Source organism: Ischnura elegans, chromosome 4 (assembly GCF_921293095.1).
Source record: "Ischnura elegans chromosome 4, ioIscEleg1.1, whole genome shotgun sequence".
Classification (NCBI taxonomy): Eukaryota; Metazoa; Arthropoda; class Insecta; order Odonata; family Coenagrionidae; genus Ischnura; species Ischnura elegans.
Window position 1 is genome coordinate 22,865,359 of NC_060249.1, and position 144,179 is coordinate 23,009,537.

Here is a 144,179-nt window from a genome sequence, read left to right on the forward strand (position 1 = left end):
CGACGTGTTTTCGACGTCGGCGAGATATCGTCTTTTTACCTGCGATTCCTACTAATAATTGCGGAAATATACATCTTTTCGGCTAATAAAGAGCATCTATTGCTGCGCCAACGACGTATTTCAATCGAGCACGTAAAGTCTAAACAAATGAAGGCTGAAATAAATTTATAATGGTGAAATGTAATCTTAAGTCCTTCGTATTCATCTTCAATAATAATCAGAAATCCTTGAGAAAAAATGTGAGGTGTTGACATCTATGACGCGAGTATAAAGGTATCGAAATGAGGTAAACGTAGTCACAAAGCCAAGCTTGTGCATATCACATACCACGCAGGAAAGAAGTTAGAACTTGGACGCAAATAGAAGGTCCGGCGTATGTGGCAAATGTGTGAAAATGGAAATCTTGAACACATTAAATAGGGGAAGCTAATCCTACCTGTCATACAGCGGTCCAAAAGCAGACCGATTCCGAAGTATGGAAGAGGTAGTGAAGCTTGTCTTTACTAAGCGACGGAATGCCTTTTTCGATGATTAATACGAATCCAAAAGCTCATTAAGTTTCAGAAGGATTTTAAATACCAATAACAGGATTTAGAGCTAGCAAAGTTTGTCGCGCAAAATAAATGCGACAATAAATTTTCTATACGGCGCCGAATGTCTCTGTTCCGAGTTTACTGCAAGGAACTAACAGCATGACGACCAATGACGACTAACAGCTCAACTCACTTCAACGGTCAAGTTACAGAATTAAAAGGAATCAAAGATTGTTCTCGGAGATTAAAACTAATGTTTATGGATAAATAAAATAATTATTTAATTTTATATTCTTATTTAAGACACATATGTTGTAATAGCGTCTCACCGTTATTTTTAAGACATTAAAACTACATCACTAAGTTCTCCCCTCAGCCAATCAACACGCTGACCCCGCTGGCCAATGAGAATAACACGTCGAAAAAACGTCGATTGAACAAATAAAATCGACGTCGACCACATATCGATCTATAGTCGTCGAATCGACGAAGATTCGACGTAGATTCGATGATCCATTTCTCACTGGGTACTCTTCGGTCCCTTGGGGAATTAAGTCCTCTGTTATGAATAAATTGTTAAATTCCTTGGTGCCATAATCATCTCAAACAAGAGTGAATCATATGAGATAAAAAACAGAATAAATTCAGCCAATAGAAGTATATATGCCCTGAACAAACTGCTAGCATCAAAAATTTTATCCAACACAACCAAACTTAGAATTTATAAAACCATAATAATACCTATCCTTGTATATGGAGCTGAACCATGAGTTACAAAAGAACGGAAAAGAAATGAATTGTCTTTGAAAATAAAGTGTTAAGGAAAGTTTTTGGACCAACAAGAGAGAATGGGAGCTGGAGCTAAGAGCCGCAGGTTGCAGTGAGCAGAGATCATACGAAGAGAGCAAGAGGCCTTAGGAAAACAATTCTGGGCGGAAAACCCTAATGGAAGACGACCTCCAGGAAGACCGAGAAAAAGGTGGAGGGATGAGGTGCTGATCTATATGGTGAAAATGTGAATCAGCAAGGCGAATGCAGAAGTTAGAAAGAGTTGGAGGCAGGCAGTTGGTGAAGCTAAAAGCCATTTAGGGTATGAATGGACATGAGAGTGTTATAAATAAATCAGGGCCATCTTCACTACTTAACCGTTCCTTTCCTTGTCATCAATTGTTCTCACGTTTGGCCATCACCACATATGTAGTTCTGCTCTTGATCTTAAAATCGTTCGGAATATTAGCCAGCAATCAAAATCCTTTATTATGGATACAAGGAAATTGCGTTCATAGCAAAATAGAACGATGGTCCCCAAAAATTCGTTATAAGTGAGATTTACTTTATCTCCATTGTTGATTTTTTTTGGTTACCCCTTCAATGAAAATTGTGGTACTTCTGCAAACCCTCACCCCCAACCTACTTGCTGTCTCCCGCACTTCGAATTAGCATACTAACAAGCTTACTATTCTCTGAGATTTGTACCCCCCTACTTCCTAAATTGAAAACCGCAGCATTTTTTCCAACCTCCAACCCCGTTGAAATAGCCATTTACAAATGCGCAGTACCAACTTCATGTTTACCCGAATCCCTAACACTGTGATCAGGGCCAAGGTTTCATGGAGGGTGGATAAAAACTCGATGAGCAGGTCGTCCCTAAAGTGAATGATAGCGTTTGCTGCCTCAAGCGACAAAATAAATGGACGAAGAAACTAGGAGGAAGGGCGAGGTAAACCAATAAACGAAGGCATTTCGCCATTTTGAATAATCCCTGCTCTTCCCATCTCCTTCTCCGGCCCTGAAACTCCTCTCTCCTTTCACTCCCACCTCCAAAGGCACAGCAGGAAAAACGATTAACTACCACCTAATTGTATTAAAGCCTTCCCTCTCTTTAGCTTTACGGGGGGCTTCGTAAGTGGCTCATCTTTCCTGTCTCTGGCGGAGGGAGATGCAGCATCCAATTTCTACCCCTAAAAAAAAGGAAAACAGTACTATGAAGAGGCAGCAAGTGTTAAGGTTGCAAGAGACTCATTTTTCTTTCTCTTAGAGCTGGTGCATAAACGACGCGACGTGACGTTAGCGTATCTGATGACTTTAAGACGGTTTTCCCCTTCAATTTATATCTTGGTACTTCTTTTAACCCTCACTCCCCAAGATGCTTGCAGTCTTTTACACTCAAGCTAGCATATGAACTAGTTTACTGTTCACGGTGATTTTTACCCCATAACTTCCTCAACGGAGCACAGTTTCCAACCTCCAGCCCCGATAAATTTGTGTCTAGAAATAATTATCACTCTCACTCACTCAGTAATTAAACCAGAGGGTTAGTTTGGACAGGTGTTTTAAATCCTTGTGTAGGCTTTCGCGGTGTGGTTAGGATTAAGCCTACTGGTTTTCGGGGTTACTACCGCGTAGATTCATCTCTGCAGACGACAGTTTCGCCGGCATTGCAGCAGGCTTCTTCAGGTCAATGAAGTGACTTCATTCACTCAATTCATAGACCTGAAGAAGCCTGCTGCAATGCCGGCGAAACTGTCGTCTGCAGAGATGAATTTACGCGGTAGTAACCTCGAAAACCAGTCAACTGAATGGACAGGTGTAAGTTGAACACATTCCTTTCTTTGCCCTAGGTATGCGAATTTTCAGACGCTGAGGTTAGGGTGGTCATTTCCTTCCCCTGAAGACCTCGCTCTTCGAAATATTTTTTGGAGTGTCCATGGCTTCCCCCAGGATCAAACCCCAGACCCTTTGACGAGCAGTCAAGCGCTATAACCGCTAGGCTAACACGCTCCCCCAGAAATGAATTCATGAAGTCGATTTTTTTTTATTACTGGTGAGTCGATCTTTAAAGGTTATTTTAATTAAGTGCATATATAATTTCTAGTAGATACTGACGAGTTATTAATTTAAACAGGCTTATAGTAACAGATTCGTTATTTTGAGCAAATCCACTCTCCTATCTCTAGTTTCCCGCAGTAGGTTTTCAAGGGACACCTCCCCTCAACCCCCAAAGTACTTCATGCAAGACCCCTCACGTTTCTTTTCCTCGCGAAACGAAGAAGGAAGAAACACGGAAGCACTTCCAATTTGGCTAGCGAGCGCATATAAGTTTACGTGTGTGTGTGTGTGTGTGCTTTACGTGAGTTGAATAGGGTCGAAAGGGGAACTAGAAGCTAGGAGATGAAACCTCGCTCGCGACGCCGTGATATTTGGAGAGGAATCCTCGGAGAAAGAGCATATTTAGCTCCTCTCTTTCCCTCACCACGCATTTTGAAGCCTCCGGAGTGGATTTCAAAGGAACCCGCTCCAATTTACGACGCCCGAAATGAAGCGCGTTCATATTTCATCAATTATGCAGCGTTTAATATCTGCTCCTTTACGGGTGAGTCAGGAGTCATCATGCTCATTATCGCATGCGATCCTTTGAGCTCGTAATGTTTCGAGGCGAATGAGATTTCAGCTTGAGACATTACTCCACGACTCGACTCCGTGCTTAATTAATTGATGTCTTCCTTTTACTTATTCATAATGTCCATCGGGGACACGGAATTGCTCAGCTAACATACACGAAATTCTTCGTGATCTCAAAATTTCTAGGTTGTAATTATCGTCTCCCGTTATTTTGTGTTCCGCGGAGACTATTTTTTCACGTCAAGGAGGACCGACGTTCAATTTAAGCCATAAGTGTTCCGTAAAATCATATTAGGCCCATAAGTGACACGAAATCGCTCAGAGCTTGAATTATGAAGTGAACTGCAAGATAATGGACGTTGTAACCATCGGTTTAGGAAGCAACTTTTCAGATAGTGAATCTGTAACGTGAAAAACGAACTAAAATTTCCTGAACATTCGTTTTGATCCTATAGGAGTATACTTACTGTAAAATATTTCATAATTATCAAGCTATTGAATCAGTTATGTAGCAACTTCACCAAAGCTTTTAGTGTCATTTGGCTAGGTGGAAAGGATTTTTACAAATGCCGAAAAGTCAAAAAATCAGAAAATAAATGCTCAGACTCAGTATTTGGGACACGGTAGTCAATCGCCTGCAACACGCACTACCTTCTCTCTCCTAATAAGACAGATTGTGGGGAAGTCTGTAGATGAACATGAATTAAAATCAAAATAAGAATAGCAGGGTACCAATGCAATAAGAGATTTCACCGTCCAGGAATATTCAGCATTACTAGCATAATCTTAATAGCCTAAAGCAAGCTTGTTACCACTCCCGTAGATCAACAATTAACCAGCAGTTTAACCTAATTTTTGTACAGCTGTAACGCATTTGCAATTTCATCTAATGTACAACTAAAATTGCCTTTTCCAAGTCAATACCGCCAACGATCTATCGATTACGCTAATGGCTTTATAACATTCAATGAGGGGCAAATATGAAATTTCGATTAATCCAACCACATGTGCAGGTAAACTCCCTATCGATGGAAATCATTCGGCTGGTAATCCAATTTCTGATATTGGGGATACAATTGAAATTTAATTAGTTAGCTCGAAAGACAATAGGCAATCCGAGATAATAACACAATTGCTGAAGAAATTTGAAAAAAACTACTTGGCGTATCTGATGCATCCATAATTATAAGGGCCGTTGTATAATAATTAGTTTATTCAGGAACGATGTTAATCTGAAAAACGTGCATCGAGTGACTATAGGCATGATTAGGACTGTTCCAGGAATTTTTATCAGCGCTCTTCGATGAATTTTCTCATATGAATGACTAAATAAGTATACCAATTTAATATCAACGCGTGGTTAACAAATATCAAAGCCGTTTTTATTGTTTTTAGTAGGTTCATGCAAATTAATTTGCATGAACTTGAATTGAACATGAATTTGCTTTAAAACAGTTTCCCTTATGAATATGAGCTGACTGAATTTTTACTCAAAGTTGATACTGTTAATTTATATTGTTAAAATTGAAAAAAATAATAAATTTTTATCTAAAAATACATATATCAGATAAAATCGAAGAGTAGGGAATAATTAAACAAAAGAATTAGTTACAGCATTTATTTTCGTACTCTATGTGTTGAAGTTGCACCAAATATTTCTAGTATAATGATAAAAAATATCATAAGGAAATATATGAAATACCCCCTGAAATTTGCCGCCGAGGCATGTGCCCCCTCTATCCCACCCTAATTCTGGGCCTGGATAAAAGTATTCTGGACCTGGAATCGAATCATGGACCTTTGGCTTTCCGGGCCACTGCCCAGACCTTTTACTGAGTACTAACATCACTGCAAAGCATGCATGTGCTGCGGGTTGCTTTCTGAGTACAAAGACGACCACTTCAAACCATATTCGATAGATCCAGGGACGCCGACTTACAAAAAATATTGGGGGGGCCCAAACCAGGGATCTTTCCCCGGGAAATTTTATAAGAAGTGAGTTTTAAGTTTTTTAAGCATTTTAGAAGAGTCATATGATCAACATTAGAACACTGAGAACTCTAATCTCGATATCTGGACACTCCAGGGAAAATAGACAAGCCTGACACTTTTTTCCTCACACCCATAACGAATTATTGAGGGGGCTCGGGCCCCCTCAAGCCCCATGGAGTCGGCGCCACTGGATAGATCTCACACAAGAAATTCAATGAAATCTCATAGTTCAATATTAAAGTCAAAGAGAGATCCTTGAGCCCAAGAGAGAAGGAAAAGATATTGTAATTTAGATTAATTAACTATCGAATAAGAGGTCATACAGCAAGATATAAAATATCTAGAGTAGCCAATGCATCTCTGTAAAGAAGAGAACCAAACACAATAATATTGTAGGATTATACTTGCACTGTAATTTGCACTGCATTATTGATTCTATTTTAATCCTGCCAAAGTAAGACAGTCCATTCTGAATCTAATGAAGGCTGTGATTTCAGTAACCCATGCAGCGGAAATTTCTTGAACTCAGTAGGACTTATATCACACTTCAATGTCCCTCTCCAACAACATATGAAGCGACATAAGATAGGGAAAATTGGTGTTTCTTGCATAAAATAGAAGAGAATTTCTTTGAAATTATTGCCAAAAATATAAGGCCAAATATATCACAAGAAATTTTGGATGGAAAATATTTTTCCTGAATATTTTACGGCACTGCGTATATCAGCCACAGTGAGCAAACATTTACACTGCTGATCTCAGCATTGAAAAATTTTAATTAGAAATGGGGAGTTTCAAGTAGCATGCTTTATCAGTTGACAAAAACTTAAAGGAAGCCACATCATGAGAAATGTTAAGTCTTATTCATTAAAATAAACAAGGGGAAGGCTACCCTAACATTACTACTGCACTAATAATTGGTATGCATTGTGCAGGCAGTGTAATGTTTGGAATGTAATTGAAATTTTTGTGTTGCTCTGACTTATGTACGAATGTTTTTGGTATTTGAAAAGGTCTGGAGCATTCATAGGGTATGGGCCATATTTAAAGTTGGGAGGAGTTGTTATGTATTGTGCATGTGATTGTAATGTTTGTAATGTAATTGAAATGTTTGTTTTGTATGAGGCCATCTTGTTTATGGGATATTCGGCAGTGTTTTGATTTGTGTTGCATGATGGGCACACACTCATGGACGGCAGTGATTCCCGGGTGTCGAACGCAAGCCTGGCATTATCTAAATTATTGTGTTGCTGACAAAATAAATCCGTTGTGCCTCATAACTGAGTCTGAATATTATTCCGCACACAACAATAATGTTTCTCATACTGCCAGTTAGCGTCATCTGCTGGACAACAGAGTATTAGCAAACTCAAAATTATCAAAAACTACATGAGAAGGGGCAGGAAAGATTCTCAAATCTAAGTGTAATATCAATCAAGCACAAACCAGCATCCTGTATCAATTAAACGACATCATAAGTGCATTTTCAGCTAAGAGGGCTTGTAGAATTCAATTTTGAGGCACAAAAAATTACAAATTTTTGCATGGTTGCATTTGAGTTACAATAAAACAAATTATTTGTATTAGCCATGTTCGAGTATTGTAGTAATGTAAGGTGTTTTGTAGTAATGTAAGTGCGTTGTAGTAATGTAAGTGTTTTTCAATGTAAGTTTAATGAACGTAAAAATATGCATAAGTCTATTAATATAATTGTCATCGACAGGTGCTTTTTATAAATAAAACTTTTTACTAGCACACGCAGAGTTCATAATTTCAACAGCAGCATCTCAAAAAATAGCTTACAGAGTTATTATACGTTAGTGGTGGGATAATGAGGGAGGGGGAGAGGCAAACTAATCTTTGCCCAACCTAACAAAACTCCTAGTTCCAACCAGCCCTGCATAGACTAGTGGTGTTTAGTTAGTCATCAATTATTTAGAGCATTATTTGTAAAGCTAGTGAAATAAATAATTTATTGGAGAGCCACCTTGGAGATTACCATCTCCTCAATTTTTCCTAAAATTTTGGGGGATAGCAAAATCCTCTGTTAATCTGCCACTGTTCAAGTATTACAAAGCACCCCTCATGGAAGGGGAGTGTAATTAGTTTGCTTACTTTTGCTGGTTATCAGGAAGACGCATCATGGCATTGCTTAAATGCGGCTCTCTCTTCACATTAGTAGTTGTTAGGCTGTTTGGCTGCAGCTTTCCAGTCTCGACATCTCTCTGCTTTCTTTTTAAGTTTGGCATTTATAGAGCAGTTCATATCAAGCATTACTTGTCATATGTTGTCTAATTGAGGTTTACCTCAAACATTTCACCTCTCATTCGGTCCTTCAATGGTTCCTCTAACTGGTTCTTCATGTCCCAAGAAAATGGCTGGGACACATTCTTTGTCATGATAGACCTGTAAGAAGAATCATAAACGGGAAGATCTTACTCTGTACTGAAGAAAGGAGTGGTAGTTAAGCAGAGCATTTAGCTGAATTTACGCTGTAAGTCTTTTTAATATTCAACCGAGCATCCAGACAGTAAACAGCCCATCACACGGCACATTTACCTTAATATGAATGTAGTTCGCTTTTTAATATTCATCATGTCACATTGTGAAAGAGACATTTCATTTGCACCAAAGTATGATAAAAAAATGACTGGCTGAAAATTAAGGTTCAAGATTTAAGTACATATGGTGAAATACACTGTATGCTCACTTTACTCGGCTATTCACCCTAAATTAATTAGCTCTGCTGGAACATTGCCAATAGGGTGGTTTTCTATTATTTTTTTATAGCCTAAATCGAAAGATTATTACTCCTGGAGTACGAATTTCACACTTCTAGATTTTTAAATGACGATATCTATTTTTCGCAATTAAACGAAAAGTGAAAAATTTCACGCACGCAAAAACACGACGGCTAAGTAGGAATGATGGGAAAAAGTCCCCGTGACGTATTTCTGGTTCCCCCTGCCACCTTGTAAGGTGACCTTGGGGCAAGGCTTGAGTGCTGATACGACGCAGGCTGCTAGCAGGTAGCTGAGTACCCTACTAGCTGGTAGCGATTGGCTTAAAGAAGGATTATTATTCCCCTATCAAACGAAGGAAACTTTCCGAACTCAGGTATTTTTAATGTGTGATTATTAAGAGATGTTTCCCTGAGCTCTGTACCTCATGCATGCATTAGTAATCTCAGAGGATGTAAAACTCTTATCTACTCGTATAGAAACTAGGTCCCTGTGACGTCACGGGGAGCGGAATCGCATTGGCGCCAATCTGACCTTTTTCAAATGAGGTTAAAATTGACCATTGCCATTTGTCTAAACTGGAATTTCTAAAACCAAATAATTTGTATATTATGAATACAATAATAGTGGGTAAGGAATCGCAATCATTGAATTTCTTTTTCTTTGATGAAGGAAACTACCCCATTGCAGATGCTTCATCCCTCTGCAGGTCCCTTACTCCAGCATCAAATTCTGATCTTAAATCTGAGGCTCCTGTGCCATCTATATCCACTTCCCCTTCATTTTCATTAGCCTTTGCTCTTGAATTAGCTCACATTTGCATTTTAGCAGGTAAAGCAATTCAACTATGTATCTGTACTATACATTAGAGGACAATGGATTCAGTAGCAAGGACATCAAAAAGAGAATTGTATTAGCAAAAGAGGAATCCATCAAAAGGAAAGAGATTATGAAAGGATTGTTACGTTGGAGCACAAAGAAAAGGCTAGTGAAGAGTTGAATCTAGCATGGAGTGCTTTATAGTGCAGAAATATTGATACTTTGAAATTTAAAGAAGAAAAGATTGGCAATTATCAAAAAGTATGCATGGATAAGAATGCAGAAGGTGAAGTGGATGGAGAAGAAAAGGAATAACAAAGTGAAGGGCATGTATAGCAAGGATAAGAAACTTCAACAGAGATATTCATAGGAGGCAGGAGGTTTGTATTGGGAGAGTATTTACTGTGTGGGAAAAGGATGTTAGTCACAGTACTAGAGAATGAGAGGAAAGAGAGCGAGAGGAAGGAAGAGAATAGAATTTATAGATAGAATAAAAGGGAATAGACCAGAATGCAAAATGAGGAGAGAATTCTAGTACGGAAGGGAGATAGGCCAGGCCAACTAGCAAAACAATCCATGGAACCTACCTTAACAGGCATCGCACAATAATAATATGTATATTGTAATGGTTCAAACACCATTACCCTAAGCCACCTTGCTCGGCACATTCATTTCCCTACCCGCTTTAAGCCGATAACCTTTCCCACCCTCTAGACCCGGCCCGCGAGGGAAAGTGTGTTTGCGCAATGGGAATAAATGATGAATAGATCAAGGTTGTTTGTGAGTTGTGTGAGTGCACGTGCGAGTGTGTTTGGAGGGCGGGAACTCAGGTTTTTTTCCCGTTTCATAACATGTTCCCCTCCCTTCCTTGTTACCTCACCCCAAGACAGGGGAATATACTATAAGGACATGCGTGTTCTTTGGGAAGTAGATTGATTTGAGTGTTGGGCGAAGCCTATGCCCGAATTTGGTGCCACACTAACCTAGACAAGGCAGTGAAGAAGAGGGGCTGATCAACCCAGCATCAGGTTTATTTCTTCAAGATACTGCCCCCCTCTCTCAGGAGCAAGGACCAGCATGGAAAGACTCATCCCTTACGTTCCCAATGCCGCTCTATCCAAAATGGGAGGATGAGCCTGCAGCCGGAAGGAACGAGTTTGCTAGATCTCACCTGGTCGAACCACAGACAATGGTCAAGTAAGATCGTAACCATTTCCCCCCCGCAACCCCCCTTTCCTCACCTGCCCAATTTCAAGTCATACAGTCATGAAATACATCCGTTATCCAGTGCAAGTGAATGTTAATTACCAAATCCTATAATAACACTCATGAGATGGACTCTTATTTACCTACCCCAAAATTACATAACTAAAGCAAATTGCATCATTCATTGCGTGTTAACAATCGAAATATTTTTTTTGTCGTTATTTCATTTCAACTCTTTCGCGCAATCACGCAAATCTGTTTATATTGTTCCTTTTTTCTCATTGATGTGTCATTATTTGTTTTCATTTATTCATACTTCATTAGTTTATAAGAGGGTTATTTTTTGTATGTAATATTATTGTTCAAATTATACCTCAGTTAGATGAAAGTTTGTGTAAGCATTTTTCAATTTCTTCGTGGGTCACCTCAAATATCCCTTCTGACTAAGTCCGTCATCATCATCAGGGGTTAATGACCCCTGATGATGATGTCAGACTTAGTCATGGAAACGTTGGGAACTACAACCCGATACGACACCCGGTGGGAAACCAGAGAAATATTCCTGCAGAGCATTCGCCGGGAAAAACTCAGATTCTACATAATAAATTTTCTCATATTGTACTGATAAAAAGCATCAAAAAAACAATGAATGTTTTAGACCTTACTGTGCTTGCAATTATGTAGTCACAACATCCGGAGTATTGGAAAGCCCCTTGTCATGCAAATTTTCTACTATGTATGACATTGGCATCACCACAGAATATCACTTAACCCTTTGGAAACTATAGTAGCCATAAATTTATTGTGTGTTCACTATTGCCCTATTTATCTCTACTTACAATTAGATGAGAAATGGAAAAGACATGAGGTTAGGATGGTTGGAGCACAATGGGGGAAGCAGATGTTAAAATCTTTGTTTCAGGGAGGATTGAATGAGAATATGGCACCTTAGCCCATAGAATAATCCTTGGAAGAAATCATGAGGATAAAATAAAATGGTTAACTTCCACACACTTCTTTATTAACAAACTACCGACCCGGTTTCGACACGTAGTGTCATTATCAAGGTCAATCCCTAAAAAATAAAAGGGTTTAAAGGTCCTTGATAATGACACTACGTGTCGAAACCGGGTCGGTAGTTTGTTAATAAAGAAGTGTGTGGAAGTTAACCATTTTATTTTATCCTCATGAATATAAAACATTTCCACCATATATCGCCGGACACTGTGAATTATGTTGGAAGAAATCCAATGATATTAAATGCAATTTTAAAATTTTGCTAACCAAGACAGTAAATAAATATGTACATGCTAGTGAAGGACCATTTTCACTTGGTGGGAACTCAAGTGTTCATCGATATACTGATGAGTTGATTGGAACAACACGTAAAAGACCCAACTAAGAATTCTTCCCTAAAATTTTCCAAACAATGCTTTCAGTTACATCTCATCTAAAATGGAGTTAACTCTCATTGGAATGTCCATAAACAGAACAAACATTTTCAACTTTGAAGCTGCCTAAAATCTCAATCATTCTGGTGAGGTAGAGGGTAGAGTATCATGCTACAGAAGATGGATTCTACAGATAAAATAGGATGGCAGATGATTTGATGCTGCACCCATAATGTGGAAAATTTTCTGATCTCAACCCTCTCAGTGCTATCCTTCTTCCTGGGGTACTGGCAGGAAATACGGTGGGTATTTTAATAAAATGTAGCAATTACCAAAAAAAAACAATACAAAGCTATTTTATTACATATTCATATGCGTTTTTTTTTATTGATGAGGTTAAACTGGTTAATATTGACAAAATATTTTTACTTTTACAGAAATAAGTTGAAGCAATTTGATAAGTCATAGCAAATTAAGTAGTGGACTATGTAAGATATTGACCCGCCACACTAAAAGAGTTAAAAACTTTGCAGAACTTTGCATGGAGTTTAGAGGATGTCGCATGACTACATATTTAGTTCTTAAGCCTTTTGAGATGGTGGAGTTCTCTCCTTAGCATGACTGAGCCCCAAGAGACTTCCATCCCCTCTGTGAAGAGCATTTTTGCAGGACATTCATTAAGGAGGATCTCACAGATGATTCACCTCCCACCTTTTTCAACCCCTCTCAGCAGGGACTCCGCAGTATCTCATACTCTTCTCAGAGTTCCAGTTCTGCTCTCGAGCTGAAAGGTTGTCTCCTCAGAGCTCCTGCTTTGCTTTCGCTATGCCTACCTGTAGTGTGTGTAATCAAGGCTCTCGACGTGGTCAAAAGGGCCTAAACTGTGGCGAGTGCAAGTCATTTTTCCATCCGTCTTGTGTTGCTATGTCCGATGGGGACCTGCAAGTTCTGGATGACCTGCAGAAAACCTGGGTGTGTGATTCCTGTACTTCTCGGCAACGTGCTTCTCGCTCTGACTCCACGCCCTTAAAACCTGGCATAGGGAAATCTTTCGAAGAGCCTCTTGCTGACCTGGTTAAGGAGCTACTTGATAGAGTAAAGCAACTTCAAGAGGGTTATTCGGACATAAAATCGTCTCTCTCCGACATCCAAAAGTGCATCACTGATCATGCGGATGCCCTCAAAGGTATTTCGGCTTCTCTCACTAGCCTTAACCAACGCCTTGACAACCTATCTGAAGACAACATCCAAATTTCAAATCGTGTTTCGAATCTTCAAGTTCAGTTCAATAGGGCTGAGCAAGAGTGGCTACGAAATGTTGTTGAATTTCGTGGTGTTCCCTTCGTCGATGGTGAAACCCTTGACTCTATCATCTGTAACGTAGGGCAAGCGCTTGGTGTGGACATCAGTGTGTCTGACCATGATTATTGCTATCGCCTTAACCCGGCGGTAGTCGCGCCCATTTTCCCAACGTGAGTGGTCGCGTGGGGTGTCCCTGACACCCCAAATGATTTTTGTCTATTTTTCTCGTAAAAATGCATATTTTTCATAAGTTTATATCCTGCCATATATTTTGCGTATTTGATAATTGATATAATCAGTATTTAAAATCATTAACTTAAATTTTAATTTTTTAAGTCAATAATTCTGAGTACCCGAAGTTGGCTGTTCGAATTCCTCCATGAAATAACCAAAATTTAGTTTTTCGTCGTTAGCCTAGGAATACAATTGAAATATATTGAGATTAGCGAACATGGCATGTGATTTAATAAAATCTATCACTGTTTCTCATTATATATGGCATTATTCTTTTATTAACAAAAATTTATCATTGACTTCTATTTGCCATAGGTAAACACTACTTACCAATAATTAATCGATTTCCCAACATGTATTCTCGAGGCAAAGTTTACGATGAGTATACGATTGCTTTTAGCTATTGAATTACTCCTTTCAGAATTGCCATGCAACATTGGAAGGGTTAACTAATTTATTCTACAATCTTCAACAACAGTCAAATTTCATGCTACTGAAAAGTTTTATTGAATTGAAAGATAGTTGGAAATTATTCATGTACACTATTTATTTACTTTAAGCAGTCACTGCAAATTTTCAACAAATGCTTACCACACATTAATTTCTTACATAATTCACAACAAATTTTTGTTTTTATATCTTTACTTCTAGGGCAAAGAACGCATCTTCCAACTTTTTTCTTCACTTCCTCCTCTTTCTTTTCCTCACAATCAGACTCATTTTGCGCATATTTCTCTACTTTCCTTCTCAGCCCTCTGGGAATCGTGCTTATTTTTGATCTCCTTTTAATGTATGGTAAAGTTAAGGATCTAGCTATCTCACGAAGAAAACTTCTCCTCCGCAATTTTGAATTAGGATTGGTATCCCTAAACATAATGAATGCATTGATGCCAGCAGTGTTTAGCAAATGAAAGAAAACAGTCATTGGCCATCTCCTAGTGTTTCTGTTGGTACAATAGGTGCTGCACATTTCATCTACTGTGTCTACCCCTCCTTTAGTTGAATTGTAAAAGGTCAATATTTCCGGTTTCCTCTTATTTCCCGTGGATTCGTCGATAGAAATTCTGCTGTGCATCGTTGATAATAGAATGACATTTTTTGATTTTTTTGGGACGTACGAAACCAAAGCTATATTCTTCCTAAAGCAGAATAAGCTGCTATTTTCTTCTCTCTCTCTCTTACATTCACTATATCCGGTGGTAATTCCCTTTTATTCTTGCGCACTGTTCCCACAAGCGTCAAATTATTGCTTATCATTTCCTCTGCTAACGGAATACTAGTGAACCAATTATCTACTGTGATGTTTCTCCCACTTCCGATTATAGGAGAAACCATTCGCTTTACCACCTCTTTCGGACAGTTATCGACAAAAAACGGACCCTCTGGTTGCCGTCCTGCGTACATCTCCAAGTTCAAAGTGTAGAATACACTCGAATCTACCAGGGCAAAAATTTTGATGCCGTATTTTGCGGGCTTGGAGAGTAAATATTGTCTAAATGAACACCTTCCCCGAAAAGGAACCAATTGCTCATCAACTGTGGAAAATAGTCCAATTCTGTAATGCTGTTGTATATTACCAACAAATATCTGAAATATATCCCTAATTGGTGCTAATTTGTCTGCCTTTATTCTCTCCATTCTAGTGTTGAGGTCGTCAAAACGAAGACACCGAAGGAGAAAGAGAAATCTGTGATGGCTCATTGAAGAATAGCATAGTTCCACCCCTAGTCCACTGCGATCCCACAAATCCAATAAATTCTGTCTCCCAGATTTATTTGCCCTGGCGAAAAGTAAAATACCAATCAGGCATTCAATTTCTTCCATGTCTGTTTTGCTAGCATCTCTTTCACGAGAATAATTTTTAGCTACTTTTTGTATCTGAATATTGGTGCAACTTACAATACGCTCTATCATTCGTTCATCAAACATTGCACGAAAACAGTCTATTGGTGTTCTGAACCCATTTTTGTTGCCAATAAGCCCATTCCTCTGAGTAACAATGTTACTTCTTGATGTTCTGACATTTGGTCTTGGTGCCTGCGTATTCCATTTAATTACCCCATTCTTACCAACATACACATGGTCACTTCTCTTTTCTGAAAGTTCAACGTCACTGCACTGCTGTTCACTATCAGTGTCATGCTCCGACATAGAACACCCATCTTCTCCCTCATCCGAAGTTCCGCCAGAATCAATGACTTCCTCATCCGATGATTCATTCAAAAGACGAAGTATTTCGGTTCTTTCTTTTTCACGGGATATAGTTGACATCTATTATAGTTTGGAAACGATGAATGTAAGTATTAGAAGGCCTATTGTCAACGGCAAATGAATGATAACACATAAATGATAATTTACGTGAATAAGTACTGCGCTTACCTTATTGAACGAAGTATTCAAGAAATCACCGCAAAAACTTCGCAATTTGCTGCGAAGGCAGAATGTAATAAGTCCTCCTCCAACTATTCAATCTAAAGCCGAGGTATCTCTGTCTTTTTTTCAAGAGAGACTGCAGACGTCTATAATGTATTGAATGCAAATATTATAAGTATTACCAAATCTGTCTTTCATGTTACCGAAAAACTAGAAAAATGATTGCTATATTGATTTTAAAAAATTCTCTTACCTCATTGACGGTCGTCGACAATTATCAAAGTCAGTGTTTCTCCAGAAAGTAATAATTGGATGACGAATCCATGGAGATGATTATCACAGCTCTAAATATCTCACGTCTGTCTTCACAGGCCAACCATTCAACAAGACAAAGGAAACTGAAGTCACAGCCCTGTATATATACCCACCCCTGTCCTACTCCGATTAATCCCCAGCATTGAGCAATCATCCACCAGTGGTATTTGTATTCAGACTAGATCAACTTACACGAGAAGTATCTCTATCACTTGCAAAGCATAGAGACTACCAGCTGTGTTCTCCTGTAATTCTTACCCAAAATTGAGCAATCATCCACCATTGGTATTTGTTTTCAAACTAGATCAACTTACATGAGAAGTATCTCTATTACTTGCAAAGCATCGAGACTACCAGCTGTGTTCTAGTGTGATTCATACCCAAAATTGAGCAATCATCCACCATTGATATTTGTTTTGAAACTAGATCAACTTACATGAGATGTATCGATTTCACTTGCAAAGCATCGAGACTACCAGCTGTGTTCTCCTGCGATGCTTACCCAGCATTGAGCAATGGTCCGACTGCGGTGTTTATTTTCCGAAGAAATCAAATTATTTGGAGAATATCTATGCCTCTTGCAAATAATTCAGGCTAACAACCTTGTTTCCGTGCTTTTTTAACACATTTTACATGCTTCCACCAGTGGTCATAGGAAAAATTGATTCCATTTGCTTACAGTATAACTGCGTGAAATAAATTCTTTTCAAAAATTGAATGCGGAAAGGTAGTAAGCTTATGTATGAATGCATAGTTCTCCAAAGCTAAAAATGTAATCGTAAATACAGAGGGCTAGCAATGTACAAATAACTTACAGAAAAATAGAAATTGAGAAACTGGATATAACAAACATTGAATTTGTTTATGCGAATATAGCCACTAAAATCTACCCATACGTAAATATTTATTCATGTAAACATAAAAAGACAACTTTCATTGTAAGTTTCAAAAATAGTGACAATCAAATGAAATTCAAATGGCTGAAAACATTTTGGTGACGAAAAAACTTATGAGGAAAACCGTAACGAGAAAGGTCGCGTGGGGTGTCTAGCGCACCCCACTCTGCAGAGCTTTGACGAAAGTAATTTTGTTTAAAAACTTGTGGTGATATTATAATCATATTTCACAGGTGTCCTCAGAAAGCTTAAAAACTCAGCTAGAGGAAGGTACAGATCACTGCAGTCAAAACTGGAAGAAAAAATCGCGCTTTTATAAGGCTGGGGTGTCTGGGACACCCCACGCGACCACTGCCGGGTTAAATTGCATGGCAAAGGGTCTGATTCACCTAACCCGGTGATAGTCCGTTTTCTTCGGCATTCACTCGCCTCTAAGGTTGTCGCCGCCCGTAGTGGGAAGAGAAATTTCACTACCAAAGATATAGGCTTCAGCCTCTCTCCTGCGGCCCCAGTGTACGTAAATGAATCCCTTATGCCTTTCAATCGTAAACTGTACTCAGTGGTTCGCGACTTGAAGAAAAATGGCAAAATCAAGTATGTTTGGGTGCGCAATGGAAGGATTTACGTTCGCAAAGAAGACGGTTCCGAGCGCCTCACCATTTCTTCGACGGAGGATACTGATAAACTTTCTTCATTGGTGGATTAGCAACCAACTTGTCAACCCAAGGGCTGCCATCTGGTTCAAAGAGTTTTTCAATCTAACTGCATTAAGATATGTTGTGTTAATTACCAATCTTTGTACGCCCATATTGACGAATTCAGACTTTACTTTTCCCAATGTTCTTTTGATATCATATGCCTCTCTGAAACTTGGCTTAAACCCGACATCCCTGATGTCCTAGTGTCTTTGCCCAACTTCAATCTTCTGAGGCATGATCGTCTCGGTAAAGTGGGAGGTGGTGTTGGACTATTTATTCGCCAGGATCTTCAGGTCTCAGTCGTTGCCTCTTCTCCCTCAACTTACTGTTCCCGACCGGAGTATCTTTTTGTCGACATCATCAGCCCAAATACTTTAAAGCTATTATTATGTGTTGTTTATCGTCCTCCCAAAATTGGGTTCATGAGTGTTTTCGAAAACGACCTTCTTCGTTTTCTTCCCACCTACAACAACGTTGTGATAACTGGAGATTTTAACTCTGATCTCCTCCAAGTCAAATCTGATAGTCAGTATATTAGGAATTTTACCTTGTGTAACAATCTTCATTTAGTTCCGTTTACTGCTACTCATCATACAGCAACCAGTCATACTTTACTCGATCTGTTTATTGTTGATGACCCTGATAAGGTGATCTCATGCTCTCAAATGCCTGTCCCCTTTTTGTCAGCTCATGATCTCATTCACATTTCCTATCGATTTAAACTCTATACCACACCCCCAAAGCCTTTTAAATTCCGTAAACTTAAAAACTTTGACGAATGTATTTTCCAGAATGAACTTGCGGCTTTGGATTGGAGCGATATCTTTAAGTCCGACTGTATTGACCTTAAGGTCGATTGCTTTAATTCTCATTTACTGAAATGTATCAATGCTCTGGCACCTCTAGTGACGTGCTATCCTAAGCGCGTTCACGCTCCGTGGTTTAATGAAGAAATCCGTAATCTAATAAGCGAACGTAATCATCTTCGTAGAATATATATTCGCACCAGAAAGCCTGCAGACTTCCAATCATTTAAGGATTATCGCAATATGGTCAAAGCCCGCATAACAGAAGTCAAACACCATTACTATACATCAAAACTCTCGAAACTCGGTGACCAAAAGTCCATATGGCGTGAATTGAGGAACCTCGGATTAGTACGTCAGCGTTCCAATGCCCTGCCTGGTCATATTGACATTGATCAAATAAATCAATTTTTTACCTCTCTGTCGAGTAGTACCAGCGACACTGCAACAGATGCACCGACCATTGACGACCTTCATGTTCCGTTTGATGCCAATAATTTCTTTTTTCAACACATCACTCCGGATGTTGCCCTGAAGCACCTTAAGAAGATGAAATCTAATTCCCCAGGTCATGATAATATTTCTATTATGTTTGTTCATAAAGCCACACAGTTCCTACTTCCATTTATCCTTGAAATCTTTAATTATTCCTTATCCTACGCACGATTTCCAGCTGCCTGGAAAAAAGGACTTATCACACCCGTCAGAAAGGTCAACAAGCCCGAAAACCCATCTGATTTCAGGCCCATTTCTATTCTTTGTGCCCTCTCTAAAACACTGGAGAGGATTGTGTACTCTCAAGTCATGGAATTTCTAACATCATCTGGTAAACTAGACCCTTACCAATCTGGCTTCCGCAAGGGTTTTAGCACACAGACTGCCCTGCTTAAAGTCACTAACGATATTCGTCTCGCCACCAACAAGAAATTGGTAACCATTATGGTTCTATTCGATTTTAGTAAGGCCTTTGATCGAGTCAATCACGTAGTTCTCTTACGCAAATTAAAGTCCCTCGATTTTTCCAGCTCTACCCTAAACTGGTTTAACTCCTACTTGACGGGCAGAAGTCAAGCTGTCAAGGGCTCAGGTGACGAGTTATCCCCATGGCTCCCGATTTCAAGCGGCGTACCTCAAGGATCCGTCCTTGGACCTCTCCTCTTTACTTTGTACACCCTGGACCTGGCTAAGTCCATTAGTCACGCCAACTATATGCTCTATGCTGATGATCTGCAAATCTATATTCACCGCTCTTGTGACGAACTTCCGTTTTTTATCAAAACTATTAACAGTGATATTAGCTCCATCATCTCTTGGGCCAATACCAACTGCCTACAATTAAACCCCTTAAAAACTCAAGCAATCATTTTCGGAAATTCAAGACTTTTAAATAGCATCCATCATGATAGTCTTCCACCTACTCGTGTTCACACGAGCATTGTTAAATTCAAAAAAACTGTTCGATACCTTGGCATCACTCTTTCCACTACTTTAAATTGGGATCAGCATGTATTGGAAATGTGCAATAAGGGAAATAAAATTCTCTATGTATTGAAACTTCAAAAGAAAAATTTACCTGTCCACACGAGAATAGCACTTGTAACCTCTTTGATTTTTCCAATTATGGATTATTGTATACTAGTGTATTGTGATTTAACAAATGTTCTTGAAATACGTGTCCAGCGACTAATTAACAGCTGCATTAGATTTATATTCGACCTTCGCAGAGACGATCATGTTTCTGAGCACTTTGTTGCCTTGAAATGGCTGCCTACTGGCTCCCGAAGGAAGTACTTCCTGGGGTCTCTTCTGTTCTCCCTATTTCGTACTCAAACGCCTGAATACCTGTATAACTTATTCACTTATAGGACTAGTGTTTCCCTCCGAAGAACCCGGTCAGACCTTAACCTTCTCCATATACCCCAAGCCCGTACCAACCTATACCTAAATTCCTTCCAGATCACTGCTTCTAAGTTTTGGAATTCATTACCCCCCTTAATAAAACGCTCCTCCACCCCAGAATCTTTCAAGAGTAAACTGTATGAATATTTAAAACCGTAAATGTATTGTTTGGAGTTGTACAAATCATTGAGTTGATTAATTTTGCTAGTGTTGCTTATGTTGTGATATTTCATAATTATTGTATTTTTGAGCAGAATGTTTAATTGTATTTAGGTTTTTTGCTCTTATGGGTTTCCCAGAGCATCAATAAAGCATTCATTCAAAGCATTCATTCATTCATTCATTCATACTCTTAGGGTAGTTGTGCTCCCTCCTATCTGGGTTTAAAACTCTTACCAGCAGCATAGGTTCTCGCTCAACTTATGATTTGTCTATATGTATTAGCTACCAGGGTACCTAATTGTTGCTTACTCTTAAGTTGCAGACTATTTATTGAATTTCTCTAATTTTCTGTGCATTTTCAAATTTTAAACGAAGTTCCACCATCAACATTGACAGATTTAATGCAAAAATAATTTCCATCTCAATTTTTATTAGGTCAGGATAAAAGTTAGTATTTATTGTAGAATTTCATTTGAAAATTCTAAACTCAGCTCAAAAGACAAAGAATTCAATTCTTAGTTAATATTTTATAGAGGAAGGAACAAATGTTTATATCGCAAAATGACTGAATAAGTAATGTTATGACCACAGTCCCTTCCTCCAAAGAGAGTAATATAGTATGAGGGGTCCAGGTAGCTGCTCCTGGTGGGTAAGGCCTGACCCCCACTGAGTTGGGTCCCAAAAGTAATGTGTACTTCATGTACTCACGACTGTCATAAAAGGGGGAGAGCAAGGATCTGGAAAAGTAAGGCATTCATTCGTTTGAATACAAAAACCTTCCTGTAGGGTAGTCTCTCTGGTCAGGAAACGTATCGCCATATATTTCTGGCATTTGTAGTGAAAGGGCTAAGCATTAAGTTGTCGAAATTAAACTCCAACGATGCATAGATATTCAGGTAGTTGACTGTAGATGGAAATTTGACTCCCTTTTCCATGTTTTCCAGTCCCATGGATTCATCACAACATCACAATTTATGGTTTTTCAGTTTGTAATCCTTAGTCGTTTGTGCTTGCAACTGCTTTGCCTTGTGTTCCTCGAGTACATGTGGTAATATATTCATCTAAGCTAAGATATTGGTAGTAAATCCACTAAATGGAATAATACCTATTCTGCTACCAAAACAGTAATACTGGCTAATGATTTTGCATTTCTGCTAGAGCCTGTTATAAAACTGATTTATGATCTATTTTTCTCTTCCCACCATTGGGCTACCAAATATTTTGTCTAGAGGGTTAAACTTTCAATATTGAACTCAAATGAAAATACTTTCTTCATACTAATGAACAAATCGATGAAGAGAATGGGGAAAACTTGGGGGGGTAGATGTTGGAGGTTGGGGTAGTGATCCTTCTTTGGAAGTGAATAGTGAGGAAATTGGTGTTAATCTTCATTCCGTCCTTTCAGAATTTTTCCATATTTTTTTGATGAATTTTTAAATTTGCGTGTAAGTAATTTTTTGAGAAGTCTTGTAGGTTAAGTTGCAATATCTGAGGCGATGTCTCAGGTAGTCCAGAGTGGGGTGTGTCCCTCCCTCGGAGGGGTTACCAATCCGCAATCCTTTCCTAGAATTGATTACCTTCCCTAGCCTTTCTTCTAAAAACTGACCACTTAGACTGAAATTTTCACCCTTTCATGCCAAATGCCAGAAGGAGAAAACGAGCATTTTCATGCTCAGAAGACCTAACATCTGGTATAGAGCTGTGGTGGATTTTACAACGTAAACAATGGGATGTTGGCTATAGCGGATGCAGGATAAGGGAAGTGACCACTGAAGTAGCAATTGTCAGATGCATTCAGGCCCAGCCTGAGACTCAGCTTAGCGAGACATTAGGACCACACCTTAGCAACTGAACCTGACCCTCCCACTCATTTATGATCATCCTTGCTACATGAATCAGTGGTTATATTGTAAATGGATTTTACAAAGATACATTTTGTTGCAAACTACAATTCTTTTACACTTTGAAACGAATTCTTTCTTTTGCTCTGTGCATAAGCAATTTTAACAGAAATTTTATCATTACAAATAAAGGACTTCTGGACTTACAGTCCTCATCATACTATGTGCTCTCCAACTTTGCTGTTATCAATCCTAGGTATCCATTTAAAATTCCACAATGCTTAAAAAAATGCCAGTTATCCTCATAGAAGAGTAAATAAATGAACATCAAATGCAATATTTGGTTTAAAAAAACACTGGTAATGCAATAAGTTGACCATGGACTCGTGCTAAGATAGGGTTAGAGGGTCTGTTCCAGTGGCTGGGGTAAATGCCAGGTGCCGCATTGAGTTGGGCCCCAAATTGGAGGGGTGAGCAAATGTAACTCCCCCCAAAAAAAAGAGTTTCCTAGAGAGAGGTTTAAAATATTCTCATGCTACTCCCAGCACGGAAAATGTTTTCCACACGTGCAGGCAGGAAAGGGTTAACTTTTGCAACTATAAGGGAATGCAATAAAAAATTATTACTAGCATCTTATTCCCGCCAATTGTACAATCAAGTACATACTTCTTTCAACCATGTTTCTGCATTTAACAATAATTATTCTCTGAACCTTGCTAAAAATGTGGCAGTGGAAATGGCATAAGCACTTAGAAATAGGTGAGTTAGTGGGGTGTTTGAGTGAGTTCCAAGCATGATTTGACTGTCTCATACTGCTCTTTTCTCTGCAGAGGCCTCGGTTACTTTACCAGAGAAACAAAGTGACAAGCACACTTGTGGTGTATGCTCTGGGCCTCAGTGACTGATAGATTAGCACTGATAAAATGTTAACTGGTTTTTAATGGATGTAGCATGGCAAAACAAAATTTGAAATACAAGAAAACTATTATATTTGTTAATACATTTGATGGCTAGATCTAAATAATTTCTATTATTCTTTCCCTTGTGTGGCCCTACTTGAGATGAGGTTCTAGGCTTCACAAAACTCTGGCCTCTGGGAGTGGCTTACCGGTAATATGAATGCGCCCCTAACCTGTATCCTCTCCACATGTCAGTTTATAATTTTCTAATTTTCTGATAAATATTGTTATTACCTGATGCTAGTGGGTTGCTTCTCATTGAACATTGTACTTGTGATTTCATCTGAAAAATTGAAACGAGTATTCCATGAGCTAAAAGCAAACAACTCGGAGTCCCAAAGGAAATACTATAAATCCATTAAGAAGATGCATATTGACCTAATTAGTGAGACCAAAAGAAAGTATAATATATCCATTATCAATTCGTCTAATCAGAAAAGTAGATCTGCTTGGGCACTAATTAAGAATGCCACCTCTTGCACAGACAGTGATAGGTCTAAAATCAAGGCCATTCATCATGACGACGCCATGGTCTCTGATTATAATGATATTGCAAATCTATTTAATCATAACTTCCTGACTTCCATCTGTGAACTTTTTAAGAATGTTAGCCAACAACAGACCAACAAGTCTTCGTCATTGCATTGGTCACATTATGACCATACAATCTTTCTTCAGCCCACTGATGTAAAAGAAATTGATACCATAATAGAAAAGATAAATAAAAAACACTCCGCAGGTTATGATGATATTCCATGCTCCTTATTAAAAGGCAATGCCAAATTGTCTGTGATCCATCCACTTGTGCATCTAATTAATGAATCTCTGTCACTTGGAATATTTCCCAATAGATTGAAAGTTGCTAAAGTCATCCCAGTATTGAAGGGTGGTGACCCACACAACATGAACAATTATAGACCTATATCTGTTCCCTCCCTGTTTTCTAAAATATTTGAACAAGTGATGTACAATAGATTACTCTCTTTCTTTAATAAATTTAAGATTCTAACGGATTCCCAGTTTGGTTTTATAAAAAATAGATCTACTGAAACAGCAATATATAAACTCCTGTATGATATCATCTTAGAACTTGATAAGCAGAATCATATAACAGGGGTGTTCTTTGACTTAAGGAAAGCATTTGATTCTGTTGATCATGAAATACTGCTGAGGAAACTTAAGATGTATGGAGTCTCTGGAATTGCCAATCAGTGGTTAAAATCCTTTTTAAGTGAAAGATCACAAGTGGTACAGATTTACTCTACTGAGTCATATACTAATATAACTTCTACTCCCTTAGCAATTTTCAGAGGTGTTCCCCAAGGATCTATTTTGGGCCCCCTCCTTTTTCTCATCTACATAAATGACCTTCCAAAGTACTTCGACTGTGGTTCAGTGTACATATATGCTGATGACACAACCCACCTTACCTCTAATAAGCACTTAGACTCTACGGTAGTCCAAAGAAACATAAATTCTATGAGTGACTGGTGCAATGATAATAGGGTATTTATAAATAATGATAAATCAACTTTCATTCAATTTCATACCTATCAAAGAAAGATCACTTCTTCTCCTCTCCTAAGGTTAAATGGATCCTCCCTTATTTCCTCTTCTGTGACTAAATTTTTAGGTTTATATATTCATGAGTCACTATCTTGGGAATTTCATGTTGATAAACTGTCTACAAAGGTGTCCAGTGGCTGTTACCTACTTAGAAGAATTGTCCCTCTGGTTGATACTGCTACTGCACTCTCAGTCTACTATGCATATATCCATAGTCGATTGATGTATGGGATTGCAGTATGGGGCCATTCCCACCATTCTACTCGTCTTTTTAGGCTCCAGAAATGGGCCATTAGAATAATAAAAAACATTCCTAGGCGAAGCAGCTGCAAGCCCTATTTCAAATCCTTAAGGATTCTTACGCTACCTTGCCTATACATTTTTTCTGCAATTACCTTTGTTCAACAAAATAAGCAGTTTTACAGTCTCAAAACCAATGCTGATATCCACAACTATAACACAAGGGGTTGTAGTGATTTAAGAGTTACTGTACATAAATCAACCATGTTCAGCAAAAACCCCATATATGCTGGGTCAAAATATTTCAAATGTTTACCTCTAAAGATTAAACAGCTAGATTCATTCTCCAAATTCAAAGGTCAACTTTATCAGTATTTATGTGACAATCCCTGTTATTCAGTGGATGAATTTATGTCTTTATAACCTGTCTTTTGAAAATGTTACTTTTATGTTTATGTCTGTACCTATCCTTCTCGCCTTAAATATTATTTTTTAATGCCTCATGTATGTACTATTCTTGTGACTTGTTCCATACGTGGCTTAGACACGTCTCTGGGAACCAATAAAAATATTATTATTATTATTATTATTATTATTATTCTCTTCTCATAAACATTTGTGTAAAAGCTCTCATGAGCTTTTAACTGATCTACATCTACATAATACCCTGCTCTACCACAAGGGTGCTTATCAGGGAGTGGCTATTTGTCAATGGCAGGGAGCAATAACAGGAAATGGGGTAGGATGCTCGCATCACACTAAATTACTTACTATCATTCACACTGAAAATCATGCTCCCATCATACTACAATACATACATCCACACTTACCGACATATGCACCCTGTTCAAACAACATACTGTCAACTTACAAAATTACGTACTCTCATTCACTTAATTACATTGCAATATTCACATTGTACAACATAATGCTATCTCAGTATTTTCCATAATCTTATTTAAATTTAGCAACAGATTATCATCTCACCAAATTAGGTACTCTCATCTGCAATAAGTAACATGTATCAAGTTACACCAAATAATAATCAACACCCAAATTTCAAGAATAAATTCATTGCTTTTGGAAGGCACAGATGATAAATATAGGCATTTAAAATTTACATTTATCACGTTAATTACCCACTCAGAATGTCAACTAAAATGTTAGTGCGGATAGATGAGGGTGGAGCTGATAAATTTCTGATACTTACATTCAGAACAAAGCAAATTTCTGATTTTTTTAATCCTATATTCCCTGGAAGAATTTAAAAACTGAGTAATATTTCACTCGTAGAAAGAGTTAAGGAAAGTGCGTTCTGGCACTGCTAACTTCACCACAACACCACTGGAAGAGGGGCCAGTACTTTTACCTGGACCACCTTACACTTCAAGGATTATTGCTTGGGAGGGTGCAAAGGCTTCATCTTGAATTGAAACCCAGAACCCCTCAAAAGGCAGCCAAGAGATCTACATACTTACTGGATGACCATGCTTCCCCTCTCTCAATAGCACATGAATTAATTATGCCTCAAAATTTGAATGCTTTAAAGTAACTTCAACAATTGCAAAAAAAATGAGATTACCAAGAATTAGAATGTGCTCATATTAAAAATAAAAAACTGAAAAAATTTATTTCTCACAATAGCCCATCAACTAAGTTGATGCTAAAAGAAGTCTGTCATGGCCGATGGTGGCGTGGTCTATCTATTAATATTAATACCATCATGAGTCGCATCAATAGAAAGCTCCCAATATAGTACAGTGATTTCCTGAATCAAACTCATTACTGTTACAAATAAAATAGAAATAAACTAGTGGAATAACTCCATTTCTGTACAAAATAAATTAAATTTCATTTTAACATGAGGCGTACTGTAACGAATAAGTAAAAGTCTGAAAAAATTAAGACAACGGAAAAAAATTCTAGGTAATCTGATTAAGAAAAATACGATTAGCAACAAAAATGTTGTGTCGACCAGGAGAGAAACGAAAGTAAGAGGCCTAAGTTTAGTTTTGTTCCATTTTGTTTTGTTTCCACATTTCACTCCTGGGCAGTGGCGCAGCAAGGGGGGCTTTTCGGGGATAAATCCCCCCCACATAGCTCGGAGAAAATTTTAAGTTTAATCCATTTTACCTAGTTGGGTTGATATTACTAATAGAATAGTGTAAGGATTAAATATCCCTCAGAAAGCCGTGAAACTCAACATTTTGAACCACTTATCATAAAATTCCACAGTATATTAATATCATAACTACCACTTATCCTGGTGGGTATTCCATACCCTCACACACCCCAGTATTAGTCACACCTATACCCCCACCCCCCCCCCCCCCTTAATTCCTAGCTGTGCCCCTGCTCCTGGGAGCGAAACTATTGAAATTTTATTGGTTTTGACTTTAGTTTAGTTTCCGTTGCAATCCCTGACATCAGGGCACTATGGTTGTGCGTGAGGGCTTAGTGAAAGTCACCCAGCTGGACCATCCTGAAAATGTTGGAAAATGCACACTAAAACACAGTAAAAGGCTAAAACATAGAAGGTTAAATGGTGAAATCTTCAGTAGTTGCTCTGACACACAGGTGCTACTTGCTACATAGTGCCACACCCTGACAGCAGACGAGGGTCAAGATGTGACTGGTCACCTATCCAGTCTAGGCTGAACATTTCTCAGTGCCATGGATCCTAATTCAGCAACCCAATATAAAACTCAATTGAAATGACCCTTCGTGGACATAACGTTCCTAGATGGGGCATACTATCATACGTAAAAAATTTTTTCATTGACTGCCACATATCATTACTGCCCACTTAATACCAATCGAATGCCTATGTACACAGGTCATCAAAAATTTATGTTCAGTCAAGGTTTTTGATAAGATAACATGATTATTAATGGTTCATTATACCCCAATGTGCTTCACAGTAAATCACAATCTAGTTTGAACACTAAACTTACTCATTAACTACTACAGTCATTTATGTCAAATGATTGATGTAATAATGAGTAACATTCCACCCAGTAACTTCCATGTTTGCCAGGGATGAAAGAACAACAAAATATTGTGCTAGCAATGCTAGATGCAATAGTCTTTGAGAATTGAGCAGAAAAGTGCAAGGGGCAGTAATGACAGTGACAAGTACCTGCTAAATCATGAGTTTGGCAATAGGTAACTATGTTCATGCCAGGTATAAAGCCCGAGTTAAACATCACAATAAAATCAAAGACATCTAAGTGCCCTGTAACCCCTGTGAGGATTTGATGGCAAATTTTCAGATCATTTGATTGAGGTTAGGGAGCAGTATGACAAGGAATTGATGAATTAATATTTGAATTAAAAATTTATTTAAAACTCTCAACATACATTCATTTTTTTACTTAACTCTTCCATAACAGAACATCACTCTTAGTATTCCATTTTTAAAAAACAACCAGCAAGATATAATTACTTAACAGGCACTAAAAATCTTAAATAAAATCAAGAAATTAATTTGTGTAACACACTTGAAGTTCAGACTAGTTTAGAGTAATAGGCAAATATATAGGCTATCACTTTCCCTTTTTCTTCTCTGCCTCACGCTGTTTCACCATTTCAGCATACTGTTTGCCACGATATGTTGAAGATTCCCAATATGGGGACTTTGGTGATGGCATTTTCAGCTGGAACTTAGGAGTAGGCAGTGAAAGGTTGGGATCACTTTTCTTTCCTTTTCCACTCGAGGCTTCCATTGATTTGGTTGTTAAAGGTGTATCCAAGGAACTATCCATTTTTGACTTGCTGCACAGGCTTGTCGACAGAGATGTGAGGGAGTTTGAAATGAGTGAATCTTGGCTCTTGCACTCAATGCTCAGAAGACTGGAACTCTCGATTCCAGAATCATCCTCAAACTCACGGAAGCTATCAAGTGATTGTACTCTCTTCATATACATTGCGTTGGGGGGCATACTATCATCAGCCTTACGCCATATGATACTCATTAGAGAACTCAAACAGATCCTAACCATCATTGCCTCTTCAGGAGGCAAATCTTCAGGCATTGCAATTTTCATTCTCATCTCAGATTGGTTCAGGTTAGCCTGAAAAAAGTAGTGTAATTAATTTATGGTCATAATAGTAGATCAAAGGAAAAATTTTTCAACCATGGGTGTAAATCAATCCAATGTGCGACAAAAAATTATTTCAATAGCAGAAGTCATTTAAAAAAATTCATAGTTAATAGTTCAGGAGCTTCAATCACTTCTACAGAGCTTATATTATCACATAATATAAGAAGATTAGCTATCGTATATGTACTATACTATTCCAGTTTTCATTAATCATGGCACATTATCAAGGCTTGATCATAGTATTGAATGACAATTAATGTGCAATTTAGCTCTGGTAGGAGGGTACTGAGGTTTCAATACAGCTACAAGTATGTACTTAGGATCATTTTGACTGATATCTGTATCCTAGTTGTTTTAGCTGCTTTGGAGTGGAGTCTAAACAACCTCATAGTTACAAGTGTTTCCCAGCATGAACAAAATTAAAAAATACCCGTTTTGTTTAATAACTAGAAAATCAACCATATTTACACAGGATCACCACCTACAAAATTCCCATGGTTTTAAGGCTATTATGCACTCTTTCATAATTTATATTTAAAAGAATAAAATCACTGCTACAATTAAAATTCAGACAAACTGCTATTAATGCTTCACCTTGAAATTTCATGTAGTACATTTGAGATGAAGCTGTGCAGATAAGGAGAATACTTCTCTTAACAATTTTGGTGGCGTATGTAACAGTGTCTGGGGGTCTATTCTCTAACTCGAAGCGCGGTAGCTTTCTGGTGGAAAGATGCTTAATTAAGCTACTTGCTCCCACTTGTATTCTCTAACGCTGAAGCTCCGGCGAAGGGAGCTTGCAGAAGCTACCGGCAGCTTATTAGGCTCCAACCCTTATTCTCTATGGGATTTGAAGCTACTTCCGTAGCTTCAAACTAGCTACCACGGTAGCTTCGCGAAGCGCGCCCTCGAACCCCGCGCTTCAGCTAGCTACCATCAAAATACATAGGGAATTCCCATAGGGCCATGGGAATTCATATGAACCGCCGTGAACCAAGTGGCGCGTGTCGCTAATCTTTTGTTCTATCCCATCAGTCTTTCTTGACACGGCTTAGCGATTGAGTGGTAAACAAGAAAAGTGTTGACTATTTTTGTTGTTTTGCGTAATTATTTTCTTTAATGAGGTCGGGAATGCTGCGTAAATTATTTGAAGCCTTCAATTATTGTATTCTTAACAAAGTAGTGGGCATGAGTGACAAATTTCGTGACTAAACATATATGTTTCGGAGTGAACTATCGATCGCGTTAACTAGTTGATTTCATTATTTGGAGAAGAAAAATGTTACTTTCAATCATTTCATATCACGTGAAATCTTATTTTGCATGAAGTCATTACTAGTGAGAAGAAAAACCCCGAAAACAGTGATTATTATTGATGTTGCGAGAGACTGTTGTAGTGACGGTACAAATTGATGCGTTGAAATCATTACCAATGCCAATGTATCCACTGCACAGAGATGGATGTCTTATTTTTGCAAGTGTTTATACATTTATGATTAACTTTACCGTGCATTATTAGCAACGATCTTTGTTGTGAAGTGATTGTGTGAAGAGAGTTTAGTGTTACATAGATGCAGACCGGAGAGAGGTGGATATATTATTGTGTTATAATGCAATGTAAGGTGTTTCATGATAGTTATTAATAAATGTTTTGCTCTTCCAATGAATAAATGTGTTCATGATATCATTCTGCTTTCATTTGTGTGTCTTTGGCCGTATATACGCATTTAATTTCAGTGCCGGTAGTTAAGTTGGTGTATTTGTTTTGAATTTTGAGAAAGTGTAGCCATGGATATTCCAGAAGCCCACGGAGGAAGTCATCACAAAAACAATAATATAATATGGCTTTAATATTGGGAGAAGGAACTACGTTTAATAGGTTGTTTTTTCACAATGATGGTCAAGTTCTAATGAATCGCCCTCGCTTGCAATAGTGCAAGCTTGGCGGTTGGCATATAATACTTATTCATAAAACCATTTAAATATTAATTTAGCCGTCGTGAGAACGGCACGACAGTAGAGTTTTGTGTAAATATCGATTGAAGCATATTGTGAGCCTAAAATGATTGCTTAGGCCAATCTGAGTGAAATGACGTAACTTTCAAACATAATTTTCTCCACCTTCCCATTAACTTTGTTGAAGATATTTCCGAAATAATATACACTTATCGTATGCACATGTTATTGCGATATTCTCTCGCAGTGCCAGAAGGAACAATCTCTGCACAGAAACAGTTGGTCATCAAAATTTTTGCATCAAACAGGCAAAAGCATAAGGAGCGCTGAGTGTAAAGTTCTCGGGAATTAGAACGACAATGTGATAGCATTGGTTTAAAGTGTTGGTAGTTTATTAACATTTTCTCTTCATTATATTTACATGGCCTACATGATTATCAATCGTGACATAAACTGCCGCATCGATCGAAACTATTTAATTGATATAAAAGCCGCTTAGCCAAATATAATTATTTCTACGTATTTCTATTATTATTCGTATTTCTATTATTATGAAAGCTGAAGGCACTCAGCATTTCGTAATTTACAAAGCACATTAATTTCAACTAGAAGAAAAAGTCAGCCGAGAACGACTACATTATGATTTTCCCGCAGGTTACGAAATGAAACGAGCGATTTCATTGGTTCTAAGAGAAAATCTGAGTTCGCACGAAATATTTCTCATACCCCATATCCGGTCTGAGAAAGCTACCAGAAATTCTCGGTCTGAGAAAGCTACTCCCTGTTAGAGAATAAGGTTGGTAGCCAATTCTGGTAGCTAGTTCGAAGCTACCACGACGGGAGCTTCGAGATAGAGAATAGACCCCCTGAAGTCAATCGCTATATTCATAAGCCTTGGTAGGTGGTGGTGTCACCTGAGGTTAAATACGATAGGGGATACCACACAATCTGCCACTGGTTACAAATGCCCTTGCTCAGAGCCAAGTAGGTCTCGGGCAGGACAAACCCAAAAACCCCGAATTGGAATGAAATGACACACCATCACAACCATTAAAATTATATGTATAGTTCGAACTTCATATCCAATTAATCATACCTCAGTATTTTGGAAACCACTTCTATTTGATCATGATAAAATAAATTTATCTCAATTATGATATATGATTTTAATTTTTAACAGTATCAAAATTTTATCAGCTTATGCTAACTCCACTCAGCATCACCGAGGTCCCAAATGATTTCATCACATAAGAACTGTGGTCGTCAAATGGTAAAGCATCTGGTCATCTCTGGATTCAATTATGACCAAAGGTGTATAATGAATGTCAAGATTGAATTACGAAGAGATCAAAAAATGGATTAAAGTAAGGATATGATGGCAGTTGCACCATTTTTTTGGGGAGGAAAAAAAAAATGGCAAAAGGATCAAAAAACAAGCCATGCATTTGCTTGTTTCGGAGAATCTCTGTTGGCAACAATTTGTCTCCCAGCTCCATCCCTCTCTTATCCCCTCCATTAAAGACTGCCTTTGAGCAGGTAGCAGTACATATTAGTAATCATTGATGCCACCAAGTCTGCTTATTCCCTTCTCTTGATCAGCCTCTGCAGCTCTTGCTAGGACAGAGGAGCAAAGGTCAACTGGACATATGTTCAGTGCTTGTACGAGTGTCTTATATAAGTGAGTAGAGGCCTCTGACATTGAAGGGGAGGCAAAGCACTTCAAACTGAGGTAAATGAATTTGTCTACTTTAGGACTGGGCAATTTTGACTAAATATTCTATCCTGTGGGGTTATGCATTCAGAATTTAATAATTTTAGTTGTCAGTATTTCAGAAATGGCAATTTTCACCAGCACCCGCATATGAATGTATCTCCATTGATTTTTTTCAAGTGTTTTTGATTTTTTTAAATTGTAACTCCTACCTTTTAAAACTACGTATTTTACCACATGGGTATTCCATTCCATTAATTTAGAATTCAATTTTCAGGAGAAAGTATTAAGCAACTTAAACACAAGCATATTTATTTTTGGATTTGTGCCTGTATTCTCCATTAACAAGCACAAATCTTTTGCTTATCCCATAGAATTGGCTATGCCTATGCATAGAATCCTAGATCAAGATATGTAATAACAAATTACAGTTTCATTTTCTGGACAATGTGCAAATGCAAATAAGTTGTGAGAAACCCTCATGGATGGTTTCCCCTCATTATCAGTAACTGCTGCCTCCCCTATTTTCTGACGAACTAAGCTCACCAGGTCATATTGACAGAAACCTATTGTTTGAGACAGCCAACTTTTCACAAATGAAGCAGTTCAGATGGTCCTTATGACTACCCTCCTTTGCCTTGAGGCCCCTATCCTTCACTTTATAACTTTTAAGGGCAGTTTTTATCCAAATAAGTTGAATTTCATGGAAAAAATTCACCCTGGAAATAGACCAACCCCCTCATATGTGGTGACTAAGCTTAAATACATCATTGAGCCACTGGCAGCTATAGCAGATTGGGAGCGGGATATCTTATTCACCTTTTCCATATAGGTACATATATACATTGTAGGCCGATGCATTATAGTAGTATAGGCAGATTTAGGGGTGTGCCCTCCCCCCCAGACATTTCAAAAATATACAAGATTTTCAATACGGTTATAATAAAGTTAGTTTTATTTTGTGTATTACGGAGCATCAATCATTTAATTTAATAGTAATAACTTTCTAATCAAAATAAAGAGAATATTGTCTACAGTAATTGTTGTATTTATTTAAATCTTAATTATGAGGAGACCTGTCAGACCCTTATTCCACCCTAGAAAAAAATCCTGGACCCACCCTTAGGTATATATTTCATGTAACATTTTAAGCCATATATGTATATTTGTTCAAAGGAGAATTAGCAGGTACTTTTAGACCTGAAGGATATGTGCTGCTCTAGGCAGCTAAGGAAGAAAGGCCCTTGATGTCTCTATCATGCTTATTTCTTTCGCATAGAATTTTCAGCTGAATTCAAGAGCTAACTGAAGGAGATCAAGAAGATGGACAAGGTGGAAGGAAGAGGTGCATATAGGAACAGAATGTTATTCACAATGATGAGGGTAGGCAATCTATAGAAAATCAAGTCTGAAATGGAGAAAGATTGAATACATCTATAGTGAGTGAAATAAGATGGAAGGAAAGTGGAGACTTAAACTGATGAGAGCAAGATGAATTTTAGTTGAGGAGACAAGATATAGCTTTGTTTAGTAGAATGAAACTGGTTAAGAAGGTAGTAAGTATGTGCTCTAAATAAAACCAATAATATTGTGATGCTAGGAATTGAGGGACAAAAATTGTAAAAATTTGGAATGTACTTTTAAGTGCATCAATTTGATAACTGAAAAAGTTTTGAATAGAATGAAACAATATACCAAGAGAATGGAGAGAAAAACTCCAGCAATTTACAGCAAAGTCTTATTTTCAATCTCAGTCAAAATTCATCTGCAGCTGGGAGAAAGACAATAATATACAATCAGACACCATTCTTGAGGAAACGCATCAAATCAACACTCAGCTGGATTAAAATTTAAGCAAATTACGAAGGTAGCATCAGCAACATTGTCCCTATAGATGCAAGTAATATGGCTATACTAGTTTACCATGGATTATTAATCTGTTACTTTTTGAGTACTATCACAGCCAGTGAATATAGAAATGCATATTGTAGCCATCTACCATGCTCCTTAGACTATTCTCTCAAGGAGGAGAGACCCACTTTGGGAGGGTTTGACGGGAAAGAGCATGGCTGATAGCAAGTCACCTCCAAAACTTCGCAGGAGGTGGAGATTGTTATAGATAGCAAGGGGAGACCACAAGCCTTGCTACTTTTTTCAAAATTTTCTAGACCAGTCCAGGTTTGCTGCAATTGAATTTAAACTAAAACTGGGGAGGCATGATAACATTGACGGCTAAAACAATTTATCGCCATGACAGAGCCATGAACTCTGATACCAATATTGGCAGTAAAAATTGCTAACCAATACACATGAAAAGATGTTGCTATTTAGAAATTATGCATGGCAAATTAAACAAACTTATATAAAATAAAAAATTAAAGCCAAACAGATCCATTCATTAAAACCACTACCCATTCCGAGAAAGATTTGGCATTACAAATGCCATACAAATATTATGGCATTGAAAAAGATGTAGCAAGGTGCATTGTCTCCCCTTGTGAAATTTAACCATGTGGCCAATTAAGTAATTGGTCAACATATTGTGATAGTGAAGCCAGCCTCCAACCGTGAGGAAAGTATGGTTACTGTTTCATTCCCTCCCCCTTCAGGCTTCCCTTCCCATTTTCTCCCCTACAGGCAGTGGGTCTCCCCACCCATTTCATTCAGAAAAATTTCAGGCTCTTTTCCAAAGCACCAAAGATATATGTCTTCCACATTGAGTCTAAGCCCTACTTTAAAAGAAGGGAGCAGAGGACGCTTCCCATTTTTAAGTTTTACAACCATTAACACTCATCCACTGATTAACGTGTGCATGCTCTGAAAGAAACTAGTGCTGTGAAATGTATATTCTAAATCAAAGAGGTTATTCATACAAAGGGTGAAGCTTAAGGAATCTGAGTTACTCTAGACCATTGCCTGTGAACAATAGCAATTCAGGACAAAGAAAATTAAATAATTAGCTTCTCATTACAATGATATCATGTCTGGGTTATGGGTAACAGGCATTTGTTCATTAAGTTATAAAAGAATTAAGTTGTCAATTTTTAAGCCTCCTATTAACAGCTTTGTTACTAAAGTACTTTATTTTAGGTATGCACAAGTCAAAACTACAAATTTACATTGAGTATATATAGAAAGCAGAGTAATGTTCTGGTATAAAGAGCAGCAAAAATCATGGAAAAATATAATCAAAATTAAGTTCTAGATCTGTCCAAAATGTGGTATCCCCAGAGGGAAAACTTGAAAGAATCTGCCTGGAATTTAGTGTGATGTCAGCAACTGTACTTACATCATTCCTTCTAATTAAATCATGGCTAAAAAATGTGAAATTCACTGCATCAAATAAATAAAGTAATGTATTCCTTCAAATTAAAAGAAGATGCTGTAAAAGGTATATCACTTACTATTCCTAAATTGGCTGTACCCCTATCACAGTGGCACACTGCTTCTGGAGATGATAGAGTGATCTTTGTTTTCGACACAGGGCACTGAATTTCCACTGTGCAGCCATTCACTTTGCCAGGAGCCCAGGATTCACCCTCCATTCTTTCAACTTTGGTCATGGCAAATCCCATAGCTTTCAGAAGTCCAGTTATCTTCACCAAGTCTGGAGCTTCATATGGCGCATTCTTGCGAGGTAAAATAATTGTAAAATTACATCACAGACACTAATTAAAGAGTGACTTGCAAAAAAATCAAATATAACAATGAAACCTCAAATCAAGTTAATCAAATCAACTGTATGAGTTTACTCCATATGCATATGGTTATTTATTTCACAGGCTAGCCAAAAATCAAATCCCTCTGAATTACTTATTAAATTCATCTCAGTTTTCAAACATACTAAAACAACTAAAGACTTTACATCAAAATATCTGTCCGACAAAGGTTTGCAGCCAGAAACTTGCTACGGGAAAGCTTGGGTGGCATGCGGGTTGCCTAAATTGAGGTTCATGATATGATTCTTCAAGATCCGACAAAGAACCGCATGAACGACATAAGCTGCATCACTATTTGATGCATTAAAATTAATTTATTAATTTGAACTCTGATGGTTGAAGGGCTGACCCGGTCAAATGTACGATTCATTAATGAAGGACACTTTTACAGGAGACAACCCTGGCTGGCTTCACTGAACCACTCAGTGGTCGTGACTGTACTCTCAGCCGTCCGGGTCAGCCCACGAAGCCATCCCGAGAGTTCTAATGGGCCGAGGGTCCCAGTGAGAGAAGATTCTCGTAAATGAATTAGGTTTGTGAAGATAGAAGGGAATAGATTAACCGAAAGAGAAATTTGGGTAAGGTCGTTATTCCATTTCCTTATGTATTATGTTAGTAATGTGGTCCAACAAAAATGTAGAAGTTCAGATAACTCGAGAAAGTTTCTATTTGAAAAAGAGCGTAATATTATGGAGTAATAACAAAAATGTTTTAAAAACCCATTGAAAATGGGAGAACTCAAAATCGGTCGCTTATATGGCGATAACACGAGACATGACGCTTTGATAAAGGACAGTGGGTTAAAAGAATGGCAACAGGAGAACTCTAGTATGCCAGAAAAATCAAATTCTCAATCAAAAATGAAGACTTAAAAGTACGCAAAATAGAAAAGATCGAATGATTAGTAAGTAGAGTAGGGACCGCCATAATCATCTCGGGATCTTTGACCTATGATGTTACAGAGTAGTTGCGTTGAAGTAAATGAAAGACCAAGAAATACAATGCAATTATCCATGAAAGTTTTACGTCAATATTTACATCCAACGAGATCTTAGGCCTGAATCACACGATAGTTTTTTCAGTGCCTCGGAGGGATAGCTCCATAAAAGGAGTGACCGCTCGGCACTTCATTTTCTAAATCACACTGCCATTCTCACATATCGTTTTCCCGTCGCTTATTCATAAGTTTTCCATATTTTCTACAGTAATTTCAAACGTAAAAGAAGACCATAAAGAAACAATCGCCGTTTGTAGCAGTGGGTTCCAATAGGCTGAAAAAGGCTAACAGCGACGGTAAAAGGGGCATGCCGAGGGATAGAAAAACTGATGGGATTTCCATCCCTGGAGACCTCGCGGAAATTGACTGCGTAAGACTATTCATCATTCCCCCATCATCGGAGCAATCGCTGAAGAGAGACGGAAAAATGTTCAAGTATTTCAGGCTTTTCATCCGCGACAATTGTGCGTGAATATTCATCCAACGAGATCTTGGCCAACGACGACAATAACTGATGCTGAAATGGATTCAGATCACGTTAAAATTTGCTTCAGAGGTGAGCGAGAGGGATAATTTATATTTCATATGATACGAATTTAATCCTTAAAAACTCAGCGCTCAGAATCCATTGACCATTGAATCCATTGAATTGTGACCAGTACTTTCTCACCGGACTACTTACATAAGAAGCCATTAATTTGGCCGGAAACCGAAAAATAACTTAGCCATCGATATATATGAATTTAAAAATTAAATCACCACTCGCCCTAGCCTTTTTTTTCCCTTCCACATTCTTTGCTGCAGCAAAGTTCGAATTTACGACCTACTTACGGGATTGAATAACCTACCCAGTCAAATGCCTTTACTTTTATCCTATCTCTTAGGCTACCAACTTTTCAATACCGGATTGCGGGAATCGCTTACTTCGTCAAGGGGCTCTGCTCCCATCATTATCGTCATAAACAAATAAAATTAAAAATAACAGCACTAAATTCGCATGTGCGTGGAAAAGTTGACCGCGTCTTTCGATACATAACTTAAATCCCATTTTATTTACACTATCATGTAAGCAAATGACTTATTGACAGTCGCCACCACAAGGGAAAAATATTTCTGACAGGAGGGATAGTGATCCTCGATCCCACTCATATTGACCACGTGCCAGGACTTCATTACAAGAGCAACACAGCAGCAGCATTACCTATTGGTACCTACTGCAAGCTCCCATTAGACGGTCAAGGAAAGTTATTTAGATTAAAGGAGCCTCGTCATTTTCTTGTAACACAATAACCGCATGGTTAAAAGATCGTCAGACAAATAATCGGTCTCGTAAATGAATCAAAGGAATGCCAAGAGTAATGACGTGAAACTGTAAAATACTACTTCAACAACGAAAAGAATCCCCTATGAAAAAATTGTATAAACCTTTTTCAAAATTTTATACAATTTATACAATTACCATGGCAATTGTATAAATTGTATAAAATTTTGAAACGGGTCTATACAATTTTTTCATAGGGGATACAATTCATTCAAAAGGAAGTGCAACATATGGCATACTAGCCACACGCGTGAATGGAATTTAAAGCTACAATAAAAACTTTTCACTTACCGTTCGCTCGTAATGCAACCACGCTAGCATAAAATTCTTCAGAAATCCTTGCCCCATTGGATGGCCCTCCATGAAGTCAGACAGTAATTCCATGATGATAAATGTCGACGGGTGTAAATTAAGAAATTCGAAACCTTCTGCTAAGTTATGGTCTTCTCGTATTAACTCGGGGAAATCTTATAAGTCGTAGCTATGAACTCCCAGTGCTTCACGTTACCAACTTGGGACTCAACCGCAACATTCGCCTGCTTTCCAAGAAGTAAACTCGATCAACGTGCTTCGTCTTCTTCTCGCTTGCTCCTCTCCTCCTTACCGCACGTAGGTTCTTTATGATTGGCTGAGAGTACGTTTCACTTTCTTTACTACGAAAACAATATACTATTGAAATTAATGGATATTTAACATCCTTGTAGTTAAATATAAATTTTAAACATCTAAGGAAAAGATATATGTTACAATCAATGCTTCATTAATGCAAAATATGACTGAGACTATGGAGGGGCGAGAAATATTGGGAGGGGAGGGATAGTTGTTGGTAACCAATAGCGGCTCAGCTTAGAGCGTCACGACGTCACTGCCAACTTGTCGCAAACGGCGCTCCATTTGAAACGTCTATAAAGCAAGCCATCGTTTAAGTTTCTCATTACGCCATTTTTTCATCACAAATTTCAATCTGTATCATTTATTTCCGAGTTAATTTCTGAAATAATACGACGCATATTATATACGGCTCAAATTAAATACTAACAATAAGCTTAGGATGTGCTAAAAGCTGTTAAAACGGCGACTACAGCGGTGATGGTTTGATCTCTGAATTTTTTTCGGGTTTCCTTCCGCGTCGGTTGGCTTGTGAAGAACTCCTTCGACCTCAAGATGCTGGTAGGATAGCCAGCGTAACTTTTGACCACAAGCCAACAGACGCGGAAGAAAACCCAAGAAATACGACGTCTAACTTGCAAATCAGACATTAATAATAAAACGCAGATTATACACTGACCAAATAAAATACTAAGCAGACAATTATTAAAGAGAGCTAACCAGAAGATCGGTACCTGCTTAATTTCGATGAGGAAAGTTAGGCCAGTGATTAAATTCAACACTGTTTTTGACAGTGTATTAGATCTTAAAAATTATAAGATCTCATGAAAATACCAATGATAATCTACACGATTCCCTGCCAAAAGTGTACGTCAAAAGGCCATAATTTTTAACTTTTTCATTAATGGTTACAACTAAATTACTGATTTGCACACGGACTGATTGTATTAATCAGACATTCTTCATCTAGATCTTCATCACATCATGTTACCTTGCAGAGTCAAAATAAATGCCATGATAAACTTACGAATATAAGAGGTAAATTTACTATACATAATTTATTACTCTTTGTATTCTTCCATGTTTTGGGAAATGTGATTTTATCTTCGACAGTTTCAGTAACATTGTTTTCTGTGCTTATGGTGTTAAACGGCAATTTCAGTTTGTTTTTTTTTCAGAACTCATCGGCAATCTACAACGCTCTTTCATCAACGACCTCAACACATTAAATTTGAATGTTGTTACTCCATTTGAAGGTTTACTCCATTACTTACCTTTCGTTTACGTAAAATTCAAACAAAATATTTCTCCCCGCACGTCGCACAGTATTCTCAAGTTCTCAGAATCCAGCTTAAATGAGAATGGAGACTTAGCACCATTACATGAATATATAATAAAATCAAAATAAACGTAATAATTCTGAAATGGTAATATAAATATCTGAAACGGTAATCGAAATTATTGCATTCCTAGAAAATTTGATGACAGTAATCCACAAGTTTTTCATGTTGATCGTTCTGAGTTTCTCAAAATAATAACAAAAAGTGTATTTCATATGCAAAGCCTGTGAATAATAATCTGATTAGTACTCGACTTTATACCTGGCCTGGCATGAAATTGAATACTGACCCATTTTCACTGTTTCCAAACTTCTGCAAAGCTTCATATCTCCAAGCTGGATATGAAGTGGGGTTGAAGATATTCGGAATTAACCAATAAGATTATTTTCTACAGCCCATTCTTCGGTCTTGGAGGATATGAATTTTCAGTTCAAGTCTCAAAAGCCTCTGTAGAAAAGTTGATGACGTTACGAACTCATGCCGAGCGGATAGTCGCTCCTCAGCTACTCCTCGGCCTCGTGAATGGATCTCGCGCGGTGCGCTGTGGTTTACTCATATGCTTAAGGTTCCTTCCCTCGAATGCAGGTTCATCCTAAGCAGGTAACTGAACGATAAGTCTCATGACGTAGACAACCCATGGAAAATGTGCGGTAACTTGAGCATTTTCTTAATTTTTAAATTACGAGGGGGAAGACTGAATGGGGAAGATAATTTTTTCGTCTTCATTCATGACCTGACTTTACCTTCATTCACCGGGTAGTTTTCAAGGATTGCGAGTTTAGGTCCGCGCGAACCCATTATAGGCAATAGGCCAAATTACTGAAGAGGGAAGTTCAACGTGGAAACGAGGACCGACGGGGTGATTTTATGTTAATACCATGATGATCAACGCAAACCAACGTAAGGAAGTAGAGGACCTAAATAAAATTATGGTACGCTGGTTTTCGCGACCCACCGCTCACCCACTTCAACTGCCCTACACCTGGGCCCCATTTGCCCTATTTGGAAACCAAAAGCATGTCTGCTTATTTATTTGTATTCCAAAGTTCGTAAGGCAAACCTTCCATACGAAATACACTAAACTTCACTCCTGTTTAACGGGCATATTATGATGCATAAGATGGGCGATAAAAAATGACCTGATACACGAAGCGTGAGAAAAAATTAAAATTCACGAGAAATGTTTTGATAAAATCCATGAAAATGACTAATGAAACATCAAATAAATGAGATGCGATAGGAAAAGACTCACTTCAGACCCTGATTCGGAATGAAGCAGTCATCCTAGGAGAGTATATAAATTTCGACTTAGAAAACGTTCAGGTGATCATGATTAACTCGCGTACGAAAAACTTACGTTGCATTATAATGTAATAAAATTCAAACTTAACTAGAATTATAAAACATTCTTATAAAGTTATGCCTGTATAAAATTGGTCCCAAGTCAGAATTGCGAAATAGATAAAGGAAAAGATAGCGTGGAAAAATAATCACAGTGCCGAGAAACCTAACGTCAGTGGCTATATTGATAGTCCAAATGAACAATGCATAACGAAAATTTATGTGATATTCTTTAGTCGTTAACCTTGGAAGATTAGAAGTGAATAAGTTATTTCTCACCGCCAACCAAGTTCTCGTTCTCACAGCCTTCTCTGCCGATATATTAATAGGCACAAATTTGGACCTAAACATCGATCCACGAAATAAATAAAAGCCTACACAGTAAATATGTACTTTGGCTTAGATTTTTTTAATTCTGGAGCTTACCTTGGGAGACTGGATTCCGGGATCCGCAACTCAGATGATGTACTTACTGATCCTGCATACTGAGAATCCATTTAAACGTAATAAACTTCTAAAACAAGGGAGCGGGATAGCATATGGATTTGTTCATTATTCTAAAAAGTACGGAGTGTTTCAATGACCCTGAAAAAATGAATGTTTCACGCAATCATTTTCCACGATGACTGCAGGGATGGAAATCTAATCCCATTTTCCATCACTCGACACGTCCCTTTTTCCGTCGCTGAAACCATCGCTGGTACTGTCTTTCAGCCAATCAGAACGCACCGCCACTAACAGCGATTGTAACGCTACAGCTATAGCATTAATTGAACAATATTTGCAAATACGGAAAGTGATGAAATAAGCGATCGAAAAAGGAACGGTGGGAACGATCACGTGATTAAAAAAATGACAGATCGAGCGATCACTCCTATGGTCCCTGAAAACCAATCGCTTGAGCTGTCACTCTTAGGGACGGGAAAAAAATGCTCGTTTGATTCAGGCTTTACTACCGACAGAGACGATATTTTATCAAAGGGCTGATTAATTTATATTTTATCTCAAATAAAGCGGGGTATTGGAAGAATTCACACTGATAAACACTCGCTATATATTGCCGACTCGCAGTAACGAAGAAAATAATCAAATTCTAAAAAAAAATGAAATGGTTTACGTAAAAAAGTATTCTTTTTAGTTGGCTCCCGTGCGTTTTAAATTTTAGCACAAATTAAACAACAGCACGTATACTGCAGGAAAGCTAAACGGTTACTTCTCGGAATCGAACACAACTGATCCAGGTAAATTTCAATTTCCAGAACTGATTAGCGATTACTTCGTACTCCGAGCGGTACAAACTTCCACTGACAATAGGATGGTTTCCTATTATTTTTTATGGCCTAAATCGAAAGATTATTACACCTGGAGTACGCATTTCACGCTTTCAGATTATTAAATGACGATATATATTTTTCGTGATTAAATGAAAAGTTAACATTTTCAAGCGCGACGCGACGGCTAAGTATGAATGCTGGGAAAATCCCGCTTGACGTCATTCTGGCTCTGACTGCCGCCGTGTGAGGTGACCTTGGGGCGAGGATATGTGCGCCGCTGCGATGCAGGCTGCTAGCAGGTAGCGCTTGGCTTAAATAAGAATTATTAATACCCTATCAAACGAAGGAAACTTTCCGACCATAGGCAGTTTTAATAAGTGATTATTAAGAGATGTTTCCCTGAGCTCTGTGCATTGGTTATCTCAGACGATGTATGTATGTATGTATGTAACTCCTCGTATAGAAACTAGGTCCCTGTGACGTCACGTGGAGTGGCATCGCATGGGCGCCAATCTGGCCTCCTTCAAACGAGGTTAAAAATGACCATGAACATTCGTCTAAACTGGGATATCTAAAACCCAGTTAAAACCCATTCTAAAAAAAAATAAAAAAAATATTTGTGTATAATGAATACACTAATGGTGGGTAACGAATCGCAATCAATGCCTTTCGTTTTCCTTGATGAAGGAAAATACCCTATCCACTGTACAGGAGAGTACCCGACAATTTAGTTTTGATGCATCTAAGTACATGCATCTGAAAAAGCCAAAACCGTTTCCTTGGTATAGATTAAAAAATAATAGGATATAACCCTAATTAAAATCTGGAAAGTAAATATTAATAAGTAGATTAGACAGATGGCCAAATAGTCAAGATATTTTCTGCAGTACTTATTCAATTCAATTTCAAACAATAAACCATTAATTGCCAGCCACATTTCAGAAATGTCATTGAAGGTCCACGAAAAATACATCTTCTCCATATTTGCATTCAACAGATAGTTAAAAAGAGATCCTTATTTCAATGAAGAACTTTCAATAAAGAACTGTCAAAATTAACTTTGCAACAGCAGCAATAACACCGAATACAAACATTCTTTTTAAATAGAAAGACCAAAAATTGGCCCACAAAAAAGTCCTCACAATATTTTACACTCATAGAGGTTTATTCGGATAGTTCATGGTTTCTTTATATTCATTACACGTATTTTACAGTTGATGATTTGGATTTCAAAATAACTTATCGTCCACCCAGGGAAAAATCTTTGACATTTTTTATGACCGCCTTTTATGGTGATTATGGGTGTATTCCCAAAAAGAATAGATGACTGAACCACCTCGAATATATAACAGGAGGATAAAACATTCTTCGTTCAGAAAAAAATTATCCACAATTTACACCTGGATGGCATATTTGTCTCATATCAACACAATCGCTACCTAATGTCTATGAATTTCTCAACAGGATAGCCATTTTTAACACCATTCAGCACAGGCACGGCAGCGAACCGATGAGGTAGTTCGCAGATCGGCGACAGGCAAACAGGGACCGAGGTGTCACGGCACGATCACGGCTCTCGGGTCGGGGTTCCACCAATGGGGTGGCTAGCTCGTGAATGCGGTCACCGCCCAGCCAACAGGCCAATGAGAGCGGCCTTCTCCTTCTCTTTCTTCCTCGCCATGTCAAGATTCCTGTTCTTCCACGTGCTCTTCCTCAGCTTGATAGGTCGACTGCCCACGTAACGACCTGAAAGTAAAACAATAGAACACATTAACAGCGACGTTAAACTCAGAAGAAAAGGAGGTCAGCTGAAAATCTTATGCTCCTAGCATACACGCCGATTTTGGAAGGTCGGTAAAATATCGATGGCTAACAATAAGTTCTAACAACACGTATCTCAAATTCGGCCGGTTTGAGACAGGTATCTTAAACAAAGTGTAATAACATTAAAAAAAAGAAAATACAAGCAAAAAACAACTCGTTTGATAATGAATGCTTCTTTTTTAGTTTTATGAACTTTTGGTTTTTAATTTCAGGCACAAGTAAAGAAAATTAATCGTTTTTTTGCTCTCCTGAACATTTGCATTTTTGAGATACGTGTTGCTAGAACTTAGCCATCGTTATCGGCCTTCCACATTCCAATAGTGAATTCGTGGAGGGCTGGGAGCTTGCACAGATTGACCGACCACGACCACCGAGAGAGAAATGAAATGGTCCAGAAAAATGTCTCTCTCTCACTGGTCGTGCCACGACCCGGTACCGATAAAAAGTCGGTTGATAAAGATAACCAATCCAGTGACCGTTTTACCGGGCAAAAGCCGATGTATTAGCAAGCAGCGATCCACCGATAAAATATCGGCCCTAGGTGCGTCCACACTGTTACCGCAATTTGTCCCGGAATTTGTACGAGATGTTCACTAAACTGTTCCTCGGGCATTTTGGGAATCATTGCCTCGGAACTTGTCCCGGGATTGAGTTGTCCACCGCAGATATGGTTGGATTTTTCGCGGAACACGGGACAAAATATACTTCTATACACACGATTGGAGAATGTGCTCCCACAAATCAAACCCACAAATTGCTTCAAAACCTCAAATGCTAGGTTGGTGCAATGTCCTAAATTCATTTACCGTGACGCGAATTTTTTCCCAGGACAGTACTATGAAGTCTAGTTCAAATTTTAGCTTTTAAAATCAACGATATTTTCAAGAACTTTTGTGGCTCTCCGAAATCACGCAGGACGCAATGCTTAAAATAAAAGAAATGTCTCTTTCGTAGTTGCCTCGGAATGAACTACCGAAATATCCCGAAAACATTGCGGCCATGTCAACGCGGGACATTGCTTTCTAACCTGCTTTCGTAAAAAAATCCTGCCGGACTTAGTTCTGAACTACGATTTTCAGACATGTACATTTACGATGAACACTTCAAGACAATAGCGCAAGTCTAAATCGGAAAATTCCACACTTACGAAAGTCATAATACGTCTGGAAGTATTCTCATTACACCACTCAGTGATTCAATCCATGGGTTGTTTCGACTGATTTGGATAGGTGAGGTTGAGGTCATCCCAACCAAGCCACAACAGACTGACTTTCACACAATCTGGGTAAGGGGGCTATTTCCTTTCCCCGGACCAGTTCGCTCTTCAAGGATATTTAAGAATAGGGGTGCCCGAAGGCTTCACTCAAGATTGAAACCTCGGAGTTGTCCATCAGCAATCAAGCACTTTATCCTGTCAAGCACTACCATGTTCCCATAAATGACCTTTGCTATCACCTTGACGTTTTTAGGTTATATAAAGTAGAGCACCCTCCGCCAAACCTTTCCTACATCCTAAATAGGAAGATATTGCCTCCATATTTTCCCAAATTTAAACTTTTGCGTGACACCGTTACTTATAGTGACACTACAAAACGTTTGCAAGGCTAACATAATTTCTATGTGTATAATAGCTTAAGTTTCAATCAAGGAATGAGTCACAAAATAAACACAGTCAACCGGAATAATGCGTTTTATAAAGAAGAAAAGGGAATTACTCATAGTTAGTCGAACACAATGGGCATATGAGGACAACCATGGAAGGAAAAGTGAACAGGAAGAACAGCAAAGGAAGGACTAAAATAAGTAGTAACGAACAAATGATATATGCTGGAATAGAGAGGAAATACGCTAACACGAAGGTACGCGGAAATCTGCTTAAAATCAATTTTAGAACTTATGACCAATGCTGAAGATAATGATGATTACGGTGATTTTGAACGAAGAAGATAAAAAATCCCCTTCAACACTGAACCCGATAACTTTCAATAAAACCATTAAGCGTGGTTATATCGCCATATATTTCAGAAAACGGGGACCAAGAAGTAAATAAGGTCATACGCCACTGCGTAATAGATGATTTTAAGACAATACGAGTCTTATCTTTAACATAAAAATCTACAACGGCGGATGGAAGCGCCTATGTTTCCGATTTTCGAAGTCGACTTTGAAACTCGCCATAAGCAAGCCAGCTTTTTGCCGCAGAATAGTAATGCACGAGACCTTATCCCTCCCTTACAGAGAGCCGGTGGCATGATTCATGTTCCACGACCTGACGAATTCTATAACTCGGCTGGGAATTCCATTGCAACGCCTAGTAGCTATGCTGGCCTTGCCACGTGTTTATTCTCCCCTACTTCTTCCACACATTTCTTCCCTCTGATATTCGCATTTAACGACTCAAGCGCACAAATATTACAATTCAACTTCACTCGGCCGTTGGATGTGTTTCACCCATCGCGCGTTTAAGTGGGCTCACTAAAGTCGCCACTCTGGTCACAGAGCGCTCCGTATTCCCCGAAAAAAATACGGCTGATGACGGTTATTTGAAGGCGTGAGGGAGCGATGCATCAACTACAGTGAAAACTCTCACTGAAGAATGGTAGGGATCCAGAAAAATGTGTCCTTAAGTTAGAGGTCACGCCCACTTAATTTTTCGATTTCATTCTTTCAAAGGTTTTAGCGAGCATGAAAGTTGAGAAAAGGAATTAAAGAGCTTTGAAGTATCAAATCTGAAAAATTAAAAGAAAACGGTAATGATCACAGGGAAATATTTACGTCCACAGGTAAATGAATCTCAAAACATGTAACGTAAATTCCATTAACCTTTAGTCAACGTCCGTGATTTTCACAATGCTTACACACAAATTCCAATATGTATACGTACCAACTCTGAGGTATGGGTAAATGCAATTGATAACAATGGTGTTCGTACGTGAGTTATATCTGTTCGAAATGGTGACCATGTCCTTAAGTTGAAATGGCTGAATACAGGAGTTTTGAGGGTCCCAAAAACCCTCCGAACGTATGAGGTGTCCGTAAGCAAAGGTTTTTCAGTGCATAAATTTTTAATGCCATTCATCTAGATTGGAAATGCTCTTGCAAATGTTGAGAATAATAGGATCGCTCAGTTTGATCGCGCCGCGGCGGAAATTTATGACAGCCGATAGAGTGACTTAGGCGGCAGCATAAATAAAGCATCTATGGGACGGGCTGGGGCCTCATCTGTGTACATCCTTTGATGGAAGCTTTATCGAGGGCTGCATGCGTGAATTTGGTAACCTAAAAAGAATGATGAACGTGGAAACAAAGCAAATGATGTAATTCGCCTGATGATGCTACCTGCAACGGCCACGAAAGCTCGCATGACAAAGCTTAATACGCAGCTGCTCCCGAAAGCCTTGGAATACTAATGATTCCCGCTGCGAAAGCCTACCTTTAAAATGATTGACTAGGTAAAAATACTTCTCGATGAAATTTCAATCGTACATGATGTAATCCGCATGTTTCAAGGGCGATTCTACTCCGTCATTTCAACCTAGTGGTATGTAATAGTGCTTCGATCGCCACGTATAAAATGAAATTTAATAAAATTCAGAAGTACCAAATGCGATGGAGTGGAATTTTTCCATGTAGAAATTAACACTAGCAATTTTCCACGATTAACGATAATCGGGGAGCATGGTAGCCTACTAAAACCACGCGCTTCTTTTCTCCTCCATCTACCACACGGAGCAGCCAGTACGCGGATAGAAACATATTAAATAAATAGAACATAAGAAATAAATTGCAAGCAACACGGACCTTAACAGTGATATGTAATGCAAATTTTTAAAGTACCACCAAGGCATTCATCGGACAGCATACATCAGTGCCAATCAATTTTCAATTGACCCATTGGTTTCGAAGTTACCAGAGGTTTGCGTTGTTTACAAAAATCCATCAATTTTACGGGTATAAACAATTTATTTCCTGCAAACTGATAATACATGATTTTGCTTCCTCATATCAAAATTGCAAGTTATTGGAACAAAAACTACGGGAATAGCAAGCGCTCAAAGCAGGGCAACTTGATTTTACGCGCAAAAAACGGGTACCTTTTTGAGAAAAAAATTAAGTACAGGAAATACTACGAAGCCGAAGATTTTTAAAACTAAATGATCCGAAGTCGAAATAAACTCTCTTTCGCATGCTTTATTATAAATTGAAATTGATTGCTTCGTTAATACGATAGGGCACTCAAACTCGGGTGTCTTGCTTTTTTTACACACAGTACTGGGTAGAGCGCTGGGCTGCTGATCGAAGGATCTCGTGTACAAATCCCGGGTGAGGTCTTCGGACTCCCCGAAACAAAATGCACGCAAAACGAGGTGGCCCAGGGAAAGGAACTGGCCTCCCTACCCTGAGGGTGTGAAATTCACACGCCTGTGGCTTAGTTCTAGGCGAGCTCCACCTCCACCTATCCAAACCAAACCTCAGGTTTTATCACTGAAATGATTTACTTCACGTATCCAAATCAATCCTTAGGTTTTATCACTGACTGATTTACTTGACGATCTGTGCTAATTTCGACCATTTCACCAGTTTTCTTGCCCAATTCTTCATTTAGAACAGATAGACTTGCTAGGCTTGTGCGAGCAGGGGGAGAAACGTAGCTTTAACCCCTTCCACTTCGATTAATTTTCTGAATATCGTGCTTCTAATCACTTTTTATTTTTTCTGTGGTTCTTTTTCAAATGGTAGGAAATGAAATGATATTTTGTAATTTGTAATCAACGTAGAACCGTGAAATAAAATGTGATTATTAAACATGGAGAAAATAGCTATCGCTACACGAATATAATCATTTTAATCCTTCCAATGCATCATGTTTCATGAAATATGAATTATTTATGTATACTATGAATGTTTCAACATTGTTAAGCTTTCAAAATAATTATATTGTTCCTCCAAATAGTGCTAAACTTACGAGATTCCGGTGACATGATACACTCGTCATTGCGCGGTTTGGCGTCGCAAGTTCATTACTAGCTAGACTCGTCATTGCAGCGCATGGGTTAAGTCCGGAAAGTGGAATGGGTGGAATTCGGGGGAAAGCGGGGAGGTCAAAATAAATTAGGGTAAAATGTTTGCGGGTGGAGAGAGAAAAATACGTGGGGGTGGCGAGGGAGGGCCTTGATGGTTCAAAGAAGCGACCGAAGCACCTGGAGAATGGGAAGTGTTTGAGGAGAAAAGTTCATGACTCAATGTGCGAAATTAAGGCGTATGCGGGGGAGGCCCGGATGTTAGTCATACATCAGAGAGAGTTAGGTGGATACGGTAAGGAGTCATCCTTGCGTAACGATGATGAAGGCACGGGGTTTGGTGAAATGTGATCGACAATCGGCATAGCGAGGTGAGTCACCATTAAATTTTCTTTTTTCGTTTCCATTCCAAACCTTGGAATCCTCAAGCACAAGTGCTGAAAGTCAGAATGAAAGAAACAGGAGAGGAATAGCATTTTGCTCTATATTTTGAATCCCATCGGAAAGCAAATTATTGAGAAGTCGTCGACAGCAGTCAGTAACGCAAATGAAAACGGACATTTTGAATAATGGCGGCTTCTGGTGATTCACGTATTTATCACTCAAGTGAAAATGAACCCACGACACGTGAGGTTCGAAAAAGAACAATTTTACACAGCACAGGCTTAAAAAATTTCACATTACCACCACCTTTACTATATCCCGTAATGGTTTATTGAAACCAAGTGTCAGCAGTTTGGTGGAAACAGATGAAAGTCTACATTAAAGTAATGAGTGACGGATAAGGCCAACACCTGGACTCGAATCTTACGTCAAGGAATAATGGATTAGTTTGCAAATAATTTGTGAACCAACTTTTAACCGTAATTAATCCATTGCGATAAACGTCTGCCATAATCATACCACACAATTATATTCATAACCATATGTTATAAAGGAGCAAAACACTCCTCATAATATCGGATTTTACACATTCAAGACACCTCTCCCGGCTCGTTTACTCCAGTATTTCTTAGTTAAATTCCAGAGCCGGTTTTGGTCTCAACTTGACAGCAAGTCATAAGCAGTGGAGGTACAGGGCGTGTGTGATAAAAACTGTCGAGGAGTAAGAGGGTGAACGAGGCAAAAAGCATCGGCGGATGAAAGGAGCCAGAAGGTGAACGGAAGCGCCTAACGCCCCCCACTCCAAAGGGGGTGGGCGTGGGTGCGTAAAATATGATGCCCCCCCCCTGAAGGGTATAAGGTGTTCCTGACAGTCCGACCCTTTGGTGAAGGCATGACCCGCATGACATCATAGAGAAGAAGCGCCAGACATATGTGTAGGAGTTTTGGGGGGACATTTATGTACCCACACCTCCAGAAGAGCATCGGCCGAGAGGAGGATAACTTTAATTTGGGAAATGGGCTGGGCGAGGTTTCACCTTTGTTGGAAAACAACTTTGCCTAACAACGGGAGGAGCGCAAAGAATCAACGGCTTCCCCCTCACCGAGTGCTGGAGACCTCCGATTATTAAGTGGACCCCCAAGTATTCTGCAGGACTTCATCGGGGAGGTGGAATTGCAAACCCTTTTGTCCCATCGAAACAACCGCACGGCTGACGCAGCGAAGTGGTTCACCGTACCACCGCGCGCTCCTAACTTATCTTCGCCCAAGTAGAAGAGCACGCGTGGGAGACTTCCGTTTGGAGGTCAACGAAGCGTCATTCTCGCTGAGAAATATCATTCACCTCGAGTGAGAATCAGGCGTGAGTTTGTGGCAATCACGCCTGGAATCTTGGCGGAAAGTCTACGGTAACTTCTACGTCCTAACAACACGGTACTTTGCCAGGGCAAAATAAAAAAGCCTTGTTCGAACTCACAAAATAATCATACACCAACCCGAGTTATAGCTGCTACGCAATCATAATCAAGGTGACGCAGTTCAATCCCAGGCCGGTATGATACATATTTTGCGTAATGGTTTTGTTAATAGTAATATTTTGCGTAAATCAATAATGGTTTGGTATTTGGAAGACGCAACTGACATTTAACGTCACTTGCCCTAAAAGGAAAGGGTAGGAAAGGAAGGGTGGAGAGAAGTCCGGCGTCGGAATAAGCCTAATCATAATTAAAGGCGCCAAGGGGACCACGCTGTAACATCCCATCCGACGGACGGAGTGCTGTACTTGAAGTGCCCTTCACAAAAAAATCAAGTAGGTATCGAATAGTCTCATAAAAATCCAATCCCATCAAAATCATCATTTCCTACTAACTATTATCGGAGAACTTAATATCCTGTGCACAAGTAATTTTTTCGTAACGTTTACTATGACGCCATGTGCACGAACTTGGTAGATGTAAACATTAGGTGGTTTAAGGTGGTCACATTGGGGTGAGTACACGATTTCACAGGGCGCCAAGGAATGTAATACCTCTCAAAGAAGCAGGTATTTTGGGGAATCTCTACAGAAAACCTTAAATGCAATAAATCAATACACGAAACGTGTGATGGATGGCAAAATAAAAAGAAGGTGGAAAGCCACGTTCATGATCACTAATTTATTATTTTACTCTCACGAAGGACGATCAGGATTTTAATAAAACCCATATCCTCATTTTTATTTTCTACGTTTTTCCATTTCCCATTATACCACTGAACTTGGTGTTTCAATGATTGCCTCGGCTTTTGGGTATTACCCAGGCACCTTGAGTGCTCTAGCGTATATTTATCCCAGGGTTTCACGCAAGTCAAATTCACGCTTGAGGTTTATGTAAGATGCCAGTTTTTTTAGGAAAAAGAAGACGCGGCAAAAAGTAGAAGGTGAACTGCATAGGAGGAGTTGGAGGGGTTAATTTAGGAGCAGAGACGAGGGACTGCGTCGTCAAATGGAAACTGAAATGTAATGAGTCAACTTACACCAAGAATCCGACGGCCTCGTTTGCCTTCGGATGTCAAACGTAAAAAAAGTGACCTTCCTTAAGCTAAGTCACTATGTTTCATTGGCAATGAGTTTGAGCAGATTACAGGAAAACACCGAATTCGCTGCACACTGTGCGGTGCAGCGCCCGTCTTGGATCACTCAATCACTTGCTCGATAACAAAGGCCTGGTTTTATCTTCGAAGGCTTCTTTAGACGTTCTTGACATTAGTCACTACCGCTTTTCGCAATATATATACATGGAAAAAAGCTGTGACTTAAAATTGAAATTGCGTGGCTAAGTCGAAAAAAGCCCACTCCATTTAGGCGAAAAAAGGTAGATAGAAATTCAGCAAGGGATCATATGTGAAAAAAGATGATTACAAAAGGATTTAATCACACAAAGAAAATTCGTCGAAAAAAAACGATAGTATGCAGTAACTTGAAGTCATGAATTCTTAAACTGCACTAGTCCACTAAGCATAAATTTGGAATGAACATTTTTTTTTCTTACAGGCCACACTAACCATCATTTCCCCTTTTTTCTTAGAATGGAAAAGGCAACGTGTAACCACTGCTGGTTCTAAAAATTTTTTCTAGTGTAAGCAAACAGCATTCCGGCGCCCCACTCAAAATAACACGAGAGGTAGGAGGGATTCTCTAAGCATACATTTTAAAATGAATAAAAATAATGTGGGAATAACGGTCGAGACTTATATATCAGTGCGAACTTTATACATGCTTGATCTTATAAATTTAATATGATGTCTTTAGAGCTTAAATACCAATTGTATATATAAAGGACTGAGCACTTTTGAGCCCCATGTTGCTTGGCGCCCTTTGCGGCCGCGTACTTTGCTTACTGCTTAAACCGGCCCTGCGTAAAACGCATTTATTCACGGGGCAAAGTTGATGTGAAGGCTCTAGCCTTAGAAGACTTCCATAAAAATTGGATTGCCACAAAACTTTGCTGAGTGCTCTGTTTTGAAATTTGCGACTTCAATTTCGACATGAATTTTATTTTCACTCCGTAATTTTTATCGCAAAGAATTCAAATGTGATAAACGATTTTAATATCTGCTGGTGAATAATTGAGTAACACGCCTTGAAAATTGAAGAGAAGTCGACTAACGTACTGTCGGCCTATACGACTGAATTAAACTGCATACGGTTGAATTAACCCGATCATCGTTATCCCAAACAACTTACACATTAATATAGGAGTATTAAATACATGACACACATTTGCATTCATACATTCATATTTATTTGATCAATATTTCGAATAGGCCAACTTGCATAATATATGCAGGCATGGGAGGTTGCCACCGCAAAACTGGTGATCTTGATGGTTGCATTAAGTGTCCAAACCCAGAGAGGTATATTGTGTAATAATTATCTACAAGCACATTAAATCAAATGAAATTTTAACTGCATTAACAGGTGTTCCAAAATTTTCCAAACAGTAATGTAATTTCGCAATTTTGAACAAATAACTCCAAAGCTTGTTAAAGAAGTAATGAGCAACTCATTACTGCTGAAATAATATTATTGGCACTAGAATTTCCGGCCCTTTAAAAAAATGGAAAAAAATCGGAAGAAATCTCTTGAGAAGTTGCAGAATGAACGGTAGGAACCACGGTCAATAAATCTGACGCAGAAATTTATGAGTGTGTGAGCAAGCACTCTCAATCCGCTGACATTATTTGCATTGCCCCGACTCAGTGAAGGATACAAGATGAGGTCGAAAGGGTCATGAGGTCTCACGAGACATGTATCTCTATATCCTGAAAGCTTGAAAAAAAGTAAGCACGGCACACGCTGAACACGGGACCGGATGCTGTAAACCCCGACTCTCGAGGAAATAAATACTACGCTTATTTTTAAAGCAAACGCGAAAAAAAGATCTCTGCCAAAAATATCTATCGATAAATTGTTCTTGCATGACCTCAGATGCATCAGCTACTCCACGAGCTACTCCACGAGGTCTGTCATTTTTCCCACTGCGACCCGAAAACAAGGAATCATGGAAGATTGTGGTATTGGAAATCAAGTTTTCTGAAAATAATCAGGAAGATCAGGAAGAATCGATGATTTGCATTCCAGAACGGATAGTGAACACAGACAATATTTGTGTCAAAAATCCATCGTCATCCGAAGAGCGAACATCAAACGCAAACCTACGATAGTTCGGAGATTGGGCCTACTTATACTAGACGAAGCCGTCCAAATTCCATTAGGTAATAGAATTAACACTTCAATAACATGGGATAATAATTCCAGGATCAATTACATGCGGAATTGGTACAGCACACTCCTGAATGAAAGTAACTCCAGATATATTCATTTCCTCGACACAGTATAAACGGGTTTGAACACAGCACCTTACGATATTTTACGAAATTAAACCATAATACTCGCTGATAGAAATTTGAGCTCGTAGAGAACACGAGAGCAGCAGAGGCGAGTGGTAACGGGACTTAAAAGAGAACCTTCCGGTAAAAAATAGTCTAATTGGTGAAGAAGTCATTCCTAAAACTAATGCTACGATCTTGAAATTTTCAATAGAGTCCTATACCCTGTTCAAAATTTACTTCGTATCAAATTCGAAAATTTAATACCAATAACTTCTCAGATGCAATTGTTTTATATTTGATAAAAAATAAATGCTGAATAAGATATACAATATAAACTCCGAAAACTCAAATAAGATAATGCAAGTTTAAAACAAGCTATAATTAGTCACCAAAAAAGACAAAATATAAACTGTCTAGCGGAAGTAATGCTTCCTCTTCAGCACATAAATGAAAGAAGGCAGGAGTAATTACCATTAATTCCCATTTTTTTCGAAATAACATGAAATACCCTATCACACGAAATGAAATTAATTCAATACAACCACATCAGAAATTAAACACAACCAGGGTGTCAATGAATGAGCATGATCATCAGATGTTACCCGATGACGATCCTGAACGAAAACAGACCGGATCGTGTTTGACTATTTATAAGGGTGGAAAAAATTCACCATATATAATGCGTAGTGAACGCCATTCACTGGTGATCAAATCTTCAAAAATTTCGCCAAATGATCATTCTATCACTCACTCGAATTAATCACAATTTTAAAAAAATGGGCAAAATGTCATTACCACAAAAATCAATTAATGGTAGAAGGGGCGGTGAAATTACGTCCATGTATACGCTGAATAGAAAGTCTTGAGGATCAGATGAAGAGGCTTACTACAGATACCTTCGAGAAAAGTAACCCACGCTCAAACAAAGCAGGAGTCGATATTATCGTCAGCATTTGTTTTTCAGCAAATAAATTAGGATGAAAAAGTGGTGAAAGATGAAAGATAATCCATGATAGGAAATATAATTGGGTTACCGGTGTTTTGACACTTTTTCTCGGAGCAAAGGGAAATACCCGATTAGTTTGACAATGTACAACCTAAAACAGTTTTTTTTCTAGAAAAATATATTTATTGTCGAAATTTGAATTTATGGTTTATTGTATCTATGACACATGTAAAATTTGATATTACTTCATTACCTACTCGTATTTTCTTCCTCCAAAATGCAGAAAGAACCTTGTAAAACCAATGCAGCGAGTGGGCTCCTCATGTTGATATTATTAGAACGAGGTTCATTACAAAGAGATTTGGTCCCCAGTTCTGAATGATTTTAAACTTTATCCACATTGTAGCTCCAACTCCGGCCTAATACCGACGCTTCCGCAAATATATAATATTTGGCAATCTGTTTCCATGATAAGAGAATGAGGTGAGGTACGAATGTAAAAATATTTATGAACAGTCAGCGAAAATTATAATTCCTCCCTAATAGACAGACAAGCTAACAGACGAGAAAAAAGTGGATAAACACGCGTAAACATATGCAAGGATGGTCAGAAAAATGACCGTGTGATCCAGAAAATGACAGCTTGTGCAAATGGCTTGTGGTTTTAATGGCTCAAGAAAAACTATTCCTCAGCGGAACAGGAAAATGAACGTGTGAGTCATGCTTTTATCAGATTTCCATATTTTATTTCGAGGAAAAATAGCCACCTTTTCCTTCTTAATTTGCATGCATCTTGAAAATATCTCATGGATCAACACCTCTCATTCCTCCGCAATGCAACGCAATACACACGAGAAGTTCCACTAGCGCCGCACATTCAAGATGAAAGAGAACATACACAGGGCCGTAATCACAACATCTCAAGTGATTAGGCAATTAGCCGAAATCAAACGACTTCAAAATCGCTGCTTAATCTGAGGCTCTATAATTTGGCAAGAGCGGAAGCAATTATTCTCCTCAGTTAATCAATTCTAACTCTTCATATCACATTTCCCAGAAACCAACCCGATGCAAAAGAATACTAGCGGGACAAGCAACGATTAAACGATCTGAAAACATGGGTGAAAAGAGGTTAGCACACGTAAACTGGATAGAATCCATGAAAATCTTCGTCTCATACTTATTTTTCAATGGTAAGAGTATGAATTGACTTCTTTCCTAAATCGTATCGAGAGGTGATAACAAAGCAGAAAAGTTTCCCAATAGAGTTCATACGACGAAAACTGCTATTTCTCAAACAAGAACACTTTTAATCAGTTTCCACTAGATAATTTTATGCAATGCAAGCGTAGGATTGTTCAATGCTGCGGATTAGCAATATATTATTTCTCAAAAAATTAAGTAATTATTTCCAAATCAGTAAACGATAGTATTTCGTTCGAAATACAATTAGAACATGGAGTCATCAAAAGAAAACCTACGACCAAAATTCGGGAGAGGAAACGCATGTACCCTATGAACAAAATTATAAACTTCCCAATACAAGGGGTGTTTTTAGTTAAACTTGTCAGTGGGGAATAGGAGAACTCAAGGGGTCCGCCCACAAAACTCGTGACCCTGCACACGAATTTTACACAAGCAGGGGCACACCTGTGGGGAGGTGGATGAGGGGATTGAACACCGCCCCTCCCCGGACTCAACTAAGACACAAAAAAATTCGCGTCACACCTATACTGATTGTTTGGGCAGTAATAAATTGCTTCAGTTTTAATTTGTCCTCTCCGTTTTACTCAAATTATTAATTTTCTGCAACGGACATTAAATGTAGCAATTTTTCAAATATAAGTTCTAGTGAAATAGCCAAATTTCGCGTATTATTACCCAGTGTGGTGTGGTGTTCAATATGATTCATCCCCTATTCTCAAAAGCCAAGTACTAGTGAAGACCCTGTAAAATAGAACGGTGTGCTGACCCAATTAGCCGCGCTTCTATACTTTGCCAAATCAGACACCAATTAATAAATGAAGAAAAGCGGAAGAACAGCCGGAAAATTTGGAGACCCTTTTCTTCATCTGTTAATCAATATAGAGATCAATTACCTTTATTTAAATCAGATACTGTCACCAAAGGTTATGAGTAATTTCATTATAAAGGTGTAGAAAATTTGGAAAATTGGACAAGAAAGTATTGCGGAGTCGAAGGAGTTCTGCCAAATGGGTAGCCGATGGACGAAGCAAGATGGATATAAAGAGTAAAATTGCCAAAACGAAGAGAGTTTTCTTGTAAAAGAGGGGTCCCCTAACAGCTGCGGATATAAACGTTGGAGTAAGCAAGCATTTAATTGGGAGAAAAATTTGGAGCATGCTTCATTGCGATAGTGAGGCACGGACGATGACAAGAGCAGAAAAAGTGATAATTGAAACGGCAATAGTACTTTTCCACACTTTTTTATTCTCTCTCTTTAAAGTTTCAATTATCACTATCCATGGAATTCCACAAAGTCAAATCGTCAACAATCAGTTTGAAGAGCAGAGAAGTTTACGAAATGTGGAGTTACAGAAGAATGATTAAGATCAAATGGATAGGTCAAGTGAGAAATATGGAAGATTTAAGATGAGTGGGAGAGAATCTTTTGAATTCTTAGAGAAGTTGCCGGGACAACTTAATCGGCCACATCATTAGACACCTTGGTCCGATGGAAATATTCGTTGAGGCACTGAGAAAAAGGCAAAAATGGACGGGGAAGGCCTCAAATGAGGTAGACATAGAGCGTAGAACAATGAGCAGGTTATGAAGGACATGAAACAAGAACTACTTTAGTGTTGAAAGACAATCTTTTATGAGAGTTCAGTGTAGAGTTGCGTCAGACCAACATTCGGATTGATGACTACTGATGATGACTTAAACATCACCTACAAACACTAACCACACCATATAATTATTTTAAGTTTGCGTGTCTGCAACAATAGATTTTTTGCTTTGGCAATACGACTCCTAGTCAAGGAGATATCCAGGGTTCGGCCTTTGAGAAACTACCCCCTTGAGTCGGGTTTGAACTGATGGACCAGCTGCAGTCAAGGGGGTCTACAAGAAGTCATCATCGGAGATAAGTAGGAAACAGGGTACTCTGAATTTCAGATTACTGGTATTGTTACACTAAAATTTGATGTGTTCCGCCAAAATGAAATCTATGATAGAAACGGGTACTCGGGGCGGCCCCTTGGGGATAAGCCTCTCCGGCCCGGGACCTGATGGGTAATTCTGTATTTCCGAGTGAAAATGACCGCATTCGGAGAACTATCGGATTCCAAATTAATTAATTGTTCAGCGAGTTATTTATTGCTCGAGGCAACAGCGATGGCACCACGGAAATCAACCGTTCTAGTTATACGTGCCGTGGGCGGTCACTTATTGAACTTCCAGAAAATGCCCGCATTTGGCTAAACCTTTGACGTCAGCCGAGTTTTAATCTAAATTCGGAAATACAAAATAGGCCCACTTGTCTGAGACTTTTACGCCCGTGAACCCGGAAAGGAGGGAGGGAAGAGGGAGGAAAGGGTCGAGGAGGCGCCGCCGCGATGAGAGCCCATACGACGCCTCTACGGCAAGGATAGGGGTGGAAGGGTGTGGGATGGGAGATTATCAACGCTGTCGTGAAGGCGATGTGAGTTACAACTAGCGAAACCAAATGCTTTTCACCGAATTTGTAGAGAAATGGAAAAATATTAAGAAGAACAAATCAGCGATTTTCCTCTAGATGTACAATTATACTACCAATATTTTTTTTAAATACAAATCAAATTAAAGTCAATAGTATCTTTACACAAATTAGGCACCATGGGACACTGATAATAGCGCTAAGAGCCAAAACCTTGGTAGGACAAGTAATAAAATTTGAGTTGAAAGTAACAATACACTATTACACCTATTTTAAATAAAATGTAAAAAAGTGTACAAAGTAAAACATATAAAAAGAGATGATGAAATTGCAGCTCTAACCAGATGAAATAGAATAATAGATGTAGGAGCAATATTAGGTAAAATTTCAAATGCAAACGAAATAAAGCCAACCCAAATATAAATTGAAAGGTTATGATTCAGGAAGGTACACGGTTCACTTAAAATGCATATCACAGTCGTCAATGCTAAGGGCAGGCAATACTAATCAAACAAATTCCACCAATTAATTTATGTTTGATGAGGGCTTGCGTTGGACACAAAAGGGTAGTTTCCTTCATCAAAGAAAACGAAAGGCATTGATTGCGATTCGCAACCCACCATTAGTGTATTCATAATATAAAAATTATTTGGTTTTAGAAATACCGGTTTAGACGAATGGCAAGGGTCAATTTTATCCTCATTTGAAAAAGGCCAGATCGGCGCCCATGCGATGCCACTCCACGAGACGTCACAAGGACCTAGTTTCTGTACGAGTAGATAGGAGTTTTACATCGTCTGAGGTTACCAATGCATGCATGAGGCACCGAGCTCAGGGAAACATGTCTTAATAATCACCTATTAAAACTGGCTAAGGTCGGAAAATTTACCTCGTTTGATAAGGTAGTAATAATCCTTATTTAAACTAAGCGCTACCAGCTAGCATGGTACTCTGCTACCTGCTAGCATCCTGCGTCGTATCAGCGCTCAGAGCCTCGCCCCAAGGTCACCTCACTTGCGGCAGCGGGAACCAGAACGACATCACACGGGAGTTTTCCCGGCATTCATACTTACCCGTCGCGTTTTCGCGCGCTTGAAAATTTTCACTTTTCATTTAATCGCGAAAAATAGGTATCGTCATTTAAAAATCTACAAGCGTGAAATACGTACTCCAGGAGTAATAATCTTTCGATTCAGACAATAAAAAAATAATAGGAAACCACCCTATTCACTTGAGAGTGAAGTCTGGCATCAATAATGACAACGGTAAATCGCGGACAGAAGTAAGAGAAGAGCAGAGTCACGCCTCACGTGTTGAAACATGAGTTTCGTCTTCTGGATACACTTCAGCTGTTTTTCCCTGACCACACGCTAATTTTCCTGACATTCTCATCGCTTCTAATCCTGATCTTAATTTTGCGGATGTTTCCCGGACCACCGTGATTTTCCACACGGGTATGAACCCTTTTTTATCCCTAGATTTTTAATATAGGTCAACCAGAAAACAAGGACAGCAACGAGAGATAGCACCGTTTAACAGCTCAAAAAACTGAGCAATTAATTTATAATTTCTATTCATATTTCTCAGAATGCAAAGCTAATTGGGAACGAGTAATAAAAATTTCGTGATATTCAGTTTTGTGCGTGAAATTAAGACAAACGCAATGACACTTCACAACAGAGGTTCGAAATATAGGTCATCCAGAATATAAGAAAAGCACCAATCGATAGAATTGCGAAACTGTCGAAAAACTGGGGCGGTAATTCTGAATTTACATTCGCAATACTCGGCACGGAAAATTAATTGGGAACGAGAAATACAAGCCTGGAGAGCGTCGTGGGTGCAATTAAGACGCAGTGATAAAAATATGATGTCGATACCCTCGGTTCCGATTAAAATGATGGAAAATCTGACATTGAGGAGGGCGCACTGTGATGAGGGATAGCCCGCCGTGAGGAAGCGACACTGTCGGCGGGTCCTCCGCATCAATCCTCCTCATATTTCGACAGAGGGTGGTCCCGGGTGTATTGCAATTCGGGGCGATGGAGCCAACACAGGCTCCATGAATGGAATGCACTGCAGCCAGCACTAAGGCGAGAGAACGGAGACGGGGAAGTTCTCTCAAAACCATCAATCATGCGTCCACATCACACTCATTATAGCCGAAGGCAAACTGCGGAGCTAAATGCCAATTTGGACACGTCACATTTTCTCAGGTCTTACAAGATGGCGAAACCTCGTAGAGTACACCACGAATACTTCAATAGAGGATTATCCAGTTGGCTACTAAATGTATTGTCACCCATCACGCATTTAATTGGGTTGTGCGAAATAGCGAAATATCCACAGAGAAAAAAAATCATTCGCCTTGACCAGGATACGAACCCAGATCCCCCGATTTCCGGTCGAGTGCATTAGCCAGTTGAGCTACCGAGGCTCCATTCTTCCCTGTGGAAAGAGGACTGTAACGGTCAAGGTGGTATGGACTGCGGAGCATATGGTGCCACAAGCAGTCAGCCGGAGAGCAAAGCCCCCGAACTTTGACCAAATGGAGGCGGTCGCTCTTAACTAGTTAATATTAAAATTAAGTTAATATTCCGCACAGTAACTGTTGGAATTTCGGCTACCGCGCATGAGACTAAGATTGGAATGGTGACGTTCCAGATCACTTGATGAGTCTGATTGGCCGACTATAAGGGTAGCGTTTGTTGGCATGTTGTTCGTTCGAATTTCAAATAAATTTTATTTCAATTTCATGCTCACGAAGAAGCTAATGTAGCATGACTCTACTAATATCAAGTATTTTATTTGCCACCATTTTCCATTTATGACGCGCGAGGAAGCGGCATATTGTTGTAGGAAGTGGTGGATGGAATGGAAACACAAAGGCCATCCCAAAGTTGAAGTTCAGAGGGGCATTTTGCTATTTTACACTGCTCGGAGAGTTTTAGCTATCGCTCTTTGCCCAGGCACTTGCCAAAACTATGATTCGGGGGATGTTTGGGTAATACTCGGGTTTCTGATACCGATAATTTTGTGTCAATTCGTGCGAATACAAAAAAACCATACATTTCGTTATATCAGCTATACAACTCGCAAGTGCTGAAATTTACATTCATCGATGGTCATAGGCACATATTATGAAATCTAACAATGTCTCACAAAGGAGGGTCACAATTAGAAGATGTAAGTCAGAGTGGATATATTCTGGCCCTCGCATACATACCCATCATTCCTATACGTGGCGAAATACTAAGGTTTTTGCTCCCCTTGTTCTTACATATTTATTTTAAAAAGTCCCGAAAACGGCACACATATTCTTTACATTGGATGGGCCATCAAGCAAATAAATTGCAGGAAATCGTAAGACGTAAAAAAATATAAAAAATTAGAAAGAGATAAATAACACATGACAAGAAAATCAACAATATAAAGCGCGGTTAGAGCTTGGATATCAGCGCTCGTATTTCAGAGGGAGGATTTGAAAAACGCGTTTGCGGCGAGGAGGTCAACGAAGGGTTCTCGCGAGGTCAAGTAATGAAGACTTTAGGAAGACGGTGGAATAGCTAACGCTGGGAAATTGAAAGCCGAAATTTTGGAACATGTAGAGGAAAACTACCGAGTGTTGCACGTGGGGAAAGAGGTTTCTTAGCGATGTAGGCTGACGTTCCGATGGCAGAGGCAGCCAAAAGGACAGGAAGAATACCTAGTTTCAAAGTTGTACATTTGGTAAACCAAATTCGGGCACAGTGATCTTAAGGTCGGGAGGACACGACCGACAAATACAGATCGGAGAGCAAACGGATCTTGAATATCATTGTGGCGGCAAAGCCAGTCAACGATAGCCATAGCTTTCCTAACAACTGCATTTAGTTCTTTTGTTAATCCATCTTTTCATTTGTAAATCCATTCCAATGAATTACTCTATTAAGACATTGTACTGATTAATGATCCGTGAACTGTTTATAAATAAAATTCAAATCGGATATCACAATCTCAGAACAATGCATTACATTATTATTATTATAATTTACATACTTGACAAAAGCAATTCTCCCCAAGTCAGTAGAGCCTGTTTTTGATCATGGAGTACCTGAAAATCCGTTTAAAAATGATTGGATGAAATGTGAAACGCTAGGGTCACACCACACCAATCGCTGAATTTTAGAACTCTCAAATATATATCGAGCTTTAAAACTAAAAAACGTCTACATGGAAGTTATACTCAAATGATTTGGAATGACATTTTCCAAATCTTTGACAGCTAGAAAAATGATTTATACCCGTTTAGAATTTATTGATTAAATTTGGAAAATAAACTGAAAAAGTCACAGTGTTGCCAGCAGTAATTTTCCTTTATACGTAACTGAAAAGTAAATTTTAATGGGGTAAAACCAACAAATTCCTTATTTTAATAATCCTTTCTTCAGGCACCTTCAAAACACACAAGGCATGTGGCTTAGAAATTTAATAGCTGCATCTTGCGTAATCTGGGCTGTGCACGGGTGAGTGGATGAATCATTGGAGACATCGCGCAATATAAGAGATTGGCGGTATATGTTAATAGTGGCTAATCTAAAGGATGAGGTAATAGACATACAAAGCGACACCTGAGCCTCTATTATAGGACGAGCAGTGGAGTGATCCACGAAGTACGACCAATGATGCAGGTCGCAGCAGCAAATTTTATTTTTCCCAGTAATCTGTCCACAATTTGGCGAAACAAAACGTGCCCACGAGGATGAAGAGGGTCACAATTTTTTACGCATGATAAAAATCCACATTTGCAACGCTTTACAGGACAATGTGTATCAAAATTCTTTTTACGTAAAATATTGCCATGGACATTTAAGACATTGTAATGGTTCAAAAAATGTTTATTTCTCATTTACCTGACTTAAATTTGATATTTTTGTTAATATTTTCAAAGGAAAGAATTTATGCATTTGATTGTCCTCATAATATCATTCATATACACTAAATTTGTACGTTTTTGTGTACGTTTGTTGTAAGTCGTAAGGGACTATAAGTGTTTGACAATTTGCCTTGCATTGTTTTCTCTGGTCTCACCTGACCAGGAAAAGCAATGCTCACAAAATGCCCTGCCCTATAACGTAGAACTTTGTCAGATGGACGAACGAACGGAGACCGTTCCCCTGACGCCTTCGAATTACCGCGAATTAATGCTAGTGGCCGGCTTTCATCTTCATTTCTCCCACTTACGATTGCGAGTCCCTCTGCTCACCGATTTGTAGGTGACGGTGCGGGAAAACACTGCCCATGTGGACTGAGTAGAGGAGACAACAGTCCGTTTCGTAGAAGCTTGATTTTTGCCTCTACTTCGGGCGCATTGTAATCGGTTTTCAAAATTGTCCGCAGCGCGGCGTTGGGGAGAAAGTGATCAATTTATTATAATTCTCTATAATATTACCATCCCAATGATTATTATTATTATTGAAATATTGTACATTTAATAGCTCACATCAATACGAGTATTACTTTCGATAAACGGCCCTAATTAAAACCCATTTCTCCGCGAAATTCCTTTCGCATATGGTGTGGTATTTGGAGGAGGCGACCGACAGCTGAGGTCATTTGCGGGAAGGGTAGGTAAGGAAGGGTGGAGAGAAACCCGGCGTCATCATTAGCCTGATCTTAGCGAAAGGCACCAAGGGGACCACGGCTTAACGTCCAATCCGACGGATGAAGTGTTGCGCTTGAAATGTCCTCCACACAACATTCAAGCAGGGATCGGGCAGTCTCTGAAAATTCTCTGCCGCTGCCGGGATTTGAACACGGGCCCACCGGGTGGGAAGCCAACACTCTAGCAACCACACCAACCCGATCCCTTCGTTTCGTTCTGCCGTCAGCGACGGGAGTGGAGAGTCTTGTGAACCCTTTTTAAATGTTGATGGATGACAGCACATCCAGAAGCCAACTGCAAAATAATCTCTCTACTCCAATATTCGTGGCACTGACACTGATTAGTAGCGAGATTCCACTAGTCACACTGAATTTCTAATGATACAATCGAATTACGCCGTGCGACATTCTTCGAATTATGGAAACGTCGGGTTATGACATGGGCGGAATGCAAACGGAATTTAAGGTACTCTTATGTAAAGCCAAAATAAAAACATATAATTCAAGAGAGAATATATTTAGACAAATCCATTTCGCATACGAGGAAATTGAAGCAGGAAACATAGGCACAGGTATTTCATCCAGCACTGATCGAGCGAAGAAATTAATTAAAAGTAAAATTAGAGCTAATAATTCCCTTTTAATAAATCTGTATTCACGTATAATCCAGCACAACTTAATATTTAACGTTGAATAAATTATTATGCAAAAGAATGAAAATTTCAAATTTAAGTGCATGCCACCAAATTACTTCATTTCCACGAAGGAAAATTACCGAGTATATTATATTTGGAACAGATAAAATAGTAAATTTGGCATCATTTGATAGATTTTTTTTTCCGACCACCCGCATCGCTTCAGAAGGAGTTTCCCTTTCTATTTTTTTATAAATGTTGAAAAACTCACATGCCTATTTCTCACTAGCTGTGTGTCACCTTCCCAAGAAATAGTTTCGCGTGCACGCAGATCCAAATTTATCAAACGTAATCGGGTAGCTTGATTTAGGTAGTTTCTTGTCAACTGTACAATTCAAAGCTAAATCCTTCAATCAAACTTTTCTTGTACTTCGTTTACAAAAACAAAAATGTTCAAAATTTGTGTTTTACGACGTTTACAGTTAAATTTAGACAATATAGTGTGCACAAAGGTCACAGAATACATTTGAAATCAAAACTTGATATAGATATTAGAGGCGAATGAAGCGTCGACTCAACCAAACAAAAGTACTTCGACTACAGTTACAGCGGTAATTTGCGGTTAAATCGAAATGTTCAGAAATTCCATCAAATGATACCACATTTACTGGTTGATCTATTGGTAATTTAATCCCTCGGAGCAGTGTCTATGTTTTACTATTTGAGTATTAACTTATACGCAACTTATGCCACTGTTTTTTTTTTTTCTAAAAAAATTTATAGTATAGTTTCTCAAGACAAAGATAATCATCACCGATAAACATCACTTTTCCAATATATGACAACATTTTCCAGCCGATTCTCCAAACAAGCTTTCACAGCATAATCGAACTTTTACGTCAGGTACGTTTCTTATTTCCTTGTTTCTTCAGCTAACTCATGGACTTCATCCCACGAATCGTGCATTTTTCTATAGTTTAACTACTTTCCCGGGAATCTTTAGTTCACTTAGTCATTCAACTGCCCAGTTCACTTGCTGTTATGTTTCTATCCGTAACTAGATAATGTATGTTGATAAAAGATTAGATAACCTTCGTTGTCTTCGTTGCTATTTTTCTTGAGTTACTCAAGAATTTATAACTTTTCCAAGGAAGAGAAATGCTCTGTAATTTCTTCCAACGCCTTGTAAAGGGCCATCTGAGGCTGCGTTGCCATAAACCTTGGCGCTCGCCGTATTCTCCCACGTTCGCTGTCTCATTTTCTTGAATTTAAGAACGCATTTGAACTTCAGGAAGTTTTGCTACTCTAAATTATGACACCCAAGCTGAACTTAAAACAGCCTTTTCGCATATGAAACACGGATGTTCTTGCTGAACGTAATGTACTAAAGTCGGTACCTCCTCTTTGACTAGCTTACCTTCAGAATTCTTCCTTCGAACTATTTTCTTACAACTAATTGATGATGACTAGAAATCACACGGTTAAATACAGATCCTCCAGATTTCCATTTAACGCAATACAAACGCCAGTTAAAATATTCCTACGCATATATCACGAACAAAAGGGCAGAGATCGCTTAACGGACAACTATGGTCTATGCCTTCACCGCAATAAACTTGGGAAGCTGCCCTCTTATTGGTCATACAGCGTTTTACTCTAATTTATCACAGTTAATCTTTAATAGCCTAAAGTTTTCGTATCACTGGAATTCTAGTGAAGGCTGTTTGCAGCGAAAGCAGTAAGTGAAAGGGCAAACACCATCTTTACTTGCGTTAGCTGCACCCACGTTTGCTCTTCGCACCTTTATTTTGGAATAAGCACACCAGAAGTAGAAATTATAACAAAATAATTTCGAAAACTCAGAACAGGATGTGCAGGGATTTTTTTTGTATGCATCAAAAAATTGCATTTTTAAATAAAACTTAGTTAAAAAGGGATTAATATAAAACTAATATGTGTATACAAATTTCCAAAGGAAAAGTATTATAAAAAAGAAAAAAAACATTTATTTATAAAACAAATATTTTGAAAAAAAGGGATGATCATTAACTTTAATGGCATCTAGAGAACTTTTTAATACGTAAGAGCGTGAAAGTTGAAAATACTGAAGGATCCATTAGGTCTTCAGTTAGTAAAAAAAGGAAAATAAATGATATTTTTAGGAAACACCGTTATGACATCAACCCCCTATAACGCTCCCCTCAAAAACATACTTGTTTTCTAAAATTATTAAGCAAAATACATACTATAGATCGGAAGTTTCCTCATTGGCGTAACCACATTGATAACAACGTTTCAATTCTAGCACAAATGAGATAAACTATTTCGGTATTATATTTTATTCAAATACGTTAGATCTAAATTTTCTAAAAAACAATGGAGTAAAACATAACGAAAATTTAGAGAACTTTACACATACTTAATTTATTTCGAAATATTAAAAGGCAATCATAAGGCCCTTATTCCAAAATTATTATAGCTATAGGTAGATTTCTTGTGTGCACTCAAACATGCCAAAAACACAAAAATAACTAAAAGGATATAAAATAATGGTTTTGTATGCCTTTTGTTTGAGTTAATAATACTACTACTCATCATAAACCAACTTCCTGCCTCACTGATCGCCGAAAATCTTTCCACTGCTTTCCTCTATTGCACTTCTATTCCGACCATTATCAATCCCCCGCAAAATCCTAGCTCACCCAACCGCATTTCAATCGCCAATTGCCATCCCTCTTCGGCCTTACTCGAAATACTTCCTCATTCGTATGCATAGCCTCACAGCTTGCCTTCTCCACTTCGCCTACCTTTTCTGCCCACATCCCAAAACTCTACCGGCTACACCCACTCTCGCTTTCCGAATCGGACACATTTCCGTACCGCATGAGGGTACATGCGCCGGAGAAAGGATCTGACAAGTCCTTTATTTATTTCCGTCGTAAGGATTGTCTCCATCCCCTCATCATAGTATATCCTATAGCAATATTCCGCGAATAATCTTGAAAATTCATCCATATCAAATGATCACAACACCAAGAAGCGAGAAAAAAAGAAATAAAAATTTTTGTGAATCCTGACTTAACTGTGCACTTTATCTAGGCCGTGTGTAGAAGAGGTGGGGCGTCAAGAGAAAAGACATTGTCATTAATTTTATCCCTGTCTTTATAATTATTCTCTCTCCATCCCTCTCATTAGTTTTCAAAATAATTAATAATAATATGTACATACTCATTAGGAAGTACGGACATGAGTTTTTAAGGGAGCATTGTGCGAACGAATATCGTCTCAAATAATGGTTTTATCCTAATATTTTCACTACGCAGGGTGACCGCAAACCAGGAAAGGGCAGAAAATGGAGGAAAGACAGGGTACGTCTGGCATCTCGGAATCTTTTTCGAAATGTGAGAATTAATAAATAGTCAGCGCCATATACCGTGCAGCACAGAATGCCATTGGTGCTCTCCTCTTACGTTCCTGCGTTCTCCTTTCCCCGCACGACAAAGAAGAGATGTACGTCGGTATGCCTACCACCCACTACCACACTCTATGATCGAATGAGGACGAAGTTGATGCGATAAGGATAGCACTTATGCACCCAACCGAAACTACCCCTGAAAAGTAGGCAAACGGTAATAATTTATAAGGAGCTGAAATGCTCTTTCATTTCTTGCATCTTAATTTTTATCATATATTTTTTTATAAAAATAAAACTCTAGTATGTTGAGGAGTGTGTAAATTCTTATAGGACAGTTTTTTTCGTAAAAATTTAAGTCTCTTGCACTGAAAAGTACCTACGTTGATTTCTGCCCCCATTTATCCAAATTTATTTAGGTGCACTTTCGGGAGGTATTGAAAACTTGTTGTAAGAAATTTATTAGGATATTATGGAGAAAACTGCCAGGAGCAACAGAGAAAATACAGATAAATGATTCAGAAAAAGTTGTGGTCACCGTGCTATCTCATGAAAATCGTCGATCAGTAATTCAATTTGTTACACCCATAAGTTATGTGATGTCACCTTTGTTTTGCTATTTCACTATCATAGTATTGCCTACTTACTATCGTCTGGCATATAAAAAACAGGTTTAGTTGTAGTATGAGTCGGATATAATGAGCCGCAGCAGATAATCGCAGATTCTCCACGATTTGATTGCGTCAATGCCCATACGGCTTCGACGGGAAGAAATCTTTTACGTATACAGTTGTCTAGCGAAAGAAGTGCTTCGGAAAACCACCCCCCAGCTGATCGAACGCGCAAGAGATGGCCTACGCCGACTCGAATACTAGTCCACGAAGTGGTGTCGAGCCTCCAAATTATACTCAGTACCAGGATACATACTGAATATTTAGTCTTATTTTTGAACCCATAATCCTCGGAACTCATTTGTTAATCGCCTGTGACTAATGCATGCCGTATAGGCCATTCGCGTAGACAGAGGCGCAAGCTGCCAAAAAAAAAACTCCCAGGCGGCGGAGAGAGTTGTTTCAGACTTAATCTAGTGGAATTCTAACATAATAGTTAAACAAAGGTCAGTGGAAATTTTCTTGAAATACTTTAATTTTCCATTTACGACTGGTTTCAATACATTTGGTACATAATTTATCTTGAGGGTGAGGCACCCAGCGGGAAAATTCACGATGCATTGAAGACAATCGTGAAAGGAAAATTAAGGATATTGAATTTTTCCTGTCGGCGCTCGCGTCGAAGCCGAACTAGGTTCATTAGAAGGAAAGAGTTTGGCGCCACTGAGAACACCCAATGCTGTGCTCTGGCTTGTGGGGGTGTGGGCAACTTTATTTATTTTTTCTCATCCTCCCGCAATGAGTTGTTTGAGTGTCACTGTAGGCGTAAAGATATTTCATGACGGAGACCCCAGTGCGTCCCGTAAAAGCTTTATTTATGTTTTCCTTCGGGGGATTTTTAATCAGTTTCCAAAAATGTCCGCAGCACGGCGATGAGCCCAGAGTGATCCTTTTCTTAGCAATTTCTGCAATTAAGTGTTTTCAACAGCAAGGATTAGCATTGAAGAGATAAGAATTTGATACATAGGACATAGTATAGTAGATATAGAGTACAATTTGATACATCGTGATAGTTAAGTATCGATAGATATAATAAATTACGGTTATTGGCCCTAATTATGGCTTATTCATCCTTGAAATTCGGATCGTTTTGCACGTCAACGACGCGAGTGGTACTTGTGTACACCCATTTAAATGCGCGGTGAATGATAACACGCTTAGTGGCCTACTCAAAAATCCACTATTGTGATATTCGTGGACGGGTGTTTTAGCTTTCTTCCCTCCGCCCCCACCCTGTTGCTCCATTCAACCTCTCCACAGTTACCCTATTTCACGCCCATCCCCCGTAAGCCCGCCCACGGAGGTTCACGGTAGAATTGCCGCGCTGCGCTGCGGGTGTGCCCCGGTTGCATCGTGCCAGCGCAGAGGCATCGTCACCACCGCCGAGTGTTTTTCTGCGCGCCGCCGGTCTCTCCGCGATTCCCGCCGAGCTAAAGAGTATCTTCTGAGGTGCAAAGTTGGAGTGTTGATGGCTGTTTCTCCCCGTTCTTCCCGTTTGAAAAAAATACTGTTCCCAATTTAATGCTCGATGTGACTTTGCCTTGGTTCTTGGGAATGATTAAATGTGTTCACATTCCCATAATTTACCCTCCCAGCGAAGTGTTTTTTCAGTCAAGTAAACTTATTAGTTTACGCGCAGGAAAAACAATCATGTACGCAATTCATCATGCGCGGGTAATTAAATTTAAATTATCGTTATGTAAACCACTGTTATTTTTTTATTTAAATCATCATTTCGTTCCGTCAGAGTGTTTTAAGGTTTAATCCAGAGGAATTCTACCTTATAATTTACTAATTTGTCCATCTTGCTCGTATTGAGGAAAATAATCTGGTAACATTTCTTGAAAGCTTTTACACCATATGCTACATTTTGCTGCTATAAAGCGTAATGAATAAACCTTTTTGAAAGTTTAAATTATACCTTTACCTTTATTACTCTACCGTGTGGTCATACTGGTCGCGAAAATTGAATTTTAATGATACAGTGCTTATGTACTCAGCTCACTGGCTTGAAAATGAGCTTGTAGCCAGTGAAACCTGGGGCGTTTTAAGTAAAATGCATGTGGATTAAAGCCGATTATATTTCCATATGAATGTTCAATTATCATTGTTTTGACAGCGCATATGTTAGGGAATTCATATATCTCGTCATCTTGTATCATAGAGTGGGTAAATTGATTCTTTTCTCGTAATTATTTCTCGTAAGATATTTTCTAAACGTTGGCGGAATCGTACTTTAAATTAATTCCCTGTATTGTGTTAAATAGGCAATTAATTAGCATTGGCAATGAATTTGTTCATTTCACCGCAACGTTTACGACATTTTTTTTTCAAAATTACAGGCCGATTTTCTTTTCATTATCGTTTGACATTACTATTCATAATTCTGGTACTTTTCGAAGATCAAATGATGATGATGATATTAGGGTGCGTATGCATCATAAAAAGACACTTCTGATGATTGGAATTTCAAAAACCTGTGTGATTCTGAATGAAATGATGAATTCAAACTCAGAATTATCGCCATTCACAAGCTGCGGTTTAGCACCATCGGTTATTAGGAATTATTGATTTCCCTGTTTTTATGCGTCGAGAAATGCCTGTGAATTTCATGCCATTACAATGAATTACATGCCATGGAATGAAATGAATTTGATTTGCTCCATTAAAATTTTCTACTTCGCAAATTGAGGACAAATGGTAAATATTGTCGATTAATATAATTATTGCTCTTCTTTATTGCGAATAACTTTAGAGGGAAGAATTTGATGACAAGCTAGTTACCAGAGCTGCTATTAATGTGGCATGGCGCAAGTTGATGTGTCTCTTCGAAACACATTTACTTTCTACTGCCATCAGTTTTCTCCTGCATGGACGAAGTATGTATTTAGGTTGTATGGCTGAAAAATGCTATGATAATCATGAGATCTCGTTTACGGAGTTTTCTGCAGATTGTTCACTTTCTTTTCTTCATAGTTCTCTTTCAGCTTTCCAGGTGACCATCTTGTCTTGGAAGTGCATGAGAATAATAAGGTTTTAACACACTTTTGACGGAGTAACATCCGTATTTACGGTCAATGTTGATTTCTGAAGGCATCATTCGTATATTTAGGTCATTGGAGTGTTACTTTACCATTATCGCAGCAAACGTAAGTTTTATGGTTACGGTTTCAATTTATAGAGGGGCTAGTTATTTTCATGCAGTCTTTCTACCTAATTAGTCGACGACCTACAAAAATAAAACAGCTTGATCGCGCAACATTTAACCCTGCTGAATCGCGCTCTAAAATATCGGCACTATTTCATATAATAACTCAATTTTACATTGGAAAACCCATTTAAAATTAACACTCCAAGGGAGAAAGAAAACTTATTACCCCAAAAGCTGTTTTTGTCACTGATAATCGTAAATATAAACCGTTGAAACGAGAAAAAAACCGAGGCTCGACCCCGTTAAGTAGACGTTATCCATTAAATACATCCGAAATTGAAAATGCATACATTTAGCGATCAACCAGCTATTTTGAGTGCTCGTTCACTGATGAACTGCACCAAAAAAATCTACCCGATAAACATTTTTTCACGACAAAATATCAGTACATGCAACCCGCAAACTACCCACGTTCCCCTCGAAGCTAATTTCTCGCTAATCCAAACTAGCTCTGCGCAACAAACACCTGAAGAAACTCACGCACTTCATTGAGAGAGAATGAGGAAAAAATTGCCAGCACACCCCCACATACTACCCTATCCAACACCAACAAGCCAAGTTCCGAAATGTGGAAGGAGGATGGATACACCCCACCCGCACGGCACCCTATCGCTCCACTCCTGCCCCCCCCCCCCCTAAAAAGGGGTCCCTCCCCTCCATCTCCACCCCCTTCCATCCTACGACACCCACGGCTGCGTCGCGGAGCCACGGCACACACTCGCTCCAGAGACGTCTGAGGAGACCCACGTCTGCACGCGGCGAGCGACCAGAGAGGCGCGGAGAGTTCGTCGGCACTCGCGGAAGACCGGCCGGGGACGAAGGGGGTGTTCTCGAGAGGGCCATGGGCCACGGCTGCAACCGCAGGACAAGCTCCGTGATAGGTAAGGGTGAGGGGTGTGATAGTGTCCACTCAGTTTATTATTAAAACTATTCTTAATGTCGGCAGCATTAAACCTCTTAGCGCCACGGGCCGATGCATCGGCTTTTGCTCCCCCGGCGATAAGTGCGACGAGCCGATATATTGGCTCGTAATACCAAAAAATAATTCCTTTTTAGTAAAATTATGAAATATCACATTTATTAGTTCACTACGTTAAGTCTGTTAAATTTCTGTCACTGTGAGGATTTGAAGTCATCGGTGATGTAACAGTAACTTAGCTACAGGGTGCGGCGACATAACTTACTTATTTCAAAACTTTATAAAGCCTTTGGAATGAATCTACGTTTTTTTATAATGTAGGCACGTATCTAGAGTTCTGCTTTGCACATTTTTGAAGAGCAAATAAGGTAGGTGACTTCCCTCATTCTCCATACAATTCTACACACTCCATACAGAGTATACCGATTTCGGGCGTTAGTCATGACCCTTGCCAGCATAGCAAATAAGCGTATCTGGTACAATATTAATTTGTACATGACACGCTCCGGGAAAGGCAAGGGTGTGACGGCGTCCACTGATTTTATAATTCAAGTATTCTACCGATTGAGGTAGGTTTACATGGAATATTTAAGAAGCATTCTTAATGATTTAATTATTCTTATCGTTTCAAGTTATTAATCTACTTTCATATTTAATGGAAATGGTCCCCCGAATCCTACTGTAAGCGGCCCGTAGAATTCCGTGATTTTTTATAGCCAACAAAATTGGTGTCTGTTATGATTCATAAAACTAGGAGCACTTGTAGGATATTGATAGGATACGTGTGCAAACGTCGCGAGTTAAAATTGTTACCGTTGCGGGCTCATGTGCCGTCGGCGTCAAAAACCTTTCTTTCCACTTGAAATGTCTCGCGAAAAAATTCATATGCATCGGAATCCAAACCCTGGCTCTCAGAGACAAGTCGCCAAACACTTGGCTCTAAAGAGTACATGAACGTTTGTGAATATTTTATTGGATTTCAATGGTGGTAGACGTATAATTCTTACGGTCCATTGCCGGTGATCAGGCGTATCGGTAACATATTCGTTGTAAAATTCGAAAGACGGATATCTCTTACTCATTTTTTTAAATAAGAAGTCGTGAACGCGATGAATAAGCTCGACAACCAGAAAAATGCGTTAAAATTCCGTTTTAGAGCACATATTGAAATAGTAGGCTATGAAATCTTCGGAAGAGGACCGACTTTAACCGTTCTCAATTAAATTAAGCACAAGAAAAGGTGAGATTTATCTTTGGAGTTCATGATGCCTATTCCGAGAATAAGTAACTCCGACCGATCGTTTGCAAAAGATATAATTTCAAAGCTGAAAAGATTCCATTAAATTCGATCATCAATTTCACTAGTAGTTGATCACGTAAGCAAGGAAGGAAAGATGAGGTAGTCTGATCAGGAGGAAAAAGACGAGGATGATAATTCATCCCTATGGGCTGTAGTTAATTTGTGAGTTTGAGTACCCCATCCAAGTCGTAACTCTCATGCTGGGGAGATGAATCATGTTGGATGGATCTCAGTGAACGACAGTGGCAATCACAGAATCAAATGTAATACAATTCAAATACAAGAAAATAGGCCAGAAATAGATAAGTGCCCGCAAGAAAAAATAGATAAGATCAGTCAAATCAATCAGTCAAATATCGGTCAGATCAATCAAATTTAAAACCTTGAAAAAGCCGTGAAGGATTTAGGAAAGGGGACCACGTAGGAGGCACAAATAGGTCTCGTTAAAGCTTGATTTTTAAAAACATTTTGGGCGCATTTTAATTGGTTAAAAAAAATTTCTTAGCACAGTGATGAGTGCAGCACAATCCACATTTCTCAATTATTACAATACTTATTAGCTATGCAAAGGAATACCATTGAAAAGTAATGAATTTGATTAATTGTATCATAACGAAAATAAATTCACGGGTAAATGGCCCTGATTATATCTTATTTGCCTTTGAAGCTCGGATCGATTCCCCCGTTGGCGACTTTTGTAAATCCATTTAAATGCGTGGTGGTTGACGAAACTTTTGGTGCCCGGATGGAGAATCCTCTGCTGCAATATTCGCGCATTTAGAAATGAAAAGGGAAATGCGAAGGACTATAAGAGAGCGCTCGTAAGGTTACGTGACAACAGGATAAATAATAATAAGTTTTTTCTTGATCAGAAACAGAAAGCAGGGATCGATGACATTTGACATGACATCATTCCGGACGTGGACGAGACTGACTTCAAGCGGCCCGAAGGGTGACATTCAAAGGAGACACATCATCATCATTTAGGAGTTTTTTAAACTTTTATGCCAATTTACGTCAATATGCAAGGAACAAAATTGAGCTACAAAATGATGTTTATTGGTGACATAAACGGGGATTAATACTATATTATTATTTCACGTTATTCATTGTATACACATATTAAAACCTTTAGTGACCGCGAAAAATCCACAGAGGATAAATCATTCGCCTTGACCGGGATTCGAACCCGGATCCCTCGATTTCCGCCTCGAGGGGAGAATGACGCCTCGGTAGCTTAACTGGCTAAAGCACTCGGCCGGAAATCGAGGGATCCGGGTTCGAATCCCGGTCAAGGCGAATGATTTTTCCTCTGTGGATTTTTCGCACAATTTGTGCATTGCGGGTGACTCCGTAAAAAGTTATCACCGTGGCTAGTCCCAGTGTACTTAAATAATTCAGTGACCGCCTTTAAGGACGAAAAATATATCTAAAATTTGGAGTGCAACTCGAATGGAAGATACACAAATCGAATGATACGTGGCTCAACAGTTCACACACCTGATGCATCGATAACTAAACACTAGCATTGGTAATGTCTTTGAAACCTATTTCAAACATAGCAAATTAGGTTACGACCTGTGATGGTGTAAACATTGAGGCTGTGTTGCAGGTACAGTTTCTAGTTAAACTAATTCTCATATACACCGATAGTTATGTACTTAATTAAGAAAATGGGTAATTAGTTTGATTTTACATCATATCACATATGAAACTATCACCGTTCTCTTGTAAATTAAATTTTTGAGTGATTTACTACATTGCCTACAAACCTTCTATGAACCAACAGCGATAAATGTTAATTTTAACTTTAAGCAAAATGGCTTTTGGGAACTATAAAAGACAATGATTTCTTTAAAGTGAAATATGAAATTATTGTGAAGATTGAGCGAAGATGAAATTTTCATTGCATTCTCGGAATGAATGAGACTCACCTTCTGTAAACGATATTTTTGCAAAGCAAAGTGAAATTGTCTTAGATTTGATTGAAAATAGTGCCACAAGCTATTATTTGGATAACTATTTGAAACTTTTGACTAGTTTTCTCACCTCTAAATTCTAGAGATGTACTGAGATCTTCATAATGCCAGTCAGAAATTATTTACTCCTTCTGAACTGCAATACGATTGATTTTAAACAAGGAAATTTTTCCATTTATTTAAGTTCAGTCCATCATATATGCAAATATACACTAGAATTCAGGAAATGCATGGAAATAAAAAAGTGACTTAAAGCGATGCACTAAATCTCCTCTGCGAGGAAAAATAAATAAAATAAATGCGAGTAGAATTAAAGGCTTGTTTAAGGAATTTTTAAGTACCTGAAAATTAAGACAAAATCACCCCCGTGGACTGAGCATGAATGTCCTCAGTCTTAAAAGAAGATTCAGCCCATAATCACGTTTGCCGAATCAATATATCCATCTACATTGATTCTTCCTTCACATATTTAAACGAGCGTCTATGAACTTTCCAATTTCATTACGGCAAGACAACTTGCAAGCGCAGAAACTAATGAAAAGGCCTAGTCACCACCCTGGTGTTAATTAAACCGTAGGCTATATCGGTCCGTACTCCCAAATTTACCGCGTTCGGGACGACTTGGGAGCCCTCACCCGATTTACTCCTTTCACCGCTCCAGAAATGGAACTGGTTTTTACGCACCCGAGCGCAGAAAAGGAATTAAAAAAATGCAGAGGGGAAGTACCATGAAAGGGAGTACGAAAAATTGTCGGATCAATTTCTCCAAAGGCTCAAAATTATCAATTTATCTAAAAATCAAATTAGACTCCGAGTACGCCAATTCCATGAATTTCAAAATGAAAGAGTATAGCAGCATTCTGTATCGGCGAAAATAAGGCAACATCATAATTTTCTCGGCTTACCAACCTCCAATGGACTAAAACTGAATAAAATGATCACACTTAGGAATACCAGGACTGAACATTGTTCACCCATCTGATTAACTAATAAACAATATCATAAATGGCAAATCAAGTATTATGCAATAAAAATACGCTCACGACGCACTATTTACAATGGCCCCATAACATGATGGCATGCTAGCTATGCTAACTTTTCACATTTAGCTAAAATATACTGTTTTCATGAAGGAAGGGGATCAAACTTTCGTTAATGAATAACATTCACTTGTAATCACCGTGCCAATTTCATTTCAAACTAATTATCTTGACGATTTGCCCTTGAGGGTGGATTAACATATAAAGTGATGAACTAATATCGTAACACTATACATAAATGTCGACTCATTCCACCATTTTATAAAAGCGAGGGAAAGCCTCAGAGATATCCCCAGGCAGTCAACCTCACTCATTATTTCACCCAGAAGCTTCAACCTTCAAGGAGGCTGTTATGGAGAGGTAGAGCTCACCCCGGAATGAGGGCATATTTGGGCAGAGGAGTCTCCTCCTTTCTCAGTGCCACCTAATACTTCGGGAATTTTTGTGTTTGGGTGTCCGAAGGATTCATCCGGGATTTGAAGCCAAGATCCTTCGATCGGTAACCAAGCGCAGTGAGACCACTTCGCCCCCGAATTTGTAGTATCGTACAGAAATTATGGATATATCAACTACCTCCGATTCGAAATTTTAGGGGAGATCCAGAAATAGTAGCAGAAAAGCTAGAATGAACAATGTTATTTAAAACATTCCCTCACACCACACACAGATGGCATCACATATATACAACGACGGACAAGCAAATTGAAATATTTTATGATTAAAACTTACGGCATGAGGGAGCACCTAGCGCATTAACCATTAAGGGAAGCGTAAACTTAAACCAGAAAGTCTTTGACCAAATCGAAGTTTCTCTTTCGGCAACTTTGATTCAACCGATTCTCTCTCACACTGAGGGTACTCTCGTCCAAGTTTGAGCGGAACCCCTACTGAAAATAGACACGAGAAAAATTCAGTAACGTCTTTCAATTGAAAAAGTCCCACACTGACTTATTTAAGAAAAAAATCGATTGCAGCAGACTTGGATTTTGGGTCTCGGACGCGACCATTTTTACGATCACGGAAGAGTCATTCGAAGCTATTTGTGGACGTGCAGATCAACAGTATCGACGCCGGATATAAAAGTGCCGAGAAACCATACGGGCGTTGATACAGCAGAATCGCATCATCCTATGGCTGGAGAAGAATTATGAACTCCCCTGAGGATATATACACCCAATAATTTCTTTAACGACCTAGCCGTGGGGAAAGGGCGATTGGATTAGCTTATAAGCTTATGGTCTCCTCTAATAGCACAGAAGTGAGATGAAAAAGAACCAAATGAAATTACTCGAAATATATCGATGTAAAAATTAACTCAAGAGTAATTGCAGAGGACTATTAATGACTATATTAGATGTATTCTGTACATCGGCCCTGAAGTGCTTGCGATGTTCAATTTACAGTGATTGTTTCCTATAGATTTGGCTCACCACCGTGGGTTTGGATCAAATTATGCAATATTCTTCACTAGCCCATTTCATGTAATTTCCAAAAGCGCTTATGAAAATATTTGCCTAATTACTGGGGAGAAATATTTCTGATTTCCTTAAAAATGCCTTGAATTTTTGACCGATAGTTTGAAAAGTACTTCACCCACATGTTCAAACTAACTTCCATCAAAGATGATTCATTGCTGCGTATTACCAAACCAAAAAACGTATTAAAGTTTTATTGTTATATTACCTATTACATTCGAAATTTTCAACCAGACTTTCCTCTAATTATTAATATCTAAGATCTAGATAATTTCATAAATATTTCATATAAAATGTCTTCCAGCCGTTTTAAAATGTTGTCGAGGATTTTCCGTAAACGGTAAAAATTATTATCCTCGGCATGCACTCTACCCCTGTACTGCTCTTCCGACTCACAGCTAAATCATTGATGAGATATGCGACTTCCAAATTAAATTAGTTATTTGATTCCGGGAATTCGTCTTAAATTAAATTAATGTAAAAAATTCGCCAAATTTCTACAATACCGAGTTATAGGTCTCGAAAAATCGAAGCTTTGGAGTATATTATATCCTGCTTTTACGACTACTATGATCGTACATCCCAACTAACTTACTCCAAGAATTTCAAGACAGAAAAGGAAAAAATAAACATAAAATAGACGCTTGCTTTGTGCTCCTATTCGCTTCCGAAAAAGATCATATGTTAAATAGAGAGGAAAAATTACGCGCTTACTTTAGCTAACAATTAGATAAAAAGTAAGTTTGCTCGTGGTATTGCCGCAAGTCGATACGTTGGTACTTGATGTGGTTGCAACCGTAATGGCCGATCTCTGAGGGGCCATGTTAATGACTACATCCATAACATACAAGGTCCACGTTACATGGAAGGAAGTAAATTTCGGGATACATTTATCCCATAGCAGAGGAATCCACGAATCTTGTAAACTAGAACGTAAAAGAGCTCATGTATTCAGTCTATTCGGCGGGAAAGTACAACTAGATCTTTATTATTCAGTCAATGTCTGTTCCCAAATAGAATTAGGTAAATGAGGATTGGATCATCCGAGATTATCAGAATGGCTACAGAATGTAAAATTAAAATTAACATTAGAGCACATGATAAAATTGAAATCTCAACTTATAATCGCATTCACCCCGGAAAACATTTTACGAAGCAAGGGCCGCAGACACATTTAATATTTTTGTAAGAATCGAAAAATATTTTGATTACGAGAGCAGAACAGTAACTTAACCAAACATGACAGCTGGTATTCCATAAAAAGCAATCACAGAACGATTGAATGAGGACTAATTGACGGTTTCTTTGAAAATTTCAATTTGTCAACGTAATGAATATCAACAGAAGGAACAAAAAACGACCAAATCAAGCCTTTGTGCGAGAGTCGACAAATGAGCAAGATCTCGATAACAATTGATGATGCTTAATTATAACATATCGACGTGCGAATGAAATGAATACGAAATGAGTGGGTATGTCTAAGCTTCGCAGATTTAAATACATTTCGAGCACACCATAGAAAAATGGATCGATAACTATATCAACAGACAGAAAAGTATGCCAGAAAAGTCAGGACATGTTGAAAAGCCACGACTTTTCCCCTCAAAAAATTACTCGTATAGGATGCCCTATTGCCCTAAGCATGAAATAACTAGACATTCTATATTACCTAATAAAGTAAACCATCTGTTTCGTTTTGACAAGTGACTATACTCACGATGTTGATAAAGCAAAAGCTCTCTTATTGTAATGCTTCTATCGGACCTAAAAACATAGTAAGCTCTAATATGATTTCCTCCGTGTCGCTCTGAAAGATATCAGTTCTCAACAGCTCAAGTTATCTAACCCTACAAGCAACCTCTGATTCTCTGGCGGCTCCCAGCCTAAACGTGTAAAAGTTGAGTAACGCGTAGGAGAGGACCATGAACAACTACGGACAAATAAGTAAACGATAAAGCAAGTCAGCCCAGCGGATGGGGATCAAGGGACTCAACCTCTTCTAAGTACTTTGGTGATAGAGTCATACGTTTTAGCCCCTCTAAATTAATCCCGCAAAGAAATTATCATCTATTAAGGTAAAACCTAATTCACATCCCGAAATTTTTTTCTGGTCACTGCCTTGCGACTACATTTTCACTATATTACGTATGATGAACCTTCTCGCAGGTTTCGAACTCAACCACGGAATGTGGCGCGAGTCTCTTTTTGTCGTATTCACAATTTAAAATGCATTAATTTACTGAAGATATTATGCAAATTATTACGCCAGAATTAAAAGAGATTAAAAAAATATTATACCTTTAAAAAATTAAAGCTTTTCAGTGTCATGCTATCATTTCTTTATACCCCAGAATCCAACAACTAACCCCTTCCTCATGAAAAACCTCTTCACAACCAAAAACATTCTCATACTACAATTAATTCAGCTCATTCAAACAGAATACAGCAAACCAAAGTTAAATACAACAAAAACTGTAATACACAAAATAATCAGACGTAGCACGGGCTAGGGTGAAGAATAATTAAATAAGATAAGACAAAATACAGTCCGTTAAGAGGACTAACATAATGATTTCATTTTCCCAAAAATTCTTCAGCGGTGGTTTCACTTTTTTCCTAATATTTAACCCTACACGACGTGTGTTTGGTGCTACCACCTCAAGTGTAACATGCATCAAACGAACGCACTCTCTTATGAAGTCAGATGTGTCGCATTTTGTCAGGAATATCAAATAAGAATTTTTCCACTCCCAGCTCCGTATTTGTGAAGAAAAAACAGGCTGCGAGGAGTTGGTGGGTGGAGACAGGCCGTCAAAAAAAGAGTGAAGCTCATAAAAGCCAAAATCGTTGACGGGAGCATTTCATTCACATCGGCGTAAAAATATTTATTTTCGCGACAGCGAGGAAGGGACAGAACGCCTGCGATCGAGAAAAAAAAAACTTCTGGAGACGTTTTCTCCTCAAAAACTAGAAGAAAGTGTAGTACGATGCCTTGATTAGCAGCAATAGATTCCATTACTCCATTTTCGCGGTATTTCGTCCAATTGTGAGAACTTGATTGATGTAATTACAATGTACCTAGTGTTATTTTCCAAAATAAAATGGAAACATAATGCTAACATATTTACAAATAATTTCCTACGGAAATGGAGGGATGTGACCTAATATCATGCAAAATTACGGGTACAATTTAACTTAATACACTTTTCGCATAAGGTTGTCTAGATCACCACGTAATGACAAAAGGAAAAAAATTCAAAGAAAATCAAAACCGCCAATTCATATCATTGCGATAAAGCCGTCAATATAGTCGTAATTTTCAATTCGAACTCTACCATTGGTACTTGAATTAGACAGCGGATTACGTATGAACTCGATTGCGGAAGGTAGATAGGGATGAGAAATAAATTTCAATTACTGCAGACTTGGATTTGGAGCCACGCACGCGACCCTTATCATGCATTTTCGAATGTTTTTATGACGTAAAAAGCTTGAACTATTTACTACGAAACATTATGGATCATTAATATGCCTGATTTCCCTGGCACAGACAGAGGAATAGAAAATAGGGATTGAGGTACCCAAGGAGAACTAACACTGCGATAGCAGCAATTGAACCAATTTATTCGAAAATTACCTGCTAGCGCCCACCATTATTCCCTTTCAATAGGCATATTTTCTCAAAATATATTTAGAAATAAGACCTCTGTAACTAGAAAAGAATAATGGAAAGAAAACAAAAACTTTACCCTGAAGGCTGAAGTTACATTGGATCCCACCGCTCATAATTCACATGAGAATTCTCACAAAACCATCTATGGTGAGCCAACTCCCTCGACACACTAGGGGCATATAAGGAAGCCAGCAAGCGAAAGAATGACGATGAAACGATCGCTTTGAGGACGCTACTTCACTAAATTCTGGGTTCAAATCCGGTGTGAAGCCTTCGAACGCACCCAAATTTCGAAATACGAGGCGGCCCCGTTAAAGAAACTAATCCCCTAACATGACTGTGAAAAGTTCACAAGCCTATGGGTGATTAATGGGTTATGAGTAAATCAGGGTGAGCTCTACCCTCAACAAACCTTCGGATTGATCAATGAGAGTGCAATAAATAAAATTAGGGAGCGAAAAATATCCCAACAAAATCGCTATACACTAACGCAGACTGATATTAGTAAATGGGAGAGTGCAAGGTCTCATTAAATCGTAGACAAATAATTAAGACCAGACAGCAGGTCTCATTTGAAGCACCGTGATAACAAAGATCAGGGCTGCCGAGGAATTTGAAGCAAATTCCATATCCACCCACTCCCATTCCAAAAGCGATCGGATGGCTTCGAGGACGCGTGGGAAGGGAATCCTCACCGTCATCTATTTTGCCAGCTGAGTCTTAGGAACTTCCCTAACTTAACTCTCCAATCCTACGGCCACTTAACATTTTAATTCACGTAGACACTTAATTTCCCATCTTCATCTTTATGCGACATGCCTCGCAACGTCAACAACACTCATCATCTTCCTAGCACTCTCCCTACAGTCAATTTCCCTAACTTGATCCGCAAATGCAAAAACCATTCACCATTTCAAACCCATAATTTAACGCTAATTTAATTTCCCTTTCGCCAGTTCTTGTGTAACTCTTTCCTCCCTGCTGGAAGCAAGCTAACCCCTCTTTCGCTGTCGTGGATGTTGAAGGTCTCGCATCAAACTCTTTCATTGACACTAAAATAATATTTTTTTGAAAACACAGTTACCTTTCCCAACGAACGTTATTCAATTTCTTATTTACCCAATCGCTACAATTATAAATTCAAAATAATAACTGACAGACGAAATGTTCTCATACCACGCAGAATGAAAACATTTCTCCACATCATTTTGCACACGGAAAACTTGTTTATTTTAAATTCATAAAAGTGGGATGATTTTTTAAATAAATATTCAAATTTCTCAAGGGAAATAATTTACTATGACAAATAAAAGAACTGAAAATATTTCAGAAATTCGTCAATAATCAATAAAATTTCGGGAGATTATACAAACAGAAAAATCACGCGTTGCTCACACCTTTGATCAAAAGGGAGAGGAGACGGCAAACTGGTTTCGCCAGGAAAATTTCTGAGTTAGTTAAAGTTTACGTACTTTAATGAGTTCAGACGATTTTCAACGTTTTGTAGTTTACACAAATGCTAAAAGTTCAGAGTGATGATTTTTTTGAGGTAACAGCCGACAATTAACTTCTCTGCACTCTACATGTATGCGCCCACTATTGTGGAGCCAATTTTCCTCTGTGGAGCGGCGCCACCAAAACCTTTCTCTCCATAATGATGGCAGAACGATATTAATTTAATTCAACTAAGTGGTGTATTTTTCATTTCCATATCACAATGGTATACTCCCACAAACTTATACCAGACTTCTAAACTTCAAGAAGCGGCAGTTTCTCATAACCTCTTCCCGGAAACGGTACTGAATAAGTTTAGAGGAAATATATTCCAGGCACTCATTCTTAAGAAACAAAGGGAAAACTTCACGGGACGCTTCAAGAAGCGCAATATCAGGTGGAAGGACAAAGAGCAGGTAACTGCTAACGTTCTACACATTTGACGAGGCGAATGACTTGCCAAGCTGAGGCAACTAACAAAATTACGCACTGTGCTAGGAAAAATAATACACTTTTTCAATACAATTTTCTTACATTGCCAAGGCGTTGCAGTGAAAAGTTAAAAAAATATTTTGCTCTAAAACCTTTAAAGTAAAAAAATGGACAAAACGTCAGCAGTCATCAAGATATACGTGAAAAATTGATTTAAAAACTACACGATTCTCCTATGATCCTGGAGGATATGAGACCAAGCCATCGAATTTATTATTCAATGTCGGTTAAATTTTCTGAGTGCACACTTTTTGTGCATACGACAAGTGTTATGAGTAGGATTAGCAGTATAGATCGTGCAGAGAAATCCATTGAAGCAATACTTTTCCTTGGAATATCAATAGCTAACTCCAGTGAAATAAAAAAATAACTTGGGTAATACGAATGAGAAGTAAGAACAGGTAATAAATTATGCGGCCTTTAATTGTACCGAATCCTGGGCTACCAGCGTACTTTCAAAACTACGTAAGTTTTTCGTTTCAGTTAGACTAATTTAATGCGTATTTTCATACAAGGAGAAAGTCTAAAAGGCAGATAGCACTTAAGCTTCAAAAGATTTACGAAAAAATGATGAAACTTCGACCTAATCGCGAAAATTGTGCATGGCAAATAATTAGCATTAAAAGCGTTCATAGTAAAAAAAAAAAACTACATTCCACATTTTTGCAAAGCAAAAATTTATATATGAAACATCTCAACGGACGATATAATCCGATACTTCAAGATAAATTTGCTCCAGATTATTTGGGGATATCCCTCGAGCATAAAAACAGCTCGGAAGGATGCGAATTTCGTCTCCCCAGGTCAGACGCAATCCCAATTACCACATCGATCGCCTCCCTCCTTGATTAAGTCCGTCCGATGATGACGGAACGACAGAGAATTGCCCGAGTGGGGGAGGGTTGAAGGGGTCGCCATATATACCGCCTTAGACATACCCTCTGCCCCACAACAGACGCTGGGGGTGAGGTGGATGCGAGGAGTTGTGCAAAACTTTCCACGCCTACGAGAAGCCGGCGATCTCGTACGCGCACAGGCGAAGCGGACGGATGCAATCACAATCAAAAGGAGGGGAAAAGCTGGAGAATTGAAAAGACTCGCTGCAAATCCAGCGGAATTAATTCGGAATCGCCAACGGTGAGGAGGATAAATACATCTGCATTCGGACGAGGAGGAGAAAGAGGAGTCCTCGCCGTGACGTCCTCTCTTCTGGCACCATTCTAACACCCTCTTTATATATATATGTACGAGGCGTGTTTTTAAAGTAAGTACCGTTTTGACATAAAAAAACAACAAGTAAATTTTTTCCAAAAATAATTTATTCACTTGAAAGGCCATACTTTACTTTACTTTTCTACATAATTCCCATTACTATTGAGGCATTTATCGTATCTTGGGACCAGCTTTTGTATGCCATCGTCAAAGAAGCTTGCCGCCTGATTAGACAACCACTGCTTCACATTCATCACCAAATCAGTGAAGTGTATGGTGAAAACATAATGATTGATGGAATGGTGTGGAAATGGGTTAGGGCCTTTAAAGATGGCCGCACAAACATTCATGACGAGGAACGAAGTGGGAGACCTTCAGTCATTACCGATGAACTGATTCAAAAAGTGGACTGTAAACTAAAAGAGAACAGACAATTCACGATTTCGTCCTTAGCTGAAAAGTTTCCTGCTGTCTCAAGAAGTGTTCTTTACGAAATTGTTTCGGAAAGTTTAAATTATCGGAAATTGTGTTCACGCTGGGTGCCAAAAATGGCGAAGTGAAAACGACCGTGAAGCAGTGGTTGTCTAATCAGGCGGCAAGCTTCTTTCACGATGGCATACAAAAGCTGGTCCCAAGATACGATAAATACCTCAATAGTAATGGGAATTATGCAGAAAAGTAGAGTAAAGTATGGCCTTTCAAATGAATAAATTATTTTTGGAAAAAATTTACTTGTTTTTTAATGTCAAAACGGTACTTACTTTAAAAACACGCCTCGTATATCTCTCTCTCTTTCACAGAACTCCCTCACCCCACGAACTAATTCCATGTCATTTTCATTCAGCCCCGTTAAGAAGCTGCTGTGACACGTAAGCCACCCCGTTGAGTCCGGAAAAAAACAACGGCGAATGGAACTTTTAAAACAATCGACAGGCGCACGCAAGGCACGTGGGTTAGGAACGAGTCCGCAGGAATCTAAAGTTGGGTCTGCCCAAAGCTGATTCAATTAGGAAACTTTTCAGCAGGTTCCACTATTCTTAAATTGAAATACTTTCTGAGCCCCTCTAGTTCAAAGATCGAAAGCTTCAAGGTGCACCATGCAACAAATATGCGAGCCATATCTATCAACTGAGTTTTTAGCGGAGAGTTTGAAAAACTTGCTTCAATATTCAGAAATGAGCACATTCAAAAAACATATGATAGAATTAACAACTAGATGTCTAACACAATGAGTATCAAAATTCAATGTTCGACGTCCTACAAACATCTACCACATCTTTTTCCTTAAGTTGAACAACTTTTTCATTCAAGAAATAATTAACCAGAAATAAAATAATAAGATTACAATGATCCGCATAATTGTACCGATTAACACAGTCATTGAGAGTACATAGCAAAAGATACATAGATACATACACAAAGGTTCTATTCAAGGTTTCACCATGCCTTGTGACCAGAGTAGAAATTTACATTAATTGCCAAGGAAATAAATTAGCCTGGACAGGGAATCCAACCATGGACCACTCTATGGGCCACTGGACAGACCACATTGCTATCAAAGCTCTTTGATTCTCAAGGAAATTTGTTAAGGTTCATGGTGCTAGATGAGTCCCATGGGGTCCATTTGGGAGGGCAACACAGGAGAATATGACTGAAATATAAAGGACATCACCACAACTACTACACCTTTTTCTTACGCTTAAAATGGTGGACACTCGTAATCCACCTTATTTTGCCAACATATTTAACCAGAAGAAAACTAATCATAAAATTTCAGCCCAGAACCACCTCCTTGATATACATATTCTACAGTACAGCGCCTCACATTTCAACAATTTTTCCATAGTAACAGCTGCTAGAATATGGAATTCCTTAACACCTCACGACATAATATTGAAGTCCATAAAATCATTTAAATAGAAATTACTCCAAAAAAAACCTTTACCTAAGTAAATACTCTTACAGTAATTTTTGTGAAGAAAGGTTTTAAAAATAATCTTGCGAGTAAATTTTTGTGATTGTATTTTTTTTTTAATGTGGATATTTGCAGTAAAATTGTTACTTTAATTTTCTTGTTATTACATGAAACTCTCATTTTTTTTCATATTGTTTTTTGCAAAATTTACTGCTATAACCTTTGCTGATAATTTTTAATACATATCTTTCACTGCAAAGTACAGTATCATTTAATAATCCCTCAAATGTCATACAATGAACTGAATTGAATATGTACTGGCTTCCACCACCAGTGGTGCTCCCCAATCCGGACAGCCAATGGTCCATGGTTTCATTCCCAGTCCAGGGGAATTTTTTCCCATATTGTAAATGGATAGAGCCAACTATCCTGATATTAGATAAACCAGTAAAAAATATTAACTCAATTTACACCTTTTACGTGTCATGATCAAAGCAAATCTATATATACACAGGCACAAAGAGCCACTAATCTCAAGGCCTTAGCAAGTATATGATCAAGAAGTTCACATGACCTTCTGAAATGTTTGGGAAATAGTCTTGGTGTATCCCTTTTCAAATGGACCTTGAACCTCAAAAAATGTACCCTAAATCCATATGGACCCCAAATTGTTTTTATGGTGAGGCCTTGACTAATCCCGATTCTTCCATAACTGATTTCAGATAAAATTCCGCACAGAATGAGTGCAGTCAGCCACCACAACCAGGAGCTGAGCATACTACTCGTACAGCTCCTCTTGGTGGCCCAAGGAGTCAACTCAGTTTCTCACCCCTGCGCATCTGCCCCATGCTTCCTCCCTGTGGCAAATATACAGGCAGCTGAGCAGCAAAGCACAAACAACAAAGCACTGACAGGGTGGAATGACCACCAGCTGGAAACCAATGAACTCCTGCCAATGAACAATGAAGACAGCTATTTTTATGACTCCACAGACACGTCAGCAGAAACCAAAGGTGAGCCAGAGAAAAATGAAAGAGATGAAGACTACAGCATCGTTAAGGCAACTGCCCAAGGCCCAAAAGAGAGATTCAAAATGCATCCAATCCCAAGGGAAGCAATGGTTTTCTTCATATCTAGAACACCCATTTTCCAATCAACTCAGAATAGATGTAAGAACAGAAAGGGTCTAGATGCAAGGTGTTTTCTAAGCCAAGAAGATGATGACGGTAAAATATTTCCAGCACTGTCTAAAAGGGGGAGATACAATGGATATCAAAAATGGACCAGTGCTGGCCTCCCATTCAGTGTCCTATACCACCATAAGCAAGTGAGCAGATCAAAACCACCTGCAGGAACAAATGGCGTGCAGCTGGGAAACGCACAAGCTGCAGCACAGAGGTCACCAGAGAATGGACAATGGACAGTTGCTCAGACTGTTCCGGCAGGGACAACCAGGAAGCAGTATTCAACCCTACCGCATTTATTTGTATCTTACGGTTGGGGCCCTTTAGGAAAGTAGCATACTCGTTTACTTGGATCTTTTCTGATTTCCAAATGCATATCTAACCAATAAACTAATATAAAATGTAACCTCAAGTTGCAGTACTGTACAATTAATCATAAGAAATCAAGGGAAGAAAAAACGTCTTGTTATTATTGATGCAATTAATTATTTATCTATGATTTCCCTTCCATTTCCTTTCTAAACCAAACCTATACTTGGGATGAGGCTTACTGCTCTGACTATTATTTTATTTTCAAAGACAAAGGTATCATTACCAATGTCCAAGTAATGGACTGCCATGTATACTAAGTGGTGTGGACCGATCCCTACCAATGTTTACCAAAGAAAATAAAAATAAAGTAATCACTTGCCCAATGACAAACGTCTATGAAAATAGTTGAATGTTCGACAAATATTGTTCAGTATTTGTCTACTCAAGAAATTTAATCATCAGCCTAAAATATTAGATATTTCCCTGGCCTGTTGTCTGTGGGCAACAAAGAACTAAGGTAAGATTTGATATAAGCAATAATAGTAGGGCAATTCCATTTGTGACAGAATTACTTTATACACTTTATACATACTCATTACTTAATGAGTATTTATACCCCCAAAAATTTAACTACATAAGCCATCTTTATTTTTTTATTTTATTTTTATTTTAAAGAAATATAACCACATACAGCATATGCCATTTTATAGTGGCCAGGTAACAATACATAAATTAGAGGACGAAGACGCAATATAACATGTAGAAAACAATAATTACATTTACAAAAACAAAAGGACAACAAGAAACTGCAGTGACAGACTACTTCGGTGACAGATAGGATAGGGAAAGGCTTATGAAGGATTTCAATGGAAGTGCAAAGGGGTCGATGTGTGGAGGGAGTGAGTTCAACACAGAAGTAATGCGGTAGAAAAACGAACGTTTAGTGAGTGAAAGTCTAGGAATGGGCATGTGGATTAGGGGATGAGAACGGGTAGGGCGGGGTGGAACTTTAAAATTGATAAAAGAGAGCAATGCTGGGCAGTCGATGGTGGAATTGAGAATCTTATAAATAAGTTTTAAATCAGCTGTGAGCCTATGGGTAGTGAGATTAGGGATGAAGAGGGAGGAGAGAATAGCATTAGTGGACATGTTGCGTAAATGCGGTATTCTATTTTTTACTATATTGGCAAAGAAATTGCTGACACAGTCCAGGGATGAGAGGTTGGTTTGTGAAGAGATAGACCAAATGGGACAAGAATAGGTAAGAATTGGAAGAATGATAGATGAAAAAAAAGTTCGAAGTGCCTGGGGGTCTTTAATTTCAGTGAAACGGAACAGGAGTCCTAAGAGGGACATTGCTTTAGACTTGATGGATTGTATGTGTGGAGAAAAATTTAATTTATCATCAGTGATAATGCCTAGGTCCTTAGATGTTGATACACGTTTCAGCGAGTGATTAAAAATACTGTAGTCAAATTGATGAGTTATCTTCTTTAGGGAAATGGACATCACACTACATTTATCTGTGTTTAATGCAAGATTCCAGACATTACACCAATTCGATGTCTGACGTAAGGCATCTTGTAGGTCTTGGCAATCAGATGGTTTTTGAATTTCCTTGAACAATTTACAATCGTCAGCATAAAGGAGAGTTTGAGCTTGGGAAGAAGGTAGCAAAGAGGCAAGATCATCAATATACAAGTTAAACAGATAAGGACCAAGGACACTCCCCTGAGGAACCCCAGATGTCAGAGGAGACCAAGGAGAAGATGAGCCAGAAAGAATAACCCTTTGAGTTCGATTGTTGAGGAAGCTAGTAAGGAGACTTTTGAAATTACCAGAAATATTAAATCGTTCACCTAATTTGTGGAGGAGGAGGCTATGATTGATAGAGTCAAAAGCTTTGGAAAAATCCAGGAAAATGGTGTCTAACTGTGATTTATTATTAATGGAGTTAATGGCATTATGCTGAAAGACGGATAAGTTGGTCTCCTTCTTCCAAACATTTTCTGATAACTAAGGCTATCCTAACTGAAAAATTTGTTTAGCCTTCAGTATTAAGTCAAAATGGTACCCATGAAGACTAAAGTGGTTATCTAACTTTGCAAGAAAAGATTAACATTATCCTCAAAGTTATTTTTTTTGCTCCAAATCGATGCAGCGTCAGACAATTGACCACTATTTAAAAATGACGACTAAGTACTCATATGAGTAGAGAAATCCGCAGTGTGCATATTTCTAAATATTTTCACATTGAGCCTTAGGCTTATTATTACGAGCTTCATTAACACCTGTACTTCCCCATTCTCCTTCCCTTTCAAAACCACCCTTACAAATAAATTTCTTGTATTAATAGTATGGTCTAGGTAAAAAAATAACCACTTGGGTTAGGGATGAGGTAACCACTTTTAAAAGCTCTATTAGGGACTGAAATTTTATAATTCTACAATACTCTGGCCTTTGGAAGGCACAGAAGTCCCATCCCAAACTGATGGTACATATTTGTAGAGAAAAGGCTTGTAGGCGGTTAGAACATAAACTCTTGGTATGTGATTATGTACATTCAAGAATTTACTTTGCAAAAAGGATGTAGCATAGAAGATTTAGGTAGCATTTAAGACATACCAGTGCATTTCCATCTAAAATACTTTTTTAAACCATGAATTGGACTACATTTAACTCATAGCCAACACATGCAGCTACAAGTCTTCCTAATCAAAATTACTCAAGAGGAAACAAAGAATACATCATTTTGTTATCTTTAAGATGCTACCATATGTTCCTTTCTAATAAGAAATGGAGAAAGTTGTCTTTCATATGCAAATCCATATCTGACAGCATCAATAAAAGTTTTGCTAATTTTAGGAGAATACGAATTATATGAGAGTTTTCTGGGTGTACATTTTTCCTGATTCAAATGAGACAAAAGTAATGCTCAAATCCAGCTTGATTTTGATCTCAATATATTAATACATATGCTTCAAAAACAAGTCTCGAGCTTCACATAAATTGCCATAAGAAAATATTTCCCTGAACAAAGAAGAGAAATGCAGACCTTTGGCTTTCCAGGAGGCTGCTCACCCCACTTGGCTATTCAGGTTACTGAGTTCCCTCAGCAACTGTACCAAGACTCAAGGTACTGGATGTTAGGCCCCCGCAGATCCATCCAACATGGCAACAAGAGGGAGAACAACAAGAGCAAAAACCAGTCGAGAGCCTCAAACCTGTACTAAGGTCGCAAATAGGGTAATAGGTAATACTTCATCAGCTATTTCGAGTTTATTTTCCTACGGCTCAAGACATCCATCGTGGTAGATGTAATTTTATATGACCCTGTGTTTTTCTCTGATGTCATAAAGAAATATTTATGCCCATAATTTTGCTTGACAATTTCATAATATCATGCAACATACTGCAAAGTACCTAATCTCTCAGCTCAAGGCCTAGAATGAAAAAGTTAGAGGAACCTGGACCTCAGGGTAGGGTCCTGAATCCCTCCTCCATTTCATGATCAGAGAAAGATGCAGAGCAAACTATGTAACAACTTACGAAGAAAATACATATCAAATACATTTTACATACTCAAGGAAAATATGAAGGAATTGTGGTGGTATTATACGATGCCTATAGTTGTTAGAAGATATGTATATGTTAACACATTAAAGAATGGATGTTTTTTTTCGAACTTTCCCCTGGGTCCAGGTATTTCCCAGCAAGCAGTTTTGAAGTTACCCATTATTGATTCAATAACTTAATGATTAACTAAACACGAAGGAAATCTAGTTTAGTACATATGTAGTCTAATGACGTAATCAGTGCTTAGAGAAAATAGCTATGATATATCATAGCTACTTTCTCTAAGCACTAAGTGGCACATAAAGGCTGAATGTAGAAAATACGAGATAATTTGTGGCCTGTTTGCAATGTGCTAAAGGAGGATTCTAATAGCAACGGCATTTCGACAATATTCATTAATATTTCTCAAAGGTGTGAGCTAATTCACACCTGGATATCATTAAAACCTTGGTCCTGCCAGACTAAAAAAATACCAGCTCACATAGACCTTAATTATGAATAACCATGGAGAGTTTTTAGCCCTACAGGGAAAATGGAAGTGCATTAAATCAGAATTACTCAGGAGTAAAATTTCATTTGTATAAAAAGACCAGTACAAATACTATCATAAGGAAAATTTGAATTTTTTTACCCATGCAAATAAGCAGTCAGTCTAGCAACCATTAATCTGATTCTAACCACGAATCTGATTTTAAGTACAAATTTTACAAGGGAACAACAAAGGTAGATTATTTAGAAGATTCAAGGTTTAACCATCATCTAAGACTAGTACAGTCCGAAAGCTTGGGTAAACTGGGTGGTAACAATATCCATTTTGCCATCGTTTCAGCACTCAGAGTTGGAGTCTTGAAATGTTGGAAAATTGGATAATTAACCTCATGCATCTGAGAACCTGCAGACAAATACAATCACTGAGAAAGCCTTAACTCTTGCACCTAAGACTAATCGATCAAAATTTTAAATGAAGTTGTTCCCCTTAATTAGTCCTCACTTTCCAAGTATATATCTGTCTCACCTTAAGTATTCCTTAACCCTGACCTTCACCACATTCCTTTTTCCGACCTACTTACAACCTCACAGCTTCCAAACTGCTCCTGTAGTCTATCTCTTTCAACTACTTTTACGGATCTTAGAAATTAGACACAACTGAAGAATTTATTAAAATGGTGCATCAAGTCATATGAAAAATAAAAGGAAATTGCAATAAAAAGGGCTACATGATGCAATGCTAAAAAACCATGTAACAGATGCATGCGGCAACACAAAATTTCCAGAGAAAATTATCGCTGTAGTACTTCCTCACGAAGAAAATCCTGAATATTTTGGTCATATGTGAGAGATCTTCAGTGTAAATCTTCAACTTCAGTACATATAATATTTGATAAATATGGTTAAATAGTTACCTGGCACATAGACATAGCTAACAAGTTCAATGCCCACTTTGTAGGTGTATAAACTGACAACACTGCAAATAATTCACACATTCCATTCAAAAGGACACAACGAAAAACACCATTATTCAACGTGACAGAATAACTGAAGCAAAAACCATAAATAGCAACAAATGGTGGGGTGGCTGCATGATTTGTCAAAAACTGCTACGAGAGAACAGAGAGCATGACATAGGTTTTATATTAATTAGGCTGGTAGCCGCAAAAGACTTGGAGGAAAGGAGCTAGGCTGAGATTGCTTGCGCTGAGAAGAGATATCCTTCAGAATGACATGGAAAATATTACATACATATATCTATAGAATAAAAATTAATTGCTCGGCCTTAGTCTTGCAAAACCTCGAGAATGGCTGGACCGATTTGGCTAATTTTGGTTTTAAGATGTCCGTATAAGTCCAGGGAAGGATTAAACCTTCCTTGGACCCATTGTGACCCATTTCCATAAAAAATACATGTGAAGATCGCTATTAATCCCTGCAGACCTTTTTTTCTTTTAAACATTTAAATTAGTTATAATGGTCGCATACAGTTGAAACATATACCATTAGCAAAAAATAAATGCAAATTCTTATTCTTGAAATCGATTTTCATTTTCCATGTTTTATTTGCAAATGCAAATTTGCAAATAAAAACATGCAAACACTGCAAATTTTTAAAAAACATTCATAAAAACGCTGAAATTCTAGCATTTTCGACTTACTACACCCTTGACGACCGTCAGGATTGTTAATGCGGTCCACAAAATAAATCCTTTTTATAGTTGCTCAAAGTTCATATCTGTCATTATATGTTCAAAAATTTGGAGAGCGAAAACTTTCTTTATTTGCTGTAGGTTTATATCATTATCTACCGTTTATTGTTTATGTTCACTTGTTTATGTAGTTTAACATAGCAATGCTATGAGTATTTACCACTACTATTGCTGCAAAAAAGGTGGAATGCTGAAATACTAATAAAACATTTGTACATAGGGTCTGCTCCATACGGTCGTGTCTTATATCATTCTACTCATTGTTTCTTCGACTACAAAAAATCATTAAACATTGTTTAAACGTAGCAATGCACACTACCAATATGGGGATTTTCATCTTTTTGGTTTTGGTAGAGGAACAATATAAAAATTTCCTTATATGAAAAGTTTAGGGATATTTTTTAGCAAACGTAACTTCGATATTCATGAACTTTTCTACACCTAGGAAATTGAAATATATCTTTCGATCATTGTAAAATCCAGGAATGGTTAAACTTTAATTTTAAAAAGCTCTATGTAATTCATAGATTTCGTTCTCTTTACAAAAAACTAAGAAGATGGCCGTTTCCCAGTTACCATAGTTTTTTGCACGTTTTTCTTCACTATTTCAACTATAGAAGCTATATATGTATTTACGTTTAAACAATGTTTAGCGATTTACTGCTGTAATCTAATGAACAATGAGTAGAAAGATACATCATATGACCCGATAGAGCTTCCGCAGAATTTCATACAAATGCTTTAAGGTCAGCATTCTTCCTTTTTTGAGCCAATAGTAAGTGAGAAAGAACTGTCTTTTCTTTAGTCCTAAATGACTAACAATGAAAGCTAAACAGAATACGATCTAAATCTCAATGGTCTTCGAATTCAATGAAATTTGCAATGAGCTACCATACGTGCTAATCGTATACACAGCAAGAGACATATGTAATTATGTACCTATAATAGTCATATTGGTATAGCAAAATTCTGTTTTAGAGAGATTGAAAATGAAGTTAGAATACATTGAATTCGTGCACAACAAACACAACAACAGCGAGCATGACGCAATGGCATAGAGCGATTCTGCAGACCCAGTGCTCCTGTGATCCAGAAACGAATGGGATTTAACCACGATCCGGAAGTAGGTTGCTGTGCTGACAAATCAGTAATAATTGGGGAAGTAACAATCATTAGCCAATATTGTAAGGCGTGAAAAATACAGCAGTAAATCTACTGGATTATGTTGTGCGGGTGGAAAAATAAAAATGCCGCAGTTAGTGCCACCACCAGATCCATTACTGATTCTTAACATTTCTTGGCCAATATTCAAAAATATAACAGTTGTTTTCAATTGGCCAATATTCAAAAATATAACAGTAGTTTTCAAATTTTTTAAGTTGGCACAAGGCATAATCTGCATGCAATTTCATGCATACAATGCACATTTCATTAACCCATTTTCGAAAGTGGCGCCGCTCCATTTGTTGCAATATTTTTGAATCCGACTGTACATCCTATCTATATACAGCCCTTGTGGTGACTGACTGACTGATGGATACAAATTCCCGACCACTTCTAGAAGTGCTGGAGAGATGAAATTTGGCACGCGTGCGGGGAACGCGAAATGATCCGGAGGAAAAATCCGAAAACCGGAAGTTTCCGCCACGTGTCGTCGCTAGGTCGACAAAAAGGCCGAAATCGCGCTTTTTCCGGGGACCGTCTTTCGGTTTTAATTTTACTGCGCGCGAACAGTACGTGCCACATGCATGGTTAATGCAGTTTTTGAAAGCTAATGAACGTGGGCACGTAATTTTGTAATGTTTTTAGTTTCTGTTAAAGAAACCTGTAGCCAAAATGGCGTCCAAAAATTGGTTTTTCGAAAATAATTTCATCCCTTCCGCTCCCCTCGACTTAATTTCAAGTGTATGATAACGAAAATGATTATTATATATGCTCATAACATCGTCTACGAAATGTAGGTAACAATTTTCTTTCGTCGTCCTTGGTTACTCAGAAAAAAATTAAAATATTCCGAAAGTCACCGAAAATTACGATTTCCAAAAGATTAACACAAGATTATGTCAATTTTAACCTGACCGATTTCTTTCAAACTTTGTAGTTACATACACTTATTTATTGTCTTTCAGAAAACATGAACGTTTAATAAATGATTCAATGTGTTTAACCTTAAAAAAAATAAAAATGGCGGGCACCGCTCACTTTTTTCGGGGACTGGTTTGCTTTTTATTGTATTACTCTCGAAATATGGATGTCATAGGGCACACTTCTGTTAGATATGACAGTAAATGAATGTGACCAAATACTATCGTCATCTTTAAACCCCCCGAAACCCCCTAAAAATTAAAATTTGCACATAAGTAACCTTCTCGGGTACTTTTCGTCACAATTCCGCCGCTTTTCCAATCCTTACCACTCATCGCTACGGAATTGATGTGGACGATTATCACCGCTGGCAGTAAAAACCTATAAACCCCCAGTAAACCCTCATACACCCCCCCAAAAATTAAAATTTTGCATATAAGTCTACTTTTTGGGTACTTTTCGTGACTATTCCACCGCCCCCAACGACTCATCCCCACGGAATTTATGTAAATGGATGGTGACCGCCAGGAGTACACACATTTAAACCCCCGATATCCCCCTGAAATCCCTCCCAATCGTAAAATGTGTCATTTAGTCTCCTATTTGGGTACTTCTCGCAAACATTACGCCACACTACCCGTCCCCTCTGAGCTCTAGATCCAGAATATTTGGTGAGGGCGAGCAACCGTAAACCATACGGGAAAAAATACCAGAAACCTTTCGCTTTTCCGCCGAGTCGCCTTTCCGAGTAGTTTTCGTCACAATTTAACCGGTGCCCCAACCACTTATTAAAACCCCCGATTACCCCGTGAAACCTCCCAAAAAATGTCTAATAAATCGCCTCCCCAGGTAAAAGAATCGTCAGACCACAGTTCCGGACCCCTAGGACTTATCGGCACGGAATTTATGAGAATGATTTGTGACCAATGGTTTAACACAAGTATAAACCCCCCGGTATTCCGTTGGAACCCCCGCAAAAAATGAAAAACTTGCCATTAAGTCTTCTTTTATGGGTACTTGTCGCCACTATTACTCCGCATTGCACTACCCTTTACAATCATCGCTACGTGATCACTGTGGACGATTGGTGACCGCATGCATAACACATTAAAACACCCGAATCCCCCTGGGCACCCCTATCGGTGGAGAAGAGAATTAATGAGGACTAAGCGGAGCAGCCGCGGGGGGCTCCTCAACCCCAAGGCGGCGAAGCCGCCCCACAACGAGGAACGCCAAAGCCGTTCCAAGAAGTAATTGGAGTAGGCAAGGAGGAGCTTCAGTAACCCTCGGGCGGCGAAGCCGCCCCGACGTTCAAGCGGCGCAGCCGCTGTAGACTCCCCCCATCTCAACTCACACTCAACCCCTGGGCGGCGAAGCCGCCCTTCAGCGAGGAACGGCGAGGCCGTTTCGAGGAATGAGTGGGGCGCCTCCCTAACCCCTGGCCCCTAGCTGAGGTGAGATTATTCGAACTTTAAAAGTCTTCGAGCGACCACAAATGTAGACGGCGAAGCCAGAACCGGGGTTTTTAAGGGGCGGAGCCCCTTAACGAGCGCGCGGAGCGTGCGAGTATTTATCTAATACAGGGTGGCCACTCTTATAACATGATAAAATTCTTTGACTTTTTCAGAATTTTAACTTGGTAATTTTCCAGAGTATATGGCCTTTTTATTCTCCGACTTTCTACATTGAAAATATTGATACCATATTTCCCTGATTTTTCAGTAGAGTAAGCACCCTGAAAAAGAAAAAAAGCTACTCACCATTCATCTCCTTCATGGCTTTGATGAAATCTTGAGGGTCCTTGAAACTGACAAATCCAAATCCTTTCGTTTTGTTTGTACGTTTGTCCCTCACAACCTTGGCTTTTAGAAATGACTGGTACTTGCTAAATGCTCTAGTTAACACTTCATCAGTGACATCATTTCCTAAATCTCCACAAAATATCCGATAATCATCTGAAAATTGAAAAGGATCACAGCATTAAATTACTGAACTGAAATTAAATATACTTGAATATTGCCATATCAGACACCTTATAATTCAAAGCAAGTATGTAATATCCTTTCCCTACCTTGAAGAAATACACATGTAACCGCATTATTATCACTTGAAACACTTTGAGGAAATTTAACGCACCAAAATAGAGCAGGTGCCAAAATTTAAGCGAATGATCATAGATTTTAGGCATATTTTTAATATAACAATTTTAGAGACTAAGGGATCACAAATGCATGCATGATGCAATTCTAGATTTGACAAAAAAAAGATTCATTAGCAAGGGCTTAATTTGTCGCAGAAAGTATGTGGTATGTTTAGAGAATGTTATGAAATGCATGTAAAAAAATAAATAATAAAATTGATAACAACTCCTTCAGTCATATTTGTCCCAAAAGTGGAAGACACATACGGAAAGTATGCATGCATAGCTTGGACCATGATGGCCTGACAACGGAAATATCAATATGTAATCTAAAGACAAATACCGTAAGTAAAACTCATTAATTGAAAAGATAAAAACAAAAATGGCAATTTTTCTGGCAATAAAATTAGTTAAGCATTTTGTATAAAATTTGTATTGGAATTCAAATACAGGCAAAGATAAAGTTGAATTAATTTCCTGGGTTTGATATACATATTCATAACTTGCCATGTGAACAGTGGGGAAATTCACAATGACTGCCGTGGGATAAAATTCACTTGGACCTGGAATTGAACCATGGACTTTCAGGCCAAAGATTGCAAATACATAAATTTCTAAGGGATCCAAGAAACCTCAACAGTGTAGTGGTTTGCTCAGTGGCCTGGAAAGCTAAATGTGTATGTTTTAATTACAGGTTTAGGAAAATTTTTTCCCAAGGCAATTCTCGTAAAATTTCGGAGTATTGAAGATAATTCAGCAATACAAAAATCAGAAGCAAAGTTAAAATAATACTTTCATCCCCTAGATAGATTTATGAGATCAAGGAGAGGTAATTTGCAATCACGACTTGTTAATGTCATTTACTTAATAATTTGTCCCAAGCTCATGACTTCTACTAGGCTAATTATAAAACAATAAAGATCTCTTTGTTGCCATTTGAATCACATTTGGCAAGACATATTTACACACCTTCAATAAGAAAATATCTCGGAATACATGGGTGTTATGGAAGGAATTATTGATTGTACATATGTATTATGGTTGTTGAAATTGTGCAACATACAGGTGATACCCAGAGACAATTTATTTTGTGGCTTTAATAGATTGAATTTGAGCATTTAAATACCATTAGCTTGCAACTTCAGCCATCTTTGCGATGATATAGACTGAATAGACTGTGTTGGTGCAAGTAGAATTATGATGTAAAAAGGAAGTTATGAAAACTGATCTGTGTTCTAGTGTTAAGTACATACAGTGGAACCTCGTTAAAGCGAGTACGGGCTATAGCGACACCCCCGCTATTACGAGAGATAGCCGATGCACCGTCAATTGGCCCTATAATAAGCATGTTAAAAAATTCGTTTTTACGAGACCCTTTCGGTGTTGGCTCTCGCCATAGCGAGGGTTTCACCACCGGAAGACTTTCATCAAGACTCCTTAACCTCTGTAATTGCTAGCGATCTGTTAGAAATGAAGTTAATGGAGTGCTGAGTCTCAAATTTACGTGGTAAACTGTCGTTCGATAAATATAATGATTGACGAAACAATGCTTTGCACGATTTTTATTCAGTGCGGCGCTTATTAATTGTTTGAATAGTCAGTCGTTATTTGAGTAAGGAAATTTAGTGATGCAAAAAAACATCGCCTTTCGTCTGGATTTATGCTTACGTTTATCGGATAGATGTTTATCTGTCGCCGCACCACTCCTGTTCCTGTATATCTGTTCGCAACAGGTATATTGGCTATCATTTGCTCCACCTCCGGTAAAGCGACAATTCGCTATAGCGAGTGTTTATTAGTGTACCGTGGGGTATCGTTATATCGAGGTTGCACTGTATATTGTTTCATCATAAATATGTAATTCACTAAAATTCTCCATGTTTTGAGCAATCATTTTGGTTATTTTCCACATTTTAATGTCAGACTTTATGGTATACACTTTGCGCTGTCTTTACAAGAACATCTATTTTTAATGCTAGTAAGATGATTAGTTAGTAAAATAAGAGAAATTCAGCACTGCACAATATGAAATCAGTGAGTAAGAATACTGTAATGTGCCCTTACTAGCAGCAGCTTGTTTAAAAATGCTCCCAAGTGAAAGTTTATGTACTGATTTCCCTAATTGTACTGTGAACATAATTAGTGAAACCACTTGTGATAATATTAGTGAAACTAAGATAATCATAAACTCAGTATTTGCCTCCAGGGTAACTTTTGTGCAGTGAAACTGGGCGGCTTAGTGCCTAAAGATTTACCTAGTTTCCAATGCTGTGCAGTGGCTTCACTTATCCTAGCAAACTACTTTCCCTGATTCTCAATCAAAAACCAGTGCAACATGAAGAAAATCATAGTAGATAGAGCACTAAGACTATGAGTTCAAGTCACAGGTGAAGCCTTCTGTAACTTCCAAAAACTCATCATTTTGAGCAAGGTGGCCCTAAGGAACTGGCCCCTCGCAAACCCAAACGTGAGAATTCACATGCCAGTGACTAACTCTTGGGTGGGCTCTAACAAAGCAACCTTAGAGTTGAAGCACTGAGTAGGTAACTGGTTGATATACATACACACAATGCTAATTAAATAATTTAATGATTTAATCTGGATACAGAATTACATCATACCACTCAGAAAGTGACTTATCCTCCCACCAATGGCCATGAGCTATCCTTGTGATATTATGAAATAAGCTTTTCCAGGGCATTCAATAGGAGTACAGTAAAACTTTGATTTTACACAGTTAGAGGGGGCACCGGGTAAAAGGGTATAGAATTAAGATTTTGTATTGAGGAGGAGTATACTAGGATAACACCTGCACATTATTTTTTAGAGCAGTTAGTCATACACTTTTATAAAGGTCTGATTTATGGGGATAGTATATGAAAAACAATTTCTTGTTTTGTGAAATCACTCATTTTTAGTGAAAAAAATCTTTGATTTTTCTTCGGTGCAAACCCATCTCAAATATTTCGCTTACAACTGCCACTAATGCATTAATGTTTTCAGCATGACCTTCACTAATCTCTAAATGTGCATAACAAAAACTGTGCAAATGTCTGAGGGTTTCTTTATCTAATAACCTTGATGCTCTAGTGTGAGGGCCATATTTCTTGCCTTCTCTCACAAAATAGGACCACCAATAGGTAGTTTATTTCGGCGGCAATCACTAAAAAAGGCAACTATGTCTCTTCAACTTCTGCATACTTTCCTGAGAACTCATATGATGACTTTCTATGACAGGATGAGGAAAATATCTTTTCCTTTGATGCCAAAATTGTTTTTAACATTGACAATGAAATCCCATTCAGGGCCAGTTTTAGAAATTTTTCCAGTGTAAGCAAACAATACTCCAACCGCCCCCATAGAAATAACCTGAGAGGTACTGGGATTAGTACTGAACATTGGACTTAAGCGTCCCTTTTTTCTTGGCGCCCTATGCAGATGCATACTTTGCTTACCACTTCGATTACAATAGTTCATACGGGTTTTCAGGCAATAAAATCAAGGTAAAAATAAAAAATATGTAATGCAAAAAAATTAAAATACCAAACTGTTCAGGCAAAAACTTAAGTTTTCTATGCATGCTTTTGATTTCCAGCAATATATAAAGTCGTGAAATATATAGAGTCGACCTTGGATTGCATCAAAAGCTTCTTACGTCATTATGTACCATCTACCGGAGACAATAAGAACTGTTGTAGGGATCCGAGGCTCGGATGACCTTGGAGCCCCAACTACGCAATCATTCGTGATTATTACACGGAACTAATGAATTAATTATGAGGGAACATGATTTGTGAATGGAATGCCCTGTTGCTGCTATCAGTCTAGCTTTGTTCGATGCGAATTGTAATGCAATACCTATGTTTTCATTAAATCTATTAAACCCGAAAGTAGGCATGCATAATTCCTTGAGAAACTTGACAATACATAGATGAAATTGAGATCCTAATTATCTTCAATGCTGAGGTTGTTCTGCGAAGTCAAAAGACAACTGCGTAAAATCAAGAAGACTCTTTCAGGCTGGGGTTATGCTGTGCAAAATCAAAAAACTGCATAAAATCAAGAAAAGATTAAAATCAAAGTTTCACCATTGCAATTCCCTATGCTTTCTGGCCAGGCTTGAGTGTTGCTGCATAAAAATCAGACTTGATGTTAAATCAAAGTTTTACAGTATATAGGGCGGAGAAAAATTGTGTCACAAAATTTTAACCCTGGATAGCTACTGCTACTAGGAACCAAAATTACTAGTGACTTTTAGGTTGAAAACACACCATTTTTTAAGTACAGACACTTTGAGCCAAACACTCCAATTGGCAGTGAGTTTGCCAGGTTGGCGGATGCAATGGATAATTGCAATCTCCAGCAGGCAAATCATGAGTTGTCCAGAGCATCCAGCAGGAAAAGCACAAGTTGTCCAGAGCATCTGACAAAAGGATAATGCTCAAAGTCAATCAAAGAGTTTGGCATAAAGTTTCTGTAGTTCAAAAATGTTGCGTTTTCCACCTAAACTTCATTAGTAATTTGTTTCCTACAGGTGTCAGCTATCCCAGGTTAAAATTTCGTGACAAAAATTTTCTCCACCCAGCATGTGGTTTCTAGGAAACTTGATATCCTATATATTCATGCAATTAGGAACACATTCCTTTATTCGGAATGTTACAATGGTCTCATTTAATGCAAATTCAACAAGCAAAAAGACCCCAAGGAATGCATCTGTTACACTAATTGAGTTACAAGTGTATTCACATTGATGATTATGTGATAACATCCAAATACTTGCCATCATCCCATTCTGAAAGTGAGTTATCCTCCCACTGCTGGCCACCAGCCACCCTAATGATCTTCTTGGTCCTTTTTGGCTTCTTCTGAGTGGAGGGATCTTCTCCCATTGAGGCAACTATCCCTGGGTTCACCGTGATGCTCATGAGAGGAACAACTGTCGGTTTCGACTTGTCTCCTCGCCCCCCACCGCCCCCTCGAGCATTCTGCATTGCACTGCTCCCTGCTCCACCACCAGGGGTCCCCCCTCCTCCTCCCCCCCCTCCACCGCTGCCACCCTTCCACTTCTTCCCCAATTTGCGATCGTTCATCTGGGCCGTGCTCATCTGGCTGATCGACGGGACCATTGGCATAGAGACTTGAGGGGGAGCTTGAGTGTTGACGTGGTCTTCTGTGTGGTATTCCATTCCCATGCCTCCAATCATGGCACCATGCTCTGAAGACACATTCTCCATCAGATGGTCCGGTAGTTCAGGCTTGGCAACATACAGCTTTGGAGTGGCACTGAAATAATGAGCAAGTCAATAAGTCACCAAAATTTAGGATTGCCATATTTTACAAGGCTCATTAAAATTTTCGCACCATACTTTTTGCAATATCCAAACCCATTAGGCAAAAAAATCAAAATTTATGGTGCATTCTAGTATATCTATGAAGTTTGGTAAGAAAACATTGCACCTGAAAAATATTATTTAGAGTTGGTGAAAGTTCTTTCCCTTAACTCTCAAATATAAATTAAGATTGAAAAACAATAAAACCATTTATGTTACACAAACCAGATATGTACAGGTGACCTAGCTACTCCAAACATGTGAAAAGGTACTGTGGACCATGAATTCTTTCACGAGGATCACCAAAGCGACTGTTTCCATATACATACATACATGCATCACAGGGCCTAGGGGTACCTGAGGGACTTTCTTGGAGTCAATTTTGGATGTCATTCTGAAAAGCTCATCGCCACTACTACTCAAGTTTCATTTAAAGAACACATCATGCAATTTTCAACAAATTATAACTAGGAATGGACAGATCCAGGTTTTTTTCGGACCCGGATAGTTGATTTCAGGTGTCAGATCCTCAGATATTTTTGGATCTAAATTCATTTTCAATTGCCTGCTAAATAACGAATTAAATACCAAAGTTTCTTCTGGGTAAATACAATCAAAGGAATACTATTTAGATTTTCATACATATTTTAATATTCCTAATGATCAACCCTTCCATGACTGTGTGGGGTAACTCAGTTACCCCAAATTATGTTAATGCAGTATAATTTTTTTAAATTTTATCCTTTTGAGATTTTTTGAATTTGAGCACAACCAATGTGTTGTTGTTTAGGCAACGTTATTATTAAAGAACTTTCGTCATTCTTTTATCAACCCAAGACAAAGACTAAAAAGGCAGGTCTAGAAAGTACATAATTTCAAATATGAGATCATTGGGCATCGCAACCAAACCGAAGTGGCAGTTGATAATGGGGATAAAATGACACAGGAATATGCAAGTGTCCTTAGCTCCAAAGGGAATGTGTCCATAGCTCAAATACCCATGGAAATCATAGATATAGCTACATTAAATTCCTTCAGAACAAAAATCATTCCAAATAAAAAGCTAATAATGGAAGTACAAGGAGGTTTATTCTTATGGAATTTTTAATAGGACTCAATCAAAATAATATTCTTCAAAGGAAACCGTTATCTCTTTGCTATAATTTGGTTAAAAAACACAATACATATCTTTTTGAAAGAAAAATATTCAGTATAGTGTGAGAGAAAAGATGACTAGCTAAAAAGCATCCAATTAAATCAATGCTTTGCAATGTTGATTCCAAAAAAGAGGATAAAAAAAGTTATGATGCATTCATTGGGCTGGATGTGATGAAGCAGTTACCTCACCTCACAAAGAAGAAAAAAAAACTTGTTTGCTCTTTGAGTGCTAGGATGAAATTTGAATGCAATGTATTTTATCATATTCTACACTGAAAAAACACTTTGGATATGAGAATCGTAGGTTTGGGTGTCACACCCAAAGCTGAGGTGAAGGAAAGGACTTGTCCATACATTTGGTTGTGTCACCTAAAGGGAATGGGTGATGAGGAGTTGGATGTTCCAACTACTCCTTTGGTTGCTACATCCAAAGAAGATGGACGAGTACTTTGGGTGTGAGAACCAAAGCGTTGGGTAGCTCATCAGAACAACGTTTGGATGCCGAATGAAAACTTTAGATCACCTGCCCAAAAGATGGCGCCCCTATCCCTTCCTCCCTCCTGTTCAATTCCACTACACCTTAGTATTGTTCTTTTTCAACACATTTTGAAATAGGCCACTAAGACAGTGCAACTAAAAAATGAGAAAACCTAGCTCTGTGATTATCATAATATCTATTATCACATAATTCAACATATTGTAACATGCGCGGGTGGAAAAATAAATATCCATATTTGTAGAACACTAGAAAGAACATTTATTTCCAATATATAAACACACAGTTACATAAAATTCACTCCAAACACACAATTTTTCTCAATCTCATCTTGTTCATTCTCCTTTCCTCGTCAATAAACTCCGTGCCAACGCTCTCGATGATTACTCCGCAAGGCTCTCGATGAATCCACCGTTATAATATCATAAAAAGTGCACAAAACACATTGAATTAATATCATTACCAAATTTTATGCCAATAACATAAAATATTATTAAAATACAATCACAACATATTATAAATATCATCGGGAAATACAAGAAACGTGAGACAATTTAACCTCAATAAATAAAGGTCAATGTTAATAAGCACAGCAGCACTTCCGACAAAATATGATTTGAGAGTTTGAACTTTGTTTTAATAAGCACATAGAGGTAACAATGGGAATATGAAGAACTCATAAGCAATGGGTGGTAGTGCGGGCATAAGAATTAATGCAACATGGCGGTGAGAATAAACACAAAATGGCCGTGAGAATAAACAACAACTCGCAACTTACCAGCGAACACATGGATATAGGCTCCAAGTCCAGCCTTCGATAAGAAATTCGCCGTCCCCTCGTCCATAATCTCGAGCAGCAAGAGCAACGAAGCACAAGCGGCAGCAGAGTTCGCCCGTTTTGCCCACAACAAGTCCACACGTGTCTACGGCTTCCACGGCTGAACGCAGAACGACATAACTGCGGGTGCTAGAGAGCTTCATGAGATTGCCACCAGAGCGCGTAACAATAGATTTAGATTTCGTACCTAAACCGGTTGAGTGTACTAACCATAACTTTGGTTCTCCCATCCAAAGGACGATGACTGGACGTGTTTGGTGTGACATTCTTTGCCTTTGGTTCTCACATCCAAAGAGTTAGTTCTGACGTCGCATGATTCTTGATGGCGCATCCAAATCTCCCCGCCCAAAAGGGTTTAGGGTGTAGCATCCAAACCTGTTCTCTCAGTGTAACTTCAATAACGCCAATTTCTATGTGTTTTTGCCTTCTATACTTTTTTATCATAGCATGTTAGTCAATGTACAGTTATAATAGCAAAATTGAAAGATTCACTCTAAATCAGGGTAAAAACCTAAATGCAACCTAAAATGTATTTACATATAATTTAACAAAATAGGATATGATTTCATCAACAAAGAGCCATGGCGTTGAATCGCAAGAAGGACTAAAATAAAACAAATACTCTATGAAGCATAAATCGGGTACCTGAGATACCCTACGTGCTAGTTCACGTAAATTTTCAAGGCATAGTCACGGAAGGGTTAAAAATAATTTTCGTAAGCTTTCAAGTTATTTTTCAAAACACTAATATCCTTACACCCTAAGGATCTAAACTGCTACACATGCATTTGGAAATGAAAATAGGTTTCAATCTTTGGATAAACCATTGACTGAATTTTAATTTTCCTCACATTCGTTTCCCCCGAATTATGTCACTTTCTTATCCAATACTTGTGCTTCACCCGCAAATGCTTCAGGTTAGGTGAGGTGGATTTTACACTTCCTTGGGATAGTTTCACGTCACAGTGTATGCACAAAATTCTCTTTATGTAAATAAAAATGTTTTTACACAATGAAAGACATTTTTATCAGTATGTCTTTGAATTACATTGCAACTGCGTAATCTACAACACTATTAACAATGTTCAGAACAAAATTGATGCCAAGTGCAGCCAGTTGTGGGAGCAGAACGAGACAACCGCTCAGCGAGATGAAGGGGTGGGCAGCAGAAGAACATAAAGGAGAAGTGGAGGGGAATGGCCTCCATCTTTCAAGCAACAAGGCAACGAATGAGTTAGTCAAGGTCGAACATGTCAGATCTTGCTATTTTGTGACGTCGTTGCCTTCAAAGCAAAGCCTGGCAAGCTCCGTTGTGCAGTTGGCATTTCCAGGCCGTATCATCTTGTTTGACAGTGCTGATGCCATGCTTGTTTCTTTGAAAATTGTGCTGTTTGGACATTGCTGAATATTAGTATAGTGTTTTTGTAACTAAAACACTTTGTTCCAATCAAGAAAAGCTTGTGCTAAAGCTCCCAAAAAAAACTAAATATGTAATGTTAGAAATGAAATGTGTTTGGTCTCATTCTTTTTTGAACCTCATACATCTCATCCAATTGCCGAAACCTATCAAGACATCTTCGGGTCCAGTAAGTGACCCACCAAGCACTTGTTCTACAGTTGGAAAATTGAAGCAGTTAGGATGAAAAAGGTCAGTGGGTGAGAAGGAGTAGTAGGGTGGTCCCTATTTATAAAGTTTTTGAATTTCTTTTGGGACGCCCCCCAGTTTTGTTGCATTTGGTGAGAAAATAAATCATGAAAATTATTTTTGCAAACAGATACCAGGAAAACGTGCTGCATTGCACTTGAAGTTTTGAAATTTTAGTAAATTTTTGGGCGTTTTTCGGGCATAACTGAAGATGATATCACTCGGATTATTCTATCACTTTTTTGCCTTCCACGACAACTTATTAGACATTTGCAGAGTATAACCTCTGCTGGTCGAAGATCCATCAAAACTGGGAAATCCACCCAACCTAAGGCTGCTCCTCCCCTACCTATCTATTAGCTCTCAACTAACCCCACCTTTTTCTGATGCAAAGAAATAAAATTTCATAAGTTGAAACTCAGAGCTTGTACAATGACAAAAAAATACATGCAAGAAGAAGCACCTTCACATACCATTCAGGGGGTTAGCTCTCAGAAATGATTCACTGAATTCAGATTGAAGCACTTAGATATAAGATTTAGTATGGAGAATAAACCACTGCTATAAAGCCTTTTTTGGCAACAATCCGATAAATATGGCATTCAAGGTTACATTGACGAAGTTTAAAGTTCAACTAAAGAATTTTATGCTTTTACGATGAGTGGGAATGATCACCAAATATTGAGAGCATACAAACCGCGTGCCACACAAAATTGTCTGACTGGGGTGGCACGCACTCAATCTCGGGAACCAAAGGACAAAAATGAAAGAAAGTTGAAGTGATACTCTGCAAATGTCTAATAAATCATTGTGGAAGACAAAAAAGTGATGCAATTATCCCGAGTGACATCATCTTCAATTATGCCCGAAAAACACTCAAAAATTTCAAAACTTCAAGTGCGATGCAACACGTTTTCTTGGCATCCGATTGCAAAAATAATTTTAATTATTAATTTTTTAACCAAATGGAACAAAACTGAGCGGCGTCCCAAAAGAAATTAGAAAACTTCAAAAATAAGGACCACCCTGGTGGAGTAGGGATGAAACACGTTTCCATTGTTCTCGTGTAACTTGATATTTTCCTTCGAAGACAATGATTTATGAACTGTGTGGTATCGGAAAAAAATATAAATATCTGAGGCATGGGCTGATAAAGGACCGAGAGTGTTTTGATCTGCGACATAGTCAATTTTGATGTGGTTATTATCCGATGGTGTTGAGATTCTCCCAATGCTCATTCAATCTCTTGGGATGAGTCACACTGTGTGCCTATCATATTTTTCCATGACTGAAATTCTGTTGCATAACCCCTACGAAAGCTTTTAAACAAAATGGTTCATGAGTAGGACAGGCATCACAGTGCAATGGTGCATGCGAAGAGAGGATCAAACTCTTTCCACTTGCTCTTATGGGGCCCTGCATTCACAGAAGCATAAATTTAAAATTTCGGATCCAGATGCAATGCTTTCAGCAAATTTGGTAGACGGAAGAAGTATCTAGTGAAGGGCAATATCCGCAGATATTTTGATCCTAGGTATCCAATCTGACCATCCCTAATTACAACATCAAACTCAGAATTTTTTGAGGACCATAAAAATCAGCAGAATCCAGAGAAACATAAGTACCTAGTCATGTTTGCATGATATTTCTAATTCCTTTCATACTTATTTTTCCCAAAACGTAACCATACAGACGCCTCATCAGATGAAGCGCGTCATGTCATTCAGGTGGTACATACTCAAACTTTGCATGCCACAACCTAATTTGATGACAGTTAGCTAGAAAGCTATTTTTGCAAAATTTCAGATTGATAGAGGTCCACTAGAGGTTGTGCCCTTTTATTAATTAACAAAGTGGCCCAGCCAATAGACATACCATCCAACAGAGTTTGCTCAGAGTTGCAATCAGCATCAGAATTGATAAAGAAAACAAAATGGCCACATCTAAATCTTTTAGGATAGTAAACAATAGCTGAAAGTACAGTGATTCACAAATGAACACCATCATTTGCACTCTTAAATGGAAGAGTTAAGATACAGATCCTGAGACCTCTTACAATGAATTAGGACTCAAGACTATGACCAGGGATTAAAGAAAACCTGGAAGACAACTTGGATATCACACCTGACAATAGGGGCCACTGTTGTAATTGGTACCACAGGATTCTCCATGTTTGGTGGCATGGCAGTTGGCATGAAGGGCTGATGCTCCAATGGGTGACCCAAAAAACCAGTGGGAGGAGGTGGTGCCATCATATGAGCACCTGGAGGAATACCCATTGCATGCATGCCTGAAATATTAAGAGATACATTAAAGGCAGGCACAAAATGAAACATAAAGATACATTAAAAGTTACAATTCTCCTCAAATACTTATTTTCACATCACAACCTGTTATAATACAGTTTTTATTACCTTAAAGGATCATCTTTCAACATACAAAAGGGAATCTCTAAGAATAAATCATATTTGTCAAGACAAAAATGCAAGAAATTTGGGTTGCCAAATGCTCTCGTTGTAATTCATTATTGTATTTATCTCTAATAGTAATATGCCCACTCTATTCTGATATGGCAAAGAAAAACAGAGATGAAGAATTCCCGTTCATATTGGCACATGGTTTGCAGGAACATTCCTTGGGCTTCCCATTGAGTGAGTATTTGGTTGAATACTTTCAAGTTGTTTTCAAGGACTAAGACTGCCATTGTCTTCTGGTGAATGTACAGCCAACTTCTATTCTGTATTTGTACCATTTAGAACTGTTGAGGTGGGTTCTGATTCAATTTGAGTTTTTTTCGTATTCAATTAATAAACACTGTTAACTCAGAAATATGGTGAATTGAAAAAAAAAAACTATCAGAACCCACCAGAACAGTTCTCGACAATACTAATATGGAAGAAAACTTGGCTCAACATTCTATCCTGGAGACAACAGTGGCCTTCACCATAGAACATTTGGTATCCAACAAAAATACCACTTGATTGGATACTCAAGAAATTTTCCTGAAAAACAGAGAAAAGGAATGACACATTCAATTTGGATTTTTTTGTTTAAATTAACACTGAAATTGAAAATTGAAATTCCTTGAGGAGGAAGAGTGGTAGTATGCAGAGATTTGGTAATTTCATGGCATAATTGAGGACTTTCTAATACTCCATTTTCCTTATATTGTCTTCAATTTATAGAAGCACATATTTATAGCAAAAGAACAGAAATTACCCAAATACATAAGACAAAATTTAAAAGGCAGAATTTTTATAAACCTTAGTTGTGAATAAATTTTGACTACTATCCACACATTCATAATTTAATTCAAAAAGCCAGATTTTATGAAATTGCTCAAGTGTCACCATAAATACAGTTCATGAAATGAATTGGTGCATCGTATAGATGAAGTACTGTGTTAATCTGCCATGTAGACACATAATACCATACAAAGGACATTACCAAAATATAACTAAGAGAAAAATGATTAAAATCAAATTCAAAAGAGGTAATTTGACTCATACATATCACAGTGTACCACAAAGATCATAAGTAAGACGTAAAGATGATAGCTATATTTTTCATAAATAAATCATTATGCCTCAAGAATAACCTTTTGTTTACATTTACGATTATATTATTCAAATGTGTAACTATTGATTAAATACAGAATTTTGTATTAAAAAAATGCATAAAATATATACATGCAAGTTTCCAATGAGAGAAATTTCATTAACTTACAAATGTACCATCAGTTGGGACCATTAAAGTATTTGGATCATGCAGCAAATATATCAATAACCAATACAGTAAAGATTCTGTACAAGAGTCACAGCAATAAATATATTAACAAAATTTGAACATACCAGGATCGAACCCATTCCTCATACCAAGAGCTGCTCTTTGTACTTGATGAGGAATTAGCATTGGGGGAGGCGGCGGTGGTGGAGGCAAAGGAGGAGGAGGCGGTGGTGGAGGAATTCCAGGAAAACCACCTGGCACAGGAGCTAACATCGGTGGGAAAGGCATTGGCCCTGCCAACGGGGGAACAACTACTGTTTGCTGTTGTTCTAATTGCTTTTGTACTTGTCTGTAGGTATTAGAACCAATCACCTGACGTGGAGGTGGAGGAGGCGGAAGAACAGGAACAGCAATCTCTGCCTCGAACCTAAAAGTAAAATATATACATGATGACCAATGCATTCTAAAAGTGTGTACTAACACATCACTATGGTAAAGGGCTAATTTGAACTGCAATGCATGGAATAACGCGAGAAAATTCTTATCAGTAAACTAATAATATAAAACCATATTAGTATACATTTGAAGTTCGATTATATACATTCAGCTATATAAAAACAATGATGAGTTATAAGGCATTGGTGTAAACATGGTACTGACTTAGATTATTTACGTTTTTCACTCCATACCTGGCATATGACTCAAGCTTACATACCTGTTCATCTCCGCCTCCATTAATTTAAGCTTTTCTTCGCACTCTGCTTCCATTTTCTTATTTTTATCGGAAAATTATTGAATTTAAACTCCAACACCTATTTCGTCTGACACAACTTCTCAAACTTTTGTTTAGAGACGTGAGAGACATCTATTTCTTGTTGAGTAACAGTTGACAATCGTAATGATTCAGATGTTTTATGGCGCATTATTTGAATTTGTAAAATTCATTCATTTTTTCCCATTTGGTGATTTATGCGTGATAGATCCTGAAGTCAAATCTAAAATACCACAAAGGTGACATCATAAATGTTTTTCCACAGTTTTTACTTCATAAACATAAATAAAAGTAGTAAAAAATAATCAACAATATGAAATATCTGGTGGTCTTTCCTCTTTCATACTTAAACTAGGCAGACATATAGCTCAACAGGTTACTAATAAAACGCAGAGTTTTCAGTAGGTGGCAACAATATACCCAGATATGCGGTCACTCTTCGAGACCTAGCTTATTGCTTAGCCCAGGCCCTTCCTCGGCTGCTTAGATCTACCCTTTCTTATCTTCTGCATGTGGTCAAGTACAACTGTTTAAAGTGTTTTTTCAAAAAATATATTTGTTGCTTACTTTAGAAATCTAATGCTAGAAACGAATTCTCTTTTTTTTTGCTTATCACAAGGAAATTTCAAATAGAGTTCTAGTGTTAACTACTTCAGCACGTAGCTTGTCAATTGACATGGTCCCATCCAAGCCAAGATATAGACCATGTCAATGGACGTGCTCTGCTAGTCGGACCCACTTCTCCGCCTTCCTATGTAACTAATATCCACTCCTGAGTCTTCCAACCGTATATATGGCCTTCAGCATACTTTCCTCTTTCATACTGAGTTTGCTGTTCATAAATAGCAGTAGCTGGCGACTGCTATTTACGAACAGCGAACTCGGTTCAGCTGAACGGAAGTTTGGGCACTGAAACCTCCCTCTCTTTTTGTCCATATTTTGCACTCCTTGTGAGTATATGTCATTATTTTTTATCAATATTTATGAATGAGATACTTATAATTTTGTAGTTTATATGTATCATTTCATCTTTTTCATTGTTTTCATGCCAAATTATGCTAACTACACATTTTTTAAACCATAAATTTGCATTTTGTATTAAACGTTTTTAGTAATTTGTCTAATTGTTGCATATTTTATTTGTAGAATTTAACACTTAGGCTGCAGGAATGTTTTTGAACCGTCTGCATGGTGAGTTCAGGAAAAACGTTTTTCAACAGTTGACCATAGAATTTCTTACCACTAGCAGCCTTTCCTTAAGAATTCATTGCCATTTATTTATTTAATCCAAAAACAGCATGAGGCCAATTACAGAGGAGGACAATAAAAGGGGAAAAAATTTCATAATATTAAGCAACGTAACCAACAATAACAAAAATATTCAACAGTATTTACAAATAAATAACAAAGAATAGTCATCGGGTGGTGCGAGGAATAGGGGGAAAATTACGTTAGTGATGGTGCAAGTTGGGTGAGGGATGAAAAAAAGGATCAAAATTTGGAACACATTTGGCATAGAAGTTGATGGAAGAAGGAAGTTTGAATAGAAAAGAACGTTTAGAAACAGAAAGGTGGGGGGTGAAACAATGAGATAGGGCACTCGACCTCGTCATGCGCAAAGGAACACGAAGCAGAAAAAAAGAAAGAAGGTCAGATGATCTGTATTTGCTATTAATGATATTTAAGAAGAGTCTCCAGTCATTGAGGATATGGCGATCAGCTAAAGTAGCAATGCCAAGAGAGGATCTAATCTTATTGAGGGAGAAGTTACGAAAAGGCAAGTGGCGGTAGCGGACAATAGAAAGGAAAAATTCAATGGTCGTTCCAGGAGCTTTGATGAAGAAGGTGGGGCCGTAGACCAGATTTGGCTGCAGTATTCTGGGACTGGAGAGACACAGGAAAGGAAGAAGGTGCGTAGAGCAATTAAATCCAGCACCTCACTGTGGCATTATATCATACCCACCAAAGACAGTGCGGGTGGAAATGGATTTAATGTGCTCACAAAAGAGCAGCTTATAGAGTCAAAAATAACCCCTAAGTCCTTCTGAGAGGTGACCGAAGGAATATGATGTCCAGATAATCTGTGATTTATACTCAGGATAGACTTGTATAGGGTGAATGGTAGACTTGGATGGATTAATTTTCAGACTCCAAATCTCAGACCATTGGTCTATGGCATCAAGAGCCTTCTGCAGAGCAAGGCAGTCTTTCGGGGAATTAATCTGTTTAAAAATTTTGCAGTCATCTGGGTATAATAATATTTTACAATTGGTGAAGGAGATAATGTTAACCAGATCATCTATGTATAAAGCAAACAGTAAAGGTCTGAGGACACTCCCTTGTGGAACTCCTGATGTAACCGGTGCCATCAAAGAATGCAACCCATTTACAATAGTGTGTTGTTGCCGGTTCTGAAGGAAAGATGATAAGATAGAAAGAAAATTGCCATGGACATTATACCGATTCTCTAATGTGAAGAGCAGCAGTAATTGATGTTTAATTTTGTCAAAAACTTTGGCAAAATCAATGTAGCATACATCCAGCTGTGATGAAGTCTTGAAAGCATCAATGCAATGTTTGTGCAAAATGGACAGATTTGTTAATGTAGATGATCCAGGAAGGAAACCATGCTTTTCATCAGATATTAAGGGAAGAGAGAAAGACAACAGACGTTGATGAATGATGCGCTCACAAATAGTCAATATAATTGGCAAAATTGAGATGTAGATTGAGATTGAGAGAGGGTATGATTCTTCAGAAGATTTCTTTCCGGATTTGAAGAGTGGGAAAATGCTGCCAATTTTCCACACTGACGGAAAATATGCCATTGAAAAACATCTATTAAAAATGAAAGATAGGGGTATAGCCTAGGAAGGGGCTGCATGTTTTAGGAACATTGCGGCCAGCTGATCTGAACCAGTTGCACGGTTAGTTTTAAGGGATGACAACAATTTTAGACATTCATCGGGAGAAGTGGAAAGTGAGGAGAGAGAGTGGGAACTAAAACATTTAATATGAAGAAAAGAGATACCCAAATGTTGGTTAGAGGTGTAGGAGGATGAAAAAAACCTGGAAAAAAGGTCAGAACACGCAGGACCAACAGCAGTTTCGTCACCAAAAGACATTACCATAGGCGTGGAAGCAGAGTTACACCTGGAGTTGATCGTAGACCAGAACTGTTTTGGGTTGGAAACACATTTGGAGGAAATTGAGGCTATATAGTTGGTAAAATCTAACTTAGTCAGATAATTGGCATGACGCCGAAGGTTCTTGAAAGTTTTTAATGTGTAGGTCTTAGGAAAATGTTTGTACAAGCGCCAAGCACTTAGCTTATTTTTTAAAACAAAAACTGTCTCACTGGTCATCCAAAGTGGGAACTTTCTTGAACGGGGTTTCCAATGCGGAATGCAGTCCTTTAGGACACCTGCCAACCAGTCATAAAACATATCAAGGGCTTCGCAGTGGCGGCTTGCCCATAAGGACTCTCGGACGCCGCCCCTCCCAAATATTTTAAAAAGTAAAAAAAAAATTAATATCCATTAATTTATAATTATACATCTAATTAATCAGAGTGTTTTTTCAGTCGCATACATCGAAAGTGTAGGAAAAACACGAAAAGAAATAGCGCGAGAAGTTCGTATTTGTAGCCGTGGGGCGCTGGCCAGAACGTCCCAATCCATCCCCATGCAGTTATATGGAGAGTGGTAGTGGTGGGGGCCGCTGGTGCTATGACGCGTCTAACGTTGTGTCTTATGGAAGTCTTGGGACGTCGTCCGAGAATGCGCAGAGCGACGTGTGAGTTGACATCGCTGCGCAGGCCGGCGGGCGTATAATCTGGCGTCTACTTGGTGCTGCCACAGAAAAGGGACGTACGGAATCAGAATGGTCACTGTACTGGGTGTAGCTATACGATTTTAATTTTTAATTACTGGTAGGTATTGCTACAGAAAATAAATTATCTCATTATGCTTGCGTTTTTGGGTGTTTAAATTCCGGAGCACATAAAATCCAACCAGTTAAAGGCCGTATTGACGTAGGAAAACTATTCTCGAGTATTTGCCACAGTTCTGTTATGATTACGAATTTCAAGAACCTTGGGGAAACTAATATTATAATATTTAGGCCTTAACAATGTATTCATATCTTCCCGATGGTTAGAAATGCGGAACCTATTTTTCAGATGAATTTATCAAAAGGCCTGCAGTATTGGGAAAAATCAGTTAACATTCCCCACTGATTTATAATTTAAGAAATAGGTGCGTGCGTGATAGGGTGAAGGATTGAACATGATTTAACCCGTAAAATGGGACTTTAAATAGAGTTATTCAATGAATGCCAAGAAGTGCCGCGTACAATGCACCTTTTGTGTGTAGATTCATCATTTTTCTAGCCGTCCTTGTTCTATTAGTTCATGTTCACCTAATTCCTCAGCGGCAGAGCGGTAGCTGTCTGACGGAAAATGTCCACTTGGGTCTGATTTAAGTGGCTTCAAAGAGTTCATATCATGGTGCGGAGATCCTTACAGCTCCCATCTGTGGCTCAGAGTCGTCTTCTTTTACGATCTAGAATTTATTTTCTATTATATCATGGCAATTATTTCGAAGACATGGTTATTCCAAGTGCGACCCGTTGGCGTTTCGTGTGTTTACCACATATGAATCTTAGACTCAAGGAGATGATCCGTGACGTCTTCTGTTTGCTTGAATGCCTTTGCTGACCTTAAATTCGTCCCTCGGCTGAATCAGCATTAGTGGACCACGACTTCTATCTCCCTTGAGCCGTCCTTATAGTATGATAGTAACGGCAAGACTCTCGGAAAGAACGGAGTGAAATGAGTTCAGACATCATTTTCGAGGAGTTAACTGTGTGTAATTGCCGATTAAGAAGTTTCTTAGTGCTGTGTGTACATTCAAGAAGACAATTTTAATTAATCAACAGTGCTCGTTTTTGATTTAGGGAAATATAGGGAACAATTGTCCCAATTCTGTGTCCAGCCACCTTGTTCTTTTTGATCGTATTTTTCGTCGGCCTATTTTGTGTCGTCCCTTGTTTATTATAGACTAGTACCTTTGCCATGTGTTCAATCGGAAAGAAATTGTTGTCCGGCGCTGGTTTACGCGTAATTGATCACTTTGCTGGACAAAAGGAAAGAAGGATGGACTTCTGCAATATAACTAAAGGAATGTGAGTATTTCAGATTTTGTTAAAATTGTGTGTTTAATTATTGATTTTAAATCATATTGTATTCAAGAAGCAACGCGAACACCTCAATCAAAGTTTACATCTGCCATAGCAAAGCGCGTGCATTCTAGTAGTGTTTGTTGCCTAGTGGAAGTCAGTGACACTCCCCTCCCTCCTCAGGTGTTAAAAGTGTCATTGCTACATAAATCATTGCAAATATTGTATAGATTTGACAAATAACGCATTATGATTGCAAAACGAACAACAGAAGTGAATTGCGGGCATATTCGCACAAAGAATGTAGGCGCTAAAACCGAAAGTTACGTATTTTCGTCTGTATTTGCAAAATATCGCAGCAAATATATTTTTATCCTTCAAGATCATTGATCAGTATAATCGAGAGTCCGGACTACGCCGATCCGTATGACCGAGAGTCTTCTGCATTAAGTATTTATTAATCAAGCATTATTAGGAAAACTAGGTATTTTTGTTGAAAAAAACGGAACATATGGCATCACAAAATTTAATTCCTAGATTGTCGTAAAAACTTAATAAAATACACGAAATATTAAAAAATTATGACCCCCGGTGAAGTGCGCCCCCCCTAGCATTTGACTCACGAGCCGCCACTGGGGCTTCGTCCACAGAGCCTTCTTCCAAGAGGCACCATGGGAGGTAGTTCAGGGTATCATTAACATGAGCCCAATCCGTTATATTCCAGATGGGGGTGGGAGGACGTAGAGAAGGGGGCGGAGTAGATCTTGGTGTAGGGGGTGGCCACCCGCTGGGTTCAAAAATTTCTAGGGACCCGTGGTCGGAGCAGAAATAGTCGCCTGCAGGGCAAACTTTCAACTCGAGCGAGGATAAGACAAGATCCAGGACTGCCAACCCCCTCGTAGGAAACGTATTGCATTGCATAAGGCCCAGGCCGTTAATGAAACGATCAACAAAAAACACCTCAAGGCCAGATAAACACTTAACATTCACCAGGTAGGACCAGTCAATGCCTAAATTAAAGTCACCTAAGAGAATAACTTCACCCACACTGCGGGCTAGTGACACAGAGTTGAAACACTTTTCCAAAGTTGTCATATCACCAGAAGGTGGTTGATAAAATGTACCAATTAATAGCCTTCTCCCTACAGAAGACATTGAATTAAAGGGAAAAGTTACTTCGACCCATATAATCTCGGGGCCTAACTCCAAATCAGGGCAATGTAGCGCCAAGAAACGATTATCAACACCAAGAAGGACACCACCGCCACGCTTACCGGCTCGATCACATCTGAAAATTTGATGAGAAGTGGATATAGGTAATTCCCCATCAGAAACATTGTCGCAAAGCCATGTCTCCATGAAGGATATCACTTGGTGATTTTGTAGTTCATGAAGAAACGAGTCCATTGCCCCAAGCTTGTTTCTCAAACTACGAACATTTTGGTAATATACACTCAACTTCGTTGCACACATTTTAAGTCGAGAAAGGACGCCAAGAAACTAACACTTCAATAATTATATAACACACAATTAGAACTTAAGCACTAAATTTTTGGGAGGGAATTGAAGGGACAAAGGGAGAACACCGGAAGGGATGAAAAACGGTTGCCGTGGTGGAGGCAGGCCAAATCTCGGGAGCGACGAGTCACGTTGACCAAGAGTCATAGGCCAAGGATAGGATTCGGAAGAGTGGGTAAAAAAAACACCAGAACTAATGTAAAGCATAATAATCCAAAAGTTGCATGAGCAGCACTTCTGTAACTCGTCCCAACGAAGTAAAGCACTATCTGCGTTGGAAAAACACACACAAAACATAAACGCAAACGTTAGAACCACAGAAATAAAATAATACTGCGGAGAGACATACACGCCTGGCTTGCCTCACTGCCATCTTGCGGGCTTCTCTCCAGTGGTGCCGACTCCATGGGGCCTGAGGGGGCCCAAGCCCCCCCAAAAATTCGTTACAGATGTGAGGAAATAAATGTATCAGGCTAGTCAATTTTCCCCGGAGTGCCCAGATATCGAGATTCGAGTGATCAGGGTTCTAATTTCGATTATATGACTCTTCTAAAATGCTTGAAAAACTTAAAATTCACTTCTTATAAAATTTACCGGGGCAAGGTCCTCGGTTTGGGCCCCCCCAATATTTTTTGTAAATCGGCACCCCTGCTCCTTTCCTTGGTTGCTTGAACTCGGCCAAACCTAATGGCAGAGCACAAAGGCGTCTTTCGAGGACTGGGCACCCTCACTATGGGGAGAACTGCCCGGATTATCCCTTTTCCGAGATAGAACTCCCTGCGCTCTAGTGCGCATTCTTGATGAAAACAATTCCAATGAATCCTTGCATTTCCTAGGAATTTGTTTACCTTGTCATTGTGCATTAGCCAGGGAAACTTATTTGAAAGCATTGGTCTCTCTTCCTTATACTTTCCGTGGTGGGTCTTTCACCCCTGCATAGTTACCAAGGACATTTCTTTCCTTTGAGTATTATAATTTCGTTCTGGATTTCCCTCCAAATGGGTTTCCCTTTGAATATCCTGCGTTTTCCACATGCTCTATTGATCTTTGCTCAGTTTTTCCAGAGTTTCCGTGGTGTTTGTTTGCTCCTAATCAAGTAACTACTGGAGTGGTATTTTGTGAATCTCTTCATTTATCTTAACGATGGATAGTGAAAATTTGTCACGTCAGTCAAAAAGGAGGAAGGTTTCTCTCAAGAATGAAGTTCTAAATATTTTATTCGACTCTGATTATGAGAGTGAGGACAGAAACTTTTCCGATGTTTCTGTGTCTACTAGGGATACTGAGACGGATGAGGGTGATGAAAATGATTCCAGCGATGGTGGTCCATTTAATTTGGCTGAAGGCATTGCACCCGCATCATCTTCTTGGTCCAGGACTGATGATTTTACTCCTCCGATTTTCCAGATTGATAGCTCCTCATCTGGTGTAATATCGGAACACCTTCATGAGAGAAGTATAAGTGAGGTAGATTTTTTTCCTGTTGTTTTTTGGAACTGATTTGATGTCATACATTGTGGATGAAACAAATAGATATGGAAATGCTTTGGCAAGTTACATTAATCTATCACCAAAAAGCCAAACGAAATCATGGGAAAATGTCAGTTGTAATGAGTTTAACGTATTTCTTGTGCTTAGTTTTCTTATGCCAAACATAAGACAACATTCAATTCAAGAGTATTGGTCCCTAGATCCCCTAATTCGCACCATGGTTTTTGGAAAGTATGCCGAGGGACAGATTTCTTTTATTTTGCTCTATCTTCATTTTGTGGATAACAATCTAGGGACTCATTTTGGAAAATTAGACATGTGTTTTCTCACCTCAAGTTGAAATTTTCGGAGATGTTTCACCCATTCCATTAACTAGTGATTGATGAGTCATTATAGTTTTATTCAAAGGACGCCTGGGCTTCAAGTAATATATTCCGTCAAAAAGACACAGTAAACTTGATTGTTTCTGGCTTTACTTTGTGAAAATCCATTCTTAATAATAAAACGTTATTGTACTTTTCCACACGATTTAATTAATACGACCGGTTTCGTCGCAGATTATAACGGATTATGTACCTGATGATGTCGCCTCTGCGACGAAACCGGTCGTATTAATTAAATCGTGTGGAAAAGTACAATAACGTTTTATTATTAAAAAAAGACACAGGTTTGGGATTAAGATTTTTGTTTTGTGTGGTTGTGAAACTGGATTCATAGTGGCCATGATATTGTATATCAGAGCCAAAACTGAAATTAATTGCTGTGGAGACTTGGGATTGTCTTGTGAAGTAGTCAAAAAGTTAATGGAGAGTTATCTTGGTAAAGCACATGTATAGTTCATAGATAACTATACACCTGCAGTCCTAAATTGAGTGAATTTCTTTAAAAAAATAAAACTGGAATTTGTGGTATGGTAACAGTGAATAGAAAGAATATGCCTAATTTTGAAAAAAAAAAATGGTTATAGGTGATGACGAAATGCTATGCAATGGCAATGTATTTGCCATGAAATGGCATGGCAAACGTGATGTCTGCTTATTATCCACTATTCTTTCAGACCAAATGATTGACAGTGGAAAAAAATTTTATCGGACACTGTAATTTACAAACCAGACGCTGTTGTTGATTATGTAAAAAATATGAGATTGGTTGACAAATCCAATATGATGATTGGATCATTGGAATGTATAAGGAAGTCAGTGAAGTGGTACAAGAAACTTTTTCCATCTGCTCGATGTAACTATGTTAAACGCCTCTTATGTATTCAAATTAAAGTCAATTAGAAAATTTGTACAGGCTGTTGCAGATCAGCTTCTAAAAAAATAAAGTGTTTTAGGAACAGACGACACAATATTGCAAGAAAACTTCCAGGCTGGTGCAAACATTCCTGAAAAAACCCCCATAGAGTATGTACCTATGTTTCGTGTGTAATAATATCAATAAAAGGGATCAAAAGAGAAAAGATATGTACTCTTGGTGCAGAGTCTGTCAGAAAGCTTTATGTATGGGTTGTTTCAGAGATTATCATTCAAATATTGATTGAGACAAAAATACAATATTTTCTAATAAGAATGCCTTTAATAAACTTTATTATCCATATAATCTTCACCTTCTGCATCCAAACATATGTGTAAAATGCTTCGCAAAGTTCGAATCGGCTGAAATATGGTTGAAATATCGAGGAATGTGGTTAAAAATCAATGGATTTTATAACTGTGTGATACAATATCACTCTTAAAAATGTCATGCTGGCCAAATTTGAGGAAAAAAATCAATTTACATTCGATTTTACAAAAAGTCACCTTCCAATATTTAAATTCCAATTATGATTCTTAGAAAGTGCTGAATTGTTTTCATGGCCTGTATTCAGGGGGTAGGGTGGGCAGTCCCAGATTATGAGGGTCCACTACCTGCTAGACACACACCATTGGGGTCTCCATTTTTTGAGCCCAATCAGTATTAATTTTATATTGCGGACAATTATGCTAACATATTAGGATATTTTATTTTTCCACAAAAAAATTTTTTCATCAAGACCTCAGGAAAAGAAAAAAATCTTCATACCACCTGACAAGGGTGGCAGTAAATTTGTCATTCCAACTTTCTGTAAATATTATATTTTTTATTTTAATTACTAGTCGATTGCCTTCAAACTTATAGAGATGCACGGAAAGGTGCCAAAAAAGTTAATAAATTAGAAGTACCTAAGTGTTGCATCAAAAGAATAATGTATATGTAATGAAGATTTATTATGCATTTCTGTTGAAAAAAAATTTTCGTTTAGATATACTGCTTCGAGGTGTTTTCTAATACCTTTCGGCTGGCGTATTGAAAAAATGCGATTAAAATATGCGATTTTGGCCATTTGGCTCTATGCTCTGGCCCTCCATAACACCATTTTTTTTATTTATTATAGTATTCTATGAGTCCGGGAAGCACTCTTAAATAACATAATAACTGCGTAAATAATATAATATAGTTTGTTTAACATTAAATATGAACCTTATAAGACATGTAAGAGTAAGTTTGGGTTTTCCGTGATTTCCGATTATTCGTGCCGTACCTCCCCATCATTAGCCCGGATAATCGGGAGTGTGCTGTAGTAGCATTCCCAAGATAAGATTCATTATTTTTGTGTTACTATGTGTTTGTTTCAGGAGTTGACTACCCACTGCCCACGAAATAAACCCATTTGACCCGGAAAAATAAAAGCCGTTTATAGTTGTAACTAAAAACCCTGTCGATTTCTGTAACAATAACCCAGATAACACGGCATTTGTATTACATCAATAATACACAAAAAATACGTGCCCAAATACATATGTATAAGATGGAATACGATTGTATTACATCGGTATATTTCACGTAGAAGTGGTTCAAAAGTCCCTATGGATGTATGTATTCGTGCGTATTACAAATTGGAAATCTGAATACCCATACATGAATTATACATATGTATACAAAGGAATACAATCGTATTACGTCTGTATATTTCACGTAAAAGTGGCTCAAAAGTCCCTCAGGATGTATGTATACATGCGTATTACAAATTGGAAATCTGAATATCCTTACATGTAATATACATATGTATCTGCAGGCCCTCGTACACGAATTATACATATTGATTTTCTGACCCACATCCACTTAATATCAATATGGATCAAACGGATGAATAAATATAAGGAAACCAGAACATACAGATAATAAAACATTTATTCAAAGATAAAAATAAAATAATACACACAAAGAACAAGTGTGGCCATGAATATTGCTAACAAGCATTAAGGGCCAGCAAACAGTACGTGAAACTTAGTTTAAAAAAATGGCACAAAGATAAATCAAGTACAAACAATGGTTTGAATTGGAAAATAGAAAAAAATGTTAGCACGGAACAAGTGTCGTAACACCCCACACAGCACACGGACACCTTTCGGACATCCGGTGATTGTCCGCCAAGTGGCCTATGGACATCCTACGGACAGCCGAATTCATACAAAATGATGTCCGCTGCAAGTCCGCATGTCAGTAAAAAAGGTGGCCTATGGACGACCTGAAATTGTCCGCTCTGGACACCTTGAGGACACGTTTAGGTTAGGATTGCATTTTGTTCGATACAAATAAATAATAGGTCCAGACAAGAATTTAAATAAATAAGGCATCAATTCCATGCACAATATTTATTTGGCTTCTTAAAATAATACAATGCAAGAAACTACATACATATTATTAAATTTTCTTCTTCCCCTGCAACCGCTCCTTGGCGTGCCTTAGCCAGTTTTGGATGGCAACCTCCACATCTTTTTCAGCGGTCATGCTCTCCTGCACTGCTCCTGTAATAATGAAGTATATAAACATTTCATTGTAGCAAGAAATTGTATCTTGTACGTAACAAGCAGATTACATAAGACAGGACGCTATAGTCTTATTAGTCACGTGTTTAACATTCTTAAGGTTTCAAAATTAGGAAACCTGTCCATTAGAGGCTGAATACATTTTACAAACTTTTCTTTAACTTTTTCTTGTTCTTAAATAAGAAAAGATGTTGAGTAAAAATATTAATATGTTAGTAATGTATACATTATGATTAAGAACATTTTTCATAGAACAATTGTTGAACTAGATTTTAATCCCAAATATGAGAAGACTGTTTGCCTGTTAGACCCTGGTGCACCATCTAGAAAAAAATTCTTTGATCCATCCTTGCCAGACAGCTAAGTAGAGGTCTCGAAAAAGATATTGGAAAAAGCATTCAAATGGAGGATAATATTTCTGAACAATTGGTCTCTGCTTGAAGATTATGACTACACTAGAGTGAATTGTGTTACATAAGCTGGAGCTAAGGAAGACTAATGCAGAGGAGCTGAATATGATATAGGAGTAAAGGAAACTAGAAAATTTAAAGGAGGAAGTTTAAGTGGACTAGATCTCTTGGGATTAGTGTGAAAACAGCCACACTGATTTGGCACACAAACCACTTAGCTGCATTGGCCGAGATGCAACTTAAAAAAATAGAAACTTTGAAAAACTAGCAAAAACTTGCTGTAGTTAAGGCCATTCCATGATTTAGATCTCCGAATTCTTCCAATCTTAATAATTAAAATAGATCTTCTAATGTAGTCTGGTATCGAGGCAAAAGTGAAAACCTAGCTCACTGGCAATATTCACATTTCGACAGAGACATAACAGGTGAATAGCAGCTAAAGCCTGCTGTGAGCTACTGAAATTTCTATCACTCCTACAACAACACCTACTTCAAAACATCTTAGTTAGCTAGAGCTACTAGAAAATAGTAGCTTCTGTAGTACTGTGCAACTACCATCCCTGTTGAATAAGTTATCCCATTCTTAAGTTCTACAGGTGTTATACATCGAACTTTTATAGAGCATGAGATCCTTTTCAACCATGTTTTTGGTAATTATACCTCCCATATGCAGAACAAAAATTGTTTTCAAATGTTTGAATTACTTGGTAGTGGAATCTACATCTGAAAATAATACATAACAATACTATTTTCTCTACCTTTAGCATGGAAGGGTGAACCTTGTATTACAAGATGTTCAATAATTATTTAAATTTACTTTATATGAGCTCCCTTAACAGGAGCAACTTGCGAAAAAAGTATCCAGACCAAAATTATTCCTCCTTGCCCAAACCTATATAATAATCAAACGAATACTTACACCTCTCTCTCATGCCTTGCTTTAGCATGTTCCAGCCAACTCTTCACTGTAACTTCCACACTAGAATTGGTGGCTGTATCGTCCTGGTTCAGAGCAACATCTGTAAAGAATGAAGACAAATAAGTATACAGACAATTATAAGAAGAGAGACATACAAACTTATAAATAGAAATAGGAACTAAATAAAATACAGATAAGGTATTTTTATTCAACTCCACTACATGAAAGCTATAGTCAGTAAATGCCTCCAGGTAAATATATCAGGTTCACGATACTCTACACCAAAATGTGTACCGATGGCTGTACGAAAAGATGCACAAGTTCTATTTTCTGGGTATAAGATTTCATGCAGCAGTTTGAGCAAATAAATGAACCATGTACCATAGCCGTAAGGTTTGTTTACACAATATATCACTTATAATTAGACCTTGTTTAGATTCATCCCAAGTTTCTTACAGTCGTCCTATAGTTTCCACTAAATTAAATGCATGGATGACTAATAGCACAGTTACTTAGTTTGTAGTTAAATTAGTTTATAATTTAGTAGGTTAGCAAAGTTGGGCAGAAAAAATATATTAAACGCTATAAAAGTTACGTCGGCATTGTAATTTTTTAATCCCTAAGCCTTATCTTTACTGGCATAATAGATCATTTATTTATTTAGGACCTAAAATCTTTAATTATTAACCTAGTTCCATCAAACAGATAAAGAGTATAAAAACTTTTTGTAAAAAGGCTAAACATTGGTGGTTATCCTATCATAACCTTAATCGCCATATCCTATCATAACCCTTCGACCTGAAGACGCTGGCAGGATAGCCAGCGAAACTGTTGTCAACCAACAATCTGACGCGGAAGAAAACCCTGGAGAAATGCAGAGATCAAACCATCGCCGCGGAAACCTACGCTCTAACATCCTATCATAAAATTAATGTTCTTTTTCGATGCGTGCGTGAATATACATATCAAAAGAAATCACACGGTGTACTCCGATTTCAAAGAATTAATAATTTACGTGAAACCTATTAATCATATATGCGTGTTGCAAAATCCCCCGGTTACACGTAAGTACAATTCCTAGTTATATATATATATATATATATATTTTAATATCACGAGATGTGGGTCAATTCCTAGTTATATTTATTGCCAAGAACCCTACTTGATTTGATTTAGGAACGGAACCAAACGGACCGTTCGGACAACAAATTCAGCCGTAGCCTACGTTATCAAAACAACAGGTTCTATTTTATACGCTAGCACTTACATTATTTCCTATACGTTCTCGCGTACAGAGACTATAGTACAAGAACTTCCACTTTAAATTATATCATGTAAACAAGGAACAAAAGCGAAAATTTCACCATGAACAACGGAAAAAGACGCTACCTTTAGTTGCCAAGTAACGGTTTTACCGAGACGGTCATGTTGTTCCAAGCAGAGCCATATTTTTCCTCGAGATGTTACAGGCTGAGTTATAAGAAATATAAGGAGCATGCGGAAACACTATACTGCCGACAGTGAACGCCAAGAAAAAATTATTTGGATGTCACATCAAACTTACTTGGAATACATGTAGCTGCATCTTTGTAACCGCCAAACCACCATGCTGTCTCCGGTGTTCCATTCCGGTTCCTCTGTTGGAAAGGAGGAACGGAGGAATGTGGAGAACCATGGGAAAATCTGTATCGCGGAGTAGCGGTAGATTCAAAATTCGTTCGCCACCAAAAAATCTAGAATTTCAATATAAAGTAAAGGTACGGCAGTACTTACCTTCTATTGCCTATCCTTAAATTGGACAATTACAATGTCTAATCTGGGAATGAGGCCATCGATGCCGTGATAATTTTAGGAGAATTCTTACCATTAAAAATTAAAATGAATTTAAAGCGTTATGTTTCATTAAAATACTTTCCAATCAATCGCCTCTGAGATTTTTTAATCCCTAGAGAGTAAATATTAATTAATCAATAAGTTGAAAGAGTTCATTTAACCTGCAGGAATGGAATGTCCCCGAGACGGCTACGCGACGTCGGCAGGACATTGGTACATAATATAAAATTTCAGTAAAAATCGATAAATTCCATTATTCCTGTTGTTAATTTTTGTAAAAGTTGCTAAATTTAAGTAATTTTTATAATCATGAAAGAGTACGGGTTTATTGTTCATCCAACGCTTCTCAACCGTACAACATGCGGAAATTTTTATTTTTTTGAAAATTGCTAAAATTGTTGCTAAATTTGTTAAAACTTTAAAAATTGTTATAAATAATGTAAAGAGTCATAAGTTCGTTCAATTGTTGTTGTTTAACCCGTAAGGCATGTAGAAATTTTTAACGCTCGTAAATGTTACTTAAATTGTTGCTAACTTTGTTTAAACTTAATTAATTGTTATAAACAATGTAAAACTTAAAAATAGCGTACATTTGTTGTTCTTAAACTATAGAAGCGGTAAAAATGTCAAATTTTTTTTTTCGTTAAATAGTTTATAATTTCCTCCCAGAGTCCACACTCCAACAAGAGGATTACACTTGGTTACCTAAAATAATCCTCAAAATAACTCTTCCTCCACGAAAAATTTCCTCTTCCTCGATCGGGAGGAAGTATTCTGGCTTCAGAAACGAGAGAGAGTTTTTTTTCTTTCTCCCTTCTCCTATACTCCCTACTCGGAGGAGGATCTCGAGACTTTCTCTCGGAGTTCCTCCTTGAGGAGGTGAGTGTTTTAAGAGGAAACCAAAACTCCTAAACCCTGCATAATGGGACACTAGCTGGACGTCCGCTGGACATCCAAGATAGGACAGTGTGCGGACGGATGGCCAGGACAGCCGGCGGATGTCCTCTGGCTGTCCTGAAAATCCGCGGACACTGAGAGGACGCGACGGACGCGCAGCGGACGTCCTCTGGCAACGATGTGCTGTGTGGGACATTGCACAAGAAGAAACCTGAATTCAGGAAACCAACTCTGCACAATTAACCACTTTCTGAAAGGAGAAAAGAAGAAGTCAAGTTTAAAAGTCATGCAAAAATATATCTTTTTGTAAGATCTGAATAGGAGCTCAAGGCCTTTCAATTTTTTTTTTCAATTCATATAGGCAGTCAGTATTCTGTGAAGTCTGTAATTTTAGTACTAATTCTGTATTCTGAATGCAAATGAAAGTTTGGCTTCTCTGCTAGATTCCAGACATAAGTTTTAAATTTTTTCATTTACCAATTATGTCGAGGTCCCAGCTAGAGCAGATTAGACCTTGTCCTTTGAGAAATCATATATTTTGGGGAAATGCTTTCATTTTACAAAATTAATAGCCTTTCTCTTGAGAAGAATGAAAAATATGAGAAAAGATCATATGACTACTTTTAAATATAAATTAACTAGGAAAACGTGAATCCATTGGTATGCTTATTTAGTACATGATACTAATATATTAGTACCATGATTAAGTAGCGGATGACTCACACAGAAAAAATATAAACAATTGTGATATCAAATTTTCAAACAAATAAATTTCATACATAATAGATAATTTCAGGCTTAACTTTAAGAAACCTCTCGATTATGGTTAAAAAAAAATTTTCCCTCATACCTTACCTCGGTATTAACAATTCCACCTGGTCTTCTGGCTTTGCTTCGTCGTCTTTTCCGTAATCCATTCTCCTCTTGTCCAGGCCAAGCTATTTACATCGTCGCCTGCTGGGTATGCGCGAAAGAGCATGAAAAGAAAATTACAATTACCTAATTAATTTGGCCCGTACGCACCTTTTTCTTACGTATAATGACAAACTTTCGCATGAAAATTACGTATTTATCTTGTGTTAATAATAATGACGAAATGCACCTTGATTGACTGCATTTCAAGATGAAAAAAATATTACATTTTGCTTTAAGGGAACCGATATTACACGACCAATACTTCTTGTTCGTTAAATAATTAGAAGTAGAGGGCAAAACCGCTCGGAACCTCGAGGAATCTATTAGTGACAAGGCTACGCTGATAAGTCTAAGGTCAAAGATGTTATGACTAAAGCATAGGATAACTAGGAATGCAAGAACTACAATACAGTAGGTTGTGGTAATAAACAGCGATAAAACAACTTACACGTGAACGAAAACATTCCTTTAAACAATTTTTTCTGCTCTTAATTAAGAGAAGAAAAAATGTAACTTCAGCCGCGAAGCACGGAATTACTATACGACGCATAATCTATTAATTTATACGTACAAGATTGACATTACTATGTTTTACCATATAACTTCAATGGACACCAGTCTCCTCGATACATAACTCAACAAAAAAGGAAAACAATAGCCAAACATAAACAAAATAATTACCTCTATTGGCGCAATGTGGTCAACACATTGCGCCAATAGTTGTATCCAAATATACTCAAATAACATAATTAATGTAGTCTATGTATGCGTACAATATAATAAAAGATAAATCATACCTTACCTTAATTATCCAGTGACAGGAAACTGTTGGAGCTGGCTTGCACGAATCGCAATAACGTGCGGGATTGAAGCACATTTCCAGCAAAACATAGCTTCGGTTTGAGCACACCATCCACACGCACCGGTTATCGAGGATTAAAACACTATGTCAATTCTTCCAATACGTATAATAATACAAACAAATATAAAATTAACTATACATCAGTAGCCGGAGTTCCTCCTACAGCACGTTCTTGACGTTCTCGTAGTCTCGAACGAAATGCCGAGCTAACTGTTAACGAGATTATCACTCCCACTCACTTCCCTAGCTTGTTGCGACAGAATTGAGAATTTAATTTTTTTGTTTAAACAGTTAATTTTAAATATCGTTTAAAAAATTAAACTTCGCTTTTACTTTTGCGCTGTGCAAGAACTATTTTTTGTATTTTTCATGTATTGTGAACCATTTTCCATGTGTATATTTCGCGGATGGAAACTGAATTTTACATATGTAATACGTCTGTATTTCGCGTGCATTTACAAATTAACATAAATATGGTCGCCATACTACCCTTGCTCACATCGATCAGTATATGATTTATTTTTAAGCTTCCTGGGTATAAATTCGAATGGATGAATGATCATTGAAATGAGGAAATCTGGCGTTTGCAGTGAACATATTATTTCTGCAAAAATGTTTCTGAACATTTCACTAGACGCCACGAAAATCCACCTCTCAAAAATTACAGGAAATATACATAATGTATATTTTGTGTATTTTTGACCACATTTACATATGTATTTCCTCTGTATTCATACATATGTAAAAGTAACAAGTGTTACACGATATTTACATTTGTATTTTTGACCACATTTACATAAGTATTCAAATTTCAAAAATACAAATGTATTTATCGTGTAAACACGTACCACTTTTACATATGTATGAATACGAAGGAAATACATCCAATAATACATATGTATTACACATGTTATACATAACAAAAATACATATGTATGTGACCCATGAAAATACAATATAAATACATTATGTATATCCAAATGTGTGCTGTTGGGGAAAGTCTGTTCATTGTCTGTCAGTTGGCTGTTCGCTCCCTGTTCCCTGACCAAGAGAGAACAGGCAGGCGACTGTTCGTAGAATGTAAATTGGAACGCCTTGTCTGTTCCTTGTCTGTGAGAAAAGGGTTACTTGTCTGTTCCCTCCCTGTTAAGAAAGCGGCATTCTCTGTTCCTTACCTGTTGGACCACAGACAATGAACAGGCAGGGGACTGTGCGCTGTCAGTTCATTGCCTGTTTTCTTCGGCTGTTAGTTCCCTGTACCTTGACCAAGAGAGAACAGGCAGGCGACTGTTCGTAGAATGTAAATTGGAACGCCTTGTCTGTTCCTTGTCTGTGAGAAGACTGTTATTTGTCTGTTCTCTCCCTATGCGCATACTTTGTTCCTTAACTGTTCACTGTTGCTAAGTTGGGCATAATAGACAAGAGATAATTTATGTTAAAATAGAATTAAAAGTTGAAATTCATTTGAATGATTGTAAGAAAAACTTTTATTGTGCTTTTCCACATATTCCATTATAGTTATAAACATCTTGAATAGTTGTAGAAAAGCAAGCTTTGTCATCATTAACAGAACAACCACTACACCAACAAAATATTTCACATGCCTTCATCAAAGAAATATGTACTTCCTTAAATTAATACAACTCGGATTCTGCACTATGTCAACATAATACGTGTGATTTTTAAAGAGAAACACGCCTTTAAAGAATATTTTTGAACACGATGATTTCACTTCTCACAAACAAACCTACAAGAAAGACAGTCCTCTGACAATGTTTGTCGGTTCTTATTGGCGACGTAACGCACATACGCATAATACAAATACAATACAAATCTCAGTACTTGCTCAAAAACTTAAGAGACACAATAAATTATTAAATAAACACACTCAAGAACAAATATCACTTCACGACTTTCACTATCACTGAATGGATGCCCGAATTACTTAATTCGTCACTGCGGGCATTTAGCACAGGTTAAATAATACTCAAATAAATAACTGTTTTCTCCGCAACCAACAACTTCACCACAACACAGTCGACCATGTGCTCGTAAACTGTCCGGATAACGGTATCGGTTATTGGCGTCATTGTTTGCGTTTGCTATCTTCTATAGGTAGGTAGCAGCACCACGCTATCTTTCCGTCCTTGTTGAGAACCTGTTCACTAGCTGTTCACTGTTTCCTGTTCGTACCCTGTACCACCCTGTACCGTGAAACGGACAATGAACCGGCCCTTGCCTGTTGACTGTCCGTTCACTGTTGTCTGTTCGTTCCCAGTCCGCTGAAACCACAGAGTACATACTCTTTGGCTGAAACATACGGCCCCTGCCTGTAATTGGCGAAGTAAAGTATTTAACGTGCGTAAGCCGAGCGGATAGCTAATATAATTTGCGTGCTCACTTCAATAACCGTCATCCGTGGTTGATGGTAATCGTGATAATGAATTCAACCGTGTATAATTACTGTTTAAGTAGATATGATATTTTCTTTGGATTCAATCAAACTTCCTTGTACTCAATTAAATTTGGATTAATCCAAATTGTTGTCCAAATTCCGAAACTTGAAACAATTGTTCGTGCGTTGTTCATAATCTGTTCTCAAAATCTCCAAAAGGTTCCAAACGACAGCGAACAGGCATTATTTTTACGTAAATCGATAGGGTGTTTAGTGTTTGTTCACTGTTGTCTGTTCATTCCCTGTTCGGTGAAACATAATACCAACCGGCCCCTGCCTGTTCAAAGCTTGTTCACTATTGTTCCCGAAATGCTTGTTTCCTGCCTGTTAAGGAACAAGCTGCAAACAGAGTACAAACTGTTGGTAGGCTGTTCGTAAGTTGTTCCTACTTGTGAGTGACCCGAGATTGTTCGTTGGCTGTTTATACCCTGTTCACTAATCTCGAACAGGCTATCAACAGACTTCAAACGGACAGCGAACAGGCATTGTTGTTTCAGAAATCGACAGGGAAGTATTAAAGAAACACTTCCGCGATTTCCACACGGTCAAGCTATTATATGTAGCCACACATTCAGGCTTCCTTGGATATCATCCATTTTCAGAATTCGTGATAAAGTTTTCACGAAGTAAAGTGTCCCGCAATATTTGATAAAATATAACCTTCGGTCCGAGGATAAATCTATGTTTTCTTTTCTGTTCCCCTACTTTTCTTTTGCAACCAGTTACATATGCGCCTACATATCAACTCTGCGGCACGATTTTACGTCTCTCGACCCACATGCGAAGTGAATTTTATCTGCGCGTTAGTTTTTTATGAGGAACGGAAACTTTTCAGTTCCCGAAGATTTAAACTCCCTCCGGATCACCGCTCTCAAATGAAAAGTGCTCGCCTCTAAGTCGCCCCAGAATACATTTGGTCCGTCTGTTTTTTTTTACTGCTGTTTTTTTCTCCAACATTTCTTCCCAACTCTGTCTTCCATCTTCCACTGGACACTTCCAAAGGACGTACCCATCCCAAAGAGTGGCACGAATGTATTTATGTGTTTGGGCGATGCACATGTGAGTGCGGGAAGAACTTCCATTTAAATTTTTCTTTCTCGCCCGGCTCGTCATAAACTTTGCGCGCACCCACAGATTGAAACGTAGCAGAGAACTGAAAACATACAGAGAGCTTTATACTTTATAAACCAGTCGCAGAAGGAAAAACGGTAACTCTTGACAGTGGGAAATACAAAAAAAATCAATAATGTGTATTCTTTTCGGGAAACGCTGCATCGGAGTCACTTTTGATCGACGTTTTGCTCCTCCGACTGAGAGCCTTTTCAAGAGAGTGAGTAATGAATGCTTCATATCTCATGTCCGAAGGGAATAAATGACCGTTGCCCCATTGTTGCACCGATTTGAATTTTGGCCGTAAGATTGTTGTGTTGTTGGATCGTTGGACATTAGAAGCGACCATGAGTTCTTTCCAAGCTCAGCTCCGGTTTCAAGCATCCCTTCTTTTTAAAATTCAGCCTTATCGTCATTTTAATGGCTTCGCAAGGCGTGGATGATATTCCTACACTTCGACGCATAATTTTCCATTGGGGACAAAAATAATTGATGATTGAAGCCTGGAAAACCTCAAATAAAATAAACAAAATATCTTTGGGGAGAAGAGCCAACGTCAATGTGAGGTTGAGTTAGTAAATTTTAAATAAGGGCATTGCAAGGGATTCGCAAAATGTAAAATAAGAAAATAAAACAGTAAGTACTTACGTTTACGTACGTACGATAATAGTTTAGGGCAGCGTTTCCCGAACTTTCCACGACCCATTTTAGCCCATAAGTTTTAGCCGCGACCCCTTAAAAATGGTTGTCTAAGTTTAAGTACATAGTTCACCATATTATTTGTATACATCTCGCGACCCCTTTCCTAATGGCCCGCGACCCCACTGGGGGTCGCGACCCCCAGTTAGGGAACCGCTGGGGACCGCTAAACTTTAGGGAGAAGAATCGGAAGCATATTGCGGCCATGCTCTCGCGCTAGATACAGTTAAATAATTATGATTACGGTTCTAAGTTTTTTGTTTAGTTTCCGCATTAGTTACGGGGGGAGATGGGCGAAACAGGGCCCTGAGGTGCCATTTTATATCCCTTTCTACACTTGTACGTCCAACTTACTCCGAAAGGTTGTCCATGGAGTAAAATGAAATATGGATAGTATGAAGAACATGTCCACTTTAATTGTTGATGTACATTGGTGTCACACCGTACACCAATAATTCCTTAATGAAAAATGTTGAAACCAGAACTTGATGAGCAATTTAAAGCTAAATTTCACGTGGTAAGCCATACTGGCATTACGAATGAAATCTACGGTATTAGGCGAAATGCTGTGGAGCATTATGATATAAAATGAAATATGCTAAGAATGTAGCATATGTCCACTTTAATTAAATTTTAAATTTGAATCGAAATCGTAAAAAAAAATCCACGAAGCGCGCATATCCATAATTTTATCGCTTTAAAGTATCTTTTAAATTCTACTTTAAGTTGGTTTGTACTACATGATCCTTTGAATTTTTCATTTTACAGCATTATGCTCCACAACATCTTGTCTCACACCGTTGATTTCACCTTTCCAGTTTTTGGATATTGCGTGGCGACCTACATAAATATTTTCATAGCAGGCCAATGGAGTACTTTAAAGGCAAAGTTTGGGTAAAATTTTGCCTTTTCGACTATTTTTTTCACTCATATGATTTTTATCTTCAACAAATCAGCTTCCTGCCCAATGGCGTGGCGTATCGTAAGCGTAATGGAAAGACATGACCGCAGCAGATTGAAGGGTCGCCGGATCGAAATGGGGTGGAGACATAGCCATAGCGAGCTGGGGACACATGAAGTTCAAACCCCCTCTGAAATGTTCGGGCGATGGAGGCTTAGGTGTACCCCATCTAAATGAATCCCCCGAAATGCATTCCCACTCATAGTGAATCGCTTTAACTTGAAATATTTTTATGGATTTGGTTGAAGCCTCTGTGCTAGCCGCATTAACATGAGGGAACGGGGGTTATCAAGGAACGGACCTGACGGTCAAATTTAAGAAAAAATATATGGAACGAAAAGTTTGAGGAGCTAAAAACGCGCGAGTTTGCACTGAGGATGAAATGACAACCGCAAGTAACCAATAGATCACAAGCGAGACTCTTACCACACTAATACAAGCTACTTTCTTAATATTGCTATTTAATAAAAACTATCGACATTAATGAGTATAGTCTTGACCCTAAAGGCAATTAGGAAAGGTTTTAACTTTTTTTTTGTTTTGGACAAGAAATGGAATCTAGAGTCAAAGTAACCCGTCAAATCAGCAAAATCTTCTTCCGTTCCACCTGTCCCTCTACCATTGTTTTCATCAGGCAATCATGCCTCATAATGTGACCAACTAATTTGTCCCTTATTCTCCTTAAGGTTTTTAGAAGACTTCTCCTTTCTTCCACTGCACTTAACACTTCTTCAATACTTGATCGGCTGATTCATTTTACCTTCATCATTTTTCGACTGTACAACATTTCGAATGCTCCTACTTTTGACTTATTTGCTACTGCCAACGTCCAAGCCTCACTCTTATAGAGAGAAACATGCTCCATATGAAGCATATCTATGATGAGTTGTTCCCTTACTCCTATAATTTTATTTTCAGCTGTGAGAAGATTCATGTTTTTTTGGTGGAAGCCCTCTTCGCGTAAGCTATTATACTATTTTTTATTGCGCTCATCCTTGGTTAATCGCCTTCCTGGATGATAAAACTCTTTCGCCTCTCCAAGTTTTTGTTTTCCACGTTGAATGATCATTCTACCCCCTCTCTTTCGCCGAAAACTAATTATTTAGAGTCCTTTTCAGTAATTTACAGTTAATACCTACCCATTATCCTACTCGTATTTACCAGAACCATCTTCAAATCTTTCGGTCATCTCCGTTTGAAATACTTGGACGGAAAAGAACTAAACTATTTCACCTCTTCACCGGCAATTTAATTCAAAACCAGTTTGATTCGGTTCCTAATCGTTAAACTGACGAAACTTCCCTTTTAAGTGTACAACAATAACCCTACGAAACAAACTTTCTCACGATAAACTTCTGGTTACGTGCGCTTCGTGGATTTTTGTTTTGAGGATTTTGATTTGCCCGAGCCCTCCGGGGACCTTATCTCCTCTAGACAAGCGCTAGGCACTCGTTTCCTCTTTCACTTCGCCAGATATATGCGAGCCCCCGTTCGGGCGCATCTGCGCTTGTTAGGGTAGAGAGCATCCCTCGCGTTGAATGCGTACGACGCCGAACGAGCCCCGCGCTAATTTATCAGTCGCGACGAGAAAACAGGGCATCCATAGAAGACGCCTCCGCGTGCCTCGGTTGAAAGAGCTCTCTCATTGCTAATGACTTCAGGTGTTGTCTGCGTCAAAACTTTTGCGACCGAGAAAAGGAGATGTACGGAGAATCAGCGAGCGGAGAAATAGGCACACGGAATCTATGGGATCCGTGGGCGAAGTACCACAGTGAAGGCGGTACAGACGCAGCGAGCCAAGTTTCCAGTGTGTGAGTGCGAGTGGGCGGGACGTATCACTAGACCTGGGCTCTTAAATATCGCAGGACGACCAAAACTTTGGCTCTTTACGATCCGAAGTTGGGGCGGAAGAGCGCCTTCAAATAACGTTGATGCCTTTTGTCCCTCTCCCTATCCTGCTCTCTCTCTTTCTCTCTCACTGCAATCCCAAGGACGCTGCGGAATGGAGAATTTGAAAGGGTCAGAGACTGGCGATGAGTGATTACTCAGTGAAACTTTATATCTCAAAGAAAGTAAATAATATCATTTGTTTTGTTGCTTGATGTAAGTAATACACGCCATTTAAGTTCTGTCTATTTTGGAATCGATATTGAGGGTTGAGTAATAATAAGCAAATGTCGGGTGACGTCACTATTATGGTCCCATCATACCTCGATCGTGTCAATGGTGACGTGATTTTAGTCACGCGAATTTCATGCGAATAGTGAATGGAAAACTATTATGTGCAATTGAGTACCAATAAAATTCCTATAAGGGAAGCATACTAACCTTAAATTGGTGAGTAAAGTTAAAAATATTTTTATACTTATATATAATGCACATATTTAATTTTCATGAGCACTTAATTTTGCCTACCAGGATAATTGATGTGTAAACATATCAATTCACGTGATACATATGATGGGTACACGTGTTTACCTGAGATGGTGATAGCTATCCGCCCTCTAAATTTATCCTTACTCCATGGTAAAAACGTGCTCTCACATCCCAGACCCTGTTTGTGTGGACTACGTTTATTCTTGTCATCAGCAATATCGCAACTGTAATAAAAAATGTCTGACAAATAAACGTTTTAAATGTACTTTGTGCAATGGAATCCAGCCGTTATATGTCGAGCCCTTCTTACTCGTCTTAATGTGGTATCGTAAGCTGCCAAGGTTTTCCAAAATATAGTTTAGCATGATATCAAATGCTATGGCTTGAGGCACTAAATACCACGACTAATATGCAAAGCAAATGTAAGCAAAGCTTGCAATACAGGTGAAATCGATAGAGTCGGGTGAAATGTTGTGGAAACGATCCATGCGGTACTATGAATAAAAGAAATCTTGCAAGTTCTAACAAACTTGTTCACTGAAGCATTAAATGTCCTATCTTCCTACGGCAATTAACATGAATTTCACTGCCTATCACGCGGAAAATTCTAAATATGCATTCATATTGATGGTGTCGATTCGTAACAACTACCAGGAAATATGAAATAACTGCCTGGGAACTAAAAAATACATTTGAAATAAATGCCATAGGTACCTGTATTCCTCGGAATAAATTCGAAATTACACCTGCTACGCAGAGGCAGGTTCAGAGAAGGGGGTTGACCACCCCATTGCCCCTAATTCCTGAAGCAGTTACTTATTGTTTCAACCCGGGGGTGAATTTCGGTAAGTTAGAGTAGAGCTCATCCCAGACTAAGCTACAGACGTGCGAATGTTACACATTCAGGGTGGGGGACCAGTTCCTTTCCCTGAGCCGCTTCGCTTTGCGAGGATTTTCTTTAGGGGTGCCCGAAAGCTTCATCCAGGATTGGAACTTGGGAACCCGCAATCAACAGCCAAGCCATATTCTCACTAGGCTTCCACGCTCCTCTTATTCCTGAAAAAAAATAAAAAAATCGATAATACTATTTCATTGCCGAGGTACAAATGATTATTAAATATTGATTTGCTTCAGTACCATGGCAATGTCGAAACCATAGTCATCAATATGTATTAATGCGTAGCTTGCAAAGTAAATTTCATTTCTATTGTGCCGATTCAATTCATTATGTTTGTGAGTATCATGAGCGCAAAATGTCTCCCGAATTTCTTAGGGAGATCATCCTCATTCTAGTTCAGTTGTGAAGTTCTGCACATGCTTAAGACAAAGTTTGATACCGGTTTAATTAAGTTACTCAAAAAATTGCGAGAAAGGAATGCATAATGCATATAAGTCGCAGAAAAATCAGCCATCGGAAACATATTTTCGTGGGTAGGATATTTGCTAATTGATATTATAGAATAAAAGACCAAAACTATAATCCGATAATTTCAAGAGGTATAAAAAAAGTTCGAACATAGAGATGCATATTGGCATCCAAAAAAATTGAAAAGCGACACACTAATGCTCTTGTGTCGTTTTAGTGCTGCTAAAAAGGTTATGCCCCAGAAAGTTGTGATCTACCACTTCCCAAACGAAGACCTCAATCACTCCATACCTTCATACTATGCCAACCATCAAAAGGCTTAGTGTGTTGAAATGTAAGGTCCCGAGAATTCAAAAGACAGAAAACTTGATTTATATAGCGTTTGCTCAACCATTGGTTTCAAATACTCAGCGTTATGTGCATTTAAAAATTGCAATCAAGTAAATATGAATGATGTACGAAGCATACAACGTAAAAAATGATGACAGGATCAAAATTGAAATTGCAAATTTCTCTTAAAATTTCATTTTTACCTACAGGGTTAACATTTTTGTACGTCCTTATATTCTGAAAGCACTTTTATTCAAACAAATGTTTTGGTAATATAGCGGATTTGATTTTCGATAAGTGAGATTATATAAAGTTTATCATTAAAAAATAATGAAATACTTGTTTTAAAGCCAAATAGAATTTTTTAGTGGGTACTTGAATCACAGTGGTTAAAAAAACGTTGCATGGAAGCATATCTATAGTTTCGGCACGTAATGCAAAACAATTCTAATGCATTTTAATTTTTTATAAATATAAAAATGCATCATAATAGATAAAGATCATTAAAGTAAACTAAATTAATATCCACCTTGATGCACGAGAAAAAATGAAATTAAGTGAAAAGCATTGCATTAACAATATTTGACAACTCTTCCCTTTTTACGCATTACAAAATTACGATTGAATAGCTAAAAAATGTAAATTAACATTATTATCCCAAAAGCAAGATGAGTCCATAAATTTTCACGATATCTGAAAAGAGAATTGGAACGAATGTCATAATTGTAGGGGCAAATTCCAGAATTTTGTGAAAAAATGCATTTTATCATGTCGCATTATTTCAAAAGCAAAAAGGAACAAAAATAGATCTGTCATTTTAGGAGTGTGCATCTCCCTCCCTGCTTCTTTCTGACGTAGATGGGTGATCGTCCAACTGCAATGGAGAACTTCCAAACAAATCCGAATTGAATTTCGAAAAGAAGGAAATACTGCAGTTGACCCGATTAGACTGCAGCACACTACTCACTTTTTTGTATGAAAAAATAAAAGTCACTACGCACACTCGCGAAAGCCGAGAGTTGCGGAATTAGATTGCAACGGACACAATTTCTGGGATAGGATTGAAGCTGGAAGAAACATTTTACCATTTTCTTTCCTTTTTGTGAACCCTTGGGTAATCCATATTACTATGGGAAACTCTCCCGCCACACTGACGTCACATTTCCTGTTCCTGCGCGCTTTTATGATGAGACACGGACGCAATCTCATTTGCCTCACTTAAAACATTGCGTGAGCGTAATTTAGCGAGAGATGTGAATGCGGGCATTTTCAAATGGTGCATCTCGCTGTGATTGCACCAGAGAGTTTCAATGAACAATTTGAAATGCATCGGTGCTTTCCACCTGCTCTGAAAGGGATTTAAGAGAATAAAAGAAAACTCATTTATTTTTTTTGACAACCAATACAAAAGAAGCTCATCCGTTGGAATGTCGGGATATTCTAATGAGATATCATTAAATAATACAGCTTTTAAAAAGAGGGAAACGACATCATTAGAATGAAAGAATACAAAATAACTAAGATAAAATGCACTATCAGGGAAGTATGACATGGTTCATGTTTAAATATGAATATTTTTTCAATTCCTTTTATCGTATAAATCTAATTTTATTTGGATTAAATTCCACATAGGCTATTCTACAATAGAAGAATGAAATCTTCCATGTTTAAATGCTAATATTTTTTCAATTCTTTTTATCTTATAAAAAAAAATGATATTCCATTCCACATTCAATATTGCACAATTCAGGCATAGAATACAGCAGCATGTACACAAAACGATACATTATATTGAATGAATTTATAGATTTCCTAATTTAAGTTCAAAATACATTGAGAGGACTCATTGCCATCAGGAAGAAAAATCCAATACTCTTTGATACCAGAATAAAATAAGACATATAAATACTTCACTTAGTAAAATCATAACTTAAACTCATGGCCATATTATTGAATTAGGTATGGCTGTAGGCTTCATCAAAAAATTGCGTGATTGTAACATATCGAGAGATGTTAAATCGGGCA

General features: G+C 38.2%; 3 protein-coding genes across 3 annotated transcripts; 1 reads left to right on the forward strand and 2 right to left on the reverse strand.

Moving 5' to 3' along the window:
• Nucleotides 1-28,693: 28,693 nt before the first annotated feature.
• LOC124157139 lies at nt 28,694-39,738 on the reverse strand. Its single transcript, XM_046531639.1, has 3 exons — nt 39,474-39,738; nt 36,550-36,774; nt 28,694-29,448 (listed from the first exon to the last, which is right to left on the reverse strand). Exons 1-3 carry the CDS (start codon nt 39,564-39,566, stop codon nt 28,921-28,923), a joined length of 846 nt encoding a protein of 281 aa, XP_046387595.1. The 5' UTR covers nt 39,567-39,738; the 3' UTR covers nt 28,694-28,920.
• Nucleotides 39,739-44,892: 5,154 nt separating this feature from the next.
• On the reverse strand, nt 44,893-115,076 carry LOC124157140 (RNA-binding protein 42). The gene is made up of 6 exons (XM_046531640.1): nt 114,927-115,076; nt 114,337-114,638; nt 112,610-112,775; nt 105,799-106,301; nt 100,639-100,833; nt 44,893-45,492 (listed from the first exon to the last, which is right to left on the reverse strand). The coding sequence occupies exons 1-6, from the start codon at nt 114,977-114,979 to the stop codon at nt 45,368-45,370; spliced, it is 1,344 nt and encodes a 447-aa protein (XP_046387596.1). The 5' UTR covers nt 114,980-115,076; the 3' UTR covers nt 44,893-45,367.
• On the forward strand, nt 87,374-91,177 carry LOC124157142. The gene is made up of 2 exons (XM_046531641.1): nt 87,374-87,530; nt 90,243-91,177. Exon 2 carries the CDS (start codon nt 90,260-90,262, stop codon nt 91,037-91,039), a length of 780 nt encoding a protein of 259 aa, XP_046387597.1. The 5' UTR covers nt 87,374-87,530; nt 90,243-90,259; the 3' UTR covers nt 91,040-91,177.
• Nucleotides 115,077-144,179: the final 29,103 nt, after the last annotated feature.

Coding starts and splice junctions, on each gene's coding strand:
- LOC124157140 (XM_046531640.1), bottom strand. CDS start 114,979: ATGGAAGCAGAGTGCGAAGAAAAGCTTAAATTAATGGAGGCGGAGATG. Junction 114,639..114,926: donor ATGGAGGCGGAGATGAACAG/GTATGTAAGCTT, acceptor TTTTACTTTTAG/GTTCGAGGCAGAGATTGCTG. Junction 106,302..112,609: donor ACAGTGGCCCCTATTGTCAG/GTGTGATATCCA, acceptor TCATTATTTCAG/TGCCACTCCAAAGCTGTATG.
- LOC124157139 (XM_046531639.1), bottom strand. CDS start 39,566: ATGGAATTACTGTCTGACTTCATGGAGGGCCATCCAATGGGGCAAGGA. Junction 36,775..39,473: donor GGTTGCATTACGAGCGAACG/GTAAGTGAAAAG, acceptor TTACCTCGCAAG/AATGCGCCATATGAAGCTCC. Junction 29,449..36,549: donor GTACAGCCAATTTAGGAATA/GTAAGTGATATA, acceptor TACTTTTTTCAG/GCTAACCTGAACCAATCTGA.
- LOC124157142 (XM_046531641.1), top strand. CDS start 90,260: ATGAGTGCAGTCAGCCACCACAACCAGGAGCTGAGCATACTACTCGTA.